Below are 144179 nucleotides of genomic sequence, written 5' to 3' on the forward strand. Positions count from 1 at the left end.
TCAGGAATATATTGTTTTCAGTCTTTGCACATTTTCAGCACTTCAAATATGTGTAATGTATTTAGAAACAAAACATGAAAATAAGCTTGGTTGTACTTTAAAGTGTGTGGGAAGGTTTAAACTAAATTTTGTACATGGTTTTTAACGGTGGCCGACGGGCAAGTCCCATCAGGAGGACCGGTGAGCGTTGTGTGGCTCTGGAATGACACAAGACGAAAAACACATATGCAGATAAAACAACTACAAAAGAAAAATGCTGCAAGGTAAAAATGCTGTAATCACACAAAACAACAGCAAAAGAAAATACTGCAAGTATAAAAACGCTGCAATCACAGAAAACTGTAAAAGAAAAATGCTGCAATCATAAAAAAACAACAACAACGCACAAAAATCCCACAACAACTCCAAGAGAGAAACACACAAAACACATGTACAAATCCCAAAACAACTGCAAAATCCTGCGAATTCACGCAACACAACGATAGTCCGCCAGGCCACTAAGGGGCGCGACCTCCTAGATGGACCGGTCCTGTGCGACCAGGGACACAACAGATATGTATAGGTCCAAATGACGTGCCCATTTTTAACTCCACGCCGACGGTGACGCTAAGCTAGGAGGGTCAACGTCCTCAGCGCATTCCACGTGCGTAGACGGCGAGAAAACCAAAAGACCAAAGATGCCGGCACACTGTGCTGTATACGGTTGCGCAAAACACCGTACAGTTACAACAAGGATACTAGGAGTCCGTTTCACACACACACACACACACACACACACACACACACACACACACACACACACACACATATATATATATATATATATATATATATATATATATATATATATATATATATATATATATATGTATATATATTGTAGTTGCTTTTTTATCCAATGTTGCATATTGATTACATATGGTTTGGCGTTGACAAAACAGTAACGTTCATGAAAATCAGTTGACAAATGAGCAAGTTAAACGACTTAATGTCAATGTCCATCCATAGCCTTTTATGGGACCGATGAGTCGATGGCATTGTTTCATATCGCTGACTGTGTCAACGACTTTTCAATAGTACAATCGATTCACTATCTTTGAAGTGACGTTCACAGTGCGACTGAGTAGTGGATGTTCCCATTGTGTAGCGGAACACAAACACAACATTAGCCTCACTCACATGACTCGGTCACCTGATAAAAGTCGGGTTTTTTTTTTGGGTTTCTCACCTAAGCGTCCATTTGCTCAGTCATTGTTGCGACTTCGGATTCGCAACTTTCCGAGCACGATAATGAGGAGTTTTTATCTGTTTCTTTTGTCGGCGTCAGTCTTGTCGAGCGACGCGATTGTTAGGTAAGAAAATCAAATTGTTGAACGTGTTGTTGTTTAGATGCTCAGTCATTCGAGTTAGCCCTGTTAGCACTGTTTCTTTGAAACGCACAAGAAGGGACGAATGGGCACACGTGCACACATTATACTGATTATTTTCTGACAGTATTAACTGTGTACAGCAGGCTTTTGTTACTAGGCGCGGTAATGCGTAGCTTTCTGTTGGAGCCATGTTTAGTTTTTCTAATTCAGAACCGTATGCTTAAATTGTATTTGATGTACTGCGTGTTGGTCGTCAGTGTAATAGCGAAAACCACGGATAATAAAAAAACAACACTGATTAATTAGTTAATGATTTAAAAAAAAAAAAAATTACAACGCATTAAATATTCAGTCTCCTCCAAAAGAATTGGAACGGCAAGGTCATTCCATTTGTTTTTGTTGTATTCCGAAGACATTTGGGTTTCAGATCAAAAGATAATTAGCAGTCAAACGTTCAGAATTCCAGCATTTGTTTCATGCTATTTACATCTAGATGTGTTAAACAACACAGGACAGCCCACCTTTTGTTTGAAGCCAGATGACAAAATGAACACCATTCTTGTTCTCTGATACAGAATTCCCTTAAAGAAATTCCGCTCCATCAGGCGCGAATTGACCGACTCGGGGAGGACTGCAGAGGCGCTTGTGGCCAACAAGCACTCCCTCAAGTACAACTTTGGCTTTCCCTCTAGTACTGGACCAACTCCTGAGACCCTAAAGAACTACCTGGATGTAGGCATCCCACTCTTACAAATGTTTCTTTTTCCTCTTCACACTTATTACTTTTACCTCCCAAGTCCCTAGTTACGTTTATCCTAACGTGTTTCACCAGTGTTATACATAAGAACGGTTAGATTACAAAGTCGCAGTGGACATAATGAAATACCTAACTGTTTTGATGATGAAACTTGGAACAAGGGTTTGGGTTTGAGCTCCATACTGATACTCTTTCAACATGATTTTGTGTCAAGTACTGACTCACAAAGCAAAGGAACTGGCAGTTAAATGTGAGTTTTGAAACTCTCAACCACCAAAGGAAATACTTTATCATCATCTTTGGAGCAAAGCATGGACTCATTACCATAAAATCGCTGACCTGTAGATATCGCTAGGGGTAAGAAGTTAAGTCACGTTTTGCGGGCTAACAGATTAATCAACTAAAGCCATGGTTTTCGAAGAGGGGGTCTCTGGACTCTTGGGCCTCCGCGAGCAATAGGTTAGGGATCCATGAAATTAAAGTGCAACAAAAGAATACAGTTATGGAATATTAAAGTTTATCGATTTATTTATGTTTTTACATTTATTTCTATAAGGCTAAGACATTTAAAATGCAAATGGTTCATATAACATCCAGGGAACCTCTGAAGTCTTGCATATAGAAAGAGGAACTTTAATGGATTTCAGTAACTTGGAATACATTTTGCAATGGCCTTTGACACAACTGTGTTTTGGTCACATGAAACGGACATTTTTGTCAGCTAAAGAGTTTTGTAAAGAAATCGCTGTTGGATTGGCCATGACTTGGACTGCTTGACCTGCTTCCTCTTAACAGTCGCTGATGCAAACAGCTACAGCGTCTCATATTGCTGATGAGAATAGAACAGACTGACTTATATTTATTTCTAATCATTCAAAGTACATTTCTAGCTGAATTAGCTCTACAATGGTTTTTGTTTAGACCAGTTCGAAATGCGTCATTGCAAGCTTCCAAGATTAGTCTGTAAAATGTTAATAAGTCTTATGTTGCCACCAGGCCCAATATTACGGCGAGATTGGCCTGGGCACACCCCCTCAGCCCTTCACTGTGGTCTTTGACACTGGTTCTTCCAACCTGTGGGTTCCATCCATCCACTGCTCCCTCCTTGACATCGCTTGCTGTAAGTCATTCTTGATATGAAAAAGCACCTCTATAAGTCAGGCTGTTAAATCTCATTCATTCATGCAAACCTTTTTTATATATGTATATATTTTTTGTAGTGCTTCATCACAAATATAACTCTGCCAAGTCCAGCACGTATGTAAAGAATGGCACTTCTTTTGCGATCCAGTACGGAAGCGGCAGTTTGTCGGGCTACCTCAGTCAGGACACGTGTACCGTAAGCTTGAAACATGAAGCTGTATCAAGTAAATGATCTTTCGATCAGAAAAATGAAATTCTTCAGCTTCTTTGCTCGCTCACCTTTCTAGATTGGAGCCATAGCTGTGGAGAACCAGCTCTTTGGGGAGGCTATAAAGCAGCCCGGGGTGGCTTTTATTGCTGCCAAGTTTGACGGGATCCTGGGCATGGCCTATCCACGCATCTCTGTGGATGCTGTGGCACCAGTCTTTGACAACATCATGAGCCAGAAGAAGGTGGAGCAGAACGTGTTCTCATTCTACCTGAACAGGTGAGGAACATACCTTCATGGCATTGTACTGAAATGGCAGGGAACATAATCGTGTTAAAAGACCATGTTTATGTGATGTTTGTTTAAAAAAATAAATAAAAATAAAAAGAAACAAATTGGAAATAAGCACATTACTTTCAATCTAATGGAGGAAATGCAAAAAAGCTAATTTGTTTCATTTGTGTGTACACTCTAAAAATAACACATTGTTGACGCACTGGTTGATTTTAATTTTTTGGTACAAACCTGCCACTGGTTAAAAACTGAGTAAGCTCTAACTGACAATTTCTCAGTTACATTCTACAGCAGAAGCCATGGTTAGCAGAAAAACATGGGATACAAAAAACATCGCATATCTATTGGAAAAAATATGACAATGGGAAAGTACAGAAAATAGTAAAAATAAAAAATAATATATATATATTCATTTTCCCCCACATTAACATGGCACCCCATATTGACAGAAAAAACAGAATTGTTGAAACCTTTGTAAATTTATTAAAAAAGAGCGAAATATCACACAGCCATAAGTATTCAGACACTCATATATTTAACTCGGGTCATGTCCATTTCTTCTGATCATCATTAAAATGGTTCTGTACCTTCATTGGAGTCTAGCTGTGTTTGATTATTCTGATTGGACTTGATTCGGAAAGCTACACCCCTGTCTATATAAGACCTTACAGCTCACAGTGCATGTCGGACCAAATTAGAATCATGAGGTCAAAGGAAGTGCCTGAGGAGCTCAGACAGAATTGTGGCAAGGCACAGATCTGGCCAAGGTTACAAAAAAGGTTTCAGCTGCACTTAAGGTTACAAAGAGCACAGTGGCCTCCATAATCCTGAAGTGGAAGACTTTTGGGACGATCAAAACTCTTCCTAGAGCTGGCTGTCCGGCCAAACTGAGCAATCGGGGGAGAAGAGCCTTGGTGAGAGAGGTAAAGAAGAACCCAAAGATCACTGTGGCTGAGCTCCAGAGATGCAGTTGGAACATGGGAGAAAGTGCTAGAAAGTCAACCATCACTGCAGCCCCCCACCAGTCGGGGCTTTATGGCAGAGTGGCCCAACGGTAACCTCTCCTCAGTGCAAGACACATGAAAGCCCGCATGGAGTTTGCTAAAACACACCCGAAGGACTCCAAGAGAGATAAGATTCTCTGGTCTGATGAGACCAAGATAGAACTTTTTGGCCTTAATTCTAAGCGGTATGTGTGGAGAAAACCAAGCACTGCTCATCACCTGTCCAATACAGTCCCAACAGTGAAGCATGGTGGTGTCAGCATCATGCTGTGGGGGTGTTTTTCAGCTTCAGGGACAGGACGACTGGTTGCAATCAAAGGAAAGATGAATGCGGCCAAGTACAGTGATATCCTGGACGAAAACCTTCTCCAGAGTGCTCAGGACCTCAGACTGGGCCGAAGTTTCACCTTCCAACAAGACAATGACCCTAAGCACACAGCTAAAATAATGGAGTGGCTTCAGAACAACTCCGTGACTGTTCTTGAATGACCCAGCCAGAGCCCTGACTTAAACCCAATTGAGAATCTCTGGAGAGACCTAAAAATGGCTGTCCACAAACATTCACCATCCAACCTGACAGAATTGGAGATGATCTGCAAGGAGGAATGGCAGAGGATCCCCAAATCCAGGTGTGAAAAACTCATTCCCAAAAAGACTCATGGCTGTATTAGCTCAAAAGGGTGCTTCTACTAAATACTGAGCAAAGGGTCTGAATACTTATGGCTGTGTGATATTTCAGTTTTCTTTTTTAATAAATCTGCAAACATTTCAGTTTTCTTCTGTCAATATGGGGTGCTATGTGTACATTAATGAGGAAAACAAATAACTTAAATGATTTTAGCAGATTGCTGCAATATAACAAAGAGTGAAAAATGTAAAGCCTCTTTATATTCCCGCGGTTCTGCGGCCGACGAGGCCCGCATGGCATCACGTGACTGACGAATTGCCCCATTTGGCGCGAACACAGCAAAAATAGTTGCTGCGCGTCGAACGCCGCGGCGATCATCTCTCATGATTGGTCCGTTTTAGTCACATGCTGTGGTGACGTAGACAGCGTTCCCCTTGGTTCCACATACCACCGCTGCCTTCTTGATCGGTTTTGCAGCATAATTAAAGGTATCTTCTGGGTATCTCTGTCCATTTGTTCTAGCAGACACTGTTCCACGGTCGCCATTGTTGTTGCTTTGTTCCTGGTTACTGAAAGGAAAGTAAAAACTGCTACCGGAAATGGCCCAAAAAATTGCAGAGGGAACTCCACTCTGTGTTGTCCTAGTCAATACCAGCCGTAGCGACACCCCTGACTTGGAGATGAACTGCAGTACATTTTAAAAACTGCATGTGTGGGTTGCGCTCGAGTATTAAGGTAAACTACGCGAGGGACAGCCGCAGGGACGTCAGCGCGGCCGCCATCCACGCGAGTATAAAGTATAAACCTCCAGCCTTGTCACAAAGCGAGATGGCCATCAAGTCTGTACAAGTTAACTTGTAGTTTGTGTTATCTAATCCTTGTTGTATTTCTTGACCTAAATACGAATTAGTACAAGTCTCACAAACGAGTAATGAGAGTTTATATGGATCTGCTTTAGGAACCCTGATACTGAGCCAGGTGGCGAGCTGCTGCTGGGAGGAACGGACCCCAAATACTACACTGGTGATTTCAGCTATGTCAACGTCACCCGTCAAGCCTACTGGCAGATCCACATGAACTCGTAAGTGCTCTGATGCTCCTGGCCAGTCAGACAAATCACTGGGGGGGTGTAAAGTGTAGTGCGCAGGTGCTTTGAGTTTAGTAGATGATTAGTGTGTGACACTCAGTTTAAAACATGTATGGCCTCCAAAATTTGGGCTGATTTCATCACAGTATTCACATTTTTTGAATTCCTGATTTTGTGGGTTTTATGAGCTGGAAGCCCAAATTATGTAAAAATAAACAAATACTTGAAATTGTGTGCCCTGAATCTATAATTTATGAAAGTTTAACCTTTTGAATGGAACTACGGAAATAAACCATCCATCCATTTTCTACCGCTTATCCGGGTCGGGTCGCGGGGGCAGTAGCTTTAGCAGGGACGCCCAGACTTCCCTCTCCCCAGCCACTTCATCCAGCTCTTCCGGAGTGATCCCGTTCCCAGGCCAGCCGAATGACGTAGTCTCTCCAGCGTGTCCTGGGTCGTCCCCGGGGTCTCCTCCCGGTGGGACGTGCCCGGAACACTTCACCAGGGAGGCGTCCGGGAGGCATTCGAATCAGATGCCCCAGCCACCTCATCTGGCTCCTCTCAATGCGGAGGAGCAGCGGCTCTACTCTGAGATCCTCCCGGATGACCGAGCTTCTCACCCTATCTCTAAGGGAGAGCCCGGACACCCTGCGGAGGAAACTCATTTCGGCCGCTTGTATCCGAGATCTCGTTCTTTCGGTCACGACCCACAGCTCATGACCATAGGTGAGGGTAGGAACGAAGATCGACCGGTAAATTGATAGCTTCGCCTTTCGGCTTCGCTCCTTCTTTACCACAACGGACCGATACAAAGTCCGCATCACTGCAGACGCTGCACCGATCAGTCTGTCGATCTCCCGTTCCATTCTTCCCTCACTCGTGAACAAGACCCCAAGATACATGAACTCCTCCACTTGGGGCAGGATCTCATCCCCGACCTGGAGAGGGCATGCCACCCTTTTCCGACTGAGGACCATGGTCTCAGATTTGCATCTCTGCATCTTTTTGCACAATTGTTTTTTGTCAATGTCTTTATGTCCCCAAAGTGTTCTGTAAATTGACTGTTTGTTGTTTGTTGTACTAGAGCGGCTCCAACTACCGGAGACAAATTCCTTGTGTGTTTTGGACATACTTGGCAAATAAAGATGATTCTGATTCTGATTTGGAGGTGCTGATTCTCATCCCAGCCGCTTCACACTCGGCTGCGAACTGCTCCAGTGAGAGTTGGAGGTCACGGCTTGATGAAGCCAACAGAACCACATCATCAGCAAAAAGCAGAGATGCAATACTGAGGCCACCAAACCGGACCCCCTCTTCGCCTTGAAATTCTTTCCATAAAAGTTAACAGAATCGGCGACAAAGGGCAGCCTTGGCGGAGTCCAACCCTCACCGGGAACGAGTCCGACTTACTGCCGGATATGCGGACCAAACTCTGACTCCGGTCGTACAGGGACCGAACAGCCCGTATCAGGGGGTTCGGTACCCCATACTCCTGAAGCACCCTCCACAGGACTCCCCGAGGGACACGGTCGAACGCCTTCTCCAAGTCCACAAAACACATGTAGACTGGTTGGGCGAACTCCCATGCACCCTCGAGGACCCTGCCGAGGGTGTAGAGCTGGTCCACTGTTCCACGGCCAGGACGAAAACCACACTGCTCCTCCTGAATCTGAGATTCGACTTCCCGACGGACCCTCCTCTCCAGCACCCCTGAATAGACCTTACCAGGGAGGCTGAGCAGTGTGATCCCCCTGTAGTTGGAACACACCCTCCGGTCCCCCTTCTTAAAAAGGGGGACCACCACCCCAGTCTGCCAATCCAGAGGCACTGTCCCCGATGTCCAGGCGATGTTGCAGAGGCGTGTCAACCAGGACAGCCCCACAACATCCAGAGCCTTTAGGAACTCCGGGCGAATCTCATCCACCCCCGGGGCCCTGCCACCGAGGAGCTTTTTAACCACCTCGGTGACCTCGAGCCCGCCTCAGAGATCCCAGACTCTGCTCCCTCATGGGAAAGCGTGTCGGTGGAATTGAGGAGGTCTTCGAAGTATTCTCCCCACCGACTCACAACGTCCGGAGTCGAGGTCAGCAGCGCCCCATCCCCACTAAACACAGTGTTGGTGGTGCACTGCTTTCCTCTCCTGAGACGTCGGATGGTGGACCAGAATTTCCTCGAAGCCGTCCGGACGTCTTTCTCCATGGCCTCACCGAACTCCTCCCATACCAGAGTTTTTGCTTCAGCGACCACCAGAGCTGTATTCCGCTTGGCCACCCGGTACCCATCAGCTGCCTCAGGAGTCCCACAGGCCAAAAAGGCCCAGTAGGACTCCTTCTTCAGCTTGACGACATCCCTCACCGTTGGTGTCCACCAACGGGTTCGGGGATTGCCGCCACGACAGGCACCGACCACCTTACGGCCACAGCTCCGGTCGGCCGCCTCAGCAATGGAGGCGTGGAACATGGTCCACTCGGACTCGATGTCCCCAGCCTCCCCCGGAACATGAGCAAAGTTCTGTCGGAGGTGGGAGTTGAAACTCCTTCTGACAGGGGATTCTGCCAGATGTTCCCAGCAGACCCTCACAATACGTTTGGGCCTGCCACGTCGGACCGGCATCTTCCCCCACCATCGGAGCCAACTCACCACCAGGTGGTGATCAGTTGACAGCTCCGCCCCTCTCTTCACCAGAGTGTCCAAGACATGTGGCCGCAAGTCCGGTGACACGACCACAAAGTCGATCATCGAACTGCGACCTCGGGTGTCCTGGTGCCAAGTGCACATGTGGACACCCTTATGCTTGAACATGGTGTTCGTTATGGACAATCCATGACGAGCACAGAAGTCCAATAACAGAACACTGATCGGGGGGGCCGTTCCTCCCAATCACGCCCTTCCAGGTCTCACTGTCATTGCCCATGTGAGCATTGAAGTCCCCCAACAGAACAATGGAGTCCCCAGTGGGGGCGCTCTCCAGCACCCCCTCCAAGGACTCCAAAAAGGGTGGGTACTCTGAACTGCTGTTTGGTGCATAGGCACAAACAACAGTCAGGACCCGTCCCCCCACCTGAAGGCGGAGGGAGGCTACCCTCTCGTCCACCGGGGTGAACCCCAACGTACAGGTGCCGAGCCGGGGGGCAATAAGTATACCCACACCTGCTCGGCGCCTCTCACCGTGGGCAACTCCAGAGTGGAAGAGAGTCCAACCCCTCTCGAGAGGACTGGTACCAGAGCCCAAGCTGTGTGTGGAGGAGAGTCAGACTATATCTAGTCGGAACTTCTCGACCTCACACACCAGCTCGGGCTCCTTCCCTGCCAGAGAGGTGAAATTCCACGTCCCTAGAGCCAGCTTCTGTAGCCGGGGATCGGATCGCCAAGGTCCTGCCTTCGGCCACCGCCCAGCTCACACTGCATCCGACGGAAATAAACCTTTCCATGATATTCAGATTTTTCTTGGAAAGGGTCTGTATAAATGTGTGTATGTGTGTGTTCATAAATCGCACTTGTTCCAAATTGCCAAGCTCGTGCACGCCGAGCCACAGAAATTCCTCCAAAGGACCATATATGGTAGCAACAATCCCTTTACGAATACAGGGCTCTCTAAAGAAGAGGGCGGAGAAAATGAATAGCTCCACGAGACTGACATTGATTGGGGGAAAAGTGGCAATGTAACACAGCTGTAATTTAACTTTTATGGGTTACAGAAACAAAACAAAAAAGAACTTTGAAATAAGTAATTCAGGAGTCACCAACAATATGAAAAAATGACGTGGGACATTCGGAAAATTCAACCGCTGCTGTTAATTCTAACAATCACAGTCTCGGAAATAGAAATAAATGGTTTGACATCAAACTCGATGCCCAAAAAATGTGCCCACAGATGAGAAGTATCGTTAATTAACGGGCAGGACGCAATTATTGCAAGCGTTATTGGGGACACATCATGAAAACTATGAAGTATTCTCAACCATGGATGTGTACACTTCTGACACATCCATGGCTTGATAAATGAAATGAGCTCACCTGCGACCCTAATGAGGATAAGCAGTATAGAAGATGGTTGGATGATATTTACTGGTGTGTGCATTTCAGGTTGCAAGTGGGCAGCCAGCTGAGTTTGTGCAAAGGCGGTTGTGAAGCTATCGTGGACACCGGCACATCTCTGATCACCGGCCCGGCTGCAGAGGTCAGGGCTCTGCAGAAAGCCATCGGAGCCACTCCACTCATCCAGGGAGAGGTGAGATGAAACTTTGGGCCTATTGGTGATTTTGATTTTTCAGATCCATCCAGTTCACATTCTAAACACTGAGCGATCAATGCCAGTTAGCGTTTGAAATCGGGCCGCTGTGAAGAATTAGGAGTGCAGCCTCTAACCAATGGGCCACCATCACTTTTTAAGGCTTTGAGATTTGCATATAAAAGGGAAACCACACTCAAAATATTCTGTATTATTACGATTACTGTCAACGTGTTGTGTGTGCATGTTGAAATTGCAAAATCAATATTGTTGTTAAAGCTCTATATATATATTTTTTTTTTTTTAAATAAAAAGATACACCAATCTATGGCCAAAATGCTCACCAAGAGGGCTGATTTAATGTGACTAATATAGATAGTGTTTTTGAATTCAGGGAACTTGCACTCCTACTTTCTTAAGGGTTCCTTTATTACATATAGTACATTTGTTTTTCTGTTGGAGAGCTTTTAGGAATTACAAATGAACATTTAATGACCAAACATTAAAAAATGTTGTCGAGGAAGGAGGCTGAGTGTTTAGTAATAAATGCAAAATATGACTATGAAATCATGATATAATAAATTTTGTATGTTCATCTTGTGACACACAAGCTGTCTTGTGTGTCAGACGTGTAAAACATTCACATTTGTCTTTCAGTACATGGTGAACTGTGATAAGATCCCTTCACTGCCTGTAATCACTTTCAATGTGGGCGGCCAGTCCTATAAGCTGACTGGAGACGAGTATGTCCTTAAGGTGAGAACATGTGTATCTCTTTCTTGTCCAGCAGGGGCCAACAGAGATTGGCCAAATGCTAAATAATTCAACTCTTGTGACCCAGTGTGACATCACCAGAAGAAAAACAGATGCAGCTTTGTTTCATTTAACAAATTCATGAGGGGGCAGCTTTGTTATTCAGAGAGATTAGTTGTTTCTGATTCCTGTTACAAGCTGTGTGCCAACTTTGAGATTTTGGCATATTTATTCCAAAATGCCAAAACAACAGCACACCCTGATTGAGTCTCTAAACTGCAGGTGAGCCAAGCTGGAAAGACCATTTGTCTGAGTGGCTTCATGGGTCTGGACATCCCTCCCCCAGCTGGCCCCCTGTGGATTCTGGGAGACGTCTTCATCGGCCAGTACTACACCGTGTTTGATCGAGAGAACAACAGGGTTGGCTTTGCAAAGTCCAAATAAGTACAAAAGAGCTGAATACAAGTGGCGGTACAGTGCTAAAAATCCACATTTTGAAAGGCATAGGTATATACCTGTGCTGCACAACTTTTGTTGCTTTGTAATCAAACCCCATTTAGCAAAAGGCTATGTGTAGAGGTGTCTCGCACTCCACTGAAACGATTGGTTATTGTTTTTAGAAGTGATGGGTGTGCTGATTACGAAAGATGAGCTGGTTTTCATTTTCATCAGGGACTTGTTTTAAACTGTCACCTTAATTAAATGCAGTTTTAGGGAAAGGTGACCCTCTACTACAGACTTTGGGAAGTATTTTATTGTGATTGCCCTGAATACCTAAATAAACTCAATTAAAATGATCATGAGTGTTTATTTCGTGATGTGAAAATTGTTTTAAAAAGACTACAAGAGCAGTCAGTCTTTTCTGGCTACAAGGCTGTATGGAATAGCTGAACATCTAAAGTATTGTTAAATTGTATGCAAAGTAGGAAGATTAACTAGTTTAATATGTTTTCCCAAGTTTACTCCTTCAGCTAATCAAAGCATTCTGGGCTTGTTGGTTAATACACAATCGAAGTTATTAAAAATTAAACTGAGTTGCAGGAGGACATTAAGCAATTTGCACCAAGGTGATCTTTTGTCTATTTTATTTGTAAACACTATACACAACCATGGTTTAACGTGTATGTATGTAGATGTGTGTGTGTGTGTGTGTATATATATATATATATATTCTATACTACTATCCTCACTAGAGTCGTGGGCGTGCCTATCCCAGCTATCTTCGGGTGAGAGGCAGGGTACACCCTGAACTAGTCGCCAGCCAATCGCAGGGTACATATAAACAAACAACCATTTACAGTCACACCTACGGACAACTTCGTCTTCAATCAACCTACCACGCATGTTTTTGGGGTGTGGGAGGAAACCGGAGTACCTGGAGAAAACCCATGCGGGCACGATTACCCAAGTAATCCATAAATTCAAAGAAAGTAGAACAAAGAAGCTCAGAAATGTGTAGTAATGTGAAATGACACAGGGAAAGGGTATTGAGCACACCAACTGCTATTTATTTAACACTTTGTACAAAAGCCTTTGTTTGTAATAACAGCTTCAAGACGCCTCTTGTACGGAGAAACTAGTCACACACATTGCTCTGGTGTGATTTTGGCCCATTCCTCCTCACAAGCAGTCTTCAAATCTTGATGGTTCTGTGGGCGTCTTTTCTGGACCTTGAGTTTCAGTTCCTTCCATAGATTTTCGATTGGATTCAAGTCAGGTGATTGGCTAGGCCATTCTAGGAACCTTTTTTTTCTTCTCTCTTTCTTTGAAACCAATTGAGAGTTTTCTTGCCAGTATGTTTTTGATCATTATCCTGATTAAATATCCACCCTTGTTCAATTTTTGTCATCCCTGTATATGGCAGCAGATGCTTGTCAAGAATCTCTCTGTACATTTACCCATTCATCATTCCTTCAATGCGTGGTGAGCGTGCATACAGGCCATGGGGGCGGAGTACATTACTGTTTTCCTTGTGACAACAGTACCTGCAAATTCCATATCTTTTTGAAGCTCTCCATAGGCGGTCCTTGGCTCTTGGACAACTCTTGTGATTTTTCTTTGCACTCCTCTGTCAGAAATCTTGAAAGAAGCACCTGATCGAGGCAAATTTATGGTGGTATGATTGGCTTTCCACTAACGTATTATGGCCCCAACCGTGCTCACTGGAACGTTTAGAAACTTAGATATGCGCCTGCAACCAATGTCATCGTTATGTTTTGCAGCAATTAGTTTGCGATGGTCTTTAGACAGCTCTCTGCTCTTACCCATCATGAGATATGTCTTGATTCACACCTTGGCAATGAAACGTTTTTGTAGGCCATCAATTATGATTGAACCAGCTGATATTCATTTGCACTGAAAAGGGGCTGGATTGCTGTTTGATTATTGATAGATTTTAGGTGTTGTCTTGGCCTTCCATGCCTTTTTGCACCTCCCTTCATGTGTTCAATACTTTTTCCCTGTGTCATTTCACATTTTTACATACAACTTAATTTCTAATCTTATTTGTTCTACTTTCTTTGTATGTATGCATTACTTGGATTGTCCCCAACATCTGGTGAAATTTTCAGGGCAATAGCACCTTCAAAAGTACATTTAGTGAGAAAAATACTTATTTCAGCCATTGTATATATACACAGACCATTTCCAAAAAAAATTTAATATCATGGAAAATATCTTTATTTCCACAATTCCATTAAAAAAGTTAAACTTTTCATAGATTATACAATTTAAACACTTTCAAGTATATTTATTTTTACATAATTTGGGTTTCAGATAATAAAACCCACAAAATCAGGAATTCAAAAAATACTGTGAAGAAATCAGCCCAAATTTTGCAGGCCATAAATGTTTTAATCTGTCACACACCAATCATCTACTAAACTCAAAGCACCTGAACTGGTTTCCCAAGTGTCATTAAATTGCTTCAGTTTGGTTCAATTGTCTCAGTTGGGCACAATCTGGGGAAGACTGCAGACTTGACAACTGGCCAGGAGACCATCATTGATACCCTCCATAGGATGGGTAAGCCACAAAAGTTCATAGCTAAGGAGGCTGGTTGTTCACAGAGTGCTGTGTCCAAAAATATCAATGGAAGGACAAAATGTGGCAGGAGAAGATGCACCAGCAAGAGATGACCGTGGGCTTTAGCGGATTATCATAGAGAGAAGATTCAAGAATGTAGCCGAGATACAGAGAGAGTGGAACGAGGCAGGAGTCACAGCTTCAAAAACCACCACATTTAGATGCATCCGGGAGATGGGCTACAACTGTCCTGAGGGGAAGCCACTTCTGAGCCTTAGCCAACATAGGAAGCATCTCAACTGGGCCAAGGAGAAGAAGGACTGGACTGTTGGCCAGTGGTCCTGGGTCCTCTTTTCCGATAAAAGTAAAGTGTGTCTTACATTCGGGAATCAAGGTCCAAGGGTTTGGAAGAAGACCGATCCAAGAAGAGAACCCAAGCTGCCTGAGGTCCAGTGTGAAATATCCACAGTCAGTCATGATTTGGGGTGTAATGTCCAGTGCAGGTGTTGGTAAACGCTGCTATCTTAAATCCTAGGTCACCGCAACAGTCTACCATAATATTTTAGAGGACTTCATGATTCCTTCTACTGAGGATCTGTATGGAGATGCAGATTTCATCTTCCAGCAGGACTTGGCCCCTACCCATACCGCCAGAAGCACCAAAACCTGGTTTGATGCCCATGCCATCACAGTGCTTGACTGGCTAGCCAACTCGCCGGATCTAAACCCCATTGAGAATCTATGGGGTATTATCAAGAGGAAAATGAGGCGCACCAGACCCAAGAACAAAGAAGAACTGACAGCAAGCATTAAGGAGATCTGGGCTTCCATACCTCCCAGGCAATGCCACAGGGTGATTGCCTCAATGTCACGGCACATCGAGGCAGTGATTAAAGCAAAGCGATTCCCAACCAAGTATTGATTAACATATCGTTTTGAAAGTACCATTTATTGATTGATTTAATGTGACCCTAATTTCTTTTCTTTTTTCTTTTTCTACAAAAAAATGAGTGGGGATTTCTTCACAGTATTCTAATGTTTTGAATTCCCGATTTCGTGGGTTTTATGAGCTGGAAGCCCAAATTATGTAAAAATAAACAAGTACTTGAAATTGTTTAAATTGTGGGCCCTGAATCTATAGTCTCTCAAACTTTAACTTTTTGAATGGAATTATAGAAATAAATAAACTCTTCCATGATATTATTTTTTTTGGGGGAAAGGGTGTGTGTGTGTGTGTGTATATATATATATATATATATATATATATATATATATATATATGACATCTGATAGAGTTCCCCTCTTCTCTCAGCTTCAAAATGGTTTGCTTTTTCCCCCCCATAGACGGTTCTCAGGTCTTAATGTTTGCTTAACAGCAAATGCAGTTTTCACAAGTGAAACCCAAAGCCAAAAACAAACACTGTTTAAGCAATCAATCTAAAACACAACACCTGAGCAAAGAGAAACACCCATCAGTCACATGTTCCAATACTTTTGCTCACTTGAAAAGTGGGTGGCCTCAAACAAAATGTGCTCTGTCCTGAGTTGTTTAACACATCTAGATGTAAATACCATGAAATAAAAGCTGGAATTCTGAACTTTTGTCTCATATTCCATCTTTTCATCTGAAACCCAAATGTCTTCAGTATACAACAAAAACAAAGAAATTGACCTTTTGGAGGGGACTGTATGTATATGTGTATATGTATACAGTGGGGCAAAATAGTATTTAGTCAGCAACCAATTGTGCAAGTTCTCCCACTTAAAAAGATGAGAGAGGCCTGTAATTTCCATCATAGGTATACCTCACCGATGAGATACAAAATGAGGAAAGAAAAATAAATCCAGAAAATCACATTGATTTAAAAAAAAAAAAATTTTTTTAAAGAAATTATTAGCAAATTATGGTGGAAAATAAGTTTATGGTCACCAAAGGTTCATCTCAATACTTTGTTATATACCCTTTGTGGGTATATAACAAAGTAAAATCATTTAAGTTAATTTTTTCCCTCATTAATGTACACACAGCACCCCATATTCACAGAAAAAAAATGGAATTTTTAAATGTTTTGGAGATTTATTAAAAAATAAAAACTGAAATATCACACAGCCATAAGTATTCAGACCCATTGCTGTGACATTTATATATTTAACTCAGGTGCTGTCCATTTCTTCTGATCACCCTTGAGATGGTTCTACATTGGAGTCCAGCTGTGTTTGATTATACTGATTGGACTTGATTAGGAAAAGCCACACACCTATCTATATAAGACCTTACAGCTCACAGTGCATGTCATGAGGTCAAAGGAACTGCCTGTAGAGCTCAGAGACAGAATTGCGGCAAGGCACAGATCTGGCCAAGGTTACAAAAAGAAATCTGCTGCACTTAAGGTTCCTAATAGCACAGTGGCCTCCGTAATCCTTAAATGGAAGATGTTTGGGACAATCAGAACCGTTCCTAGAGCTGGCCGTCTGGCCAAACTGAGCAATCGGGGGAGAGAGGTAAAGAAGAACCCAAAGATCACTGTGGCTGAGCTCCAGAGATGCAGTCGGGAGATGGGAGAAAGTTCTAGAAAGTCAACCATCACTGCAGCCCTCCACCAGTCGGGGCTTTATGGCAGAGTGGCCAGACGGAACCCTCTCCTCAGTGCAAGCCACATGAAAGCCCATAAGGAGTTTGCTATAAAAAAATCAAAACAAACAAAAAAACACCTGAAGGACTCTAAGACGGTGAGAAATGAGATTCTCTGGTCTGATGAGACCAAGATAGAACTTTTTGGCCTTAATTCTAAGCGGTATGTGTGGAGAAAACCAGGCACTGCTCATCACCTGTCCAATACAGTCCCAACAATGAAGCATGGTGGTGTCAGCATCATGCTGTGGGTGTGTTTTTCAGCTGCAGGGACAGGACGACTGGTTGCAATCGAAGGAAAGATGAATGCGGGCAAGTACAGAGATATCCTGGATGAAAACCTCCAGAGTGCTCAGGACCTCAGACTGGGCCGAAGATTCACCTTCCAACAAGACAATGACCCGAAGCACACAGCTAAAATAACAAAGGAGTGGCTTCAGAACTACTCTGTGACTGTTCTTGAATGGCCCAGCCAGAGCCCTGACTTAAACCCAATTGAGCATCTCTGGCGAGACCTGAAAATGGCTGTCCACCAACGTTCATCATCCAACCTGACAGAAAGAGAGAGGATCTGCAAGGAGGAATGGCAGAGGATCCCCAAAGCCAGATGTGAAAAACCTGTTGCATTATTCCCCAAAAGACTCATGGCTGTATTAGCTCAAAAGGGTGCTTCTACTAAATACTGAGCAAAGGGTCTGTATACTTATGGCTGTGTGATATTTCAGTTTTTCTTATTTAATAAATCTGCAAACATTTCAACAATTTTGTCTTTTTTCTGTCGATATGGGGTGCTGTGTCTACATCAATGAGGGGGAAATTTTTAACTTAAATGATTTTAGCAAATATAACAAAGCATGAAAAACTTAAGGAGGTCTGAATACTTTCCATATCCACTGTATTACCAGTGTCTTTGTGCTATAGTATCTTAACATTATATTAGACATCCCAATTCTAAGGCACATTGGAAGCAAAAATATCATTTAAATCCAGAATATTTCTCACTTTGAATAAAATGCATGTTCCTTCTTTGTCAAACTCAGTTGCTCCATGTTCAGATGTATTTACTGTAGGTTTGTAAACTTAATCCAAAACTATCATGATTTGAATAATAAAATCTTGAAAAAATGTTTTAACATCAAACAACACTAATCGTGTACATTTCCCTCAAATATTACAGCAACAATAACTACTCTAAAACTGCATCATGCATTATTTTCTTAAAACCATTCTGATTGTCTGTTTTCTCCATATGTGACTGATGTTGCAGTTCAGTTTAGTTCACTTGAAAATGTTAAAACTTCTACAAATGAAATTAATACTGACCTTTAAGCTATTATTGCTTTAAAATGTCGTCTTGAGCAGTCAGCATAAGAAATAAACAATGGTGTTTTTTCAGCTCATGCTAATAAAATCAATGTGTTAACTATAAAATCATCATGAACATTAAATTCTAAGAAAGTCACAGTAGCAAATACTGTACATACTATTGAAACTTTGAATCTTAAGTTTAAGGTTTGTAGATATCCAAATGTTGAGTCTTCATTGACTGGACTGTTCAGACTTTGACTGTAGGAAGTATCCAAAAGTGACACTGACTTGAATCAGACCTCTTTTCAACCGTCCTGCTCGTTTCCTTCCTTCTCCTTTTCTGAGATGGTACTACCGTGGTCCTGCTCAGCTTTGCGTTCCGTGTTGTGGCTTTCCTGTCCATCTTCAGACTCTGTGCATGGGTCTTTGACTACTCCCTCCATCACCAGCTCTCCTTCCAGCTCCTCCTGTGTCTCCTCCTCCACCTGACCCACTGTGTCCGGGATAATCTCCACCTCAATGTCCGAAGAGTCCTCGAGTTCCTTGAACCACACACTCTTCTGCCCCTCCTTCCTCCTCTGCTTGGCCAGGATGGACCTTGAGCTGTAATCGTCTCCATCTCCTCGACCTCTCCTGGAGGGTCTTACCGAGGGACTCCCTTTGGGGACGTGGTTAGTGAAGACACCGCAGGAGGCGCAGTGGCGGTTGCGTCTCCCCAGGGGCATGATTCGGCCTCCGGGGAAGGTGCTGCGTCTGGGAAGGGTGTTCTTCCAGCGGCCGCGGTTTACGTCGGCCTCATTCTGGAAGCCATCATTGGTGTACTGCAGGGAGTCTCTGTGGCCAGTATTTGGCTGTTTAGATTTCAGAGAGTCCAAGCACTATAAGCAGTGGAGAGATTAAAATGTAATGAATCATGGCTTGTATGTAGAATTTCTGTTCACTTGCTGTATAAAGATGGTGGTTTTGCAGAGTAATGTTTTCATATTTCATCACAGAAACCTTGTGCGTTGTACTTGATAAATATTAATCAAAGGAAAATGTGAGGTGCAAGACGTTTTCTGACGCGTAAGATGTGACTGCTTGAAGACACTAGTGTTCTTTCACACAGCATGGATGTCAATTTGTGTGAAAGTCTTCATCATTAGCTGGCTAAATAATTCCAAGGAAAGCCAGCCTTTTGTGTCACAAGCAGGGGTTTCATAACTACAAAAAGCAAGTCGCCTATTCTTTTCTGTGGGGGAAAAATTAACACATCTGGCCATCAATGGGAGATGCATGTACAAAAGTTTTTGGTACACCTCAATTAATGAAAGAAAACACACAATGGTCGTAGAAATAACTTGAATCTGGCAAAAGTAATAAGTATTTAATGAAAAGTAACCAATGAAAATCAGAATTGTGGCTCAACAGAATTATATATATATATATATATATTTTTTTAAAAACAGGTCTGGACAGAAATGATGGTCCCCTTCATGTAATATTTTGTTGCACAACATTTTGAGGAAATCACTGCAATCGAACAATTTTTGTAACTTTCAATGATACTGCTGCTCCTGTCAGCAGGTATTTTTGCCCACTTTTAGGAGTAAACTGCTCCAGTTGTTTTATGTTTGAAGGGTGCTTTCTCCAGTTGACATGTTTCAGCTACTTCCCCAGATGTTCAATAGTATTTAGATCAAGGCTCTTAGAAGGCAACTTCAGAGTAGTCCAGTGTTTTGGTCCTAGCCATTCTTGGGTGTTTTTAGCTGTGTTTTTTGGGTCATTACCCTGTTGCAAGACCCATGACCTGAGACTTTCTGACACTGGGCAACACATTTCTCTCTAGAATAAACTTCATACGCTTGAGATTCCATTGTACCCTGCGCAGATTCCAGACACCTTGTGCGAGAGATGGAGCAAAGCAGCCCCAGAACCTTACAAAGCCTCCTATATGTTTCACAGTAGGGACATTTTTCTTTTCTTGGTATGTTTCATTTTTGCATCTGGAAACTGAGCTGATAATGCCTTGTCAAAACGTTCCAGTTTTGTCTCATCTGTCCATAGGACATTGTCTTAGAAGCTTTGTGGCGTGTCAACATGCAGTTTGGCATATTCCATTCTGGCTTGTTTTTTATTATTTATTGCCAACAGTGGTGTCCTCCTTTGTCGTCTCCCATGAAGTCCACTTTGGCTCAAGCAATGACAGATGGTGTAATCTGACACTGACGTACTTTGACCTTGGAGTTCACCTTTAATTTCTTTGGAGGTTGTTCTGGGCTCTTAACATTAATTTTATGTCTCTTCAATTTGTCAAATTTTCCTCCTGCGGCCACATACAGGGAGGTTTGCTTCAGTTCTGTGGATCTTAAATTTCTGAATATGTGCAACTGTAGTCACAGAAACATCAAACTGCTTGGAGATGGGCTCATAGCCTTTACCTTTAATGTGCTTGTCCATAATTGTCTTTCTAATCTCCTGAGGCAACTCTCTCCTTCGCTTCCTCTGGTCCATGTTCAGTGTGTTACACCCCATGTCACAGAACAGCATAGTGATTAATTGTCACACTTTAAATAGGACGGCAGACTGATTACAAGTTTGAAGACACTTGTGATGCTAATTCAGGACACACCTTGTTTGAACATGTCCCTATGGTCAAATTATTTTCTTTTCTCGGGTTACGATCATTTTTGTCCAGGCTTGTTTCATGAGTTTGTTTTTTAAAAATATTACTGTTTAACCACAATTCAAAAGCAATGTCTGAATTTCATTGGTTAGTTTTCATGATTATTATTTTGTTTTTGTTATTTTATTTAGTTTTTTGTTATTACTGTTGTAAGATTTCTGTGACTACTGGGGTTTTTTTCTTTCATTAACAGGGGGATACTAACAATTTTGTTGATGTATGTATATTTAGGAGCAACAGTCATACAACCCCAATTCCAATGAAGTTGGGACATTGTGTTAAACATAAATAAAAACAGAATACAATGATTTGCAAATCATGTCCAACCTATATTTAATTGAATACACTACAACGACAAGATATTTAATGTTCAAACTGATAAACTTTGTTGTTTTTAGTAAATTATCATTAACTTTGAATTTTTGGGCTGCAACACGTTCCAAAAAAGCTGGGACAGGTGGCAAAAAAGACTGAGAAAGTTGAGGAATTCTCATCAAACACCTGTTAGGAACAACCCACAGGTAAACAGGCTAATTGGAAACAGGTGGGTGCCATGATTGGGCATAAAAGGAGCTTCCCTGAATTGCTCAGTCAATCACAAGCAAAGATGGGGCAAGGTTCACGTCTTTGTGAACAAGTGCGTGAGAAAATAGTCAAACAGTTTAAGGACAATGTTCCTCAAAGTACAATTGCAAGCAATTTTAGTAAGTAAGACTAGACCCCGTTCTGATTATCGACCTCGCCTTTTTGCCTCATGTTTTTGGATACTGTTGCCTTTTTTGGATTGCCTGCCTGTGTACCGACCTCTGCCCATATATTAAACCTCTCTTTTTGTTTTTGTTTTGGAGTCGTACATTTTTGGGTCCTATCCTTTGTTCCGCTCATGACACTACTATGCAAAGCAAAAGCCATTTATCAACAACACCCAGAAACACCGCCGGCTTCTCTGGGCCCGAGCTCATCTAAGATGGAATGATGCAAAGTGGAAAAGTGTTCTGTGATCCGACGAGTCCAGATTTCAAATTGTTTTTGGAAATTGTGGACGTCGTGTCCGCCAAAAACGAAAAGAACCAGCCGGACTGTTATGGGCGCAAAGTTCAAAAGCCAGCATCTGTGATGGTATGGGGCTGTGTTAGTGCCAATGGCATGGGTAACTTACACATCTGTGAAGTCACCATTAATGCTGAAAGGTATATACAGATTTTGGAAAAACATATACTGCCATCCAAGCAACGTCTTTTTCATGGACGCCCCTGCTTATTTCAGCAAGACAATGCCAAACCACATTCTGCACGTGTTACAGCAGCGTGGCTGTCGCAGTAAAAGAGTGCGGGTACTAGACTGGACTGCCTGCAGTCCAGACATGTCTCCCATTGTAAATGTGTGGCACATTATGAATCGTAAAATACGACAACGGAGACTCCAGACTATTGAACAGCTGAAGCTGTACATCAAGCAAGAATGGGAAAGAATTCCTCCGACAAAGCTTCAACAATTAGTGTCCTCAGTTCCCAAACGTTTATGGAATGTAGTTAAAAGAAAAGGTGATGTAACACAGTGGTAAACATGAGCCTGTCCCAGCTTTTTTGGAATGTGTTGCAGCCATAAAATTCAAAGTTAATGATTATTTGCTAAAAACAATAAAGTTTATCAGTTTGAACATTAAATAACTAAATAACTAATCTTTGTTGTGTATTCAATTAAATATAGGTCGAACATGATTTGCTAATCATTGTATTCTGTTTTTATTTATTTTTAACACAACGTCCCAACTTCATTGGAATTGGGGTTGTAAATACTGTATAAAATATGGTCATAGCAGTACAAGTTGTCGTAGGTATTCTGTCATTACTGTATTTTACAGCTAGAAACACTGACCTCACAGATTTTGTCCGCGCTGGAGTTGCCCTTCCACAAGCGGGAAATCAAGAAGCCAATCACAGTGAAGCAGAGGACCAGCAAAGCTGCCATAACCAGCCCAAGGAGTGCCATGTCACCGGCACGGTAGCCAACGTTTGCCGGGGACGGCATGGCATCGGCTGCAGAGAAGATCATGCCAGAAGGATGTACAAATGAAGTTTGCATATACATATGTGAATTTACCAAGAATAGACCTTATTTGTTTTGGTATGCTATAATCAGTTGGATATTTTTTTTCTTCCTGAATTCCACAATAGCACAAGGCCACAACATATACAGTACAAGGATGTCTGGAAACTTTCTAAATGCATTTTATTTCCCTCCAGCACCTATACATGTTCAGCTCGATGGCAGTTCTTGCAGTGTACTGTACAGTGATGTTCCTACCAGGTATAACCTGAACAGAGAGGGCAGCTGTACCAAACTCTCCTGTTGTTGGGTCCACTGCTCTAAGCTGATTTTAAGGGGGGTAAAAAACACAATTATTGCTTTAATAACACACAATTGCAATTATTGAAGTGAAAATCAAAATATTTTGTATTCATTGTTGCGGTGCATGATATTCACCTGTAGTGCAAATGACTCCGTCTTTACAACTCTCTTCAGTATCACAAAACCATCTGAGGTCACATTGACGTAACTGCTGTACTGCACCTCGTATTTTACATCTGGATTCACACCCTGAAAAAGAGGAGACTATTTAACAAATCTGTATATAATTATGTTTGGAAACAGATCCAAACCCCATGATTGCCCAAAATAAACATATGGCAAAAAGTAAGGAAAGTTGTGTTTGGTATATTATTTCTATTTTGTAACAATGCTTCTTGGCAATAAATCTTGTACTTTTGGAAAGCTGTTTATTGCCCTCTTAAAGGCTGGCAAATTTGTCAGTAATATGCATTTGTGGGATGGGTAGCAGAGCTGAGAATTTGGATGGCAGCCATGAAGAATTTGCCAAATCTCTGCCAATGCCAGTTAATTTTGCTTTTGCCATTGATCCTTGTTTGGTACATTGAATGATTGATGTTTGAAGAAAGACAAATTGTCTATTTAACACTTTATTCATTTAACAGTCAGGAGCCTCAGTAGTGTATGGAAGAACAATGCATAGGCACAACAGCCTGGCACCTACTCCTCATGCTGGTCACCAGGCTGTTTAGACACAGCTGTGGGATGGCATCTAATTTTTCAACCAGCATTTGTCACAAGTCAGCCAATGTGGTTGTGTGGACCCTCTGGCACGAACAGCATTCCCAAGCTGATCCCATACAGGTAAATACTCAGTGGGGTTGAGGTCAGGCCATTACATCCTATTCGTTCCCAAATTCTGGAAGTAGTCTCTGATAAACCCCACTATGTGGGGTAGTGTTGTCCTCTTGGAGGATAGACCTTTGTTCCAGGCTGTGGAGATATGGGATTGCCACAGGTTGCAGAATCCCATCTGGATAGCTCTACATTGAGATTGCTTCCAATAATGACAAGCCTAGTTTTTCCAGTGACGGAGACACCGCCCCAACCAATGACACTGCCACTGGTGGAGCAACCAGCATTCTCCGCATCTTCTCCACACTTTGTCCCTACGATCCAACTGCCATAAGCAGACAGCAGTGCTGACAGGGTGAGGAAACAGTCTTCTAGGGGTGTTGTCTTCTTGTCACACCCACTTAGCGGCCTGTCTTTGATATCTCCACTTACATGAAATTTTAGCTTAGGAAAGGTACAAGGGCTCACGCCAAACAATGCAGGAACTTGGTTTTGATGAACAACAGGTTGAAGTTGCCATTTCACATGAGCCCTATCCAGATGAGTTCAATGTTGCATGCAGGTTCTTGGAGCAGACACCTATTGACCACTGTAGCAGGGCCCACGCTCACCTGAGGGTACCAGGAGCTCAAAACAAGAGTCAATGGCACCAGTAAAATAAGATATTTGGCATTGGCAGAAAAGATTTGTGCATTTTCTTTCATGGGGGCAATCCACATACTCAGTTCTGCAGTTCTGCATCCCACAAATGTAGGTTCCTTACAAATGTGGCTTTTAAAAGGGTAATACACCGGTTTTCCAATGGTGTAAGATTTATTGCCAAGAAGCATTGCTACAATAAAGACAATCTACCAAACACAAATTTACTTACTTTGTGTGCAATATTGTATTCATATTATACAAAGTTGAATGAACAACTAGTAGACTAGAATATTAAAATACAATTTGGTGCACATTCATTTTAGCAAGGCCCAAAATGATTTAGTTGGTTGAGGAGCAATTTGTGACAATTCAGGACAAGCTAGTCTAGATGTCATGAAAGCATCAGAACTACAGGATACAACAATCAATTCATTGTTTTGTACTCTCTTTAAGTCTTTCTGGATAATCTGCTGCTATTTGTCTGAAAGAATTGAAAGTAATAGTCTGTTAAAAGCAAAACTCTCCACCTGGCACTGATACAATTAAAAGCCTATATCCTCCACCAGAAGTGTAGAACTTACACTGGCAAAATCCTCATCTCGCGCTCGGACCCTGAAGGGTCTGTTGCTACTGCGGTCCCTGAGGATCATGCTCTCAGGTATAGAGTTGCTGTAGATAAAGCCCTCGTAACGCTCCTTCTCAAATTGAGGAGGGTTCCTGCTCTTCTTCGTCACATCAAAGGTCACTTGCGTCACAGCAAACTGATCCCTGTTGGTCACTTGTGATGCCTGAATGTTTGGGGGGGGGGGGGGGGAACACTTGAATAACAAGTTGAAAAAAACAATATATTGACCAATATGATGTTGCATTACCAGAACAGTGAGAGTTATTGGGCCCACAATATCTACAGCTTTGGTCATGCTTATATTCCCTGTTTCTTCATCTATCTGGAATATATTTCCTTCATTCCCTGCATTGGCAAGAAAAATAAAAACATTAAAATATTTCGAAACCACACTAAGGGAAACACCATTTAGCAAAAATAAAATCAACATGATCTACAGTATCAATTTAAATGTAAATAATACACAAAAAACATTGCAAAAGGTATGACAAAGTTGGAACACAAAGGTGGTTACTCATAAAGGTGTACTGTATTTTTGGATGTTCCAATATTGATTAAAAGTTACAATTTAAAACTTGTGGCAACTTTTCTTCAGCTTCTGGGGGATTTTTTTTGCAAGACTCATTCCAAAAGCTGTGCCACTGACAACTTGATGTCAAAGTTAAGACAGGGAGCTTTATTATTTTTAGTTTTTGACAGTTGTTATTTTTTATTTTTATACTCATGTGTAAGTAAGAATGTTTACAGAAGATATACATCAGGTGCATCTGCGACAATCACCTTCGAAATTTACCTTTGACATTCATCATTGATGTTACAACTTGCGCATTGTTTTTACGGCTTAAACTTTGAAGTGCTTAACTATTTTTTGCCCATTTTTACCCAATTAAGAATGGAAAATGTTTACTTAAAACATTGCCTTTACAGTCACACTGAAACAGATTTTGTTCTATTTCCACTATTAAGTTTTGGAAATTATCGAAATCTAAACAAATCACAAATAAACACATCATAAAGTGTTTTTTATCACACACGGGCAGGGGCGTCACTAGGTTTTATGGAGAGACCCTCCTCTTAGCGCCCAGAAGATGCACAGGATGTGAGGGAATGTAGTGCGCGAGCACAAGATTTCACAAACAGCTAACAAAGATTGAGAAATTGCTTGTTAACATTTTTGGACAGATTTTAAAACAATGAAATACTGGGTAAAAGTTAAAAGTCACCGTTAGATTTGTACTGTTGTTTCAGTCTGTTTTTTAATACAGTACACAAACACAGGAAGTATGTTTACAGCAGTAACCACAAATATGAAAACATGTACACATTGTTGCAAACTATGCAAAAAAAGGTCACTTTTTTTGTGACAAAGTCAGCCAAGCCCATCATTTCCAATTAACAAAGAAATAGAGATTAATTTCTCTTCGGGGAGTTAAAAATTTAATCAAAATCCAATTAACAGCTGCAATCGCCAGCTACTTTTCCCGCTTCCGTCAGACTGCCCCAGGGCTACACAAGCAGCTTACCACCACCAGGGTGTGACTGAAGAGTGAATAATGTGTGAAATTGTAAAGTGTCTTTGAGTGCCCATAAAAGTGCTATATACGTGTAATGCATTGTTATTATTATTACTTGGTGGGTGGAAGCATCAACGAATGCCATCAACGAATGCCATCTGTTTTTAAGGGTGGCAAATTTATTGACAATACTGCAAGACTGTGAATTCTTCCCCTTCCTGATACACTGAAACATATTTATTAATAACTGATCAATATAGAGGCTAATCACAAGACTTTGAATCACAACACAATAACTGTTTGCGGAAAGTATATTTTGGGACTTGGAACTTTATAACAGTAAATATCGACATTCAGTATATATACACAAACACTTTCCTTAGACTCCCTGGCTCAAAAAGGGATTAAAGGTTTCAGGACTTAAATCTTCCGTACAGTATGTTAGTAATTGATTTATTATATTAAGGGCACGCTATCAACAATCATGTTCGCACAGCAATGGGCAGAGCTGGCGCTATCTGGGATAAAAGCAACCACAGCACAAATTACAGCAAATATTAAACAAATGAACAGGGAGGGGACCTCTTAAAATCCGGTAGCTGATCTGTTCACTCCTGTTCTTGTCTCCATCTTTTGCAAAAACTGGGCCAGGTTCCAGTATCAGTGGGCCTTCCTGTGGATTCAAAACATGCTTTCATTCAATGGCTAGCTATTGAATTGCCCCACTATTGCCCCTTTTACATTGTACTGGTTCTACCCTCAACCAGCCTCGCTCCGCCCCGTGTGGTCGCTTCTCCATTTCACTTTTTGGAGTGACAATGGCACTGCTTTTCAGAACCTCCGACCTGGTTCTATAACGCAGGCCAAGGAGGGCCTTGACGTAACTGTCATCTGGTTGGTTTCTTGAAGTGCGGTGACTTGTCACTTTCAGAAACATGGCGTCTAAAGGTTGCCGCACACCGAGCGACGCTGCTGAACCCGATTAGGTGACTGTTTTCATGGGTGACCGATCTGTCTGTCACTGGTATCATCAAGTCATATAAATAGTATATAAAGCATCAAATATTGTGTTTTACATCAATACTTAACTATATTCATAATGTATAATGTACCTGTGGATGGGAAAGCAACGCTTGTGACCAGAATGTACGCGAACGTACGTATACGTTGGGAACGTTCAAATGAATGGAGCCAGCGAGCCTCCTTTCAAATATCCACACTCTCGCTTTTATTTTCACCAATACCTTCTCTCTTTAGCAACCTTCTTCCATCCATCCATCCATTTCCTGAGCCGCTTCTCCTCACTAGGGTTGCGGGCGTGCTGGAGCCTATCCCAGCTATCATCGGGCAGGAGGCGGGGTATACCCTGAACTGCTTGCCAGCCAATCGCAGGGCACATAGAAACAAACAACCATTCGCACTCACAGTCATGCCTACGGGCAATTTAGAGTCTCCAATTAATGCATGTTTTTGGGATGTGGGAGGAAACCGGAGTGCCCGGAGAAAACCCACGCAGGCACGGGGAGAACATGCAAACTCCGCACAGGCGGGGCCGGGGATTGAACCCGGGTCCTCAGAACTGTGAGGCTGACGCTCTAACCAGTCGGCCACCGTGCCACCTTCTTCCTTAACTATGAATCTTTTTACGGTTTAAGGAATGTGATAAAGTAGAAGATACTGAATACACAGTATCAAACGCCTATATAGGCTTGCCGGGCATCCACTTGTGCAATCGCTCATGTGCGGGGATCCAACTGTACACGATGGTCCAGTCCAGTCGGGTTCAACCACGTCACGCAGTGTGCGGCAGGCCGAGAGTAGCTTTTGTTCTGTGGTCTACTGAGGAGGTGCGGACCTGTTTTTCGTATTGGCAGAATATGAAATACGGCGAGATGGAAGGTGCGACAAGTGGGTCACCTTCTTCCTGATCCCGCCCCAATCCCTCCCACTTTGATTAGTGCCTGTTGTAAAGGAAAAGCAACGGAGACCAGGCCAGGCCAAGCGAGCCCGGGGCAGAGTGGGGCCAGGCGGTTCTGGAACTTGTAATGGAGAAGCAGCATATACTGTAAGTACATTAACTGTAGTTGTGATGTCAACAAATCTTACATGTGGGTCTGCATCAAAGTACAAAATCTTCTTAAACAAATGAATGTGAAAACAAGGTGAAACATGAAAGTGCATGTGTGAATGTACCTTGGCAAATTATATATTCATTCATTCATTCATTCATCGTCCGTTCCGCTTATCCTCACTAGGGTCGCGGGCGCGCTGGAGCCTATCCCGACTATCTTCGGGCGAGAGGCGGGGTACATCCTGAACTGGTCGCCAGCCAATCGCAGGGCACATATATACAAACAAACTCGCATTCACACATACGGGAAATTTAGAGTTGTCAATTAACCTACCCTGCATGTGTTTGGGATGTGGGAGGAAACCGGAGTGCCCGGAGAAAACCCACACAGGCACGGTGAGAACATGCAAACTCCACACAGGCAGGGCCGGGATTTGAACCCCGGTCCTCAGAACTGTGAGGCAAATGTGCTCACCAGTTGTTCACCGTGCCGCCCAAATGATATATTATAAGGCAAAAACAAAAAAGCATAATGGTCGAGAATCACCTCCTTCTCCGTCAGATTGACTTTCCCTCGATAGCCAGTGCTCACACACAGCTTGGCAAGTCCTAAATTAGTCCTTACACAAGGCTGAAACCAGGGTGGCCGGTTATCCACATCCTTCACATGCACTGTGATTGTGGCCACGGATGTGAAGAAGGGCTCATTGGAGGCTGAACCATTAAATGTGTCCTGGAAGGTTTCAGACAACAAAAGTCACAGAAAAGCAGACTTGATGTTGAGGTCTCAGGAGTGATGCTGTGATACTGTACTGTACCTGTACGTGTAAAACCAATGAGATTTTCTGCACAACATCGTAGTCTATGACACTTTTAACGAGTAATTTTGGAGTGTTGATGTTCTCGAGCCGGAAGTATTTTTCCTAATTTAACAGACAGAGAAAAGAACATTGGAACATGACTAAAGGGCCACTGTGAGAGGCTCTGACCGCACCCAATAGCACAGCTCCATTACAACTCAAATAAAAACGATGAACTACATATTTCTGGATTCATTTGCAAAACTATTAGCAAATCCAATGATATTGTTTCTTTAGTAATATTTATTACATACATACATACACATACATGGGCAGAGTTTCCCAGACTTTTTAGGCCAACTTTGGGGGTGCGTATTATACATGGATGCACATTATCCACGAGAAATTACGGTACATACATTTTCTAGGTACTGTTCAGTTGGAGCCTCTCCCAGCTGACTTTGGGCAAGAGGCAGGGTACAACCTGGAGCAGTTACCAGCCAATCACAGGTGCCATTTACACTCACATTCATACCCACGGCTGGCCATATGCAGGGGCAAGACGCCCTCAAACAAAGGCCTTGTCCCCTAAAATCAAATCTCCGCAAGTTTCATCAACTCTCTGTCTCTCCCCTCCATGCTGTGTGCAGGCTGTTAGTGATCTACTGTCTGCAGTGAGATCCTGCCCCCATTAAATACCCAATCACTGATGAGTATGCAAATGAGCCTACAAACGTATGAACAGTTTTGAGTCTTCAATTACTTAACATGCATGTTTTTGGGATGTGGGAGGAGGCCGAAATACCCGGCGAAAACCCTACGCGAGGACAAGGCGAACATGCACGCTCCACTCAGAGCCGGGATTCAAACCCGGGACTCCTCTGTGAGCCACTACTCTATTGTGTTGCCTGTTCTTGTGACTTTTGCTTTGTCCAGTAGGGGGCGCCACAGTTAGTCACAAGTTTTACACAATTTTAACCCTGACTGGCACAACCGCCTCAATTTTTATAATAATAATCTTAATCATCCTCATCCTCATCATAGATAGATAGTATATAGCGCTTTTCACAATAGTCAAATTCGCTTATCTGACCTTGGGACCGATCGTAGCTCGGTATTGGGTCAGTGGATGGGAATCAAACCATCTAGCACTACATAACCAGTGGTCTATCGTGCGGACTGTACTTCCAAACTTCCAAACAAGCATATTCTTACAAGAATGATATGAACTATATGCTATGCTTGGGCAACTGTATATCAATTATGTCTTTCCAGAGATAATGACACTTAAAACATCAAAGCAACTGTAACCATTTATCACGACATACCACGTACAGTAAATTCTATCAATGTCAATTACACTTTAGTTTCATCTTACCATGGCAGACTCCAAGCGATAAAATAGTGGTTCAGAATCAGCATCAGTAGCTTCTATCAGTCCCACAGTGGAATTCACTGGAGTCAGCTGCAAGATCCCAAATTCATAATCACGTCCAACATGAGATGAATAATAAATGAAGAATGTTCATTGGCTGCACAGCTCACCTCATTTACTTCCAGAACGTAGTTATTCTGAGCAAAGTTTGGGGGGTTGTCGTTTACATTTTCCACCAATACTTCGACGGACTCATTGACCTTATAAAGAGTAAAATGATGATTAATTCATGAAGTGTGACAGTGATGTGTATTAGGTGATGTACTCACAGATTTGGAGCCTGCTCTGCTGCATTGTACCCACACCACCAGAGCTGCTCTCTTGCGTAAAGCCTATCAAACATTCATCCGTTGTACTATGATGTACAGGTAAGTGTTATTATTATACTCTATGCTATTTGGGTCAGTTATCTGTAAATGATTAAAATGCATAAATATACATTGTTTTACATCTGATTATATCTTGGATGTCATTCTAGATTTTTTACAACAATGTAAACATTGCATCTGATCTTAGTATAATTGCCCTCCTGGTCTGAATTATTGGGTCAAAAGACAGTACATTTGTATGCCTATTACTTACTAAAGTGGGATTATGATATTATATATTATGAAATGCTAAATCAATTAAATTAACCCGTCTGTATTCCACTGCGACATGTAACCCTCAGTAGTTTTGTTTCTCAATTAGTTAATTACCTCATAGTCCAGTTCTTTCTTCACCATCAGGGTTTTGCCTTTCAGGTAAAACATTTCTTCAGGGTTCACCACAACAGTCAGTGTTACATCACTGCCAGAGCTTATTTTAACCACCTGGAGGTCAGCAGTGCTGTTCTCAGGGACAGGGCACAGGCCCAGCAGGCACTGTGCAAACTGAGAGGTGTGACAAATCAGATTTTGTTCAAAAGAGCAACAACTGTTGCACCTATCAAAGACTTGTGATAGAGTGGAGAAGGGGTTAAAAACATTTTTGATTAATGACCTTTGCAACATATTCAGTAGTTAATATTGTTGCTGCTACCATAGTATATCATAAAGGCAATAAAATTAAATAAAATAACAGCAATGAACAATTTGTATTTTATTGGACAAAGGTCACAGGCCACTAACAAGACTTGTTGACGGCAACTAAATATATCCTCTTTATTGGTCAGGTGAGTGCCCTGACTCAACATCCATCCATCCATTTTCTGAGCCGCTTCTCCTCACAAGGGTCGCGGGAGTGCCGGAGCCAATCCCAGCCGTCATCGGGCAGGAGGCGGGGTACACCCTGAACTGGTTGCCAGCCAATTGCAGGGCAGATATAAACAAACAACCATTCGCACTCACATTCAAACCGGAGTGCCCGGAGAAAACCCACGCAGGTACGGGGAGAACATGCAAACTCCACACAGGCGGTGTCGGGGATTGAACCCCAGACCTCAGAAATGTGAGGCAGACGCTCTACCTAGTCGTCCTTCGTGCCGCACTGATTCAACATAGTACAGTATATAATGCTTTTAAGTAGGAAGACAAAAGTGAAGGCAGTAATGCCCGCAAATAGGCAGAAAGTGAAGGTGACCGTAGTAAAGGCCTGTCAAGTCATCTTGAGGGAGAAAACTCAGACTTCATGCAGTCATGGAGGACTGGAAATAATTAAAAACTATGGTTGCATTTGGAATTACATCACTTTGTCCAAATGATATTAAACCTCTGAAAATGCTCGAGAATGGTCAATAGCAAATTTTTGTGAAATCTCGTAATTGAATCGGGAGTCTACACTTAAACCAGACATGCATCCAACTATTGCAAATCCATTGAGATGTTGCATATAAGACCAAATCAACCATGTATCCTTGAACTACTTGTCCTCGGTAGGGTCGCTGGTATGCTGGAGCCCATCCCAGCTGATTTTGGGTGAAAAGCAGAGTACACGTTGAACTGGTCGCCAGCTAATCGCAGGGCACATACTGTATAGACAAACAACCATTCACACTCACAATCACGCCTGTTGACAATTTAGAGTTTTCAATTAACCTACCATGCATGTTTTTGGAATGTGTCAGGATACCAGAGTACTCACAGAAAACGCAGGCATAGAAATGCAAACCACACCACCGTGCAGCCCAGACAAAATCATAAGAAAACACTACTGTCCAAATAATTCTGTACCTAACTGCAAATCCTAAAAACACTATTTTATTGAAAGGAAGAGTTTGCATAAAAGAAAACAAAACTAAACACTTTGTTTTTCTATGTTAAAACTGTCTGGATGACCTCACAGTAGAATTATCATCATCATCGTTTGAAAAATCATCCCTCTCTGGCCCCATCTAATGCCTCTAATTTCTTTTTAATTTTTATTTTTAAACTTGGCACGGCATGACAACAATAGCCAATCAGAGACCGTCGAGACAGGAGGTGTGACGGACTAGATGTGAATCATTTGTTCATGTGCACCTGCGCCGCTGCGTATGCAACCTCGTACGGAGTCACAGCAGCCTCTCGCAAAGAGATGACAGTTTCTCAGACAGATTATTTAACTGGTTAGCAACAAACGTTAAAGAGAAGGAATTGGGCAGCTCTCAAGACAAATTAAGGGGAAACATATAATTGGGGTGTCCTGTACGCGGACGGCTGCATATACTGGGCTTGGAAAACCACCGCATACGTCATGTCACCGTTCTCACCGGGGCAGCAGGTCAGTAGATCACTTCTCTCATATTTTTTATTGAGTGTGCATTGCAAAAAAATAAAATACAATATCAAACAAGTAACATTTCGTGTTTGGCAATACTCCATCGTGAATAAGCCATGCTAGCAATATAGCTGCCGTGCACAGTAACGTATTGAACTAACTGAGGCGTTTGTTTGGGCCGAGACGCAAGGGGGCGGGGGTGGAGATGGAAGTGAGGCTACATTTCAAATCTTGTAAGCAGTTTGAAAACTGCATACTCTTTACTTTAAGTTAAAAGTAAAAAAAAAACCACAAAAAAACACTATGCTGAAGGCTCTAAAAATGAGCTGAACAAGTTGGGGCTTGGCGGCACGGTGGGCGACTGGTTAGAGCGTAAGCCTCACAGTTCTGAGGACCGGGGTTCAATCCCCGGCCCCGCCTGTGTGGAGTTTGCATGTTCTCCCCGTGCCTGCGTGGGTTTTCTCCGGGCACTCCGGTTTCCTCCCACATCCCCAAAAACATGCATGAATTGGAGACGCTAAATTGCCCGTAGGCGTGACTGTGAGTGCGAACGGTTGTTAATATGGAGTGACTCCTTTAGGGTGCCCGAAACTGTCAAATGAACCAATTCCAGTGCTTTCCAACCTGCAGGCCGGACAAGACTAAAAGTTTTGAATTGGACACCTGGTGAAAGGGAGTCGAATGGTAAAATGAAGGTCAGACACATCATCTACACAATGAAACTCTGTTAGAAAAACATGTTTTTTCCCTTTTTTTGTAGTTTGGCTAATTGATTTTCAGATGCCTGGAAGCCAAAGAGGATTGAGAGCACAGCAAAAGTTCAAACCACTGACTCTCTGTCGCAGCAGCCTGATCAACATCCCCCCGAAGTCACTAGCAACAGATGAAATACTCAATAGAGATAAGAGCGCTACTTACGTCTTTGAGCGGAAGCAAACATTAAAAAGCAAAGGGTGATGATGCATCTGAAGATGACAATCACAGGTTTGCTTTTCCATTTTTGATCCATGTCCTGATTTGTGCGGCACCAACAGATGAAGACACAGGGAGGATGAGGAGCCTGTGGTACCAGCTGGTACTTCCACATAATGCCCCGTCTGTGCTGCCTGGTGAGTGGGAGTCAACTACAGTTACGATGTTTGTGACTTCATCTTACGGGCACATATCGCATTAAGCGGCTGCCAGCAGAGGCCTCACAGCCTCCCACAGAAATACTTGAATCTGTTTTAACTGCAATGTTTGTGATGGTTGTTCTATTGAATTCTGGGTGAAAATCCAGCAGAGGAATATTAACAGTGGGAAACATTTCTTTTTGTTTCCTCGGGGTGGCTAGACCTGTGTGGAGCGGTATAAAATACTTATGTCTATTTGAGCCTCTGTCCGAAACTATTGACCTGTTGCTTTTGAGTGTTTGTGTCATTCTTACCAGACAGGGGGAGGTAAGGTGTTAGGGTCTGATTTGGCAAAGTGTAGTCAGGCCTTTAACAATGTTTTGAACCCGCCCTGCTGGCAACCAGTCTGGGGTTTACCCCGCTTCTTGCTCAAAGTCCGCTGGGATAGGCTCCAGCTCACCTGCGACCCTAGTGAGGATAATCAGTATAGAAAATCCACGGATGGATGTTTTCAAAGCACTGGTGGTGTCTGTGGCAGTTTTCCAGGATTCCAACGTTTCAATTTCATTCATTTCAAAGGCAGGTCTCAGCAGCACTTCAATGCATCGACTCACCATTTGTTCAGGCGAGGTCAGGGACCGGGTTACGGATGTTGAATGGGTTGATGAGTTGATTATATACAAAACTATACTGATCTTTCAAGCTTGGAAATAATGCGTTGAACAACCTTATCTTGCCAAGAGGCCTACTTTCATGTTCTCTCATGTTCCCATTGACTCGCTGTGGAGTGCTGAGGGAACAAGTCAAAAGTCGCAACATCTTCCAATGTTTCTTTTTGCACACTGCTTTGCAGACGCATGCACATACATTTTGGGGGGCAGGTGCTCAAGCCAAAAAATGGGCACCAATCACCAAAATTATTTGTAGAATTATTTAAGAAAAACATTGCTGTACTTTATTGACATTGTACTGCAAAATGAGTTTATCATCATGCTTTTTTTTCTTCTGCCTATAACATCAACCTAATTAAGAGTTTCAATGAAATAAAACTTGTGAACTCGTCTTATTTGCAAAACCGCGTTTAAGTTCTGTCTTTCTGCTGCAGCTGTCTGTATTTCTCTCCCCCTCTCTCTTCATTAAGCATCAAAATGTAACGACTGCAACAAGGCAAGCAAGACAAGGCTGAGAACCACTCAGACTATGTATGTCCGTGCCTGCTCTATTGTGTGAAAACATCCACTTGAGAGCAGAGGGTTTTCGCTGCTCAGTGCAGACCCCCCATTTTAACTCTCCTCTCTCCGGTCAGTAGGAGGCGGCACCCATTCCCCAGTTAGCCTGATAAAAGGTCGGAGGGGTTAAGCAGTCTTTCGCCAGTGTCTATTTTTTGGTGAGTAGAAAACAAAACATCACGTTTCTTCTTCGTCCATTGTAGTTTTACAATATATTCCACAAATTCTTGTTTGAATGATCATTTTCATTTATTAAATCTACACCCATTACAGGAACTTAAGGTCTAGAATCAGTGGGAAAAACAATAACGTGGCAATGTTAAAACGCTATTCATCACCAGTGACAAAAAAAAAAAAAAAAAAATCTCCTTTTTTTTTTTTCAGTTTCAAACCAATTGTGCCACAAACAGAGCAAGATGTGTAATGTCACACCCTTAACTTCTCATCCTGTTTACAAAACAGAGCAACACCTGTCTGACACAGAAAAGCTCTCAGCGAATAGGATAAAACCCCTGACTCATCCCAGGAAGAGCTGGGGTCCTACTGATAGGATCATACATTCCTGTTATTTTAAGTCAGAAAAACAACCTTTCAAGAACAGTCGGTTATGCACAATTGAACACCTATTCCTCAACTTCCACAGCTAGCCAAGAAAAACTGTGACACACAGAGGTTGGCCTCAATAAATGTTAGATACTTAGCAGGGAAATATTTCTTTATGAGTGATTTCATTATTCAACAAAACCTTGATTTTATATTCTTAACTGAAACGTGGTTAGGTCAAGATAACAGTGCAACGAACTATCCTCATTGACTCGACCCAGACTTCAGTTTTATGAGTGAATTATTTATGAGTGAAGTTTTTGATGTTTTTAAAAAAAATTCTGGCGCAGCACTCCAGTGGTTTGAATCCTACTTAAAGGACAGACGAACAGTTAAACATGTTTAACTGTTTAACTGAACATACAAAGATGACCTGTGGGGTTCCCCAAGGTTTAATTCTGGGGCCTCTGCTATTCAACATTTACATGCTCCCACTAGCTAAAATTATGGAAGACAACAAAATATGTTACCATAATTATGCAGATGACACAAATTTACATCACCGTATTGCCAGGAGACTACCTGTATAATTTGAGTAAATGCATTGAACAAATCAATGATTGGATGTGTTGGAACTTTCTCCAACTATACAAAGATAAAACTGAGGTCATTGTTTTTGGAGCCAAAGACGAACAGTTAAAAGTCAGCATGTTGGTGGCGATGTTTAACCCCACAAACCAAGATAGAGGTCTTCGTGTAGTTATGGATTCAGACCTGAATCTCAACAGTCACATTAAAACCATCAAAACGTCACCCTATTACCACTTCTAGACTATATCAAGGATTAAATGCCATATATCTCAGCAAAATTTGAAAAAAAATGTGTCCATGCTATGATCTTTAGGAGACTTGACAACTGCAATGGGGTCTTTAAAGGCCTCTCCAAAGAGTCCATCAGAGAGCTGCAGCTAATTCAAAATGCTGCCATATTACTCCAGTTCTGAAGTCCTGACACTGGCTTCCTGTCAGACCAGGAATTAATTTTAAAATACTGCCTAGGTCTAGGTTCTCATGCTCTTTGGATCCCTTACGAGCCATCTAGACCTCTCAGATCATCTGGGATGGGGGTGCTCTCTGTTCCCAGAGTCAGAACTAAACATGTGGAAGCACCGTTCAGGTCCTATGCCCCACATATCTGGAAGAAACTTCCAGAGAACTGCAGGTCTGCTGCAACTCTCAGTTCTTTTAAGTCAGAGCTGAAGACCTTTCTGTTTGATGCGGCCTTCTGCTAAATCCTTGCAAATCCTTATCTTATTTTCGTAATTACTTGTAACTGCACTGTAACTTTATTGGTTTTGTTTTCAATTGTGTTGATGATTTTAAAGTAGTCCCAAACACACCCAAAAAAAAATCTTAAATTTGACACATCAGAGAAAAGAGTCGGTAACAAACCAGACAATGAATGAATGGGGAAAAAAACAATTTAAATCACACAAAAATATGTGAAATCAGGGTTCGAAATGGTGAAGAATTGAGACATTATTTCGGCTTCCAGACACTGCAGGCATGTCGCTAAATGCTCTCAAAATTGGCCTCCCTGAAACTTCAGGTGTCAATCAAATATGTGCCTTCTTTCAAGGCTCCTAAGTGGGTCGAGGAGACTTTCCAGCGATGGAGATTGCACACAGTCTCATGGGTTGTAGAGAAGCACAGAAAAGAGTCGGTAACAAACCAGTCACCGTAATGACCATAAGCCGTGCCGCCTGGACAATTCTCCTTTGAAATTCAGGGGTACAACACGCTTCTGTGGCTGCCGAAGAGTGCACCAAAGCGACCACAGCCTTGCAATGCGCACAAGTTCCCCTGGATTAATTTTTTTCCCTCCTCCTCACCCCACGATGTGCGGCTGTCAACTCTGAGGCTAACGGGCCTAAAGCTGTTGCGCTGGACCTCCGGCGGATCCCATCAGGTTCGGCGGTGCCTCGCAAAGCAACTTGCGTGGTGCCAGACGGCAAGACACTGTAGCCCAAATAACACAAAACAAATTACATTTCAGGGAAGTTGTATTTTTTCGAGTTGTGGCCATGGGCAATTGCACGGTATACTGGTATAGAAATGGGTTCAGGTTAAAAGTAAAGGCGCTTGGCCTTTATATAGTAGGGGAGGGCCTCATTCTAAAAAGTATACGCTCCAGCCCGCTGATGTCACAGGGCCTCTTTTTAGCGCCGCCAAAAAGATCTGACCAAAAGAGATGAAGAAAAAGTATTAAGCTATAGCGCAACACTTCATCCATCCATCCATTTTCTGAGCCGCTTCTCCTCACTAGGGTCGCGGGCGTGCTGGAGCCTATCCCAGCTGCCAGCCAATCGCTGGGCACATACAAACAAACAACCATTCGTACCCACATTCACACCTACGGTCAATTTAGAGTTGTCAATCAACCTATCATGCATGTTTTTGGGATGTGGGAGTAAACCGGAGTGCTCGGAGAAAAGCCACGCAAGCAGAGGAAGAACATGCAAACAATTCAGTACCACGTATATTGTTCTGAGTCTTTGTTTTTAGCACTTAATCTTCAAACATATTTAATGCATTTAGAAACAAACACAAGCATATACATTTTGCGAGACTATGTTTTGTGTAAGCACTTTAAATACCTTGTTGAAATGTCTCAGTGACATTGTTGCTGTGAGTTAAATTGCAGAGAATTATCGTTTTATTAAAGCTACATATTACTTCACATGCATCAAATAAGTTAATTTCTGGTATGTGATGAAAATTTAGGTTTATTCGTGGCACCCTTGTGGTTAGAGACATTCAGCAGATTTGGACTTCTTACTGACCTAGTACTTCATGTCGTGAGGGCAGTGTTGGTGATTTAACTAACTTTGTGGAGTTTGGCAAAAAACTTACACTGGACAAAAGAGTGAACGCAACACAACCTATAATTGCCACAAATCTATGGGAACTTCCATAACAGAGTTGGTAAGAACTTTCTGAAGAATATTTGATTTCCATTTTAGAGATAATTCCACAAATGTGTTCAGCTGTTATACAGTATCTGACCAAGGTGACTAATATAATGAGTCAAAGGTTGAGAATACATTTTTGTTTGCAGATTGATTCCATGATTTATTTTGTAACTTCTTCCGTTCCGCTTCTCCTCACTAGCGTCGCGGGCGTGCTGGAGCCTATCCCAGCTAACTCTGGGCGAGAGGCGGTGTACACCCCGAACTGGTCTCCAGCCAATCACAGGGCATATATAAACGAACAAACATTCCCACTCACAATCACACCTACGGGCAATTTAGAGTTTTCAGTTAACCTACCATGCATGTTTTGGGCATGTGGGAGGAAACCGGAGGCCTGGAGAAGACCCACGCAGGCACGGGGAGAACATGCAAACTCCACACAGGCGGGGCCGGGATTTGAACCCCCGTCCTCAGAACTGTGAGGCAGATGTGCTAACCAGTCATCCACCGTGCCGCCTATTTTGTAACTTGAATAGTTTAATTGCTCTGTGCTTTCATTCCAGAAGCTGAACTGCATAAATGTCAATTTAGAAAAAGCTGAAAAATTTCAGGTGCTCAAAAAATGTTGACCGGTAGTGTCCATTTAGTGGCATTCCTTCTTATATAACAAGAGCATTGTAGCGTGAATCGGTTATTCAATAAATGGACTTAAATTGTTGTAAGATCACGAGAGGGACTGTCAGTGGTACCTCCTCCGACCACTAATCAGATAAAGTGAAACTAAGGGTTGATATTACCTAGTATACGATCTTTATCGTTAAAAGGGGTACCATGTTCCTTCATTTGTTATGAACAGGTCCGAGCAGCGACAAAGCGTCGGCAAATCAGTTATTTCTGAAGGGTTGCTACACTAATGTATTTTGGGCAATTCTCCGACTTTACAGGTTAAAATCTTTGAGTCAAGAAACACAAAGAGCAGAGTCCACGTATTTTGTCAGGTTTAATTTCTAAGTCTACAAGTGCAGAGTAAAATGCAATCAAAGGGAAAAGGGAGGGCAAACTTTGATGGGCCAAGGGGGAGATTCGGGAGACATTCCAAATCGTAATATTAATCCCAATATCTGATGCACCAATTTGTCCTTAATTTGGTGACTAGCAAAGTTTGACTAACAGTTTCAAGCAGTTGAAGGATGCTGCATGCCATGTGGAGGAAGTATGCCCTGAGCGCCAACGTGAAGGAAGAAGAAAGTTTAGCTCTGCCAAAAATCCATTTTCTGGGACCAATTGTGCTGGGGTCTGGCGTGGCTCTGTTTGGGAGCGAGCGGCTGCTTTGCGGAAAAATCTCACCACGCGGGTGGCCAGCGGTTTGGCCTTACGGCAAAAAAAACGGGGTTTCACTTTGGTCTTGGAAAAAATATATAAATATAGAAAGAAAAAAAACTTGGTGCTGAGCCTGAAACCGAGCACCCAGAGAGGTCAGGCACCAGGGCAGAACTAGAGCTTTGCCTTTTGAGACAGACAAGAAGGGGAGGGGTGGACCCACGTAAGTTTCAGCTCAGCGCAAACGTTTCTTTGTGTGTTACTTTTCTTGAAAAATAATTCGGGGTAAATAACCTTTTAAAGTTACTCTCCTATATTATGCTTGGGTCAGAAACTTTACCTAGGCTTGAGGTACGGAAAATAACTTTGTCGTACGTTGTTGTACATTTGAGTCTAAACGTGACTTATTGTGTAATGATAAACCTATCATCCTCATCGCCACCCTAATACTGTTCTGCTGTATATTTGCTCATAAAAAGAGAGAAGGAATGCCAGGGAACAAGTACAGCAGCTTAACAGACATCAGTAATAAAATCACATTTCGTCATCTGCAATATAAGAAAACACACCAAAACACAAGCTTAAGCTTTGCATCAACAGTTTGTCAGTCCTGAGGTTCCCCTCTTGGGTGTGATGTTGCGTCACTTTTAGGTAACTTCGTCTGAGGGTCACCACAGGGGTCTCTTGTAATTGATAACAGAACCTTCAAAAGGGACCAATTATCTTTGATCCACCAGTTTGTGGCTTTGCAGATCCAACTTATCAAGCTATTGCTAATTAAGTTTGGCGGCCTGGATGGTTGAGTTACTTCCCTGTGTCTTGAGAAGGGAGGATGAGGATGAACTTATATTACTGATGGCTGCTTTAGGCGGCTATGTGTCCTTTCAAGGAAGGTTTGGAGTCCTTTTTGCGGAGTCTGCGATATTCGTTACAGCATCATATCACTGCCTAACCTGTGTCATGAACAAAACGCACGATCAAGAGTGGTGCTCAGTATTCACCACCAGCCTACTGATGTCAACTCTAAATCAAATGCATTTTTTAAATACTTCTGTGAGTGTGTTCTCTGATTTCGCACACTCGTGACCGGTTAGAATTGCGGATGCATGCGTGTACATCTACCAAACAAATGTTTGCGACCATACTCAAAATCTTGCACTCACCATATGTGCCTCATGAGCTTTGCAAGCAGCTCCTTTGTAGTAATCATGCTTGGCTGCCGACCTTGACGACAGTTATTCATGACACATAAGGTGGTATGAGGTATAATGCATGTGATCCTCCTTTCTGCCTATTATCCAAACCACCTCACAATTGAAATCATTACAACAATTTGAATTAAGCCAGAAAAGTTTCAATTAGACAGTGCTGAGCATACTGTGCTATATAGATTGTGGTCTGCATATTGACACAAATGATTTTTGGCAAATATGTTTAAACCAGTGAAACGGTGAGCGACTGCTTAGCACATCTGCCACACAGTTCTGAGGACCGGGGTTCAAATCCCGGCCCCGCCTGTGTGGAGTTTGCATGACTGTCTGTTGTCGTACTCGAGCGGCTCCAACTACCGGAGACAAATTCCTTGTGTTTTTTTTTTTTTTTGGGACATACTTGGCAAATAAAGATGATTCTGATGTTCTCCCCCGTGCCTGCGTGGGTTTTCTCCGGGCAACTGCTCCTCTCCTGTCAGTCAACATGCTCGCAGCTGTGTTAGGCAGGACACACACACACACACACACACACACACACACACACACACACACACACACACAGGCGAGTGTGTCGAGTTGTTGAAGCAGATTGAAAGAAATAATTAGCATACTCAAAGCGAAGTTTTTCAACGGCTAAGTGAGCGGCATAAATGGAATTAGTTCCTAAATTTAATGTCACCGCGGCGTTGTGGGAACATTTCTGATTCAAGCCAGATGAATGCAGCGAACGGCGATCCGGCTAACATCAGCAAGCTGGTATGACAAATTTGTATGACGTGACAACGACAACACAACATTAACTTCAAAGTGACAAAATCAATTTAAAACGCAACCATCCCACCCAATTTCTTCAACTGGGAACAAAAATAACATGGCGAGACATTTCCCATTTCCCGTCAGCTTGCAATTAAGGAAGCCTTTGTCCAACAATACAAATATACATAAATGTGACTGCGTATATGATCACATTTACAGTACAGTGAAACCTCGATAAACCGGACTGTCGGGACTGAAGAATGTGTCAAAAAATAGTTTCCATTTGTCACTTAATATGCTGTTGACAAAATCTGTTCGTTCCAGAATGTCTACTGTCGTTGTGGCGCAATGCAGGCAGAGAATGTATGACGTATTTCCGGCTCACAGATATACAATAGTACTAGATCCAATTCCAAAAGACGTGCCTATGTGGCAGCCATGTTGAATGTGGTGCAGCGATGTGGCGGCCATGTCGTGATAGTAATCTATTGTCTTTTGTACATAGAGCAGCGAGAGAGTCTGGAACATGCTATTTTTGGTACAGTAACATTTTTGTTTTTGTTTGTCAATTCTGCCTCCTTCCGCACAATCCCAGACATGACATATACTTTGCACCCATGTCGGCCCAACATAAAAAGTTCAATCGTTACGATGCTGCAAGGAGAGCGTTTGCTATTTGTCAGTATGTCGCAGAGACGTTGACATTCAATCTAAAATTCCTATATACTATAACCATCCCCCCACAGAACATCATGCACCAAGCAACATAGGTCCATTTTACTATTCGATTTGAAAAACAAACACAGTATTGACGTTTAAAAATAACCTAATTTCACGTTTGTTTGTAATGAAAACCCAGAATTCAGGTTAAGGAACTTATAGATCTCCAGCAAAAAAATTGGAGAATGCAATGCAATGAATAACAATGAATGAACATCAATCAACAACAGCAAAATTCGCACCCAATTCCTCCTCCGATAGCCTGCAGAAGGGGGAAAAAAATAGACTTAGATATCTCATGTCGTCATTAAGAATGCAAGATCCAATTTCGGAACACCTTTCAGTGCAGTCTTCTCCAGTTGGCTTCTTCTGGTGTGTCCAGATATGTGTCCAAAAAAATTCTGAGTGAATGGTCCCGGCTTCAAGCCTCGGTTTGTTTGAACAGTTTTCATTGCGTTGATGCTGACCCAGATGATGGGCCGGTGGTGAAAGACATGCATGCCCTTGCCCCCTGTCGAACCACAACTTTCACGTCCTTCATGGATTCATAAATCCCATCCCATGCACCTTGTTTGAACAGGAACTCTACATTCAGACGCTCAATCTTATGCGAAGACTGATGGAAAATGAAATGTGAAAATTGGAGAATTGGAAAATGTTGTTTGCTTTGTTGAGGCATTTGTGTACATGATCCGGTATTATGTTTCAAGTCGTATAAACTTTCAAGATTTTCTTTCAAGGTAATTTTTCCAATGCTAATTTGTTGTTGTTTGGGTACCTGTTTTGATACGGTAAGTGATGCTAATACAATAGCAATTTATACATGTTACATTAAATTGTCTCAATGCTCCATGTATTTCCTTGTTTGACTTCCTGTCTGGGTTGTCATATTGTGTCCAGCTTGACCTGAACTTGCAGTGTTACTCTTCTGGAAATACACTTAAAGAAGGACCATTTATGTGTTGCATGATTTATTTCATTTTGCAATTAAATGTATAAACAAACACAATGTATTGCTACTTTATTGTTACATTCATGGTCAAAGTAGACAGTTATCCTCAAAGGTTGTCTGTCTGCATTTAGAAGATGCATGCTGGTGTTCATGTCCAGTCAACCACTTTATCACTCCAGGGACATTGAATGCATCTTCATCCTCAGCTGTTCCATCTGGAGAAATTCGAAATTGAGACTGTGGGACACAAAAACCAAGAGATGTGATATTCCTTGACAGTAAGTTGATGGAGATCTTAATTGACCAATGATAACTGTTCAAACAAACCTCAAGCTTGAAGCCGGACCAATCACAATGCTTATAAGACTCATTTGAAGCAGACTCAAGGAAAAGGTTGGATTGTGGTGTAAGTACAGCAGAAATCGAAGAACATGACTCACAGTAGTGCATATCCATTCCCATCCAGATGTGAGTGCAGACAGTGTCGCAAAGTAACGATGATATCAGCCACGCCATGTTTTCAATTTTTCAATTTGGTCATAAAATACATCTCAGTGAAAACAAGAAAAACAACATGGGGATGTGGGAAAGTTGAAAAAGAACAAGTTGATTAGTGCTGATGAGCAAATAAGAAAGTGGGTAAACAATAGCATAAATCCGCGTACAGAATGACTTCAATGAGCTACAGTATATCTCATGTCATTTAAAGCTAAAATGACTGTGTTTTATTCAGTGCGAGTGATGATGCACATTTCATTAATACAACTGATATAGGATATAAGTAAGGCAGAAGCAGACTTTAGTCTTACAGGTAGTGTGTTATCTTAAAACTGCAAAGAGCTATTGTGAGTAAAGTAAATACAGTATTCCGTCTCCAGCAACTAGGATTACCATCAAGAATGCATCAATAAAAGATAAGTATATCACATGAAAGTCAGTTCATAGATTAGAGTTTTTGTTTTGAACCCTAATTCCGCTGGTTAAAATCATTTTGTTCAGTCTTTAGCAGAAGGATGAACAACAGGGGAAAAAAACAAAGCAACAAAAATTCCCCTCTGGGAAAAAAGCAGCAAGACAAAAATGGGAAAAGTAAAAAAAAACAATAATTTAATAAAATCATCAGTAAGAGCTATTTTTTTTTCGTCATGGTCTGATTATATGTATGGGCTTTATTTATCTTTGACCTATTTGTAAATGAGTGAATCTTTGAAATGTTCCCTATTCAGAGGCAGTTATAGTCGTTTGTTGTTTTTATTCAATCACACAATATTATCCTCTGAAGCTAAAGCCCAACCCGAACAGACCCATTGCGCCTCAGTAATGAGCCTTAGCCCAGCCACAAATCGAAACACTCCCATCATATGAATTTTTCAAAACAACTCATAATAAAAGTCTTCTTTTGCAACAAAATTGAGCGTTGTCATAAAATCCAGAGGATGTGCGGCGTTTTTTTTTTTTTCTCTCCACAAAGGGCTTATCCTTCATTTTTGTGCCAGTATGAGACTTCCTGCAGGCCTTCTAATCCACTGCTGTCCAACACATTGAGGGACAGACTGACCTCTAAAAACTGTGGTCAATTTGCAAGAATGCTCTTAATAGAGAAGCTTCTGTCTGGGCGATAAAGTCCCATTCTGTGTTTCATTTGAAGTAGTTTGAACTTGAATTAACATTGTTAAAAAAAAAAAATTGTGTGACGTGAAAAGCATGATCACGGGACAATTTCGGACTGCTACCCCAATGTCAATTGAGCAGCCATGGGCAAGCGAATGATTTGATTAAAAAAGCTGCAAAGCCTAAGCTGTCAACTGCTGTTGTTGTCACATCTGTCTAAATTATATCTGAAATGAAATGGAAGACAAGGTGTAAATTAATTGTCGCCCCTAAAACCTTAGCTCCTAAAGCCACCTGTTTAGGCTTTCTGAAAATGTGCACCCCTGCTTGATTAACCCCCATATTCGATCAGGCCATATTTTTTGATGAACACATTCAAACCGTAACCTTTTCCTGCACAAATATGAAGAAGAAAAAAAGTTTTTTTTAAATTTATTATTATTTTTTTTTAAATAGCAAACTCCCCTTGACTTATCCCATTACATTTAAATGTGCCCGAAATGAACCGTCAGAAGAAATCTATTAAGGACAATTCTTTTATTCCAATTTTTGGACAATTCATTGGGAGAATTCTACCAATTAGTGCTTGTTGTCAACATATGTTCCACAAAACACGCACAGTACTCAAAACTCCTCAAATAACTCCTGACGTCGTGACTCACCTGTCTCAACAATATTACTATTTAGACCATCTCCAGAGGGCAGAACACCGCCACTAGGCTTTTGTCTAGATCCCGTTCCGCCTCAGCCACATCACTCTGATTCTGGTTCCCTGGTAGTTTCAGGATTCCATATATAATTTTAACAGTAACTTTCAGAGCCCTCAATTTTCAGGCTCACCCAGACTGTACTTGAAAGAGTACGAGTACTGTATTCACTAAAAAGAGAGGTGTATTTTTCCCATTATCCTCATTGTAATGAAAAATGTTATGTGAATGCTCATGTGTGAACGCTGAAGGTATTCACACATACTGCATGTTATTCTATACCCAAAAACTATTATTCTCCCCACTTTTTTTTTTTTTTTTTGGGCACTTAACGACTTCCATATTTCTCAACCAATTCTAACCATTCCAACTTCAAAATATTTGAAAAATTGCCATCCATGGATTTATTTTTCTCGTTCCTAAATTTCACACGTATGGCAACGCAGATAAGTGAATGTTCCAAAAATAAAAGTCTAAATTATAAAGATGAAACGGTTCAAAAGTCGATGATGTGTTGAGACATTCCACATCTTTGTGATTCCAAATTCATCGTGTTCAGCTCATAGTCACCTTAGAAACTATTTTCATCATTCCAAGAATTCTGACATTCCCCAAATACCACAGTTTTGCACATTAAAATTCCCAATTAGACATTTTGACCCCCTGCTCCTTCAACATTTCCTGACTGATTCAAACCATTCCAGGCACAAAATATGTTCCACATTTCAAAAATGACCACTGTTCCCTCATTCCACATTTTCCAAATTGAAATTCCCCCAGTAAGACGTATTTACATGATCCCCTCCTCCTTTAACATTTTTGAACTGATTCAACCCATTCCAACTACAAATGAATATTTATATGAACAAACGTTCCTACGTGATCAAAATTCCAATTTCATGCTACATCATTCAAAATTGGATTGCGCAGGATTTGAGTCACCATTCGGCTTTTCAACATTCACACGCAATTTCTACAGAAATTGCATTGTCTTGCATTTGCATTGCATTCATATTACTCATTCACAAGGTTCGTCGCTATATTTTTTATATCTTCCAATACAATGTTTTCTTAACTCTCAGTGTTCCGTTGGAGAGATTTTTGCAGAACTTGTGTGTAACAAATGTTTATGCACTCTACCAGGCGTGTCAGAAAGGTTCCAGGACTGATATCACATCGGATATATTTCAAATGCCAAGTGCCCGAGCGCAGTAATGTTCTGCATGGTCGGGAACTGTTAGGTGCTCTCTGCTCTTCCCACAACCTACGCCTCTCCTCGCTCAATGAAACAAAACAAACACCGGAGGATCTCACTGTCTGTCTAACGCCAGACTGCCTATGCGGAACCGCGTGCTGGAGCACCTCAGGGTTGCAGAGGACGTTCATGTTTTTAAGAATCGGCTCAAGTCCCACCTTTTTAATTTAGCCTTTAATTATATTGAATTCACCTTTTAACTTACATTTAACTTTATTTCCTTTTTAGCTTTTATTTTATTTTCAGTGTTTTAGTATTATTTATTGAATTTGAGCTCTATTTTTATGCTGTCTTTTACAGTCTCAGATCTTCATTTTAGTATGAGAATTTACTTGTGGTGGTGGTGGGCAGAGCGGTGCAAGGGTGGCGCCGTGGTGTTTGATAAGCGCATTCAAAATAATCTAGTCAAACCAAGGTTTATGAACTATGCTTATGTATTGCACATACATACACAACAATATCATTTCCAGTTGGCTATTTACAAAGTTGTATTCTGGGAAGTTTGAAGGAAATCTGACGATTCGCTTGCTCTTGGTGTGGACCGGAATGGGATGGCCCGAGCGAACGCCGCCATTCAAAAAATCTGAAAGTGGCCTGTTTCAACATCACATTTTGAACTAATAAGACTAACAAACGGGCATTTTTCTACCAAAGAGTCAAGGTTTCTGTAACAAATTGGCTAATGAATTACACTGATTCCTGGACAAGTGAATTTGGGCTGATTTGCTCCATAAAAAGTGGCATAAAATCCTTAATCCTTATCCGATTCTTACAAACTATGGCTCATTTTGTTTGTGTTTCAATATTTTGTATTATTATTATTATATTGTAGTATTTTGATATACAGGTGGTTCGAAATTTTTAGTGACATACATCTTCTCTTGCATGCTATTGATATTATACTGTATATTTATATTTCCTATATCCACTCTTGCTGCTAAAAGATGCAAATTTCCTCAGTGTGGGACTAATAAAGGTTATCGTATCTTACTGTATGTTACAAATATTGATTAACAATATACAGTCATGCTCAAAAACATTGGCACAGGGGTGTCAATGTTTTTAGCCATGACTGCATTGCCTACTATATAGTGTATATTTGTCCAAAAAAAAAAAGTCCTTCTTTTGTTATTCTGGCATTTAGCAAATAGAAATAATTCTGGTAATCCTAATTAACCTAAAACAGGAAAAGTAGTCTGATTTTCTGTCAGACAGTCAGGGAAAAAAAGCGTTATGTTTCTTTTTCTACAGTCGTGCCAAGGTTTTTGCTCTTGTTCATTTCATTCGAAAACCACTCAGAGATGCCAGAATGAACGCATTCTCAATAACAATCCTCACCCGAACAGCGGAAAGCAGGGAGGATGGGCGATTGTTCAATATGGACGTGTCGTTTACTTCACGGGAGCCCACTGCACTCTGAGCTGTAATGGACTGTGGCCATGGTCCTGCCTCATGGGGTCCTCTGTCGCCATAGGCTCCATCCCGGTGTCCTGTGCCCACGGTCTGTTGTCTCCTCTTGGTGCAGATGGTTCCCTGGGATGGTGTTTCCTCACTTGGATTCGCTGTGCACCGCCATAGGCCATTACATTATTATTATTATTTTTTTTATCTGCATGTGTGTGTGTGTGCATATGTGTCTATGTGGATAAGTAGGGGGAGTGGATTGATTTTAACTCCGTAAAGTACTTTGAGTTGCATGTTATTGTATGAAAAGGGCTCTATCAATAAAGTTTGATTGATTGATTGATTGTCTTATCAGATTGTAAAGATTATCCTTAGGTCTGAGGTGTGTTCAGAGTAGATTTTTGTAGGGTGCAAAATGGGTTGGGGCGGACAAGTTTCAATATTAACCGTGTTCAATATTTACGACCAAAAATCTTTTGTGTATGGAGAAAGCTGATGTCTCCCTGAGTCATGACGTCACGAATTGTGACATTGAACAGAATGCAGCCAATCAAGAAACGCCCTGACTGAGGCAAAAGGAAACGGCCGTAAAGCAAAACAAACGTCTTACCCAATGTCGGTTTACAAAGCAAGTCTTTTTGATGGTATCTTGCATACCTAAAGCATAATTAGGTCTGGCATGACTGAGCACACCAGGATTTACTCACTGCAAAATTCAGAAATTAACAGCAATTATAAGTTCATGGCATTACCTCATTTGTGATTTTATTTCATAATCTAAATGTGATCCAAGAAGATTGTGTGGGTAGACATGCCAGTGAAAGTAAAATGCTGCCATGTTTTTACTTATTTCCTCTTGATGACATGTCTTTTCTCTCCACTGGAGCATCAAACATGCTGACTTTGATGAAAAGTTGCGGGGAACTTTTAATTATGTCTCATCAAGGATTGTTTTGTGAATGTGAACCTTAATCAAAGTGAAGTAGGGTTTTGTTATCTTTGGTGTGAGAGACTTTTATTTGCGCCACCAGATGGTGTTCAGATATGAAGGATTTATTAGGTTCCCAGATGGTAATTTGGTGATGAAGAAATGACTGACAAGACATATTTCCACCTCCATCACATGCAGAAGAACTACTAACAGAAGAGAAATATGAATGCTCAACAAATCTGATAGTATGCACTGTATTTTTTATACTATGTATCCTGTTTAGGGTCACAGGGAACTGCAGCCCAGTAGCAATTGGACCTGAGCAATAGAAATGACAAAAAAAAAAAAAAAACAACAACACAGTTTTAGTATGTACTGTTGGTATTTCAAATTACATGACTGATGGCATTTAAAATAACGTTTTGAACCGAATTAAGAGCGACCCGCACGATGTCTGCAGAAAAAAAAAAAAAAAAATAGAATTGGTAGTAATTTTAGGCTTGTTTTATGATGACTTATTTGATTTTTTTCACATTTAAGTCGAAACCTGCATGAGCCTGCTGACGTCAGGGGCGGAAGGCGAGCACATTTCCTCTTTGAACTAGTATGTGTTGTGCCCTAATATTGTTGTCAAAACTGAAAGCCTCCATGTTCTTTTCAGACAATATGCTTTGTTGCAGAAGTATGAGTATGCATGAGGTATGTGCTGTAGATTTATTTCCACCTATATAAATGGGTTTCGTCAGCTTTATTCATCCATTCATCCAGCCATCCATTTTCTACCGCTTATCCGGGTCGGGTCGCGGGGGCAGTAGCTTTAGCAGGGACGCCCAGACTTCCCTCTCCCCAGCCACTTCATCCAGCTCTTCCGGGGGGATCCCGAGGCGTTCCCAGGCCAGCCGAAGGACGTAGTCTCTCCAGCGTGTCCTGAGTCGTCCCCGGGGTCTCCTCCCGGTGGGACGTGCCCGGAACACCTCACCAGGGAGGCGTCCGGGAGGCATCCGAATCAGATGCCCCAGCCACCTCATCTGGCTCCTCTCGATGTGAAGGAGAGGCGGCTCAACTCTGAGATCCTCACGGATGACCGAGCTTCTCACCCTCTCTCTAAGGGAGAGCCCGGACACCCTCCGGAGGAAACTCATTTCGGCCGCTTGCATCCGGGATCTTGTTCTTTCGGTCACGACCCACAAGTGACCATTGGTGAGGGTAGGAACGTAGATCGACCGGTAAATTGAGAGCTTCCCCATTTCGATTAGTGGAAAGGATATCTTGAGGTCTTTTTCATGAGTGAGGGAAGAATGGTGCATTCTCCATACATCCATCCATCCATCCATTTTCTGAGCCGCTTCTCCTCACTAGGGTCGCGGGCGTGCCGGAGCCTATCCCAGCTGTCATCGGGCAGGAGGCGGGGTACACCCTGAACTGGTTGCCAGCCAATCGCAGGGCACATACAAACAAACCACCATTCGCACTCACATTCACACCTACGGGCAATTTAGAGTTTTCAATCAACCTTCCATGCATGTTTTTGGGAAGTCGGAGGAAACCGGAGAAAACCCGCGCAGGCATGGGGAGAACATGCAAACTCCACACAGGCGGGGCCGGGGATTGAACCTCGCACCTCAGAACTGTGAGGCTGACGCTCTAATCAGTCGTTCACCGTGCCGCTGTTGCATTCGCATTCATGAGAATTATTTAAAAGTGAAGGGCATGTTTTTTCTCTATAGCATGGTAGGAAATGAGCACTTAGAAACTCAACGTATTTTGCACAGGTTAATTTGACAGTTTCGGGCACCCTAAAGTAGTCACTCCATATTAATCCCTCCCAAAGCGTCACTCCGTCGCTTACTTGTCTTGTTGGGACCATCCTGAACACCATTATTCTGGGCCATGCAGAGTACAGCGGCATTCATCAGTCATCAAACATTTGAGTCTTCATGTATTTCGGAGCTCACTGCAAATGTTTCTCCTGAGGTGACTAATAAATATAACTACATGCATGGATGCAATCCTTTAGAGGATCCTGCATCAAGATTTTCTTGGGCCTCTTGGGCCGCTTGTTGATCAGTGGCCTTTCAAGGGGTGCTCTCTTAATAAAATGCATTAGTCTGACAGAGACTTAATACGCCTTCATATGAATGACCCTCTTTGCTCTCTGAATCACCATTTACGGGCAACAGAGTGTCCCGATCGGAGGTTTATCATCTACGGGGTGGAGTGGGGAGTGCCACGTCTCCCGGACAAAAAACCAAGAGACAAAAATAAATGAACTTTTTTTTTAGCCTATCTGTGTGGTCTGATACCAAATGAACAAAGACTTGATGATTGACTTGGCCAGTCAAAGACCTTTCACTTTTCCCCCCTGATGAAGTCCCTTGTTGTGTTGGCAATGTGTTTTGGGTCATTGTTTTGTTGCATGAAGAAGCTTCTCCCGATTAGTTAGGATGCATTTTTCTTTAAATTGCCAGACAAAATGGTTTGCCAACCTCCACAGGGCAGGGGTGAAGGTATCCCAATCCACTGTTTGAAGAAAGAAAGATAGAGGCCGTACCACAAGATGCAAACCACTCAATCAGCAGAAAAATGGGAAGGCTTGATTGTATTTGGAAAAGAAGTACAGAGATTAGCCACAAAGGTTTTGGAACAAAGTTTTCTGGACTGATGAGACCAAGATTAACCTCTATCAAAGTGATGGAAAAGCCAAAGTATGGCGAAAGAAAGGATCTGCTTCCAAAACACACAAGCTCATCTGTGACGCATGGTGGAGGTCATGTCATGGCTTGGGCTTGCATGGCTGCTTCTGGAAAGGGCTCACTAGTCTTTATTGATGATGTAACTCATGATGGTCGCAGCAGAATGAATTCTGGTCTTCAAAGCCATTTTGTCTGGCAGTTTACAGAAAAAATGCAGCCAAACTAATCATCAGTATACAACAAAAACAAAGGAATTGACCTTGCTGTTCCAATACCTTTGGTGGGGACTGTACTGTATTCTGCGACCCTTTGATTTGCGGCTTTGATTTGTACGCACACACACACACACACACACCAACACGCACACACGCACGTAAACACTGTCTAAATTGATTTATTCATGGTATTTATTCATTGTATTTGTTAATTGTATTTTCTAGAGTGCCACTAAACAGACCCAATAAAATGTGATGTAAATTCAACACACCACGGAGAAGAGTAATGTTATCAAGCCAGACAAAGAATGAATGAATACAAAGATTATATGAAATCAGGCTTTAAAATGGTCAAGAACTGAGACATTCTAGTCCCTGTGGGCGTGTCATTGGCTGCTCTGAAAATCCCGCCTCCCCGATACTTTCAGCAATCAATCAATACTTCCTTCTATCACGTGATCACGGCTCCTCTGCGGGGAGAGGAGCGATGCACATTGCATACATTTTCACGGGCCGCAGAGAGTCGTTCTGGCCCTTTTTTGCGTTGAAATTCAACGGGCTGTATATCGACTCGTCAGCCGCGCGCGGGGGCAGACGGCAGAGACGTTGTAGCCCAAATAACACGAAAAACACGTTACACTTTAGGGAAGATGCTTTTTTTTTTTTTTTTCGAGTTGCGGGCATACTTTGATGGCTAACTGCACGCTATAGTGGTAGAACTGGGTCCATTATGTATGAGGATGGCTACCGTGTGGAATAAGGGCGCTTGGGGTTTATAGTGGGGGATAGAGAGTATACGCCAAAACCTCTTGATATCGTGAGGATAGTATTTAGGCCTGCCCAGAAATTGCCTCAACAATTCAGTACTATATTGTTCTCAGTCTTTGCACATGTTTTCAGCACTTCAAACCTATTTCATGTATTTAGAAACAAAACAAGCATGTATGTTTTGGGGGACTTTAATTGTATTCAGTGCAGTATTCTTTCATTGTATTCTAATGAATACTAATACTAGCTAGAAGCACGCAATCAACTCTATCTTACATTAAAGCCTGGTGTGACAGGCTGATGTCATAATTGATGGCTAACAACAATTTTTGACCAAAAGTATTCCTTTATAGTTCATAGTTTTTATTTCCTGGTTGTGGCACAGAGCGGTTCAGGCACAGTGTTAAGAGGGCACTGACCCCCCCCCCCCCCCCCCCCCCCCCCCCCCCCCGCCCCTTCCCTTAGAACCGCCACTGGGCTTTACAGAAACAGCAACATTTTGGCTTCAAGGGTTAAAACAAATTACAACAATATTTGTCAATTTCTTTTCCTTTTCTCTATCTGCCAATATTCTGCAAATAGCCTACAATACATATTTCCTACTGCTGGGTATTACTTTAAAAGTACTAACCCGAACCAAACCCAAGATCAACAAAACGACTCACGTAGCAAATGAGATTATTTATTCAATCCAAATGATTGTCTGCCGCCGCAGTGTGCAGGCAAGATCCGTTAGTCACGAGACACTGGGTATAACGGTCGTCAGTATTCGCAGCATCTAGTCTCGGGTGTTGTGGTTCTGGTGTGGCGTGAGTTGCGCCTCGTCGTGTACGCGCAGCGCTCTCCGAGTGCAGTCAGCGTCGCTTCATTCGCGCAGCAGAATTTCCCTTTATGCCGACTGGATACGACACCTAAATGAAAACGACACCGGAGCAACTCGTTCTTTTTACGCGCTCACCATCATGTTGGACAACTGCTCGGATTTTAGCAACCTTACGCAGCTGGTGGTTCCGGTGGTCCGCTACAACTTCCCAGCGCTTGTTTTCGGGATCTTACTGATCATGGCCGTCACCTTCGGCAACGTTCTCGTGTGCCTCAGTGTTTACTCGGAGAAAGCTTTAAAAACCACAACCAACTATTTCATCGTCAGTTTGGCGTTTGCAGACCTGCTGCTGGCGGTTCTGGTTCTGCCACTCTTTGTTTACGCAGAGGTAAAACTGAAATTAAACTTCAATTAAGTGAGGCTGTCATCATTCAATCGATCGAAGTCTTCCTGCTCGTTGATCTGAGTTGACAATGATTTTGAAGTATGACTCATATGTGTTCAGAAGTTTAAAGGTTGTGCGCGTGTAACTACGGCGCTCGCATTAAGTGTAAAAGTCACCTGTCTGCCTTTCCAAATGTATGTATGACTCAGACACCGCCTATGAGACCTCTTTAATTGGCTGCAACTCTGATCTTGTTATTGTTGCTCAGCGCACCAGCTCTTCTGCAGGCAGCAGACTTTAATACTGGTGGCCTGTCAGCATGCATTCACCAGTTTAGACAATGGAAGGGGAATGAATTATTTAGGAAAAATGAAAGAAGGTGTGGATATACTGTAGGTAGGTGTGTCTTATGGGAACAATGTTGCCTTGAGTGAGGGTTGTAGTGATGCAAGACCAAAGAGGATTATAGATATTTATGTGGTGGTTCAGAGTTGGAGCAGCTAATGAGTGTGTGTGTGTGTGTGTGTGTGTGTGTGCGTGTGTGTGTGTAGTTCCAGGGTGGAGTCTGGTCATTGAATATGCTTGTGTGTGATGGCCTGATGACCATGGATGTGATGCTGTGCACTGCATCCATCTTCAACCTCTGTGCCATCAGTGTGGACAGGTAAGGGTGTGCCCCTCTGCTCAAGAGTCAAGACACGCTGAAATACATTCACCAGCCACTTCATTAGGTACACTTATAGAATCTGATGAGATCCAATACAAGAGCTGGATGATATTTTTTCCAATTTACTATTTATTGTTGTTTTCAAAAGACAAAACAAATACGAAATATAATAGCACAAACAGCAGGGGCTCGATTACTCAACTGACATTTAGTCCACGCGTACGTCAACATGCTCAACTGACCATATTAATTATCTTCTTTGCGATAAGGTCTAAAGATAAGCCCCCCTACCGGGGGCACCCTGTATCGCAGATTTTTAAGCACTCATTTTTTAAATTGTGTTTTACAATACTGTATACAGGCAAGTCTGAATTTAGAGTTGTGTGCCTTTACTGTAGTATCACACAACATGCTGGGCAGCATATTTAAAGGACACATAACGCGAGCATTTATCAACTTATTCCATAGTTATGGACTTAAAAATGATGTCTGCAGAAAACAAATCCCCGCCCAAAATAGTAAGTAAGTAGTAATTTTAGGCTTGTTTTCTTATGACCTATTTGATTTTCAGCCAGATTTTGGCCCGTCCCCCTTTAGGTCGAAATCTGCATGAGCCTGCTAACATCAGCAACAGAAGATGGACACATTTCCTTACAGTGGTATCACAGTACCAGAATTTTGACTTCGATACTATACCAACATAAAGTACCTCGATACCGGTACCGAAACGATTCCACGGCAAAAATTGAAAACATCAGTAAAAGTTGCACCTGGCATTAAAAAAGAACAAGAAACTGAAGAAGCAAGGGGTCAAATATTTTTTCCATGAGTGTATTATTTTCTATTTCTGTATTTATATATGCTTTACACATACTTAATACTGTGTATTTCAACCTTTCTAGCTTTTTATTCAAGCTTTTAGTGTACAGTATTCTTGTATTTTACTGCATTTGATTTCTCCCAATGTAAACTATACATTGTGCAGTGCTGTTTTTCATTGCGCACAGAACACCCTTTTGCTACACTTGGATAATAAGTGTTTTTCCTTTTGCATTCTGGTGGATTTTTATTCTTCTCGAACGCCCCGGATTTCAGAGTGGACTCCGACGACTGGACAGGACGAGTGTTGTGCGGCTTTTCGGGAAGAGGTGAAACAGGCTCTCGGTAGACAGGAGGAGCTTCCAGAAGACTGGACCACTACAGTCAAGGTGATCAGAGAGATCAGGAGAGTACTTGGTGTATCTTCTGGCAAAGGAGAGAAGGAGACTTGGTGGTGGAACCTCACAGTACAGGAAATGATACAAGGAAAAAGGTTAGCTAAGAAGAAGTGGGACATTGAGAGGACCGAGGAGGGGCGAAAGGAATACATTGAGATGCGACGTAGGGCAAAGGCCAACCTGCAGGCATATGATGACATGTATGCCAGGTTGGACACTAAAGAAGGAGAAAAGGATCAATACTCGTGCGCCATACAGAGGGATCGAGATTGGAAGGATGTACAGCAGGTTAGGATAGAGATGGAAATGTGTTGACTGGTGCCAGTAATGTGCTGGATAGATGGAACGAATACTTTGAGGAGTTGATGAATGAGGAAAATGAGAGAGAAGGAAGAGTAGAAGTGAGCTGGTGCCAATTTTTAAGAACATGGGTGATGTACAGAGCTGTGGGAACTATAGAGGAATCAAGTTGATGAGTCACACAATGAAGTTATGGGAAAGAGTCGTGGAGGCTAGACTCAGGACAGAAGTGAGTGTTTGGAAGCAACAGTATGGTTTCATGCTGAGAAAGAATACCACAGATGCATTATTTGCCTTGAGGATGTTGATGGAAAAGTACTGAGGTCAGAAGTAGCTACATTGTGTCTTTGTACATCTAGAGAAAGCCTATGACAGAGTACCCAGAGAGGAACTGTGGTACTGCATCCGGAAGTCTTGAGTGGCAGAGAAGTATGTTAGAATAGTAGAGGACATGTACGAGGGCAGCAGAACAGCGGTGAGGTGTGCTGTAGGTGTGACAGAATAGTTTAAGATGACAGATGAGGTTAGACTGGAGTCTCCGTGGACCATGATGTTCACAGATGACATTGTGATCTGCAGTGAAAGCAGGGACCAGGTGGAGAAACAGTTAGGTGGATGCTTGCACTGGAAAGGAGAGCAATAAAGATTAGCCGAAGTAAGACAGAATATATGTGCATGAATGAGAGGGGTGGGGGCGGGGTGGAAGAATGAGGCTACAGGGAGAAGAGACAGCGAGTGTGGAGGACTTTAAATACTTGGGGTCAACAGTCCAGAGCAATGGTGAATGTGGTAGGGAAGTGAAGAAACGGGTCCAAGCAGGTTGGAACGGGTGGAGGAAGGTGTCAGGTGTGTTGTTTGACAGAAGAGTCTCTGCTACGATAAAGGCCAAACTTTATGTTAAACAGTGGTGAGGCCAGCCAAGATGTACGGATTAGAGACAGTGGCACTGAAGAGACAACAGGAAGCAGAGCTGGAGGTGGCGTAAATGAAGATGTTGAGGTTCGCTCTTGGAGTGACCAGGTTGGATAAAATTAGAAATGAGCTCATCAGAGGGACAGCCAAGGTTCGATGTTTTGGAGACAAAGTTAGAGAGAGCAGACTTCGATGGTTTGGACATGTCCAGAGGAGAGATAGTGAGTATATTGGAAGAAGGATGATGAGGAGGGAGCTGCCAGGCAAGAGAGCTAGAGGAAGACCAAAGAGAAGGTTGATGGATGACGTGAGGGAAGACATGAGGGCAGTTGGAGTTAAGAGAGGAGGATGCAGGAGATCGGCTTACATGGAAAAGGATGACATGCTGTGGCGACCCCTAACGGGACAAGCCGAAAGGAAAAGAAGATGGTATTGGTTTTGGTACTTGGTGCAACACAATTTTTCTTTTTATGTCCTGTCCTGTTCAGTTGTTTGGTCAAGCAGAAAGGAGGATCTGTATCCGTTTTATGTTGGAACAGTTTTACTGTGTCACAGTGGAGCTTTTAAGATGCCACTGTGATTTCTTTGTAGTCTGATGGATATTTATTGAGAATTACAGTCGTTCAGTCGAACAGAACAATGTTTTTAAATGGGAGTGACAGAAAAAAAGGAGAGAGAGTGAAAAGGTTACTAAATAATATAGGAAAATAAAACAACAAAAGAAAGCAATAGCTGTAAACTAGATGAGGAAAGTAAAGCATTATATACCTTGTTCAATGACAATGACACATTGAATTCAAGTGTTGTATGGGTCAGTAGTGCGACACCCTGCGAGGGAAGGACGGAACAATATAGGACAGGACTGTACAGGACAGGGATTGGACGGGAAGCATGCAGGGCAGGGGTCGTGGACCCGGCTGTACAACCAACGTGTGGTAGGAGTGGGTATGGAAATAATAAACTTCTGTAGGACCAGATTGTAAGTGAGGGGATACCAAAGATAGCTATTTGTCGCAATGAGTGAGTGGCCCCACACCCAGTGAATAAGTCCCAGGGGTGTGTGTCTGTGGACACATGCAAGTGAATTGACACTGTTTCGCATGCACACTAGCCGTCAGAGATGCCCTGTAATTGCTGTGCCTGCACCGCAGGGGCTGAGGACGCCAACCCACCCATTCGAGAGGCGGGGTTGGGCCCAGGAGTCCACCTGAGAGTGTCCCGGTGGACGAGACACCTCCGACACCGAGGGATCCAGGGTGGCCCACCGTTGCCACCTATGCGCCCTGAAAACCGGCCACCGAAGGAGGCCACAGAGACCCAACATCCCTCCCCAGCCAATCCCTTCCTTCGTGGGAGAAATTCACGATTTTTCTTTAACAAACTCCGGTGGTTCAAGGGTGCCCTGAAGTGTTGGTATTCTTTTTCTTGTATTATTACTGGTTTAATTTATTGTATTGATGGAAGTTTCTGCCTGTTATTTGAAATTCTTTGAAATAATTTGAGGTAAGGTTTTAATTTCGATTGTGGCTCTTCTTCCCAGTAGTGATACAGGCAAGTTATTCCAGCGTATTAATTTAGCTGAGATCTTTTTCCAGAAGTGGTGTGTAATTTAGATTGGTTAGCTCTGTGAGTTTTGACGAAATGTTAATACCTAAATACTTAATGTTTCCTATAGGAATAGGGTAATCTGGGATTTGATCTGCAGGATTCCATGAGTTTGCTGTTATTGGGATGGGAGTATTGTTGATTTTGTCCAGCTGATAGATTAGTCTGATAATTGTCCATCCATTCCATCCATTTTCAACACTGCTTATCCTGGTTTGGGTCGCGGGACACTGGAGCCTATCCCAGCTGACTTCGGGCGAAAGGCGGACTACACCCTGAACTGGTTGCCAGTCAGTCGCAGGGCACATTTAGACACGGACAACCATTCGCACTCACATTCACACTGTCAATGAGTGGGAACTGAACCCACGCTGCCTGCAGTCAGGCGAGTGTACCACTACACCATCAGTGACCTGATAATTGTTAAAATGTTTAATGAACTTGAAGACTGCTTGAAGTGATGATTTGGGTTTCTGCAAATAAAGAATATCATCCGCATAGAAATTGATTTTGTGTTCTGTCACTGGCGAGCAGATATCTTTAATATTAGCATTATGGCGTATAGCGGTAGCAAGAGGTTCGATGAATATTGCAAATAGCATTGGTGAGAATGGACATCCTTGTCTGGTTCCTCTATGTAACGTAAAATTTTGTGAAGTAATCCTATTTGTGTTGACTGTCGCTTTTGGCGAATTGTATAATGTTGCTATCCAATGTATGAATCTCCGAAGCCCCATCGAGGCGCCCTGAAAGCCGGCAACACGGAGAAGGCAAAAGGGACCCAACACCAACCCCCCAAGCGCGTATCTGTTGGATTAATTCCACATTATTTTGTGAGATGTGCCACGAACGGCTGGAGACTGCACCCAAGAGCAGGTAGAGGCTGAGAGGTTGTGATGAACAGTTTATTGAAAAAGGGAAATGATAATGTTCCTTGTGGTGCGCTGGTGGGTTGTGGAGGCAGGGAATGCGTGGCAGGTGGTGATGAGGGCAGGCGGCTGGCTTGGCGGCGTGGCGTGGCGGTAGGAATTCACTTGGCGAGGACCACAGAAGGAACACTGAGGACAAGGAGAGACACGGAGGTCAGAAAGGAGACGAGGAATTGTGTGGCTTACGTGGAGACTGGAGAGCCGTTGTACCGCTGTAGAAGCTACAATATTCTGGCGAGGATTTCCGGGATCAGGCAGGCTTAAATGCAGGTGGTAACAAGGGCTGATTGATGACAGGTGCGCGGCCGAGGAAGGTGCTGGAAAGAGAGAGGGGAGGGGAAAGATAGAGGGCGAGAGCGTGCAAAGCGCCACCAAGGCTCCAAAAATAGTACTGCAGGGCAGCTCATGACAAGATGTTAAATTTTTTCCTTAATTTAATTTTTAAATTTTTGTTTTTTCTTGTACGAATCGTATTATATGATTTGACCTCGCATGGTAGATTTCCCGGTTTCCCACAGCAGAGATTTGGCATATGGTTGGGGAGTCATTGAATTTCAAAAAATCGTCCCATTCTTTCCTCAAAAATAAATTAAAGTCTGGGTCTGGTAGGGATGTGTTAAAGCGCCATGTTGGTGGAGGTACCAGATTTGAAAATTTTTTTAGGTATAGAGAAATTGGTGTGTGGTCACTGATGATGATTGGATGTATTTTGGAGGTAATTCTTTGAGCCGCCAAATTATTCGAGAAGAAAAAATGTTTTCTTGAGAAAGAACCAATGAAAAAAAATGTGCACTCTCTTTTTGTACGTCTTTTTAGCCTCCATGCCAACAAGTTCAAAATTGTCCATCCATCCATCCATTTTCCTCACTGGGGTCGCGGGCGTGCTGGAGCCTATCCCAGCTATCATCGGGCAGGAGGCGGGGTACACCCTGAACTGGTTGCCAGCCAATCGCAGGGCACATACAAACAAACAACCATTTGCACTCACATTCATACCTACGGGCAATTTTAGAGTCTCCAATTAATGCATGTTTTTGGGATGTGGGAGGAAACCGGAGCGCCCGGAGAAAACCCACGCAGGCACGGGGAGAACATGCAAACTCCACACAGGCGGGGCCGGGGATTGAACCCGGGTCCTCAGAACTGTGAGGCTGACGCTCTAACCATGCCACCGTGCTGCCCAAAATTGTCCATATACTGTTTTAATATATTGGTGCATTGTGGTTAATTGCAATTTTTGAGATTTGAGCGACCTATATAGGGATTAAAAATAAGGTCGGCTCCCATGACAATTGTAGAATTGGCTGACAAGTTAAGGAAGCATGAAAATAGCGTGCGGAAAAAAGCTGGGTCATCTTTTTGGAGCGTATACATTGACAATTGTGTACAGTTTGTTAAATATTGTTGCCTGTGTAATTATGTATCAGCCTTCTGGATCCGCAACTGTACTACTTATTGTTAAAAGTAGTCTTTTATGAACTAGTATTGAGACTCCTTTTTGTCTGCTGTTATAAAAAGCCGAGATAGCCTGCGTGAAATTGAGTCAATGAGGCATTTTTCTTCTGATTCGGTAAGGTGCGTTTCTTGTAATAGGAGGAGGCCTGTTTTAAATTTAGTAATATAATCCATAATCTTAATTCTCTTTCCCTTTTATCAAATGCTACTGACATTCCATGACACAAACGTTAAGTGTGACATATAATGGGTGCATGTATAGTAATTTTGAATCGATTGAGTACTATGTATTCTTTGTTGTTATTTTTTGACAGTTTGCAGCAAATTTTATGGTACTATGTTGATAGATGTTATTTAAAGAGGGTGATAAGGATGATATATTCAAGTACAGGAAAGCCAGGATACATAAAAGGGTAGAAAACAAACATAAAACAGAAAACAAACAATTGTGCTGAGGGGATAATATGGCGTGTAGTTGTTTGTAGTGTACAGGGAGAGTGTTGTGAGGATTGTGTGTGTGGCGGAGTCAGGATTCATGCTGGCGGGATGTGTGGTTCTGTTCTTTTGTTTATCTAAGCCAAATAAAAAGGAAACAAAATACAACAAGCTTTTGACAATTAATAACTACAACAAATTCGGAGAAGTACTTATCTACAAGAGTGTTGGCATCACGAAACAGTTGACCGTCGACAACCAACCACACTTGTTTGTTGTTCTTTGTTTGCACAGTTGTTCTTCATCAGCTGGTACAGGATTTTACGCCTCTCGTTGATTTCCTTGTGGAACTGGTCGTTCATTACAAAAGATCTCTCTTTGAACTCACGACCTTTTGTTTTCACGAAAATCTTTTGTTGGAAGTGTTCAAACTTTGCAATGATGAGACGTGGTCGGTTTCCTGGAGGGGGGCCTCCTAATCGATGAAGACTGTATCTTGGTGTATTTTGAGCGTGGACATTATGAACTTTTTAATCTGCGCCTCGGGGTCTTCCGGTGCGTTTTCTGGAATGCCTGAGAAAATTAGATTGTCGCACATGCTTCTTGATTGAATGTCTAGCGTGGTTTCTTTCGTGATTTTATATTCCAATCTGAGCATTTTTAAATACGCTGTCGTGTTGATATGGTTTGATTAGAGGCCAACATGATCTAATCTTAGCTCCTTGACCTGTTGCTGTGTAAATTCCAAGCTGTTTTTTGAGCTCGGTAATCTCTTGGGGAAGCAAGTCGCGTGTAATTGACAATTTCTTGTTGACTGAGAGGACGACATTGGCTTGTGTCTCTAGTGAACCAAGTAGATCTTTTGACGAGGTAGACAAATCTGTTTTCTTCCTCTTCAGTGGCTGCTCAGCACATGAACTGGGATTCTCCATGACAGACGGGTTAGCGTTGATGTAGCTGTCGGTGAGAATCTAAAATGGCTCTCTGCTAGTTATCGCCTTTCGCGAGGCTGATAAAGGAGAAGAGAAAAAAAGAAGTGAAAAACCGCTGCTGAAAAAGGAAAATGACTTGTGAAAAAATAAAGTTTGTCTTGTAGTAGCTCCTTTTTCCGGGTCTATGCAAGAGGGGCCGCCATATTTTCATCTCCGAAAATCAGTATCAGAATCAGAATGATCTTTATTTTGCCAAGTATTTCCAAAAACACACAAGGAATTTGTCTCCGGTAGTTGGAGCCGCTCAAGTACGACAACAGACAGTCAATTGACAGAGAACACTTTTGAGACATAAAGACATTCAGAAAAACAGTCACTGAGCAATAAAGGGTTGCTAGTTATCTGGTAATGCTGGTACATTTTTTTTTGTGTGTGTGTGTGCAAAAAGATGAAGTCCTCTAGCACTTAGAGCAGTTTGAATGACTAATAGAGCAATAGTCCGGTGCAATGGCCATTGTGCCAAGGGTGCCGAGACTCGTAGCGTGATAATCTGGGACAATGTTGATTGAATGTTGCAGATACTCCTCAGACAGTGTGCAAGTGGTGCAGATGCTACTCTGGCATGAGTGGCCAGTATTGGTCAACAACAGATATGCAAATAGTGCAGCGTGGCGAGACTACTACAGTGAGTGCATGAGTATGTATAATTGGGCCGACAGAAATGTGACAACAAACTCAAGACAAAAAAAAATGGCAGCATGTTGCAATGGAATTGTAGGTTAGGTGTTTAAGCAGTTGATGGCGCGTGGGAAGAAGCTGTTGGAATGTCTGCTTGTTCTAGTTTGCATTGATTGGTAGCGCCTACCTGAGGGAAGGAGCTGGAAGAGCCGGTGACCAGGATGTGGAGGGTCCAAGAGGATTTTGCACACTCTTGTCTTAGTTCTGGCAGCGTGCAAGTCCTCAAGGGTGGGTACGGGGTACCGACAATCTTTTCAGCAGTTTTGATTGTCCGTTGCAGTCGGAGTTTGTCCTTTTTTGTAGCAGCACCCAACCAGACTGTGATGGATGAAACACAGGACTGATTTGATGACTGCTCTGTAGAACTGCCTCAACAGCTCCTGTGGTAGGCCGTGCTTCCTCAGAAGCCGCAGGAAGTACATCCTCTGCTGGGCCTTTTTGAGGACTGAGTTGATGTTGGTCGCCCACTTCAGGTCCTGAGAGACTGTAATTCCCAGGAACTTGAAGGTCTCGATGGTTGACACAAGGCAGCTGGACAGCGTGAGGGGCAGCTGTGGCGAAGGATGCCCCCTGAAGTCCACGATCATCTCTACAGTCTTGAGCTTGTTCTGCTCCAGGTTGTGTCGGCCGCACCACAGCCTCCAGCCGCCCCGTCTGCGACTCGTCACCGTCCTTGATGAGGCCGATGACAGTGGTGTCATCTGCATACTTCAGGAGTTTGACAGCTGGGTGCGTTGAGGTGCAGTCGTTTGTGTAGAGAGAGAAGACCAGCGGAGAGAGGACACAACCTTGGGGCGCCCCAGTGCTGATGCTGCGTGTGGATGAGGTGGCCTCCCCCAGCCTCACTTGCTGTGTCCTGCCCGTCAGAATGCTGTAAATCCACTGGGAGATGGCAGTTGAGACGCTGAGTTTGAGAAGCTTGGAGGAAAGGAGTTCAGGGATGATGGTGTTGAATGCTGAGCTGAAGTCCACGAACAGGATCCTCGCGCAGGTCCCCGCGCTGTCGAGGTGTTCTAGGATGAAGTGCAGTCCCATGTTGACTGCATCATACGCAGACCTGTTTGCTCGGTATTCAAACTGCAGGGGGTCCAGCATGGGACTGTTTTCACTGTAGGCTTCACGCATTTAAATTATTGTCTGTATGTCGGTATTAAGTGAATTAAGCAGTGATCAGAGAAGCCCAGGGCTGCACGAAGTATGGCACGGTATGCATTTTTTACCGTAGTGTAGCAGTGGTCTAAAATTTTATTTTCCCTGGTAGGACAGTCGATGTGCTGCTTGTATTTAGGGACTTCGTGGTTAAGTTTAGCTTTGTTAAAGTCCCCGAGAATAATGAGGGGTGAGTCCGGGTGTTTTTTTTCAATTTCGTTGACTTGTTCGGTGAGTATTAGCAGTGCGGTGTTCGGGTTAGCTTGAGGCGGAATGTAGACACCGGCGAGAATGAATGATGCGAACTCACGAGGTGAGTAAAATGGCTTACAGTTAAAAAACAGCGACTCTAAATGCGGGCTGGAGTGTGTGCTGAGCTCCGTGACATCCGTACACCATTTTCCGTTGATACAGAAGCATATCCCGCCGCCTTTTGTTTTCCCCAATGATTCCATGTCACGGTCTCCCCGGCGAAGGTGGAAGCATGACGGCGCCATCGGGTACAACTTCACAAAACCAAGTCTCCGTAAAGCACATGGTGGTGGAACGTCCGAAGTCTTTACTGGTCTTTATCAGAAGATGAAGCTCGTCCATTTTGTTGGGTAGGGAGCCTAGAGTTGTGAGGTGGATCGACGGAAACGGCAATCTGTATCCTCTCTTGCGGAGCTTCACTTGGATGTCGGCTCGCTTCCCTCTGTGGCGCCGCCTCCGTCTCCATGCCCCAAAGACCGCGGTCGCCGCTTTGGTGAGTAACTCAGGGAAAAAACTGAGCAGATTTGCGAAAGTTGGTGAGGTGGATTTTTCCGCCTGTGGTTCCGAGTCGGAGGTCACCTGGGAGACCTGCGGCTTTCTGTTGGGCAGGGATGAATGAAGACTTCGAGACACTTGGCGTTTGGGCTAATTCGATCTACTGAACAAGCCTTAGTGTCATAACAGCTGCTTACATTGCTAGAACAACGAAAATCTGGATCTCAGTTTATCAAGGTTTAATTCTCTGGGCGTGGAATTTGCCCCTCCCTGGGTGCACCCGGAAGATGGCCGTTCCTCATGACCATATTTGGAATCACCCCTGCCTGCTGGCTCCTCACATTGTAGCTACGCGCACACCCGGTACCCTTATCTTATAAGATGCAAAACAATCCTCTTTGCAGACCGGGATGCCTGTTGTGAACCCAAGACATGTTACTCTCTGGGCGGAGAAAGAAAACCCTAATAAACGTACAGATGGTTGAAGGAAGTCCTTTGATGTAGAACTTCAAAGAAAAGATGGTTGGCTTGAATACAGATCTCCAAACATTTGGCCCTTGCAAAGGAACTCTGATTGTGTTACTATTGAAATATACAACATTGGTGAAAGAAAGTCCGGAGTAGCCTCCTTTATGGTTACCAAGTCTCCCCTTGTGTAAGTGAGTTGCGTAATGTCTCCAAAGACGAATGAAAAACACAAAAACAAATACAATACTAGAGAGCGCGTAACCGAGGCGGCCACACGGGTAGGCGTCATCTTGACTCAGAGTCTCCTGCGTTGTCACAGCATGCTTGCATTCTATTTCCTTTTACTAGTACGTTTTGGTCGCTTCACGAATCGATACTATTGGTCTATTCCCATTTCGTCTGTTATTTTTATGCAACATTAACCAATTTAAAGGGGTGAAAATAGCTTGAGAACAAAATTATAAACGCTCTTGAACGCTCAAAATGTCAGAGAAGTGTTGTAAAAGTCTGTCTATTTCCTCATTCTGTGGAAGCATACAACGTAATTGTCACCTATATTGAAAGTCTGGATGGGTTTAATAAGCTCATGGTTGCATTGATTTCAGCACTCACCGCGGCAGACTTTGATGGGTACGCCTGGCACCCAGTGCCACGTTCATACTATTTTAATTAATGAGAACATAATAAATTTGTGAGTTTTACATAAAAAAAAAAAAATCTGATTAAATAAGTGACTGGGCATAAATTAGGGGTGCTGTTATGTTGATGCGAGTGTGCAATGGTACATGATGGCAATAAGGTATAATACCAACTTGAACAAAGTGGTTTCTGGAAACTCAAGCAAGATGGTGTCAGGTGTAAAATGTAAATAAAAACTGAAAACAATGATTTGCAAATCCTTTTCGACCTATATACGATTGAATACACTACAAAGACAAGATATTTATATTCAAACTCATGAATTATAATTATTATTTTATTGCAAATTTCATTTTGAATTTGAAGACTACAACACGTTACAAAAAAGCTTGGACAAGGGCAACAAAAGACTTGGAAACTTGAAGAATACTCAAAAACACCTGCTTGGTGCATTTCACAGGTGAACAGGTTAATTGGAACCAGATGAGTGTCATAATTGAATATAACGAGGAGCATCGTGAAAGGCTCAGTTGTTCACACGCAAGGATAGGGCAAGGGTCACAACTTTGTGAACAACTTTGTGAGCAAATATTTTAACAGTTTTAGAAAAACATTTCACAATGTACAATTGCAAGGAATTTAGAAATTTCATCATCTACGGTCCATAATATCATCAAAACATTCCGAAAATATGGAGAAATTTCTGCTTGTAAGCAGCAAGGCCGGAAAAACAACAACATTGAATGCTCGTGACCTTCGATCCCTCTGGTGGCACTGCATTAAAACCGGCATCATTGTGTAAAGGATATTGCCATGTGGGTTCAGGAACACTTGATAAAACCTTTGTCAGTTTACATAGTTTGCTGCTCCATCGACAAATGCAAGTTAAAACTCTACTATGCAAAGTGAAAGCCATCTATCAACAACACCCAGAAACGCCACTGGCTTCTCTGGGCCGTAGCTCATCTGAGATGGATTGACGCAAAGTAGAAAAGTGTGCTGTGGTCTGACGAGTCCACATTTCAAATTGTTTTTGGAAATGACAGCTGTTGCGTCCTCCGGGCCAAAGAGGGAAAAGACCAGCTGTATTGTTATCAGCGCAAACTTCAAAAGGCAGCATCTGTGATGGTATAGGGGTGTATTAGTGCCCAGGGATCTCGTTTGATGTGCGGTTTAAGACCCACCCTACGTATGTCTATGTGCGTGCGTGTGTGTGTGTGTTGGTGAAGAGCTTCCACACATAGTGAATCAAAAGTTAACTGTTTATTACATTCGCTACCCTGCAAGCTAACGACCAAGCAAGCTAAGGGCTGAAGCTAAAATGCTCACTCGACCGAACGTCAGCGCTCAAAGTTGTGTGACTGTGTTCCCCACATAACATACACACACACACACACGCTCACACACACACACACACACACACACACGCATTCACATGAAAGTGTAAAGCGGCACACGTTATCAATATTCAGGCAGGAGTTGACTGCATAAAATCCATTTTCAGCATCATTTGATTGGAAGGTGAAGGTCTCACATAACAGTCCAGCAGCTCAAGGGTAGCCTTATTTTATATTTTATCCTATATTTAACCAGGTAAAAGCTTATATAGTGATAAAATCTCTCTTTCAAATGCTAAGAGGCAGCAGAAATTATACAGGCAGCAAAACCTATACTATATAGTACACAACATGACAATATTTATACAATAAATAAAAACAAAGACTAAAAAATAACAGTGATATTAAAATGTATGGCATCTGATTTAAAAACAGTGACAAAGCTCAAATGATTTTGAGTAGATACATGGTGTTTTTTAGTTCATTCAAATTTGGCAGGCTTTAAGACATTTATTTATTTATTTTAGTGGGTTAATGACTCTATAGCTAGGTGCCAAATGTTTAATATTTAAGTGCAATTTTTGTGAACAGCGCTTCAGTCAGATTTATTCATATTGTTAATTTATCTAAGATACTTTATTTATAGTTCTACATTACAATGTCAATGTTCAATGTTCTTTAGAGTTGAAAGTTAATTGTTCATCAGTCGGTCATGGAGGGTAAGGACTTAAATAATATTAACAATGAAAAGTGAGAACTCTCAACTTGCTCCCTTGCACGGCTGACGTCATGTAGTAAGAAAAAAAGTTTTCTCGCTCTTCGCATCAAAATTACTGTGGTGGGAGCAATGGTGTGTGTGTGTGTGTGTGTGTGTGTGTGTGTTACTCACTTTCATGTTTACGTACACGCACACACAAAGATACGCACACACACAGTTGCTTTCATTGACCACAATCGCCAGTGTACTGAGAATGGTGTGCTTGTTTACGTTTAGGAACTTACTGTATTGTGTTGGCATGTCAAGTCTGCACTAAGTTGCTGATTTAATGTGGCTTCAACTACACTAATATTTAAGTTATTGTTTCATGTTGATGACATCATTCTGTAACTTGTGTGGCGTACATTAACAAGTAATGGGCACGGTTAAGTGAATGCTTTTTTTTGGTACTGTGGATAAGTGATATTCCTGCCACTTGGCAGCTGCCGAAAGTAACTAAGTTACTGTTTTCTAACTTAGTTACTTTTGGGCGGCACGGTGAACGACTGGTTAGAGCGTCTGCCTCACAGTTCTGATGACCCGGGTTCAATCCCCGGCCCCGACTGTGTGGAGTTTGCATGTTCTCCCCGTGCCTGCGTGGGTTTTCTCCGGGCGCTCCGGTTTCCTCCCACATTCCAAAAACATGCATGGTAGGTTAATTGACAACTCTAAATTGCCCGTCGGTGTGAATGTGAGTGTGAATGGTTGTTTGAATGTATGTGTCCTGCGATTGGCTGGCAACCAGTGCAGGGTGTACCCCACCTCCTGCCCGATTCTAGCTGGGATAGGCTCCAGCACGCCCGCGACCCTAGTGAGAAGAAGCGGCTCAGAAAATGGATGGATGGATAGTTACTTTTGAAATCAAGTCATCAGCAAAGTGACTTAGTTACTTTTAAGCTCAAGTAACCAGTAAAGTAACTAAGTTACTTTTTCAAGGTAACTCTGGCAACACTGTCCGTGACGATGTTGCAGTGACTCATTGTTCCAGAGTTGGGATTCATTGTTTCCAGACATGTGCATCCTGGGACTCACACAGTTTCAAGTGTAAAATGATCTATGAGTGCCCATGGAGTGGGTAACTTGCACATCTGTGAAGGCAACATTAATGCTGAACGGCACAGGTTTTGGAGCAGCATATGCAGCATATGCCATCCGTCTTTTTTCAGGGATGTTCCTGCTTATTTCAACGAGACAATGCCAAGCCGCATTCTGCACGTTACAGCAGCGTGGTTTTGTAGTATAAGAGTTCGAGTGCTAGACTGGCCTGCCAGCAGTCCAGACCTGTCTCCCATTGAAAACGCACAAAATATGCCAACCAAGACCCCGGACTGTTGAGCAACTGAAGAATAGAAAGAATGGGAAAGAATTGCACCTACCAAATTTAAACAATTCCTCAGTTCCCAAATGTTATTGTGTTATTAAAAGAAAATGTGATGTAACGCAGTGGTAAACATCCGAGCTTTATTCTTTCATTCAACATGAATAAATATTTGCAAAAAGAAGAAAAAGCATCAGTTTAAACATTAAATATCTTGTTTTTGTAGTGTATTCTATTGAATAAAAGTTGAAAAGGATTTGCAAATTCAGTTTTTATTCAGTTTTACACCACGTCCCAACTTCATTGGAATTGAGGTTTGTAGTTATGCTGTTCAACTCAAGTTAAAATATTTACTTTAGACAGGGGAAGTAAAAGTAAATAATTGAGATAAGGTGGTTGCACAAGTGTATACACCCTCTTTTACATGGGGATGTGGCCGTGTTCAGAATTACACAATGTCCCAACTGAGGTGTACATAAAGAATTGCTAATGGTCAGATAGGTCAGATCCAACGCAACCATGGTGAAGCCGCATTTCGCTGTTATGCTGCACGCAAATGGAATAAGTAGCCAACAGAAGTGAAATCTGCCCCAAGTCTGAATGTTTTTAAGTCCAGGTTAAAAACCACTTTTTTTTCTCATGCATATGATTGAACATTTTGGAGAATCTCTATTCAAAAAAATAATAATCTTTTATATGCTGTCTTTTATTTTTCTGTACTTTTTTGAATGTCTTTTTCTTTTAGTTTTTAAATGCACATTAAGGGACCATGTGTATCAAATGTGCTATATAAATAAATTTGCCTTGCCTTGCCTATGTCCACACCAGCTATGTTGCGAATTTCGTCTCTAGTTCTGTTGCTGACGTCACATCACGACATGGGGGCGTATCGGTTTTGCCGATGTAAAAGGGGCGGTCTCAGGGCAATTAGTTATTTACCAGTTGCTCCAAAATGGATTGATTTTATTGGAAATCTTGTGCAAATGCATACAGAGACATTGTTAGTGAAATATAGGTCCGCCACCGTTAACCTACAGGGCGCTGGTGGAGATTCAGCTACTGTGGGTCGAAGACAAAGGAGGTGGAAAGCGGGTTCTTCGGCAGAAAGAGAAGAGGAAAGCACTAAGCCTAGAACTGAATGTACGGACTTTGAATGTTGGGACAATTACAGAAATGTCAACCAACTCCCGAGAGTTGGTTGACATTTCTGTAATTGTGATTAGGAGAAAGATTAGGAGAAAGATTGATATATTGTGTGTCCAGGAGACCAGGTGGAAAGGCAGTAAGGCTAGAAGTTTAGGGGCAGGGTTCAAATTATTTTATTATGTTGTAGATGGGAAGAGAAATTGAGTAGGGGTGATTTTAAAGGAAGAGTTAGCTAAGAATATCTTGGAGGTGAAAAGAGTGCCAGATGGTGTGATGAGGCTGAAACTTGAATTTGAGGGTGGTATCTATAATGACCTAGAGGTGAAAGAGAAATTCTGGAAGAAGTTGGATGTAGTTCTGAGCATCCCAGATAGAGAGAGAGTCGTGATTGGTGCAGATATTAATGGACATGTGGGTGAAGGAAATGGGGGTGATGAAAAAGTGATGGGTAAGTACGGCATCCAGGAAAGTAACTTGGAGGGACAGATGGTAGTAGACTTTGCTAAAATGGATAGAAATGGCTGTAGTGAACACTTTCTTCCAGAAGAGGCAGGAACATAGAATGACCTACAAGAGTGGAGGTAGAAGCACGCAGGTATATTACATTTTGTGCAGACGATGTAATCTGAAGGAGGCTACTGACGGAAAGGTATTGGTAGGGGAGAGAGTGGCTAGACAGCATAGGATGGTGGTGTGTAAAATGACTCTGATGGTGGGGAGGATGATTAAGAAGACAAAAGCAGAGCAGCGAACCATGTGGTGGAGGCTGAGAAAGGAAGAGTGCTATGCAGCTTTTCGGGAAAAGGTGAGACAGGGTCTTGGTTGACAGGCGTAGCTTCCAGAAGACTTGACCACTACAGCCAAGGTGATCAGAGAGACAGGCAGGAGAGTACATGGTGTATCTTCTGGTAGGAAAATGGAGAAGGAGACTTGGTGGTGGAATCTTAAAGTACAGGAAGTCATACAAGGAAATAGGTTAGTTAAGAAGTGGGACACTGAGAGGACTGAGGAGAAAGGAATACATGGAGATGCGACATTGGACGAAGATAGAGGTGGCAAAGGCCAAACGAGGCATATGATGACACGTATGACAGGTTGGACACTAAAGAAGGAGAAAAGATCTATACAGGTTGGCCAGACAGAGATATCTCAGGGATAGAGATGGGAAGGATATGCAGCAGGTTAGGGTGATTCAGGATAGAGATGGTGATTCAGGAAAGAGATGGAAATGTGTTGACTGGTGCCAGTAGTGTGTTGGATAGATGGAAAGAATACTTTGAGGAGTTGATGAATAAGGAAAATGACAGAGAAGGAAGAGTAGTAGAGGCAAGTGTGGTGGACCAGGAATTACGGCGTAATTGTCGCCAATATTGAAAGTCTGGATGGGTTTATTCAGCTCATTGTTGTATTGATTTCAGCACTCACCGCATCAATGATGAGTAAGGGGGTAGTTAGAAAGGCATTAAAGAGGATACAAAATGGAAAGGCAGTTGGTCCTGATGACATACCTTTTGAGGTATGGAACCATCGAGGAGAGGTGGCTGTGGAGTTTTTGAACAGGTTGTTTAACAGAATTCTAGCGGGTGAGAAGATGCCTGAGGAATGGAGGTAAAGTGATACGCAGAGCTGTGGGAACTATAGAGGAATAAAGTTGATGAGCCACACAATGCAGTTATGGGAAAGAGTAGTGGAGGCCAGAAGTGAGTATTTGCGAGCAACAATATGGTTTCATCAGAATCAGAATCATCTTTATTTGCCAAGTTATGTCCAAAAACACACAAGGAATTTGTCTCCGGTAGTTGGAGCCGCTCTACTACGACAACAGACAGTCAATTTACAGAACACTTTGGAGACAGAAAGACATTGACAAAAAAAAACAGTCACTGAGCAGTAAAGGGATGCTATTTATCTGGTAATGCCGGTACATTTATTAATTTATTTTCTTTGGACAATTGTGCATAAAGATGCAGAGTGCTCTTGCACTGAGAGCACTTCGAATGACTAATATTACAATAGTCCGGTGCAATGACCATTTTGCAAAGGGCGTCGAGACTTCAAGGAGTGTATGCGGTTTACAGTGACGAGTAGTGCGATAATCTGGGACAATGTTGGCTGTGCAAATGTTGCAGATACTCCTCAATCAGTGCGCAAATGGAGCAGATGCTACTCTGGCATGAGTGGCCAGTATATGCAAATAGTGCAGCATGGCGAGACAACTCCAGTGACTGCACGAATAATGTGTAATTGGCCCCACAAAAATGTGACAACAAACTCAAGTCAAAAAATTGCCACCATGTTGTCATGGAATTGTAGGTTAGGTGTTTAAGAAGTTGATCGCAAGAGGGAAGAAGCTGTTGGAATGTCTGCTAGTTCTAGTTTGCATTGATCGGTAGCGCCTACCTAAGGGAAGGAGCTGGAAGAGCTGGTGACCGGGGTGCGGAGGGTCCGAGAGGATTTTGCATGCTCTTGTCTTAGTTCTGGCAGCGTGCAAGTCCTCAATGGTGGGTAGGGGGGTACCGACAATCCTTTCAGCAGTTTTGATTGTCCGTTGCAGTCGGAGTTTGTCCTTTTTTGTAGCAGCACCAAACCAGACTCTGATGGAAGAACACAGGACTGATTCAATGACCGCTGTGTAGAATTGTCTCAGCAGCTCCGGTGGCAGCCCGTGCTTTCTCAGAAGCCGCAGGAAGTACATCAGGTCCTGAGAGACTGTAATTCCCAGGAACTTGAAGTTCTCGATGGTTGACACAAGGCAGCTGGACAACGTGAGGGGCAGCTGTGGCGAAGGATGCCTCCTGAAGTCCACGATCATTTCTACGGTCTTGAGCGTGTTCAGCTCCAGGTTGTGTCGGCCACACCACAGCTCCAGCTTCTCCGCTTCCTGTCGATATGCAGACTCGTCACCATCCTTGATGAGGCCGATGACAGTGGTGTCATCTGCAAACTTCAGGAGTTTGACAGTCTGGTGCGCTGAGGTGCAGTCGTTCGTGTAGAGAGAGAAGAGCAGCGGAGAGACAACTCAACCTTGGGGCGCCCAAGTGCTGATGCTGCGTGTGGATGAGGTGGCCTCCCCCAGCCTGACCTGCTGTGTCCTGCCCGTCAGAAAGCTGTAAATCCACTGGCAGATGACAGGTGAGACGCTGTGCTGGAGAAGCTTGGATGAAAGGAGTTCAGGGATGATGGTGTTGAACGCTGATCTGAAGTCCACGAACAGGATCCTCGCGTAGGTCCCTGCACTGTCGAGCTGTTCTAGGATGAAGTGCAGTCCCATGTTGACTGCATCATACGCAGACCTGTTCGCTTGGTATGCAAACTGCAGGGGGTCCAGCAGGGGACCTGTGACACTCTTGAGGTGGTCCAGCGCGAGACGTTCAAAGGACTTCATGAACACAGATGTCAAAGCGACAAGCAATCTCGGGTCTCGTCATTTAGACCCGAGATTGCAGGTTTCTTGGGGACTGGAATGATGGTGGAGCATTTGAAACAGGATGGTACTTCGCACAGTTCCAGAGATCTATTGAATATCTGTGTGAAGACTGCAGCGAGCTGGTCCGCGCAGACTTTGAGGCAGGATGGGGACACATGGTCTGGGCCTGCCGCTTTGTTAATCTTTTGTTGTTTGAAGATGCGTCTCACATCCTGTTCATGGATGGTTAACGCAGAAGTCAGAGGTGTGATTGTGGTCTGGGGTGCGGCCGGGTGGGTGTGGGGTGTGAAACTGTCCTTTTCAAATCTGCAGTAGACGGTATTCAAGTCGTTGGCTAGTGTGCTATTGTTCTCAGCTTGGGGGGATCGTCGCTTGTAATTAGTCAGCGATTGGAATGCATGCCAGACTGATTTAGAGTCGTTTACGCTAAACTGTTTTTCCAACTTTGCTGCATAGATCCTCTTTGCAATATTAATTTCTTTAGTCAGCTGGTTTCTAGCTCGATTATACAGGGCCCTGTCCCCGCTCAGATATGCATCCCCCTTAGGTTGGCGAAGCTGCTTCAGTTTAGCAGTGAACCACGGCTTGTTGTTGTTGAATGTGCAAAATTATTTGGTTGGTACACACACATCTTCACAGAAACTGATATAGGATGTGACAGTGTCCGTATATTCATCCAGGCTGCCAGCTGAATTTTCAAAGACACTCCAGTCTGTGCAGTCTAAACAGCTTTAAAGTTCCATCTTGGCTTCATTGGTCCACTTTTTGACTGTTTTCACTGTACGCTTCACGCATTTTAGTTCTTGCCAGTACGTCGGTATTAAGTGAATTAAGCAGTGATCAGACGAGCCCAGGGCTGCACGAGGTATAGCACGGCATGCGTTTTTTACCGTAGTGTAGCAGTGGTCGAAAATGTTATTTTCCCTGATAGAACAGTCGATGTGCTGCTTGTATTTAGGGAGTTTGTGGTTGAGTTTAGCTTTGCTGAAGTCCCCGAGAATAATGAGGGTTGAGTCCGGGTGTTTTTCTTCAATTTTGTTGACTTGTTCGGCGAGCTTTAGTTCGGCGTTCGTGTTAGCTTGAGGCGGAATGTAGACTCCAGCCAGGATGAATGATGCAAACTCACGTGGCGAGTAGAATGGCTTACAGTTCAAAAACAGAGACTCCAAATGCGGGCTGCAGTGTGTGCTGAGCTCCGTGACGTCCGTACACCATTTTCCGTTGATATCCCGCCGCCCTTTGTTTTGCAAAGCCAGGTCTCCGTGAAGCACATGGCGGCGGTACGGCCGAAGTCTTTACTGGTCTTTAACAGACGATGAAGCTTGTCCATTTTGTTGGGTAGGGACCGTACATTCGCGAGGTGGATCGACGGGAACGCCAATCTGTGTCCTCTCTTGCGGAGTTTCACCTGAATGCCGCCACGCTTCCCTCTGTGGCGCCATTTCCGTCTCCATGCGCCGAAAACCGCGGACGCTGCCCCGGTAAGTAACTTGGGGAAAAAACTAAGCGGATTTGCGAAAGTTGGTGACAGAAAGTCCGGAGTAGCCTCCTTGATGGTTAGCAGGTCTCCCCTTGTGTAAGTGAGTCGTGTAAGGTCTCGAAAGACGGACGAAAAACACAAAAACAAAAACAATACTAGAGAGCGCGTTATCGAGTCGACCACACTGGTAGGCGCCATCTTGGTTTCATTGCTTAGAAAGAGTATCACAGAGGCATTATTTGCCTTGAGGGTGTTGATGGAGATGTACAGAGAAGGTCAGAAGGCGCTACATTTTGTCTTTGTCGATCTAGAGAAAGCCTATGACAGAGTACCCGGAGAGGAAATATGGTACTGCATGCGGAAGTCTGGAGTGGCAGAGAAGTATGTTATAATAATACAGGACATGTATGGGGCAGAGACCTAGATGAAGACCAACGAGAAGGTTGATGGATGTAGTGAGGTAAGACAGGTAAGTTGGTGGGGTGAAGAGGAGGATGCAGGAGATAGGCTTACATGGAAAAGGATGACACGCTGTGGTATAGGTCATCCGGATGCCTTTTAGAGAAGCGAAAGTCCCCTACTGAGCAGAGAACATATTCCTGTGAGCAAAGTTGTCCTGTATCGTTTGGTTAAAAACATGTTTATATTGTTTCTCTATTTAGCATTTCTTTTAAAATCTATTGGTCTGTGTGTGGAAAGTATCACCCGCGATAAACAGGGCTTTCACTCTAGTTCACTGTTCATAACCTCAAATCACTCTATGTTGGACTATGAGCAGAGGTGGGTGCAGTAGCCAACTATTGTACTCAAGTCAGAGCAGTTACTTTAGAAAAATATGACTCAAGTAAAAGTAATAAGTAGTCGGCCAAATATTTACGTAAGAGTAAGAAAGCACTCAATGAAAACAATACTTAAGTAAAGAGTAATTATTTATTATAATAGTTATTGTTATTATTTATTTTATTATTATTTAGTTTTTGTTTTAAATTAGAGTATGAATATCATCCATCCATCCATGCCTTTTCTGTACCGCTGATCCTTACTAGGGTCGCGGGCATGCTGGAGCATATCCCAGCTAACTGTGGGCAGGAGACGGGGTCCACCCTGGACTGGTAGCCAGCCAATCGCACCATGAATATCAAATAAAATTTAAAAAAGTCGACACACACCTGCCACCATTTCAATTTTTAAATGGTCAAAAACCAACAACACATGCATTGGGCCTTACAGAAACATTATTTGCTTTATTCACTTAAATTACTTAATGAAGAAGCTGTTTCCTGACCAGATTTAGTGATTATGTGCGCGTGCGACACAATATGGTAGGGCTATTGTTGCCATATCCACTGCAAAAACAAAAATAGAAACATCTGCAAACAATATCCAAGTTTGGGCAGTCACAATTTAAGAGCTGCATGACAAAGCTGTTGCTTTTGGGAGTCTGTAAACACACTTGCACGGCTGTTTTTCACCCCCAAAATTAGTCATTTTGATGGGCTCGTGAAGGCTACGTGCGCGGTCATGTGACTGCCTTGTGTCGTCTGATTGGTGAATTGGAGAGAAATGACATAAGTGATCACGTTGGATTGGCGCAACGGGTGCCCTATGCGGAAGTAAAAAATGGTGTCTAAAAATAGACACGCGGACGAACGTATAAATAAAAGTAGTGAACGGCATGTCGATCATTGTAACAGAGTACTAAAAGTAAAGTTAAAAATACGATGCATTTGAAGTACTCTGACTAGTACAGTTTATCAAAAATGTTACTTGAGTAAATGTAACAGAGTAAATGTAGCACGTTACTACCCACATTTGACTGAGGTACAGTATATGGTGACAATAATAGTCTTGCTGGGTGAAACTGTACAGCTCCAGTCCTGTGGGTACCGATAATGGGCATTACAACTTGACTACCAACGCCACAAAGAACAATTCCTTTTTAATCACAATGGCATAAACTGGATCCCGTGGGTTACTGCCATATCGTCTTCTTCTTTTCCTTTAGGCTTGTCCCGTTAGGGGTCACCACAGCACGTCATCCTTTTCCATGTAAGCCTATCTCCTGCATCCACCGAGAGCCTGTCTCACCTCTTCCCGAAAAGCTGCACAACACTTGTCCTGTCTCAGCTTCCACCACATGGTTCTCTGCTCTGCCTTTGTCTTTCTAAGTTTTCTCCCCACCACCAGAGTCATTTTACACACCACTATCCTATGCTGTCTACCCACACTCTCCCCTACCACTACCTTACAATTGGTAACCTCCTTCAGATTACATCGTCTGCACAAGATGTAATCCACCTGCGTGCTTCTACCGCCGCTCTTGTAGGTCACCCTAAAAAAGTGTTCACTACAGCCATTTGCATCCTTGTTGCAAAGTCTACCACTATCTGTCCCTCCAAGTTCCTTTCCTGGATGCCGTCCTAACGCATCACTTCTTCATCACCCCTATTACCTTCACCAACATGTCCATTACAATCTGCACCAATTACGACTCTCTCTCTCTGTCTGGGACGCTTAGAACCACTTCGTCTAGCTCCTTCCAGAATTTCTCTTTCATCTCTAGGTCACATCCTACCTGTTGGGCATAGCCACTCATCACATTACACACAACACCCTCAATTTCAAATTTCAGCCTCATCACTCGATCTGATACTCTTTTCACCTCCAAGACATTCTTAGCCAACTCTTCTTTTAAAATAACCCAGACAAAATTTCTCTTCCCATCTACACCATGGTAAAATATTTTAAACCCTGCCCCTAAACTTCTAGCCTTACTGCCTTTCCACCTGGTCTCCTGGACACACAATATGTCAACCTTTCTCCTAATCATCATGTCAACCAACTCCCGAGATTTTCCTGTCATAGTCCCAACATTCAAAGTCCCCACATTCAGTTCTAGGCTCTGTGCTTTCCTCTTCTCTTTCTTCCAAAGAACCCGCTTTCCACCTCTTCTTCTTCTTTGACTTTGACCCACAGTAGCTGAATTTCCAACGGCGCTCCGCAGGTTGACGGCGCCGGTGGCGGACATTGTTAACCCGGGCCACGACCGATCCGGTATGCAATACTTAGGATAAACGCTCATATTTGTTTGGCAACATTTTAAGACGGATGCCCTTCTTGACACAACCCTCTGCATTTATCCGGGATTGGGACCGGCCTACAGTTTGCACTGACTTGTGCCCCCCATAGGGCTGCGTTGGTTACTGCCATATACTGTACAGTAACTAACTTGATGTCAAGAACTATATGACTAACTTAGTTTCCATCCATTTTATATGCCACTTATCCTTGGTTGTGGGAACTTCAGGTGAATGACAAATTATACACTGAACTACCAGTTGCAGCCATTCAGTCACAGGGCACACAAGGATATGTTATTTTAGTATGTTAGCTGGCAAACCTCTGTCATCAATGCTTTGGAGAATTTGATTATATACTGTATCTGTTTAACGTTTAGGATAGTTTCTTGTGCTTTATGTCTGTAATTCGATTTTAGGAGTCATGTTACACTTGACAATCCTTCATACTGTATCTTTTTATTTCTTTGATTAATTTTTTTGAATGATTAATAATAAAACGCCCTTAAATTTAAACCTCTTGAAGCAGTGAACAATGACACATGCATACTCTGAACATTAGTCATTTTTTATATATAGTACAGTATTAATCATTGAAGTTGCTGGAAACAGAGAATAATTAGTCTTTGGTGGCCCCTGCTGCAGTAGTCGACTTTTCTTACAAGTGGTTAAAAAAAATAATGATAATATATTTTTTTAAATCTTCAGAGATTATATTTTCATATTGGTAAAAAAAAAAAAAGTCCTCATCAGTCCTTTGTGCAGTTTTCAACTAAGTATCATCTTGCTTTCAAAGATGGCAGCTGAGGTAAAAGGCCAGTACACATTCACCACAAAAAACAAACTAAACTTCCATCCATTTTCTGGGTCATGGACAAGCTGACCAAGGTTGGGAGATTGGGTAGAATAGAACAGAATATAATACTGTTGGTCGCTAGTATGCATTGTGATTGGCTGGCAACTAGTCCAGGGTGTACCCTGCCGCTCACCCAGTGTCTGGCAGCTAGTATAGGTTCCATTGCTCATGAGGAAAAACGCCATAGGCTAGACGTAGGTCTAGAACACAGGATACACTATAGAATCATCAGTTTTGAATTGCAGGTCCTTTTCTGTTTGGACATTGACTAAGAATTAAACTATAGCTTTCATTCTTGTCTAACAGGAAGCTACAGTCTGTGGACCACAACACTATCAATAATTTAATCTTCAATATTAAATTATTTCTCTTTCTGTCAGAGAAAGCGCCCTGCTGCTGATAACCAGTCTAATATCCTCCACTTTGCTGAGTTCAAAGGCAGAGGCCACAAACTATAGGATGGAACACTTTTGTAGTTGTTACAGTATTCATTCTAGAAATTGAGGGAGAAAAAAAATAACAGTTGCCATTAGAAAATAGTTGATACAGAAATAGACAGGATTTTCCATTCATCCATCCAATGTCTATAATGCTTGTCCTCATTAGGGTCGTGGGTGAACTAGAGTGTATCCCAGTTGACTTCAAACCCCACCTTGAACGCCTTCTGCGAGAGGCGCGATACATGCTGGACTGGTCACCACCCATGTGCAACTTTAACAGTTACAATTTCTTCTTTTGTTTTGTAGATTCATTGCAGTTGCCATTCCTCTAAATTATAACCGCAAGCATGTGGACCATCGCCAACTCATCCTGCTATTAGGCACTTGGCTGCTCGCCCTAGCTGTGGCCTCACCTGTTCTCTTTGGAATTAACAATGTACCCGACCGTGACCCCAGCAAGTGCAAACTTGAGGACAATAACTACGTAGTTTATTCCTCCATCTGCTCCTTCTTTATTCCATGCCCCATCATGGTCCTGCTATACTTTGGAGTCTTCCGTGGCCTACGGCACTGGGAAGTGTCCCGTAAGGCTAAACTGCGCGGCAGCATTGAAGCTTGCAGGAAGCTGCAGCATGTGGCCATCACCACCGCCCTCCCCCCGCTGGTGGGCGCCATGCCCGGGTCTTTGCCGATGACTCTACCCAGGATCATTGAAAGGGACTTAGCTCAGTCACGGCTTGATATGGATGACTACATGAAACAAGAGATTCCTTATCCCATTCATGACAGAGAGAACGCCATACCCACAGTGAATGACAGCCGAGAACAACAGAGCAAGAAAGGAGCCAAGATCAACAGCAGGGAGAGGAAAGCTATGAGGGTGTTGCCAGTTGTAGTAGGTGAGTGTCTCTCTTTCACTTCATTTATATCTTGTACATATACAACATATTGATTAATTAATTAATTAATCAATTAATTAACAGACCACTGCAAAATGATCAGTATAAAAATACAATATACAGTGGTACCTCAAGTTACAAGGGATCTGACTTACGAGTTTTTCGAGATACGAGCCGTTGATTGGCCGAGGTTTTTTGCTTTGACTTGCAAGCCCAAACTTGTGAAATGAGCGATGTGTGCTGGCAGGGGGCTCCACTTACTTTGGCTGATAAAATTCATAAATATTCTTCATGGCTTCAAACTGTACATTGTCATTACCAGTTGGAGTTGACTTGAAAATTAACCATAAAAAAGAAAAAGAAAATGACACGTGTATTTGAAATAAGCACAGAGCCCATCAAACATACGATAGGAAACATCACGGACACACGGGCTAACGATGCACATAATACAAAAATAAATTGCAATAACGCCAGTTGGGTGTTGAAAACAATTTCATGCTGTGGACAAGAGATCAACAGAGAAGTTACAGAGATAAGGTCTCTCTTCTTCTTCTCATTGATAAATCACTTAATGGTTTTAGTTCCTGAATACATTAAATAAATGTTAAAGGAATATAAACCTCATAGGGCTCTCAGATCTACAAGTTCAGGTCAAATGGTGGAACGCATAACATAAACAAACATGGTGAAGCAGCAGGTGACAGTGCCATGAAAAAGTATCGGCCCCCTTCTCAAATTCTTATATTTTTGCATAGTTTCCCCACTTTAATTTTGAAGATCATCAAACAGACATAAATATCAGACAAATGAAATTAAAAGGCTGTTTTTAAAGTTCAATTTTTTTTTTTTTTTTAAAGTTACCTGGCTCTGTGTGAGAAAGTAATTACCCCCTTGTTAAATCATGAATTCACTGCGGATAATCAAAATTTTTGGTTAATTTTCTCTGATCACACCCAACCCTGATTACCTACAGACGTGTTCCATCAACAAATCACTTAAAAATAATATGTCAGAAAATCGAGTCAGAGAAAGGATCTAAGAAAAGCTGCAACAAAATGACACAATCCAAAGAAATTCCACAACAGTCAAGAATTAAAGTAATTGACATAAATCTGGGAAGGGTTACAAAAGGCATTTCTAAATCTTGAGGATTCCAGTGACTCATAGGGAGAGCCATTATCCTCACATGGAGAAAACATGGAAAAGTGCTGAATCTAGGGTAGGGTAGGAACGAAGATCGACCGGTAAATTGAGAGCTTCGCTTTTTGGCTTAGCTCCTTCTTTACCACAACAGACCGATACAAAGTCCGCATTACTGTAGACGCTGCACCGATCCGCCTGTTGATCTCCCGTTCCATTCTTCCCTCACTCGTGAACAAAACCGCAAGACACTTGAACTCCTCCACTTGGGGCAGGATCTCATCCCCGACCTGGAAAGGACACGCCCCTGTTTTCCGACTGAGAACCAAGGTCTCAGATTTAGAAGTGCTGATTCTCATCCCAGCCGCTTCACACTCAGCTGCGAACCGCTCCAGTGAGAGTTGGAGATCACGGCCTGATAAAGCCAACAGAACCACATCATCTGCAAAAAGCACAAATGCAATATTGAGGCCACCAAGCCAGACCCCCTCTACACATCGACTGCGCCTAGAAATTCTGTCCATAAAAATTATGAACAGAATCGGTGACAAAGGGCAGCCTTGGTGGAGTCCAACCCTCACCAGAAACCAGTCCGACTTACTGCCGGCAATGCGGACCAAACTCTGACACCGGTCGTACAGGGACCGAACACCCCGTATCAGGGGGTTCGGTACCCCATACTCCCGGAGCACCCCCCACAGGATTCCCCGAGGGACACGGTCGAACGCCTTCTCCATGTCCACGAAAAACATGTAGACTGGTTGGGCGAGCTCCCATCCACCCTCGAGGATCCTGCCGAGGGTGAAGAGCTGGTCCACCTTTCCATGGCCAGGACGAAAACCACACAGCTCCTCCTGAATCTGAGATTCGACTTCACGATGGATCCTCCTCTCCAGCACCCCTGAATAGACCTTACCAGGGAGGCTGTGCAGTGTGATTCCCCCTGTAGTTGGAACACACCCTCCAGTGTTAAGAAGGGGGACCACCACCCCAGTCTGCCAATCCAGAGGCACTGTCCCCGATGTCCACGCGATGTTAAAGAGGCATGTCAACCAGGACAGCCCCACAACATCCAGAGCCTTGAGGACCTCCGGGCGAACCTCATCCACCCCCGGCCTTGCCACCGAGGAGCTTTTTAACCACCTCGGTGACCTCAACCCCAGAGATAGGAGAGCCCGCCTCATAGAACCGAGACTCTGCTTGCTCATGGGAAGGCGTGTCGGTGGAATTGAGGAGGTCTTCGAAGTATTCGCCCCACTGACTCACAACATCCCGTGTCGAGGTCAGCAGCGCCCCATCCCCCCTATACGCAGTGTTGATGGTGTCCTGCTTCCCCCTCCTGAGACGCCGGATGGTGGACCAGAATTTCCTCGAAGCCATCCGGAAGTCTTTCTCCATGGCCTCACCAAACTCCTCCCATGCCCGAGTTTTTGCTTCAGCGACCACTAAAGCTACATTCCACGTGGCCAGCCGGTACCCATCAGCTGCCTCAGGAGTCCCACAGGCCAAAACGTAGGAGCGCTCTCCAGCACCCCCTCTAAGGACTCCTAAAAGGGTGGGTACTCTGAACTGCTATTTGGTCCATAGGCACAGACTACCCTCTCATCCACCGGTGTGAACCCCAACGTACAAGCACCGAGCCGGGCGGCAGTAAGTATACGCACACCTGCTCGGCGCCTGGGCAACTCCAGACTGGAAAAGAGTTAGGGTTAGTCGAGAGGACTGGTACCAGAGCCCAAGGAGTGTGTGGAGACGAGCCCGACTATATCTAGTCGGAACTTCTCGACCTCACACACCAGCTCGGGCTCCTTCTCTGTCAGAGAAGTGACATTCCACGTCCCTAGAGCCAGCTGCTGTAGCCGGGGATCGGATCGCCAAGGTCCCTGCCTTCGTCCACCACCCAGCTCACACTGCACCCGACCCCTATGGCCCCTCCCACAGGTGGGAGCCCATGGGAAGGGGGACCCACGTAACCCTTTCGGGCTACGCCCGGCCGGGCCCCGTGGGTGCAGGCCCGGCGACCAGGAGCTCGCCTTCGAGTCCCACCTCCAGGCTCGTCTTAATTTTGCAAAAAAATAAAAATTATATGGACTGTCGAAATGAAAGTTTAGCTTTTTGGAAGGTGTGTGTCTCAACACATCTGGTGTAAATGTAGCACAGCACAGCTACTTTGCTCCTTCAGGACCTGGACAACTTGCTGTGATTGATGGAACTATGAATTCTGCTCTTCCACGGAAAATCCTGAAGGAGAATGTTCAGCCATCAGTATGTGACCTCAAGCTGAAGCACACTTGGGTTCTCCAGCAGGATAGCGATGAATCCAACCTTAAAAAGGCCGTTCATGCTCGAAAACACTCAATTTTTGCTGAATTCAAACAATACTGCAAGGAAGAGTGGGGCAAAATATCTCCACAGAGATGTGAAAGACTCATTTACAGTTATGAGAGTTATGAGAAAATGCTTGATTTTAGTTGTTGCTGCTGAGGATGGCCCAACCAGTTATTCCGTTTAGGGGACCATTACGTTTTCACACAGGGCCAGGTATCTTTGAATAGTTTTTTCCCCCCTTAATAAGTGAAATCACCGTTTAAAAACAGCATTTTAATTTCATTTGGATTATATCTGTCTGTTTACATTTGTTTGATGATCTTAAACAATAAACTGGGGAAACGTTGCAAAAATATAAGAATTTGAGAAGGCAGGGCACTGTAGCTGTTATGCTACACATAAATGGAATAAGTTGCCAACAGAAGTCAAGTCAGCCCAAAGTGTCAGTTTTTAAGTCCTGTTTAAAAGCTATTCTTTTTTTCCTTATGCTTATGATTATCATCCATTTATAAATTATTTCTTGCACTGTACATTTTTAGTAATTCTAGTGTCTTTGTTTTCAAATGCTTTTAAGCTTTCTTTTACTCTTCTATACTTTGTTTTTCTTAAATTTTTGCTCTTTATTTTAAAATGCTTTCAATCATGTAAAGCACATTGAGTTGCCTTGTGCAGGAAATGCGCTATATAAATAAATTTGTCTTGCCTTGCCTTTGATTGAACGTGTCTTTCGTGAAGAACACAACACTACTTGAGCCCCTCCCCCGGCCCCACCACCCAAAAAAAAAAATAATAATGCAAAATTCTTGGTACGTAAATGCATACTGACACACTACAATTCAATGCGCTTTTAATATTTTCATTGTGAATGTGCAACACTTATGTGCATCCCTGTATGTATACTGTATTGCCAAAAGTATTCGCTGATAGTGAAAAGTGAGATCCCGTTCTTAATCCATATGGTTTAACATGAAGTTGGTCTACCCTTTGCAGCTATAACAGTTTCAACTCTTGTAGGAAGGCTTTCAACGAGATTTAGGTGTGAGTTTATGGGAATTTTCGCCAAATATTCCAGGAGCATATTTGTGAGGTCACACACTGATGTTGGACGAGAAGGCCTAGCTCACTGTCCACTTGAAATTAACCCAAAGGTGTTCTATCAGGTTGAGGGCAGTTCTCTGTGTAGGCCAGTCAAGTTAATCCATACCAAATGCTGTCATCCATGACTTTATGGACCTTGCTTTGTACACTGGTGCACAAACATGTTGGAACAGGAAGGGGCAATCCACAAACTGTTTGACAAAATCTCTTGGAATGCTGAAGCATTCAGAGTTCCTTTCAGTGGAGCTCAGGGGCTAATATTTTGGACATTTCCAACTTTGTGGGAACAGATTGGAGATGGCCCCTTCCTGTTCCAACATGACTGTGGATAAGAGCACATATCAAGGTTCATAAAGACATCGATGAGAAAGTTTGATGTTGATGAAATTGACTCGCCTGCACAATCCTGACCTCAACCCTACAGAACACTTTTGGATTAAATAGACCGGAGAATGAGCGCCAGGCCTTCTCGTCCAACATCAGTGTGTAACCTCACAAATGTGCTTCTGGAAAAATGGTCATTCAACTTCTCATAAACACACTCCTAAACCTTGTGGAAAGCCTTTCCAGAAGAGTTTTAAGATGTCATAAATCCAGAGGGTGGATTGATGTCATATTAAACCTTATGGATTAAGAATCGGATGCCACTTAAATTCATGGTGAGCGATTAATTTTGTATATATATATATATATATATATATATATATATATATATATATATATATATAGTTGTGTGTGTGTGTGTGTGTATATGTGTGTGTTATACTATACCTGCATAAAATACCTTGATATTGGTACTGAATCGATACCATGGCAAAAATCATTAGCAAAAGCAGTGGAATAAAAAAAAAAAGCCAAAACTACTTCAAATATGTTATTAATATAATAATAATAATAATAATAATAATAATTAATAATTACAAATTAGATTTCAATATTAGATGTACCATTATAAAATATTAATGTAATTAAGGAATTAGCCCATTCTTCAGTCATTTTCTGAAGAAACAATTAGATCAATGACTGCATTGTATTATTAATTTTTTTAATGTAAAGAAAACCATGGAAAAATGCAGCCCTATGGGTGGCACAAGTCAGTGCAAACTGTAGGCCGGTCCCAAGCCCGGATAAATGCAGAGGGTTGCGTCAGGAAGGGCATCCGGCTTAAAACCTTGCCAAACAAATATGAGCGTTCATCCAAAGAATTCCATACCGGATCGGTCGTGGCCCGGGTTAACAACGTCCGCCACCGGCGCCGTCAACCTGCGGGGCGCCGTTGGAAATTCAGCTACTGTGGGTCGAAGTCAAAGAAGAAGAGGAGGTGGAAAGCGGGTTCTTCGGCAGAAAGAGAAGAGGAAAACACAGAGCCTAGAACTGAATGTGGGGACTTTGAATGTTGGGACTATGACAGGAAAATCTCGGGAGTTGGTTGACATGATGATGAGGAGAAAGGTTGATATATTGTGTGTCCAGGAGACCAGGTGGAAAGGCAGTAAGGCTAGAAGTTTAGGGGCAGGGTTTAAATTATTTTACCATGGTGTCGATGGGAAGAGAAATGGAGTCGGGGTTATTTTAAAAGAAGAGTTGGCTAAGAATGTCTTGGAGGTGAAAAGAGTATCAGATCGAGTGATGAGGCTGAAATTTGAAATTGAGGGTGTTATGTGTAATGTGATTAGTGGCTATGCCCCACAGGTAGGATGTGACCTAGAGGTGAAAGAGAAATTCTGGAAGGAGCTAGATGATGTAGTTCTTAGCATCCCAGACAGAGAGAGAGTCGTAATTGGTGCAGATTGTAATGGACATGTTGGTGAAGGTAATAGGGGTGATGAAGAAGTGATGGGTAAATTCGGCATCCAGGAAAGGAACTTGGAGGGACAGATGGTGGTAGACTTTGCAACAAGGATGCAAATGGCTGTAGTGAACACTTTTTTCCAGAAGAGGCACGAACATAGGGTGACCTACAAGAGCGGAGGTAGAAGCACACAGGTGGATTACATCTTGTGCAGACGATGTAATCTGAAGGAGGTTACCAACTGTAAGGTAGTGGTAGGGGAGAGTGTGGCTAGACAGCATAGGATGGTGGTGTGTAAGATGACTCTGGTGGTGGGGAGGAAAATTAGGAAGACAAAGGCAGAGAAGAGAACCATGTAGTGGAAGCTGAGACTAGACGAGTGTTGTGCAGCTTTTCGGGAAGAGGTGATACAGGCTCTCGGTGGATGGCAGGAGCTTCCAGAAGACTGGACCACTGCAGCCAAGGTGATCAGAGAAGCAGGCAGGAGAGTACTTGGTGTATCTTCTGGCAGGAAAGGAGAGAAGGAGACTTGGTGGTGGAACCTCACAGTACAGGAAATCATACAAGGAAAGAGGTTAGCTAAGAAGAAGTGGGACACTGAGAGGACCGAGGAGAGGCGAAAGGAATACATTGAGATGCGACACAGGGCAAAGGTAGAGGTGGCAAAGGCCAAACAAGAGGCATATGATGACATGTATGGCAGGTTGGACACTAAAGAAGGAGAAAATGATCTATACAGGCTGGCCAGACAGAGGGATAGAGATGGGAAGGATGTGCAGCAGGTTAGGGTGATTAAGGATAGAGATGGAAATATGTTGACTGGTGCCAGCAGTGTGCTTGCTAGATGGAAAGAATACTTAAGGAGTTGATGAATGAGGAAAATGATAGAGAAGGGAGAGTAGAAGAGGTAAGTGTGGTGGACCAGGAAGTGGCAATGATTAGTAAGGGGGAAGTTAGAAAGGCATTAAAGAGGATGAAAAATGGAAAGGCAGTTGGTCCTGATGACATTCCTGTGGAGGTATGGAAGCATCTAGGAGAGGTGGCTGTGAAGTTTTTGACCAGCTTGTTCAATAGAATTCTAGTGCGTGAGAAGATGCCTGAGGAATGGAGGAAAAGTGTACTGGTGCCCATTTTTAAGAACAAAGGTGATGTGCAGAGCTGTGGCAACTATAGAGGAATAAAGTTGATGAGCCACACAATGAAGTTATGGGAAAGAGTAGTGGAGGATAGACTCAGGACAGAAGTGAGTATTTGCGAGCAACAGTATGGTTTCATGCCTAGAAAGAGTACCACAGATGCATTATTTGCCTTGAGGATGTTGATGGAAAAGTACAGAGAAGGTCAGAAGGAGCTACATTGTGTCTTTGTAGATCTAGAGAAAGCCTATGACAGAGTACCCAGAGAAGAACTGTGGTACTGCATGCGGAAGTCTGGAGTGGCAGAGAAGTATGTTAGAATAATACAGGACATGTACGAGGGCAGCAGAACAGCGGTGAGGTGTTCTGTAGGTGTGACAGGCGAATTTAAGGTGGACGTGGGACTGCATCAGGGATCAGCCCTGAGCCCCTTCCTTTTTGCAGTGGTGATGGATAGGCTGACAGATGAGGTTAGACTGGAATCCCCGTGGACCATGATGTTTGCAGATGACATTGTGATCTGCAGTGAAAGCAGGGAGCAGCTGGAGGAACAGTTAGAGAGATGGAGGCATGCACTGGAAAGAAGACGAATGAAGATTAGCCGAAGTAAAACAGAATATATGTGCAAGAATGAGAGGGCTGGTGGGGGAAGAATGAGGCTACAGGGAGAAGCGATAGCAAGGGTGGAGGACTTTAAATACTTGGGGTCAACCGTCCAGAGCAATGGTGAGTGTGGTCAGGAAGTGAAGAAACGGGTCAAAGCAGGTTGGAACGGGTGGAGGAAGGTGTCAGGTGTGTTATGTGACAGAAGAGTCTCTGCTAGGATGAAGGGCAAAGTTTATAAAACAGTAGTGAGGCCAGCCATGATGTACGGATTAGAGACAGTGGCACTGAAGAGACAACAGGAAGCAGAGTTGGAGGTGGCGGAAATGAAGATGTTGAGGTTCGCTCTTGGAGTGACCAGGTTGGATAAAATTAGAAATGAGCTCATCAGAGGGACAGCCAAGGTTCGATGTTTTGGAGACAAAGTTAGAGAGCGCAGACTTCAATGGTTTGGACACGTCCAGAGGAGAAATAGTGAGTATATTGGTAGAAGGATGATGAGGATGGAGCTGCCAGGCAAGAGAGCTCGAGGAAGACCAAAGAGAAGGTTGATGGATGTCGTGAGGGAAGACATGAGGGTCGTTGTTGTTGGAGAGGAGGATGCAGGAGATAGGGTTACATGGAAAAGGATGACGCGCTGTGGCGACCCCTAACGGGACAAGCCGAAAGGAAAAGAAGAAGAAGAAAGAAAACCATGGAAAATGGTGAGATTGATGCTCTTAAACAGTTATTTCAGTTATATAACAGTTATGCCCTTGTCATCATTATATTTGTCTCAACAAATGTACCTTACTTGTACTAGGCATGAAAAATGAACAAGAAACTAATGAAACAAGGTGGTCTATTTTTTTCTCTTTTGTATTTGACTGCATTTGATTTCTTCCATTGTAAACAATAAATTTGCTCGTTTTTTACTAGTTTATTGAAATTTCCAACATTTGTTTCAAATCAAAAGGACAGTTTTTGAATGAAATGTATCGAGAGGGCAGCACGGTGGCCGACTGGTTAGAGCGTCAGCCTCACAGTTCTGAGGAGTGGGGTTCAATCCCTGGCCCTGCCTGGCCCTACACTAATATTTAAGTTATTGTTTCATGTTGATGACATCATTCTGTAACTTGTGTGGCGTACATTAACAAGTAATGGGCACGGTTAAGTGAATGCTTTTTTTTTTGTACTGTGGATAAGTGATATTCCTGCCACTTGGCAGCTGCCGAAAGTAACTAAGTTACTTTTTTCTAACTTAGTTACTTTTGGACGGCACGGTGAACGACTGGTTAGAGCGTCTGCCTCACAGTTCTGATGACCGGGGTTCAATCCCCGGCCCAGACTGTGTGGAGTTTGCATGTTCTCCCCGTGCCTGCGTGGGTTTTCTCCGGGCACTCCGGTTTACTCCCACATCCCAAAAACATGCACGTTAATTGAAAACTCTAAATTGCTCGTCGGTGTGAATGTGAGTGCAAATGGTTGTTTGTTTGTATGTGCCCTGCGATTGGCTGGCAACCAGTTCAGGGTGTACCCCGCCACCTGCCCGATGATAGCTGGGATAGGCTCCAGCACGCCCGTGACCCGAGTGAGGAGAAGCGGCTCAGAAAATGGATGGATGGATGTATCGAGAATAGCTTTCCCTGCTTCATTTTTTGCTGTGCATACTTACAAGTTAGAACCACATAAAACAAAAACATCCATCCATCAATTTTTCTGACCTCTTATCCTCACTTGGGTCGCGGGCGTGCTGGCGCCTATCTCATCTAACTCTGGGTGAAAGGCGGGGTAGCTCAATCAATCATTCACACTCACGTTCATAACTATGGGCACTTTAGAGTCTTCAAATAACCTACCATGCATATTTTTGGAATGTGGGAAGAAACCGGAATACCCGGAGAAAACCCACGCAGGCAAAAGGAGAACATGCAAACTCCACACAGGTGAGGCGAGATTTGAACCCCGGTCGTCAGAACTGTGAGGCAGATGTGCTAGCCATCCCCCACCATGGCACTCAAAACAAAAACAGTACCTTGTAAAGATGATAATAAAATAAAATCTGATAAATCACTCATCTTCAATCAACCAAATACAGTGCTGTATTTGGGTGTCAATGATGGTGTACATTGGGTACGGAAATTGTATCATTGTTTTTTCCTGAATCATTGTTTTTTCCTCATTAATGTACACACAGCACCCCATATTGCCAGAAACAAAACGGAATTGTTGAAATTTTTGCAGATTTATTAAAAATGAAAAACAGCCATAAGTATTCAGCCCCTTTTCTGTGACACTCAGATTTAACTCTGGTGCTGTCCATTTCTTCTGATCATCGTTAAAATGGTTCTACATCTTCATTGGAGTCCAGCTGTGTTTGATTATACTGATTGGACTTGATTAGGAAAGCCAGACCCCTGTCTATATAAGACCCTACAGCTCACAGTGCATGTCAGAGCAAATGAGAATCATGAGGTCAAAGGAACTGCCTGAAGAGCTCAGAGACAGAATTGTGGCAAGGCACAGATCTGGCCAAGGTATCAACAAAAATTATGCTGCACTTAAGGTTCCTAAGAGCACAGTGGCCACCATAATCCTTAAATGGAAGACGTTTGGGACGACCAGAACCCTTCATAGAGCTGGGCGTCCAGGCAAACTGAGCAATCGGGGGAGAGAGGTAAAGAAGAAGCCAAAGATCACTGTGGGTAAGCTCCAGAGATGCAGTCGGGAGATGGGAGAAAGTTCTAGAAAGTCAACCATCACTGCAGTCTTCCATCAGTCGGGGCTTTATGGCAGAGTGGCCCGATGGAAGCCTCTCCTCAGTGCAAGACATATGAAAGCCTGCATGAAGTTTACTAAAAAAAAAAAAAAACACCTGAATGACTCCAATATGGTGAGAAATAAGATTATCTGGTCTGATGAGACCAAGACAGAACTTTTTACCTTAATTTTAAATGGTATGTGTTGTAGAAAACTAGGCACTGCTCATCACCTGTCCAATACAGTCCCAACAGCCAAGCATGGTGGTGGCAGCAGGTGTTGTTGTTACGGTTACGATGACGAACTGCAGTCAGGTCGAGACCCCGATGAGGACGATGAGCATGCAGATGAGCTTCCCTGAGACGGTTTCTGACAGTTTGTACAGAAATTATTTGGTTATGCAATCCGATTGTTGCAGCAGCTGTCCAGGTGGCCGGTCTCAGACGTTCTTGGAGGTGAACATGCTGGATGTGGAGGTTCTGGGCTGCTGTGGTTACACATGGTCTGCGGTCGTGAGGCCGGTTGGCTGGACAGTCAAATTGTCTGAAAGGCCTTTGGAAACTGCTTATGGTAGAGAAAAGAACATTCAATTCACAGGCAACAGCTTTGGTGGGCATTCCTGCAGTCAGCATGCCAATTGCACGCTCCCTCAGAACTTGCGACATCTGTGGCATTGTGCTGTGTGATAAAACTGCACATTGTGCCTTTTATTGTAGCCAGCCTAAGGCGCACCACAATAATGCTGTCTAATCAGCATCTTGATATGCCACACCTGTGAGGTGGGATGGATTATCTCGACAAAGGAGAAATGCTCACTAACACAGATTTAGACAGATTTGTGAACAATATTTGAGGGAAATGGCCTTTTGTGTATGTAGAAAAAGTTTTAGATCTTGGGAGTCCAGCTCACAAAAAATGGGAGCAAAAAAAAAAAAAGTGTTGCGTTGATATTTTTGTTCAGTATAATATTCTAATTTCTATAATGGTGAATTTGGGGTTTTTGTTTGCTGTAAACTAGAATCGTCAAAATTATACATAAATTAATAATTTCATTCTGTGTGTGTCGTGCATCTCTATATTATGAGTTTCACTTTTTGAATTGAACTACCTAACTTAATTAAGCTTTTGACACTACTCTAATTTATTAAGAATGATGCCAGGAATATAGATAATGGTGTCATGGTTGCTAAACTAGCATTTATTTCCATAATTCTATTCAAAAAGTTAAACTTTCATAGACTTAAAACTTGTTCCATCATTCCTCAAAGGATTCATAGCTGTATTAGCTCAAAAGGGTGCTTCTACTAAACACTGAGCAAAGGGTCTGAATACTTATGGCTGTGTGATATTTCAGTTTTTCTTTTTTAATAAATCTGCAAGAATTTCAACGATCCAGTTTTTTTTCCTGTCAATATGGGGTGCTGTGTGTACATTCATGAGTGGAAAAAATTAACTTAAATGATTTTAGCAATTGGCTACAATATAACAGAGTGAAAAATGTAAGGGGGTGTGAGTAATTTCCGTACTCACTGTACTTTCTATTATTGCCACAATATAATAATTAAAAAAAACACCTAATCCCTGACAAGAAAACAATTTTATAGCCATCCCTTCCATGGTGTACAATTATTGATGAATATTTAAAAAAGAATAATTTAAAAATATAATAACAAACAAAAGGATAGCATTATAAGTGGAAGGTTAAGCGATGGTCTTTCCACCTTCACCTAAATGGCTTCTCTTACTCTTCTTTCAAACCATCTGTCTTCCCTTTCCAGAATATACACATTTTTGTCCTCAAAAGAGTGCTGTTTACACCAAAACAGCCTAGTGAGTCCTAACTAAGCCTTGTTTCATGAACTGATGAAGCCCTCTCGGATGAGAGGCGAAACGTCAAGTAGTTTAGTTACGATGGATTCAGTGTCCTGAGAATGAAATGACCTGGAAGAATGAGAATATGCACAGACAGTTCCTGTGTGTCTTAACATGTTAGTGGCATGCTTTTGTCAGAAAAAAAAAACAGTAGTATACGGCAAATGTCAAAATGATGGGTGGCCAGAAGTGACATCACTTCTGGCCACCCATCATGGCGTCAACCCATGGCTTCATCGGCTGTTGCCGGAAGTGCTGTTGTTGCCGGGAGTTATGTTGTCAGAAACTGGATGTGACGTCATGGGTTGCTGCTGGAAATATTGTCTGATATGACGTTACCGGATGTGACGCCACCGGTTGTCGCTGGAAGTGCAGAAGAAGGGAAACGTTGTGACCGGAAATGGGGTGTGGAAAATGTCGGCAGAAATCAGAAAAGATGTCATCATCTTTAGAACATGTCCAGCCATGCTCTATTATTATACATGTAGAACCACTCCTAGACGTGTCTTGACCCACCAGAGACCCCCTCCATAAATGCCACAACCCTCTTCCACCAGCAGAGGGCCTGTCTTTTTTTATCCCAATAAAACAAACAACACCCTCTGTAGACATGCGGCCATGTCCAAAGCGGTGACATAAAAAAAAACAAAAAACACACGATTCAAAACTTACTAGGAGAACAGTTGCACAACTATGATCAGCGAGATGTGTCAGTATCATCCGAGGATCTGCTCCAGATACAACCTGTAAATCTTAGGTATTTCTGCATAGGGTTCAACAACCTCCAACAGAACCACTTCAACTTGAATGGTCTGGCGAGAGTGAATCTACATGTGGGTACAGATTCTATCACGAAACAGCGGAACATCGTCTGTACATGAAGAATCAAGGCAGTGAAAATGCATTACTGGCAAATATAGGGACATTGAATTCCAATGATTGGGCTGTATTGAACTATGTCGTGCCAGAAGTCATCATGAAAACTATACATTCATCAGAGGCGTGGCCAAATCTATCTATGGTATGGAAATCTAGATATTCGGCATGCGGGGATTGGTTTTTCAATGTTAAAATAAAATTAATCAGGATAAGGAGGAAGGTGAATGTGTGAAGCAGTCTGATTTTTGAGTTTTCATTATCATCCTTCAAAAGTGAATGCAGAGCGTTTTTCAGCATCTTCGTCTTACTGTAGAGTAATGCAGCCCTATGGAGGGCACAAGCCAGTCCAAACTGGAGGCCGGTCCCAAGCCTGGGTAAATACAGAGGGTTGTGTCAGGAAGGGCACGGGCTTAAAATTTTGCCAAACAAATATGAGCCTTCATCTTAAGAATTCTATACCGCATTGCTCGGGTTAACAACGTCTGCCCACGATGCCATTAACCTGCAGGGCGCCAGTGGAAATTCAGCTACTGTGGGTCGAAGATGAAGGAGAGGTGGAAAGTGGGTTCTTAGGCAGAAAGAGAAGAGGCTTGAATTGAATGTGGGGACCTTGAATGTTGGGACATTGACAGGAAAATCTCGGGAGGTGGTTGACATGATGATTAGGAGAAAGGTTGCTATATTGTGTGTACAGGAGAGCAGGTGGAAAGGCAGTAAGGCTAGAAGTTTAGGGGCAGGGTTTAAAATATTTTACCATGGTGTAGATGGGAAGAGAAATGGAGTAGTGGTTATTCGAAAAGAAGAGTTAACTAAGAACGTCTTGGAGGTGAAAACAGTATCAGATCAAGTGATGAGGCTGAAACCTGTAACTGAGCATGTTATGTATAGTGTGATTAGCGGCTATGCCCTACAGGTAGGATGTGACCTAGAGGTGAAAATGAAATTCTGGAAGGAGCTAGATGGAAGTAGTTCTGAGCATCCCAGAGAGAGGGAGAGAGTCGTGATTGGTCCAGATTGTAATGTACATGTTGGTGAAGGAAACCGGGGTGATGAAGAAGTAATGGCTAACTGTGGTATCCAGGAAAGAAACTTGAGGGACAGATGGTGGTAGACTTTGCAAAAAGGATGGGAATTGCTGTAGTGAGCACTTTTTTCCAGAAGAAGCAGGAACATAAAGTGACTTACAAGAGTGGAGGTAGAAGCACACAGGTGGATTACATTTTGTGCAGACGATGTAATCTGAATGAGGTTACTGACTGTAAGGTAGTGGTAGGGGAGACTGTGGCAAGACAGCATAGGATGGTGGTGTGTAAGAGGACTCTGGTGGTGGGGAGGAAAATTAGGAAGACAAAGGCAGAGCAGAGAACCATGTGGTGGAAGCTGAGACAGGACGAGTGTTGTGCAGCTTTTCGGGAAGAGGTGAGACAGGCTCTCGGTGGTGAGGAGGAGCTTCCAGAGGATTAGACCACTACAGCCAAGGTGATCAGAGAAACAGGCAGGAGAGTACTTGGCGTATCTTCTGGCAGGAAAGGAGAGAAGGAGACTTGGTGGTGGAGCCTCAAAGTACACGAAATCATAGAGGTTAGCTAAGAAGAAGTGGGACACTGAGAGGACCGAGACGATGAGAAAGGAATACATGAAGATGCGACGTAGGGCAAAGATTAAGGTGGCAAAGGCTAAACAAGAAGCATATGAGGACATGTACGACAGGTTGGACACTAAAGAAGGAGAAAAGTATCTACACAGGTTGGCCAGACAGAGGGATAGAGATGGGAAGGATGTGCAGCAGGTTAGGCTGATTAAGGATAGAGATGGAAATATGTTGACTGGTGACAGTAGTGTGCTAGATAGATGGAAAGAATATTTTGAGGAGTTGATGAATGAGGAAAATGAGAGAGAAGGGAGAGTAGAAGAGGCAAGTGTGGTGGACCAGGAAGTGGCAATGATTAGTAAGGGGGAAGTTAGAAAGGCATTAAAGAGGATGAAAAATGGAAAGGCAGTTGGTCCTGCGGTGAGGTGTGCTGTAGGTGTAACAGACGAATTTAAGGTGGAGGTGGGACTGCATCAGGGATGAGCCCTGAGCCCCTTCCTGTTTGCAGTGGTGATGGATAGGCTGACAGATGAGGTTAGACTGGAATCCCCGTGGACATGATGTTTGCAGATGACATTGTCATTTGCAGTGGAAGCAGGGAGCAGGTGGTGAAACAGTTAGAAAGGTGGAGGCATGCACTGGAAGGGAGAGGAATAAAGATAAGTAAGACAGAATCTATGTGCATGAATGAGAGGAGTGGAGGGGGGAGACTGAGGCTACAGGGAGAAGAGATAGCAAGGGTGGAAGACTTCACATACATGGGCACAACAGTCCAGAACAACGGTGAGTGTGGTGAGGAAGTGAAGAAACAGGTCCAAGAAGTTTGAAACGGGTGGAGGAAGGTGTCAGGTATGTTATGTGACCGAAGAGTCTCTGCTAGGATGAAGGGCAAAGTTGAGAGAGAGCAGACTTTGATGGTTTGGACACGTGCAGAGGAGAGTTAGTCAGTATATTGGTTGATGGATGATGAGGATGGAGCTGCCAGGCAAGAGAGCGAGAGGAAGACCAAAGAGAAGGTTGATGGATGTCGTGAGGGAAAACATGAGGGTTATTGTTCGAGAGGAGGATGCAGGAGAAAAGCTTACATGGAAAAGGATGACACGCTTTCGCAACCCTTAAAGGGACAAGCCAAAAGAAAAAGAAGAAGCCTTACCATTGAGTGAATGGTCTGAAAAAGTAGCCCTCGTTTCCGAAGACATTTCATCCCACTTTACAGCCAGCTGGCAATGGAAAACATCATGAGCATCAAAAGAGCATTATCATTTCCATAACCACGCCTCTAATCCAACCCTACGCACTCAACAAATTATAAATAGTTATGACTCAGCACGCACGACTACACTTTGTTCTCTGGTAAGACAAACCCTCTGTAAGAAGGAGAATGAAGGCATCAAGGCCACGCAATGGGAACCCCTCGATGATTTGAGATGAGTACCTTTCTGTTTCACCGAGGGGGTATGGACGGGACTCAGCGCAGATACTCTAACTCCATGTAATGAGTCTATAATTAAAACCAACTACCCCGGAAACTCTGACTGTGCTGACGAGACCTCCATAACCGATACCACCCCCACGGGTGAGTGCGACAACTTCGACTGTGATGAGAAGGCTGGTCTAACACCGGAAGTTGACACTGAGAGCATCATCCTAATCAGAGACAACATAAATGTTGTGAAGTAGGGGAGGATTATTATTTAAGTAAACACTTCTATCACATCATACCAGACATCTGCACAGAACACTTTCTACTAAGTATTCACTATATGCTAGATCTATGTCACCTGACAACGGATAGAGAGACCGTCAAACGCGTGGTGGAGACTGCTGGAGCTTGAAGCCGTGAGGAATATACTGAGCAGATTTGAGGAGTTCGACGACTACAGACACAAGCTGGTGGTTGACGATGAAAAGCTGAGTTTGCTGGAGAATTACCTCAGTCATGGGGAATGTGTTTAGAAAACTTATGACTCACCGCCACCAACAATGTACGGGAATCAACATTTTGGACACCAGATACACATCAACCTCCGATAAAGACACCGAAGTTGAAAAAAATTTTAATTATCAAAAAAGTCAGAGCGATGTCATTATCATTAGTCCAACAACCGTGGAAATCTTTTGTAAACCAAGTCATATCCGAGGGTGATTTATGTTTGTCTGACAGATTTAAAAACATTTAGAAAAATTGCGAGGGTGATATCAGAGTAGGTCACCTGTTGGCTCTTTTCAGTTTGTTTATCGATACCTTAATATACCATTTGCAAAAAAAACACCCAGTGGACATAACCTATGAAGTGCTGACTTTCCAAGTTGCTTTAGAGTTAAAAGTCCAACCTATGGTCTTAACTGAGGCATTTATGATTATTAGGTCTTAGATCTTAGGTCTTATTTTTTCCTTTGTTCTACTATGACTGCATGTTTCATTATTACCTTTATCTTCTTATCGAACCTATATAGAATGTTTATCCGGCCTCTTTAGAACTTGTTTTAAACACATTTTATGTGAGAATCAACAAACAACTTAAAGCTATGTGTGGAAATAAATACTTTTACACAACATTATTCTACATCATATGTTACCATGAGTGAGAAGAGGTACATGAAGAGGCTATATTACATACTAGCCCACCCAGCAAGTTTTGGAGGTGGAGAACGCCTCCCTGTGCAGGAGGAAATGGGGAGAAAAGGAAATCCTGATAAAGTCAAAGGGTTTTTAGCAAGTAAAGATGCTTACACCTTGCATAAACCAGCCAGAATTAATTTCACTAGAAATAGAGTTTTTGTTTCCAGACCTCTTAATCAATTCCAAACTGATCTCTGTGAGATGCAAGCTCCAGCAGAGCACAATGACGGATTTAAATATCTACTGACCGTCATAGATGTGTTTTCAAAAAAGGCCTTTGTTCGCGTGTTGACGGATAAGATGGTTCCGGAAGTCGTAAAAGCATTTGAATTTTAACTAGTGGTACACCCAAAAAGCTGGAAACGGATGGGGAAAACGAATTCTTTAACAGACATTTTCAGAATTGCATGAAAAAACACACCATTATTCATTTTGCTACAGGGAGTGATCTGAAACCCTCGGTGGTAGACAGGATAAGCAGGACTCTGAAAACTAGAATGTGGAGATATTTCACAGCTAAAAACACACAACGTTATATCGATATTGCACAAGATCTAGTCAATAATTATAACGAGAGCTTTCATAAAAGTATCAAACTGAAACCCAATCGAGTGAATTTGGTGAATACTTTAAGTATTTCAAAATCTGTACAGTAACTTCCCCATAGGTGTTAATGAGAGATACAAAATAAAATTTACAAAAGGGATATTGTAAGAATATCCAAATTGAGAGGTGTTTTTGACAAATATGAGCAGAGCTTTACAGGTTTACAATTGCGGAATGCATACCACATTTCCCTCCTGTTTACAAACTGATTATGACGGGGAGCCCATAAAGGTTAGTTTTTATGCCCCTGAACTCCAGATAGTTGAGCTATTAAAAGATAACCATTTTACGTTGAGAAGATTGTTAAGAGACGCACCAAAGGCGGACACAAGTAATTTCTTATACGCTGGAAGGGGTGGCCCGAGAAATTTGACAGCTGGGTACCGGCTTCACAAGTTGTGGATATATAAAATCAACTGCGAGTACGGCTCTCATCAGATATCAGTATAAACCCCAATCTCGCAGGAGGGTTTTATGTGACTTTACCATCCAATTCAAGCTCAGATGTGTTTATAGAAAATACAATCCCCGAATACCAAGTTAATTTTTCCTATCATGTACTGTAGCTCTCGAAGGGAGCTGGCCCTGACTGAAATCTCATACCCACACACATGGTTCAATGTCCCCGAAGACCATGCGTCCTTTGACATTGTAGACACATGGAACCCCACCCCTCCAAAACAAGATAAAGACCTGCCTTGGGATGTTGGCAATAACAAATAAATAACTACGGGGTATTATGCAGAAATTGTAAAAATTTTAAATGTGGAGGGCCCTTTAAAGAAAAAACATCCGGAAGCCAAAAGTGTCATCTCAACTCTAAGGGCGATTTTATTTTATTTTATTTTATTTTTTTTGGGGGGGTGGGGGAGGACTGGGAGTTACCGAGTACATTTTAAACCACCCCTATCTTACATATTTGGTATGATACATGACGATTGATGAGTGGTTTCGTTGTGGGCCTAATTGGATGATTTCCCCACACCTGGCTGATATAAAAGCAGGTCTGTATCATCTATATGTCTACACAGACGTGATACAGCATCTAGCAGTGGGTGACGCATTCGCACCACTATTAAGAACAGTACCGATAGAGGGTGGACATGGGAATATTGTATTTAAAGCCTTAAGTCCCCAATATTACATGCCTGTTTGTAGAAGACATATTGAGGACATTGGGATAGAAATCAAGACGGCTCAAAACCAACTTGTTAAATTTACACACGGAAAAGTTTTACTCACCTTACATTTCAGACCTAGATAAGAAATGGTGGTGTTGGAGACCCATCATGTCTATCCATCCATTTTCTGAGCCGCTTCTCCTCACTAGGGTCGCGGGCGTGCTAGAGCCTATCCCAGCTATCATCGGGCAAGAGGCGGGGTACACCCTGAACTGGTTGCCCAGCCAATCGCAGGGAGCATACAAACAAACAACCATTTGCACTCACAGTCACACCTACGGGCAATTGAGAGTCTCAAATTAATGCATGTTTTTGGGATGTGGGAGGAAACCGGAGTGCCCGGAGAAAACCCATGCAGGCACGGGGAGAACATGCAAACTCCACACAGACGGGTCCTCAGAACTGTGAGGCTGATGCTCTAACCAGTCGGCCACCGTGCCGCCTCACGTTTATCGTTTTGTAAATTATTATGAGAGCCAAGCCGGCGGGTTGCTACTCAGTTTCCAAGGATTACCTGTTCAATATGACCGCGATTTGGGTTTCATCTTTGCCAAGTTATTCAATTTTGTCGTCCCGTTAGTCAGAAAAGGTTTTAACATAGCGAGACTGGATCTTCAAATGGCGGCTAAAAACATTGCAACAGATGTGACAGGGCGTGTGCTGGACAGACTAAATCGCAAAACTGAACCTGAAGAAAGTTCAGGGTTAATGGTTTTGGCGCAAAGACCTCTTAAAAGACCCGGAGGGTAACGTCTGAAGGCGAATAAAAAGCGATGATGCAGCTCTAAAAATAAATCAGTAGCCAAAAGGACACATCGGAGAAGCAACGCGGACATCTTCTCTTAAAAAGCGTTCGGAATAATGGCTAATTTACATCATAAGTCTCAGGAATGTACTCCTGTCAGAGCTGGATCTATTTGCTCCGCCCATGACGCAATTCTCAATAGACCAGAGCCAATATGTCGAAATGTCACCTATAGCATCACTTACCGACGGAGCCCGTATTGAGTTTTTTTATTCCCGGGGACGGGTCTAAATATTTGGATCTCTCCGATACTTTGCTTCATCTGCAATTAAAAGTAACCAACAGCAACGGTACCAATTTAGCTCCATGTGGGAATCATTAATTACCCCCTCAACACAATTTTCGCTTAAGTAGATGTGACTCTAGGCAACAGGTTGATCTCGCAGTTAAGTGCGACACATAGTTACAGAGCTATGATAGAAACTTTTGTTAACATTTTCAACAGGCTCTCTAAAATGTCAATTCACAGCCGGCATGTTTTACAAAGATACAGCTGGACAAATGGATTCACTCGAGCTTACAGACGATGATGTTAATAAAGGACTGGTAAGTAGATCGCAGTTATTTCAAGGTTCCAACCTGTTCCATGTGATAGGACCTCTGCATGCGGATATATTTTTTTTGCAAAAGACATCTCTTAAATAATGTGGATCTGAGAGTTAAACTCATCAAAGCCAATGACGGCTTCTGTTTTATGAGCCCTCCCAGTGTAAACTACCATATGAAAATATTGCAAGCTTCTGTCTTTGTGAAAAGACGAACCGTCTCACCGGCTGTTTCTCGAGGGCACGCCGCAGCTCTCAGTAAAGAAAACGCCTAATATCCTTTATTGCGAATTAGCTTGAATACTTACTCCATTCGTCAAGACTCCAGAACGTGTCATCAAGAATTTTTTCCTGGGACAAACGCCTCGCTACGTGGTCTTAGGACGCATGAATCATAACGCTTTTGTCGGAAGGAAAGATCTAAACCCTTTCAATTTAACCCATCACAACTTGGAATATTTAGCTCTATGTCAAGAGGGACGACAAATTCCAGCCAAACCATTCCAACCTCAATTCAACACAGGCCATGCTGTTCGCGAGTATCACAAACTTTTTACAGCTACAGGTTGATATCTGAAAGAAAAGCCTCTCTGTATTGATCGTGAAGACTTTCGACAAGGCTATGCTCTTTAATTTGAGCCCTAATGATGACACTGGGGCTCTATCCGCCGTTTCCAACGGTAGTTTAAGGTTAGAGATGAGATTCAGAATTCCCCTCCCCCACTCTCATCGTGTACGCTTGCTATGACGTTATTCTCGAAATCAATTCAAAGACAGGTGTTGGTGGTTTATTACTGAAAGAATAAATGGGCGTGAGCTTGAAACCCTTATGAAACATCTGCAAGGCAGATTATTCCGTGGCGTGTATGCTTCTGACGAGTTACAATTTTTACAGCCTACGCGCCCAATATTCTACACTGTCAATACTCATCCGAGAAACCTCCCGGGAGAAAACTGGCTGGCTCTCACCTTAGAAAAAGACGGGATAGGTTTTCCCCCTGAATTTGAATATTACCCACAGACTAAAAAAATTATTCTTGGAAAACCATTCCGAGCGTATATTACATCTTAACCGTCATCTTCAACATGAGCTGTTAGTCACTTGTGGTCAACATTGTGTTTATTACTTAACCAGTAGAGGCTGTGGTTTGTCTCATCAAGATGCGTTTGCTTGTTATACCGATGATGTAATTAAAAATAATGCTATGGTATCGAAGTTTGTTAGAGGTCATCAGCTTTATCCATGCCCACCATGCGGCGGTCAGATGTCATGTTCTTTTCAAAAATTTTAAAAATGCCATTGTCTGTAACCATTTTGTTGCTTTTCTAACATTTCTATTCAATAAAAAGACAAGGAAATGTACAAATACGTTGTTTCTCATTATTTAATAATAATCTTCATTAAGGGGAAAAACCTATCCACTTTACTGTCGCGGCGGATCTTTTCCTTCGCCTCTTTCTCTTTTTACAAACCGGGGTATCATTCTGATGAACTACAATACCATCAAGTTTCAGTTGTCTAAATTGATGACGTGCTTGTGGGTTTGAAATAGATGTTCAGCTCATAGAGGGTGTGTAGGAACTCACTCCATCCTTTAGGGGCACGATCTGTAGTTTTTTTTTTTACCCGTGGCAGCTCAATGTTTGAGTAAATCGGTCATATGTGAGCCTTTTCCAGGTTGACCTTTAAAGATAAATTTGCGGCGTTGGGTCCAACCTTTTCTGTCATCCATTATTTTCTCAAAACATAATCTGCAGTTTTTGGATACCATGAGGGAATAGTTTGTACGTCTTGCCACGGCTCTGTTGTTACTTCCGGGTGTGTTGTTGTCTTTCATTCTCACCTTGTTTAAGGAGCGTTAAATTGCGTTGCATCAAAGCTTCATACTTTAAAAATTTTTCTTACTGATTCATTGTTCGGTCCTAAAATTCTTTCATTTTCAAATCCAAATCCTGCTTGGCCGTCTGTCGAATAGTTGGTTCAGGTCTGCTTAATCGATCCATTTGTTGGGGGGTGATGAGAAACATTTTCTGAGTGCTTCTCACACTTATTTTTTTGCTTTAATTGGTGTTCAGTCTCTCCTGATTATTCCGCCTAGGACACTCCCCAGAACAGGTGCTAGTCCTGGCAGCAACGGGAATACAAAACCGCCCCGCTGTGTCAGAGCACTGCGTTTATTTTTCAGGCTATTTTTTTTTATTTATTTATTTTTTTAATCAGACAATAGTCAAATAATTATATTTTGTCATGTCTTGTACTATGAAGGTGAAAGTATTATTTTACCTTTCAAAAGATTCAAAGCGATTTCACAGAAAGCCTTAATCAGAGCCGGTGGACTGTGTGACAATATGTCTTTACGCCTCTTTGGTGTGGTGTGACAGAGAGCTTTGAGAAGCGACGCATTTCTTTTTAAAAGCGTAGACATGCTAGCGTTTAGCAACGTAGACAGTAGGCCACTGACCTGGGAGCACAACGGTCCTCAGACGGAATGGTTCTAGACAGGTCGGGGTTAAATCTACTATTAAATACCAATGGGCCTCTCACGTGGCGTCTTCTTACCTCTCTAAAAAGTATTTTTTCTTTGTTGGGAAAATATGATGAGCCAAAACAGCGGTTTGTAATTTATCAGTAGGATATTTAAACAGTATCATATAATTACAATTTAAGCTGATGGTCCGGCTGTACTTGCCTTGATGGAATATATTCTGTGCCAACATTATAACACACGTTCTTATGATGCCTATACGGTGTGAATATTTCTACCACCTCCGGATGTTCTGAGGCTTGAAAGATGTCATCGAGGAGCGTTTTCACCATCTTTGACCACATAAATCAAACTGTCTGTGTCAGTGTAAAGAACTCAGTCCTGTAACTGTTCTCTATATGTGTACATGATCATATGAGCCTTCACTGTAGTTAGGCATGCTACAACGATATTAGAGGTGGCTGATGGCGGTACAATGTTATTGTCACGATGGTTGTAATGTACCACGACCATGTTTTCATTCACAAAGTTGAATTTGCTGTTTTCGTATACCTCTGAAAACAATTTGAAAAAATGTTTCCATTTTAGTCACAAGTCTGCTTCAAATTGTCTTTTTTATGCTGTCTTCCCCCAAATCTTGTTCAGACATATTTTAGCAGTTTGTCTCCTTCCTGGATTGACTTTAATTCTAGATGGGTCTAATTGAATACCTTGATGAATCAAATAGTCATGAATGTATTTGTCCCTACCAGCCTGGTCCACGACATTAGGTGGGTAGGCTGATGCTTCTTGTTACGCTTTAAGGAATGTGGTCATGTATTGTTTAAAGACATCCATGCGTACTGTATCAAAATGCCACACCTCTGTAATCTCTCCTAGCCGATAGCCCAACTCGCCTTGCTGAATTCAAAAGTGAGCCACACTCCGGTCAATGCTCTAGCCTCATCATCATGCTCACACGGCCCTTCTTGGTTGTTAAATTCACTGCAGGTGCGACAGAGTGTGAATAGTAACTTACCTTTGGCTGTTTTATGAGTAAGCACTGGAAAAAAATATCCCACAAGGTAGGTAAACTTTGGCTCGGATTAGACCAAAGTACTTTTGAGGCTCATCAAAATTGGCATGTATGAGGGTGGGGTGACCGATCGGATACGGACAGGTGCTATTAACAAAGGGGTACAAAATGAAGTGACATCTACATACAATACCCTTTCATCAGGTCCCGCGGTGTAGCGTAACGTGAACGCGCTTGTTCGCCCTCCGAAAAGAACCTGTCAGGGAGAAAGAGGTTGAGGGAAGTCAAATTGACGCAAAAACTCTTCTCACACCCGTATGTGACTTCTTCATCTCATTCCATTCATGTTCACGCATCTCTATGAGATGCACACCTGGTTCAGCTTTTAACATTCGCACTTTTGTTTGTGTATTGTCAACTCTTGGAAGGGACGGCCTGATAAGGCATCGTTGCAGATAGATTCAAACATTCGGGACAGCCGTGAAAGAAACACCCTTGGAGCTCCCATACATACCTCACATCTTCTATCTCGCCATACCCATCAACAAAGTACCCACTGATCTTGTCTTCGCCGGTGTTCAATGCATGTTTGATGAAAATGTTTTGACTGTACATTACCCACTCCAGATATTGGATAGACACGTGTGAGTAGGCTTTATGTTGTCATCTGTAATTATCAGGCAATGTTATGGCGAGTGTGTTAGGATGCAGGAATCGAGTGTGAAAAACAGACATGCACGCGGCTGCGTTCGTGCACGAATTAAACGGATCGACACCTGTCTCATTGAGGAACTCCTCTCTACATTTTTTACAACCTAAAGCTCGAATGTCAACATCATTTGTTACAATACAACAAAGCTTTCTTCTTGAAGTCAAACGTACCTTGACATTTCTCATGGTACCAAGCGAGGAACTCCGCACGTTCGGTCACTCACATGGGTTCAATACCGTAGTCCTTCGGTGGGGGGCTAGGGCCCCACGTATTCTAGATGCTTTTGTGAGCTGTGTGGGGGAAGTGGCCTTTCACATGATTTTCCAAACCTAACTCTTTAGGTAATGCACTGAGACGCATAGTGAGGAATGACAGTGAATCAATTCACTTTAATTTGTACTTTGTGTCTGTAAAACAGATGACTTTACTGCCTTGCATGATGAGTTTGATTACAATAACCATCTTGGTCATTCTGGAGATTAATAGGTCAGAAGTCTTTAAAAGAGTCTGGAAAACGCGGATTCCTGAAATACAGGAGCCATTTCTCAACGCAATCATCTCCGTACCAGTGTTGTTCGAGCCCTTGGAGCGTCTTTGTATAGACTAGGAAGGGAATATGTTTATTGTTTGAATCCACATAGGTTTCCAAATCATAAAATATAATTTTTTCACAAGGCTGTTGGGGTTCAAGAGGTTGTATGTAGCATAGATGTCTATTGTTTATGTCGTGGTCATCCAAGAGCACGCCAGATATTTGACATTTAACGACAGGACATACGTTTTTGCGTTTTTTGTTTTGTTTACGTTTATATATCATATCTGACCACATTCATTACATTTTTTGTATGCATCACGTTTGCTGATCGAGTTTTGGCTACCTGCTATCTTTCTGCGTTCTTTATGTCGTGCATAGCAGTGTTCATTCAGATACGTTTTATTTCAATCCATGCAATAGATGGGTGTTAGCCCTGACTGCATGCATGTTGGGTCGGCACAGACATAGCAGTGCCCCCCCTCCACAACGATGGGTATGCGGGTTGTGATGGCCTTTGTAGCAAAACCAACAAAAGTACCCATGTCCGAGAAAAACCAGTAGCTGAAATTATACCACAGTAGTGGTTCTGTGTCCAAAACAATAGCAAGGTGTCGGCAGATTTGGGGTAGTTTCTCTCAAAATGGCTTAATAGTTCACCCTCCTCTTTTTTGTACAGGACAACTATTTTACGCTTCAAATAAGTTTCGAATTTATGGATATCAGCTAACCCCACAGCTGTCTGATCATCCAGACCTACAGCTCTTTCATGTGCTTGTTAAATAGTGCATGCAGATGTCAGTGTATTGTCTAATAAATGGGCAAGTGATGTAGGGAAACATAGATTACTGTCTTTGTTAAGGGGTATGTAAAGATGTTTTTATTTTTATTTTTGAATATTTGACAATCCAACATTTCTGACAATTTGCCCCAACCCCACGTTGATTGGATACAATCTGTTCCTACAAAGTCAAGGTTTTCGTCGGCCATGATTTCTGAATTAGATTGTACCACGCAATCGAGTAAATTTTTGAATTTTTCATGGATGTCCGAGTCATCGGTCACCTGAACGATCTCATGCTGTCTCACATTTTCACCTAACAACTCCAATTGTACGATATCACCGGGTACAACAATTGAAATGAACTTGTCGATTACTTTGTTCACATTACTCAACACCTCGGTATAAAAAGATGCCAAATCAGGATCCTCTCTGTTTTCAGGTATGGAAATTCTTAGCGAATGTCTTTGCGCTATATTTGTCATGAACGGAACAGAGGATAGGACCCAAAAATGCACGACTCCAAAACAAATGGACAGTTTCTAAAAAGAGAGGTTTAATAGACGGGCATAGGTCGGTACACAGGCAGGCAATCCAAGAAAGGCAACAGTATCCAAAAACATGAGGCAAAGAGGCACGGTCGATAATCGGAACAGGGTCAAGTCTTACTGTGAGTTTGTGACGTGGAAACAAGGAATGCTGGAACGCGACGACAAGGTACAACGAACTGGCAACGAGGGGGAATGAGACACGAGGTTAAATACAAGGGGTAATTAGGGTGAACGAGGCACAGGTGGTGAAGATGCTCACAGGAGCAGGTGTGTGTGAAACAGGGGGAAGACAAAAACCGGAACACACACACATGACAATATTATTGAAACGTTCAGGCCTTACTGTTACCCCACCGCTCTAAATATTGGGATTAGATGTTATCTCCTCAGACCTCTGTGTTTCTAACCGGTTGAAACAAGTCTTGGACGGTGTTTTGTTGAACATTTTCATTAGGTAACTGAAAGGTTTTGTTCGGCAATGTTGAGCGATTGCTAATATCATCTTTATTTTGTGTCGGTACATTATCTAACAGGAGACTATTATCTAATTCTGAATCCCCTGGGTTTTCCAATTTTAAATACAAAATAAAAAGTTGAATAGTATAATGTTGAATATAAAACTGGATGAGTATAAAAGAGAAAAAGCTATAACGAGTTTTCAGCTCCTTGGAGACGACGTTATAGGTCTCAGCGCCCGAAGGTCTCCACAGCTCAGGGGATGTGATGCTCACAGCATGTTCATGGTCAAATCTTGAGGCAGGCAGTAGATTCTCCTTTTGAATATGTGATTAGAATGAGCTTAATACATTACATTATACTGTTGTATTTAAAGAAAATAATATTACCGTATAAAAAAGAATCTGTCATCCAGATAGATTTGAGCAAGTCCACAGCTTGTATAAAGGCGTCAATTTGTCGGCGTTGTAAATCCACCATATTCACTCTGCTTTGAGATGGCCTTCTTTGCGTATGGCTCGCTTCATGGTTTGTGCAAAGGATGTGGTCTAATGATTCGTGTACGAGGTGGCACATATGTTTGTGCACCTATGTCCCTGGTTGCCCTTGGTTGGGCTTCTGTCAAAGAAAATATTAAAACAACAATTTTATTAAACATTTTCATTAAAAATATAGCGAGAAAAAACAGTTAGTACATTGATTCTTTGCTAAGGAGGATTCAATATCAGTAGTTCTAATTAGCCAGTAGATAGGGCCGTTGTATCAGCTAAGAGGTGCTCACACGCACGCGCGCAGGCCTGCGCGCACGCACATAAGAAAATATTAAAACAACCATATTATTAAACATTTTCATTAAAAAATATAGCTAGAAAAAACACATGCATGCGCTCACGTACACAAAGTGAGGGGTGATGTGTTAGACCAGGGGTGTCAAACTAATTTTTCCCGTGTGCCACATTGTTGTTCCGGTTTCCCTCAGAGGGCCGTTATGACTGTGAAACTGTAAATGTTTTGTTTCGCCTCATCATAGTATTCAGTGGCTGTTTGTCAATAAAGGATGCAGCCCCACTGCTGCTAAGTCACCTTGAAAAGGATCTGAAATAATGAAAATGAACATATTATAATGAAAACATTATATGTATATCAATTTCACATGACTAGAAGGAGTAGTATACATTTGGTGATGTATAAAGTTGCTTTGTTTATCTCGTTTCATTTTATGACCCAACTTCCGATTTAGGGTGCACTGATGTTTACTCGTTAAATGTTTGATGTGCAATTGGTTCTCGTGACATACAAAAGATGTTGTGAGATAGAGCATTGGATTCCATCACCCTGTAACGTTAAACAGGGTTACTGTTAAATCCTCCCACCCCTATCAATTTACTGTAAAGGGGGTTTGGTAACGAAAAAAAATGCTTGTAATATCGCAGACGTCATTATTTCTTACATATGACTATTTCAAATTTTGGTAGAGATTTTAGCGAGACTCATGGAAGTTGATGCAAATAATTTCTTTTCGCGGGCCACATAAAATGATCTGACGGGCCAGATTTGGCCCCCGGGCCTTGGGTTTGCCAGCAGTGTGTTAGCCTGTTTATCGAAATTAATATGAAAAAATAATTATACTTGACCTACAATGATGATCATCAAAATATGTTTTCACACTGATGAAACTCCAGAATCTGAAAGAATATTATATCAGTCTGGTAAATATACATAACGACTAGAGATTGATAGAATATAATCAATTACTCACCAGCCATTGTACGTCTGTCTTGCGATCTGCTTGGTAAATTGTTGAAAGTGTGATGTTGAGTCGTCGAAGCTCAGTCTTTTAAAAGCTCAGTAGTTGTGTGATATATTTACGACCGCGTAAACCAACACCATGTGTGTGATGTGGATTTCGAAAGCCAATGGTACACATTGTCGCTGGTAAATCTGTAGGTGATGTTGATCTAACAGAACATATACGCTGGCAGGAGGTGACATATTTATGAACCACATCTGGTGCAGGCCTCGAAAGCTTGTTTTTGTTACCCCTGGAATGTCAGAGTGGTTCCACAGAAAAGAAAAAAAGAGCCTGCCTGTGTGAAGATTGTGTGAATTTATGCCGTGTTTTGTTGTGAAATGGAGTAGCTGACTTCCTGTAAACATAATGAAATGAAACCCAAAGGGTTATAATGCCCAGTTTTTTGTGTTCAATTTATGATTGCTTAAAAGAGCATACATGTTTATAAGCATAAACAGACCACCTGAGGTTGGTGTGATAAAAAGGAAACTTCACACAAGGCTATAATTAATCTTTCTGACTTTAATGAAACCTAAAGGTCTCTAGAGAATTTGAGGTGAAATATTTATACTTGCTTGTAAGAATGCATGTTTTTTTTTTTTTTTTGCCATAACCAGACCAGCATGTGATGTGAGAAAAAGGACTTCAGACAAGAATATAATTGATCTTTCTGATCAAAATGAATTATTTAGGTCTCCAGAGAAATTGAGCTGTTATATTTATGGTGGCTTCTAAGAAGATACATGTTGTTTTTTTTTTTGGTCATAAACATAGCCTGTGACGTTGTGAGGAAAAAAGGACTTCACATAAGAATATAATTAATCTTTCTGACACAAATCCTTCAGATCTGTGTTGGGACCTGTGTGGGGATGTGATTGGGAATGAGATAAGGTACACGTTCCAGGTTAAAGAGGGAAAATATCTATTTTATGCTGTATGGGTGGGCCTGTTTCTTTGTCTATGTTTCTGTTATATGTGAATATCTAGAAGACTTAGGTTGCGCTGTGATGGACTAGTTAGCGTATCTGCCTCACAGTCCTGAGGACCGGGGTTCAAATCCCGGCCCCGCCTGTGTGGAGTTTGCATGTTCTCCTCGTGCCTGCGTGGTTTTTCTCCCGGTACTCTGATTTCCTCCCACATCCCAAAAACATGCATGGTAGGTTGATTGAAGACTCTAAATTGCCCCGAAGTGTGAATGCGAGAGCAAATGGTTGTTTGTTTCTATGTGCCCTGCGATTGGCTGGCAACCAGTTCAGGGTGTACCCCGCCTCTTGCCCGAAGATAGCTGGGATACGCTCCAGCACGCCAAGGGACTTGTTCTAAACATGTTTAGAACATGTCTGGACATGTTGAGACATAGTGACATCCTTTCTGATTGCCACCTTCATTTTCCACACCCCGTTTCCGGTCACAACATTTCCCGCCTTCCGCACTTCCAGCAGCAACCGGTGGCATCACACCCGGTAACGTCAGACCCGACAACAATATTTCCGGCAACAGCCCATGGTGTCACATCGGGTGATGTCACTTCCGGTTCACGACAACTTCTGGCAACAACAGCACTTCCGGCAACAGCCGATGACGTCATAGTCAGTGGCGTCACTTCCGGCCATCCATCATTTTGACATTTGCCGTATACTACTATTGTTTTTCAGATTATCCAAAGGATCAAGAATTATAGACATACTTTTACAGCATATTTCTTTCCATGATTAAATGACCTTGATTTGGGGAAAATCTGTCTCATGCAGTGAGCCAGCTCTCATCCTGCCTCAAATACTGCTGGTCCAGTGGTGAGCCCATCTTTTGTTAGAATGACAACCAGTTGGCTGGAACGCACTTTCCTGCCGGCTATTGGCTATCTCCTCTTCCACCTCCCTTGGCAAGCTAGTCTTCGTGGCGGCCAGCTGCTCGCTTATACAAGAGGAAGCCGAGCCCAGAGTGTGGAAAACAAGTGAACGACCATGATAATGAAAGCATTTTTAGACACAGTTTCAAAAGTAGGCAGATTTTTTAAAAACACATTTAGTTTCACACATAATTCGATACAAATCTCATCTCTTTTCCATAGTACCTCCCCTTTAAGTCACATGCTTTATTTATTATTCTTCCTGTTTCCACTCAAGTGTTATTAATTAATTACTAATTGGAACAAATGGATGGAATTTCACCGACTCTGGTGTATATACTCATGCAAGCTGTAAAATATGTGGCATGATATTTTGTGCCATTAGTTCCACATGGTGAATGAGATCTCCACTTTTCATGCAGTTTTGTGATTGACAATTGATCATCAGAGAAGAGTCTATGATAAATGATGACTAATAATACTGCTTTCATACCTTTATGCAGGCTGCTTCCTCTTCTCCTGGACTCCATTCTTTGTGGTCCATACCAGTAGAGCTTTGTGCTTGACATGTGAGATCCCTCCTGGACTTATGAGCACGGTGACCTGGCTGGGCTACGTCAACAGTGCCCTCAATCCCATAATCTACACTATCTTCAATGCAGAGTTCAAGAAATATTTCAAAAAATGCTTCCAGAGCTGCTGCTACACATGCTTGGTCTGATTAAAACTATAACTGTTTGCATTGTAATATTCTATCAACTGTTGTTGGTTGTAGAGATTTGTATTGTGTTGTGGTCATAATCTATCAACATACAGTAATGCATTAATTTGTTGTACCTCAACAGTCTCAGTTGGTAATTTATTCCCCCCCCCCCAGACAGAATAACAGAACAGCACAATTAATTTTACACAGTTACAAATCAGAGGTACAGTATACAGTTTGAAAGTTTGTATGAAGAAGCATTTTACCTTCTGTGAGTAAGTACAAAAAAGGACGTCTGCCAGGAAAGAGGGATTCAAGCAGTGGTGATTCTGGGGAGGGCAGGGGGGGAAGTACCCCCCTAACACTGTGCCTGGATCCCCCTGTGGCACCCCCCATCCTTACAGTTTCTATGCAGTACTGTAGTAGACAACAGCATTAGCAGCTCTTGCGCACCAACTACACGCTTGCTGCACAATTAAAATAAACAAGGAGTCCAGACATCGAGCACAACCTACACTTACAGTACAACAACGCAACAAAAATGACAACCAACAGGTGAGTGACACACAGACAACTATTATGAGGAAACACAAAAAACATGTAACACTGAGATTGACACGGAATTACCGCATGTACAACATGCTGCGAGGCATACCAGGAAGTCTGCCAACCTCTCTTGGCGCTATATACTACTACAAATGTTAAAATAGCAAAGACGTGTGTGTGTGTGTGTATACACATATGTTCTGCATGTGCGCACGTGTGTGTATGTTTTTAAAACTGCGCCTCTGAAAGTGTCCTTTTCAATCTGCAGTAGTAGGTATTCAAGTCGTTGGCTAGTGTGCTATTGTTCTCAGCTTGGGGTCATCGTCGCTAATTGGTCCGCGATTGGAATGCATGCCAGACTGATTTAGAGTCGTTAGCGCTAAACAGTTTTTCCAACTTTACTGCATAGTTTCTCTTTGCAATGTTAATTTCTTTAGTCAGCTGATTTCTAGCTCGATTATACAGGGCCCTGTCCACGCTTTGATATGCGTCCTCTTTAGCTTGGCGAAGTTGCTTAAGTTTGGCAGTGAACCACGGCTTGTTGTTATTGAATGTGCGAAATGACCTTGTTGGTACACACACCTCTTCACAGAAACTAATATAAGATGTGAAAGTGTCCGTATATTTATCCAGGCTGCCAGCTGAATTTTCAAAGACACTCCAATATGTGCTGTCTAAACAGCTTTGAAGTTCCATCTTTGCTTCATTGGTCCACTTTTTCACTGTTTTCACTGTAGGCTTCACATATTTAAGTTCTTGTCTGTATGTTGGTATTAAGTGAATGAAGCAGTGATCAGACGAGCCCAGGGCTGCACGAGGTATGGCACGGTATGTATTATTTAGCATAGTATCGCAGTGGTCTAAAATTTTATTTTGCCTGGTAGGACAGTCGATGTGCTGCTTGTATTTAGGGAGTTCATGGTTGAGTTTACCTTTGTTAAAGTCCCCGAGAATAATGAGGGGTGAGTCCGGGTGTTTTTTTCCAATTTCATTTACTTGTTCAGGGCGTAACCGTGGCGTCCACACGGGTAGGCACAATCTTGGATTTTTCAGTCACCATCGTTTTTTAACAGAGGGGTACTAACAATTTTGCCTACACGTCGATGTCATTCCTTTCATTGACTGATCATCAGTCCAGGTGTATACATCAGGGTAACTCAAAATGTAGCTTTTTAAATTTACAAAGAATGGGTAGCTATCACTTTAGGTAAATATCAAACCTGGCTGTAGTTTTCAGAACTAAGTGGTGTCACTAATTACTGTAGTGTAGTCCTCAACATTAGAGTCAGTTCAAAACAACACATCTTTCAGTAGGGTACAGAGCAGTTCTATACCACTGCAAACGACAAACACAATAATGACCATATAATGTTCCACTGACAATGTCAATCAAAACTGGGCATTAGCTCTTTAATGGCAACATTTTTGTTACAGCTCTTGTATTGATCTCATTCGTTGTGGGTGGTTGGTGTATTTTGCATGAGCTATATTTTTTTTCTTTACTAATACATTTTACCTCTGAAAACTGATCAGTTATCCAAACACCCTTTCCACCAAAAGAATAAAAATATCATCTTATTTTCTAAAAGTAAAACATAATCCTAAAGTATATATGATGTTGGATGCTTTTTTATGTTCTGAAACTGAAAGAATCCATGTACTGAGCTATTACTTTGTGTTTATTGTTTCATTACCGACTGTGCATACTGTAGCCACGTTTAATGTGGGAACATTGTTAATAAAATGTTGCATCTTTTTGTGCTCAGTGTTCTGGTGGGGTGAAAGATGTATGAAGACCTGCATATCGTTTCCTCTGTAACGAAGTTTTCGACTAACGCCCTCAACCAGATTAGTGCACAGTTGCTAGTGATCAAATTAACCTGTGTTTCACATTCGTCCTGGCCATGGCTCGCAGGAGTCCTAAATCCAAAGGCCGTTGTGAGAGTTAACCCTCACATCAAAAAAAGAATCCCAGTGGAGAAGTAAGACACGGGCTGTATGCATCTAATGCATAGTTTCCTGAGTCCACTCAGCTTGCCATACACAAGACAGGATGTCTTAAAAGGCAACAAAACCCGTCAAAAAAGTACTGTTGTTGACAGTTGTTGAAAATGCAAATGCTTTCATATTGATATCTACAGTTGAGCTCCAAATTATTCATACCCTTGAATTAAAGCCTGGTTTAGTTTGGTGAATGGGATGTACCGGCATTACCAGATAACTATTAACCCTTTATTGCTCAGTGACTGTATTTTTTCAATGTCTTTATGTCTCAACCTCTGTCAATTGACTGTCTGTTGTCGTACTAGAGCTGCTCCAACTACCGGAGACAAATTCCTTGTGTGTTTTTTGGACATACTTGGCAAATAAAGATGATTCTGATTCTGATATACTGTATTCTGGATAAAAATGACATAAGAACGTGACGGGATTTTAAAATGTATTAATTAATATTCATTAAAAATATCTACAATGTTCTCTCTTTCTCTAAGTCTTTCTCGAGACAGGCAAATTCAGTGTTATACCAGTAAATGTATAGTTGTTTAGAATACTCCAGGTTATTAAGATTGTTTAGACTGGTACAAATATTGTTTCCTCAAAATTGTGCAAGATAATTATCAAAAGGTATAAAAAAAACAACAACAAATAAAGCTTAATATTTGTAACAACTTAGTCTTTTAATATGTATTGGGCCTGATCTACTAAACGTTTACACATAGAAAATTGGCGCAACTAAATTGCTCATGCAAAAAGTTGTGGAAGCTGATGTAAGAACTGGGCGCAACCCCAGGATTACATCTGCCAAACATAAAGAATGGCCACACAATTAATTTTATGCATTTTGGGAGAAGTATAGGAAATTAGATTACAGGTTATTGTCAGTGGCTTTGGCTCAATTATTAAAACTTGGATCCACTTGGTCGTCATCATCACATTTAAAGCACAGGAAGTTTTCTTCAAAAGTGTTAACACATTTAAAGTATTTTCACACATTTCTCAGACCTTTTTCAAGGTTGTTACCTTGGTAGGTACTTTGTGGCAAACTTAACACCACTGTCAAATAGATACGTATTCATAATAGATGAATACCATTACCATCCCAAGAACCACAACTACATCAGATTCACTATGCTTTAAAAAAAAGAAAAAGAAAGATTCACTCACAGCCAGTTGGATTTACTTTGCGTAAAGATGGTTCGTCAAAGCTCATAAGTGAGACTCAGACTCAGAATGATTAAATTAGCAATAATTCCTCACCCAGCTATAACTGGTGCTCACCTACGCATCATTTTTATCTGCCATCATGGAAGTAGGAGCCGAGAGACAAATTTTGAGAGGAAGAGGCCAATGGCTGAGGGGCCAGAGTCAGAATACGTGGTTGAGCAAGAGGTGTAGGAAGACAACGCATTTTGTGGAGACCAATATTTGTTTAGGGGGGCTAGGACAATGAACCGTCATCATTAACACATATTATCAAATATTTTTGAGGGGGCTTGAGAAGTTTCTAGGGCTTCAGTCCCTATAAAACAGGCCAAGCAACGCCACTGATGTACAGTATATCACTGCGCTTAAGTTCGAAATCACCTCATGGCAAAAGTGATGCATTTACTGTACTGTGAGTGCCATATTATCTTTACAGTATTGCAGTTTGTTAGCTCTTGTAAAATACTGTAATCTTTGAAGAATGCAAAAAAAAAAAAAGATTTTGTGTGCTTATGGGGATTGTTTTGGGTTGAAACAGCTATTGATAACACTTTCTTTTTTTGCAGTTTGTTATGGGGGCAAAACTGATATAATTTATGTAGACACCTCAGGGTACAAGCTAACAACCTATCCAGCTTAAAAAAAATAACCCCACAAAATGTATTCTAGTCAGGTTGTCACATTAGGAAATTATTGTTTTGTTCATTTCATGACCATTTTCTAAAAATGGTCAAAGCTTCCTTTTTCTTAGAAACTCCTCTTGTAAGTTTGAGCAAATTTATAAGACAATTCATGTGAAAACATGACCTTTACAAAAATAATAATCAATAACCAAAGAAGTATTGCACTATAGGGGTGTTGTTTTGTCAGCACAGTGGTGGAATGAGGCACGAGACAACATTGCTCGTGAAGATGATCACAGTCTGTAACATCAAGCTTAAAACCCCAGTCACTGTCATGTGTATTTCTGGGGCCAGAGCACCCGACATTGAATCCAGCCTTAGGGAGCTGATCTGCAATAGGCCTAAACACCAGCGTGGGACTAACAACAGTAGCTACTTGGATATAGTGATACATGTTGGCCCCAATGATACAAGGATGAGGCAATCAGCAATTACAAAAAGGAGCATAACTACGACATGTAATTTCTCCAGAAAGATGTGTCCGCATTGAGTAATTGTCTCTGGTCCCTTGCATGTGAGAGAAAATAATGAGAGGTTTAGCAGATTATTATTGCTGAACCAGTGGCTGGATTGCTTCTGTAGCGAACAGGGACTGCAGTTTGTAGATAACTGGGCTTTGTTCGGAAGGACTCCCGGCTAGATGAGGGCGGACGGGCTTCACCCTAATGGTGTAGGTGCCATCATTCTTTCTAGAAATATAGATTACTGTTTGAGCTTTCCATGACGGTTCACACTAGAGCAAGCCGGGAGACAGGTGATTAGCAAACCTGTTAGAACGGGTGTGGAGTCTGTAAGGTTAAGGCTAACTAGCTCTATGTCGGACTCTAACAACACACTGAGTTTTGACAAAAGCATCATTACCCAATTACTCAACTCGCTCCTTTCAAAATCACATTAAGAATATTACAAAAACTGCGATTTTTCATCTTCACAATATCACTAAGATACGGCCCATCCTATCCGCTAGTGACGCAGAGATCATAGTCCACACATTTGTTACATCTCGCATCGACTATTGTAACTTGCTTTCTGGTCTTCCCATGTATAGTATTAAAAGCCTGCAGTTAGTACAAAATGCTGCAGCAAGACTTTTGACGATGCAGTTCAATCATGTTACTCCGATACTGACCAACATGCATTGGCTCCCAGTCTACTTGAGTTGTGATTTTAAGGTCCTTTTACTTACTCATAAAATATTACACGGATTAGCACCCTCTCATCTCGCTGACTTAGTTGTACCGTATGTTCCTTCCGTCCCGAAACCTACGCTTGCAAAACGCTGGTCGTTTGGTGAAGGAGGTCTGCAGGCTCTCGAGCATTTTCTAGTCAGGCTCCAGTACTCTGGAATGCCCTACCAACGGATATTAGAGCTGCTACCTCAGTAGAAATGTTTAAATCCAGACTTAAAACTTATTTCTACTCTTTAGTATTCAGTTAAAGTACATGTAGGCCTGATTTACGGCCGCTTTTCCTATCTCCTCCGCCCTCATCTCCTGCTAGGTGATGTTGACGGAATCTGAGGCTGATGCTATTTGGGTTCTGCACCATCTGGGACAAGATCTGAGGCAGACGTTGCCAGGGTGGATTCTGCTCCAACCGACCGGGCCAGGTCCTGAGGCAGAACCACTGAAGGAGTCTCCCTGTGGCATCTTTTCTCTTTAAATTGACTCTTATGCCATCTTAATGAACATTGTATAGCATCTTACCATTGTAATGAACATTGTACAGCACCAGACTTTGTGATAAATGTTGCCCCCTTGACATCAATTGGTCATCTTGGAAGGTGGATCACACCCATCTGCAGTCCCTTCTCAAGGTTTCCTTTTTCCCCAAAATGGGGTTTTGAGTTTTTCCTTGCCCGATTGGGGGTTTAGATTGGGGTATGTCGTCGATCATTGCCAACTGTGGAGCCTTTTGAGACTCCTTTGTGATGAAGTCTACCTGTAGGAGAATGCACCGCAACCCCCCACACCCCAGCAAATACAAATAAACTTGACTGTCTTGCATGCACAATAAACATCAGAGGTGTCCTGAAATTGCTGTGTCAGGACAATGGGGCCTGAGGAGCCCACCCCACCCAGCCGAGAGGGGATGGCAGGCCCAGTAGCCCAACCGAGAGCAGCTGGGCAGAGAGGACACCCTCCCATACCAAGTGATCCAGGGCAGTGTACCAGCCCCACCGAAGCGAACGCTGGGACGCACTCCCACCCCCCAGCAAAACAACAACCCCACCCACCGCCCCACACGACCCACCACCGCTGCCCATATGGGAGTTGTCAAAATTGTCAAAAGTCAATTGTGCGCATTATACATAAGTATAGGGGGAAATGAAAAATAATTTTAAAAATGTAAGCTGCCATGAAAAAGCTGTACACTTTCATTCCACTATGACAGGTGAACATATGACTGCATATATATGTACAATTGTGCTCATAAGTTTACATACCCAGGCAGCATTTGTGAAATATCGCTATATATATATATATATATTTTTTTTTTTTTTTTGTTTGTTTGTTTGTTTGTTTTTGTTTTGTTTTTATTTATTTTTTTAAACACGACTGATGACTGAACAACAACCATCATTAATTTATTTATGGTTATGTTTTGTTTAATGCTTTTCTGAAATGCTTGACAGTTTAATTTGAAAAAAAAAAAATTAAATGTGTTTTCGCCTGGCCCCTTCAAGATAATCAAACATATGAGCACAACTATGTGTTTTCTTATTTACTAAATAAAAGTAGGGCTGTGAATTTCAAAATAAGAGATAGTAAATAAAAAGAAAGTATTAGGTGTTCAAATGAAGTACTTAACTTCACAATATTTCTTTGAAATCACGAACAAAATACAGATAATACTTCATCATATCGGTAGAAGCAAAATCATGCATTGTATAAATGCATGGGAAGAAACGTTTTCCAGAATTTTGAGGTCAACTTTAGGGGTGCGTATTATACATGGGTGCGCATTATACACGAGAAATTATGGTACTTTTACAAGACACGTGCATCAAAGCAGTGAGTAGACACTACCACGAGTCATAAATATACAGTACCTTGTCAGAAGGATCCTAATAACACTTTCTAGGGCCATGAGAAAGGTGAAGTGAAAATTGGAACAAAATGTGAGAGCAAGTTGAACAGCAAGTTAGCTGGAAAAATCAGCAATGCTCTGAGCAAACTGTGGTGGCTGACTCATATTTCCAGTTATCACCCACACACTCAGTGTGATAAGTTTAAATAAAGCACATATTTAAACAATTTATATAATTCTATTTTCTCAGAGCAGAGTTTACGTACTGTAAATTTAAGTCAAAATCATGGACTTATCATGATTGTCGCTCAGGCGAACACTAGTGAAATGTTTCCATCCACACTACTGAAATACTCTCACACACACTACTGAAACACTCAGACACACAACTGAAATGAATATTTCAGTATGTTATATGAACGCATTTCAGTATACTGTAATGTGTGAGAGCATTTCAGTAGTGCTTGTATGACAGTTTCAGTAGTTGTGTATGAGAGCATTTCAATATTGTCGACAATGTATTTCAAATTATGATGCAAATCCATTTTTCCACACAAATGACAATCAGTATAATTTTCAAGTTATCAACTGTTGGAGCATAATTGTAATGTTTTGAACAAACTTCCCAATGATAACATTTTTTTTTTAAATAAAAAACTTGAAATGCACTGTTCCAAATTATTACGCACAGCACATTTTCAAGACATATCATTGGTTTCAAAGAACAGAAAATAGTCAAATCTCAACTGGTCAAGTCACGTTTTAACATAGGACCTCCTTATTTGATAGCAGTTTCACAATTCTTAAGAGCTATTAACCTTTTTTAAAAGAGCCTCCCAAGAGCTGCTGTTTGGATGTTAACTGCCTCTCACCCCCACAGATCTTTAGCTTGAGGATGGTCCAAAGGTTCTCAACAGGGTCGAGGTCAGGGGAGGATTGGGGCCACCACCTTTGAAGCCCATAGCAGCCAATGAAGCAGAAGGATGCCTTGCAGCACGAGACGGTTCACTGATGAGTACCGTGTAACGCTGGGTGGTCCAGACGGATGGAGTAGTGGATAGTTGGTAGATGGCCACTATGACTCAACAAAGCTGCAACGTCAGCAAGGAGGTGGCATGTTCATGTTCAGAACTGTGCTGTCTATAACAAAATTATTTTTCATGCATGGCAATGCACCATCTCATGCAGCATGGAATCCCTTTGCGTCATTGGCTGCAATGTGCATAAAACTCATGGTGTGGCCCCTAACATTCGTTTACCTTAACTCTATTGAGAACCTTTGGAGCAACCTCAAGCAAAAAAATCTATGCAGGTGGGAGGCAGTTCAGATCCAAAACACAGCTCTGGGAGGCTTTTCTGATATCCTCCAAATAATATCGAGCAGAAAATAAAATGTTAAAGTTAAATGGATGTAAGAATTGTGAAGCTGCTACAGACATGAAAACACCAAAGGAAAAAGGTGAGAGAGAGAAAAAAGGTGAGAGAGAGAAACAAAAATCGTAGGGGGATCTGGAGGGGATCCCCCGGGCCCCTGCAGTGAATATTTTTTTAAATTTTAACATAAATTAAGCAATCTGGAAGACTCAGAAGAGTACAATATGGATAAAAAACAAAACAAAAAACACAAATTTTTCTTCATGTAGATAAACTTATTTACACCGCTCTAGTACATGTTGATGTACAAATTTAAGATTAAAATTAAATTTGCCTCATTTCTTCGCTTTTTTGTTTTGACCTCCAATTTGAGCCAGGCCAAACTCATCCTGCAATTGATGCCTGCTTCAAGCTGTGCCACCTGAATAGCATCCTCCTCTTTAAGCACACTCATCCTGAAAAAGAATTGACTAAAATCATTGTCTCATTCACTTCATTTTTGACTATTATCAACTTCAAAGGCTAATCCCAAATGTATCATCCAGGAAAATATTAAGTACCATGATTTCTCGTGTATAATGCGCATTTGTTACCCTAAAAAAATTGTCAAAAGTAAATAGTTCGCATTGTACATAGATATAGGGGGAAATGAAAAAAACGTTCACATTTTATAAATGTATGCCGCCATCTAGTGGTTAAGAAAAAGCTGTACACTTTAATTCCAATATGCCACCGCCTAGAGGTTAAGAGAAGGTTGTACACTTTCATTCTAATATGCCACCGCCACCTAGTGGTTATGAAAAAGGTGTAGCCTACACTTTCATTCCAATATGACAAGGGTACATGCATATGACTGCATATCTGTACAGTTCTGTACAAACTCATAAGTTTACATACCCTGGCAGAATTGATGAACAACAACCATCATTAATTTCTTTATGGTTATGTTTTCTCTCATGATAATGCTTTTCTGAAATGCTTGCCCGTTTAATTTGAATCCCATTAAAATAAAATGTGTTTCGCCTGGCCCTTCATGTTTTCTTTAAAGAATTGTACCCATCTTACAAATTCTGCCTGGGTAATCAAACATATGAGCACAACTGTGTGTTTTTTCATTTATTAAATAAAATTAGAGCTGTGAATTTCAAAATAGGAGCAAGTAAATAAAAAAAGAAAGTATTCCGTGTTCAAATAAACTGCTTAACTTCAGACTAATTCTTTGAAAAAAATAATGAACAAAATACAGATAATACTTTGTGTTTTGATCATATGGGTTGAAGCAAAATCATCAGAATCAGAAGCATCTTTAGGTAGAAGGGTTTTCCAGAATTTTGATGTCAACTTTGGGGGTGCATATTGTACATTTACGCGCATTATACACGAGAAATTACGGTACAATATTTTTCCATTTTTATTGGCCATTTCTGAATTTGAAGTTAGTTCATTCTGTGTTGCGACACAATACCTAACATCGCTCCGTCGCTTAATACATTTAACATTAATATCCGTAAACTAGATAATTGTAGGCGCGTTTCCTAATTAATATAAAATGTACTAGCAGATCAGCTCTTGTCGGCGATGTTACATGGGCTTCGCGGTTCCGCTGGGACCGCAACCTGGGCCACGACACGCAGCACCTCAGCGTGAAAATACAAAAGACCAATGCAGCAAATACGACACTAGCTGATCTGATGAGCAAAAATATTGCTTAAACGTAAGAGTAACAATAGAGGATGTCCGCTCCAGAGGTGGGTAGAGTAGCCAAATATTGTACTCCAGTAAGAGTACTGTTACATGACACTAATGTGACTCAAGTAAAAGTAAAAAGCAGTCCTCCAAAAAATTACTTGAGACTAAAAATTACATAATTACTCAAGTACTGAGTAAATAGTGAGTAACTTCAGATTTTTTTTAAACCACAGCACGAACATCAATTAAAAAATTATTATTTTTTAAATGACAAAATAAAATGTGAATGTGCAAATTCGGATGATGCTGTGTATATGTGTGTGTGTGTGGGTGTGCACAGTCAAAACCACAACAAAACATCTTAAATTTACTGCACGGTGTTTTCTAAAGCTATAAGTGAGCTGAAATATCCACGTTGGGCAGACAGTGCCAGACAAATACTGCAATACATGAAAGCTGGTGTTTTTGTTTGTCTAAATGTAAACAAGAGTCGCTCGCCGTTGCCTTCATGGTAACGACGATCTTCCCAAAATGGTGGCCATGTAGGCACGATAATCAGACGGGCTGGCTTATCTCGTGTTAATACCTCTGCCCGGGAAGCCCAATAGAAGACGTTGTGTGAGGTCATGTGACTTTGTGTCATTTGATTGGTGAACTAGACTTAAACGTCACTAGCGCTTAAACTGGATTGGCGCAAACAGCGCCCCGATGTGTAAGTCGAAATCGTAGTCTTCCGCACGAAATAGTTAAGTAATAATTGATAAATAAAAGTAGCGAGCAACATTTATATCGTTACGGAGTAAAAGTACCGTTACTTCTTAACAGCAGAAGCGGAAACTCATCGGATCAATACGATTGATGTAAATGGCCTATTTTGAGTTCAAAACGGCGAATTTTGCCGAAAGGTGACTGATTTGCATGTATGCTGCTATTAAATAAGGGGTCCGATGTTAAAATGTAACTTGACCTGTTAAGACGTTTTTTTTTAGCTTTTGATTTCAGTAAATGACTGTCTAATGCTGCAAATTCAATTGACTGTTTTCAGTTCTTTAAATCCTATAAAATGTCTTGAAACTCTTGTGCGCTTTTTATTTTTCAAACAAAATACTGTTATCAATGGGAGGTTTCTTCAAAATCATGACTGTCATTTGCATCAAATATTGAGTAAAATCAGAGAAAAATATAATTTGCATAAAAATTTTGAATGCAGTGCAGAAGAGAAATTCACTACTGTGTGTAAGAGACATTTCAGTTGAAATATAAGCTCTTCCAGTCTTTCAAAATAAAACGGGACCTTTATTATTATTTTTTATTATATATATTATTACTTATATATACTCTATATCAGCTGCACAACAGCCTGCAAGTAACAAATAGTAACCAGAGTAGCAGGATTACTTGACAATATACGGCAGGGGTGTCAAACTCATTTTTATCACGGGTCAAATAGTTGGTACAATTTCACTCAGACGGCTGTTATGACTGTCTAACCATATAAATGTTTCATTGCGTCATCAAAGTATTTTACATGTACACAACAAATTGATGGATAAGTAACTCATTGTGAAATCAGAAGTCAAGAATAATAAAATGTTCAAATATTGTTCAAGTTACTGTAAAACTGAATTTGGTAGCAAAAAATATGTTTGCAATATTACTTGGTTATTTATAGTTGAGGCAAATAATTTGCTTCTGCGGGCCACGTAAAATGATGTGGCGGGCTGGATGTGGATTGACAACTGTGATATACTGCATACATCATCAGATATTTTGTGAGCAACACCAAGCAGCAACTGGTGGCTTTAGCCTTAACAGAAACCCAGCAAGGAGCCAAATGTGTCCATTAAAGAACCTGTAAAGTGAACTAATAGATTTATTTCTAAATACATTCTGCATGTTTGAGGATACAGTAATTGCTAAAAACGTGAAGAACTATGTGCTACTCAAATGCCGACATTCAATTGTTATTGAACATTTCAGTTTTCTTCATTTTTGGGGCGTGGCTAAAACAGCGCTCAGTGTTGCACTTAACTCATTCACTGCCAGCTTTCCCAGTTAACATGGATATTGGACTTCTAAAGCCGTCAATGGCAGTGAATGTGTTAAGCACCCAGCATGAGTTGCCCCTGCCCCATTATACAAGAACTGAGTGGCTGTTGTGGAAAATGACACAGTGGCTGTGGGGGATCAATTAGTTAACACATCAGTTTATATATCTTCACAAGCGACAGCTCATGTACAAGGGTGACTAATACCCTTAAGCCAAACATGTTTCGTTCCAGTCATACCACAGTGGTATATCATGACCTCGTCTAACTGAGCTGAAGTTAAGAATTAGTTCTTTCTCCAATACAAATACTTTCTTGTCTGACTGTCTTTCTCCAAAGACAAGATATTTAATGTTCAAAACAGATAAAATTGATTGTTTTTAGCAAATAATCATTAACTTAGAATTTTATGGCTGCAACACGTTCCAAAACAGCTGGGACAGGTGGCAAAAAAGAATGAGAAAGTTGAAGAATGCTCATCAAACACCTGTTTAGAACATCCCACAGGTGAACAGGCTAATTGGGAACAGGTGGGTGCCATGATTGGGTATAAAAGGAGCTTCCCTGAATTGCTCAGGGTGGAGCTCCCTCTCCAGGTTGGGATGAAATTCTTGCCCCAAATTCTGTTTGGTTGAGATCGGGATTGAGCAGGCCAGTCAAGTTCATCCACATCAATGTTTGATTTTGTGCACTGATGCATAGTCATGCTGGAACAGGAAGGGGCCATCTCGAAACCCGGAGCCCGGGATGTATGTGTATATATATATATATATATATATATATATATATATATATATATATATATACACATATATATGTATGTATATATATATATACAAACACATATATATATATGTGTGTGTGTGTATGTATATATATATATATATATATATATATATATATATATATATATATACACATATATATGTATGTATATATATATATATATATATACACATATATATATATATATATATATATATATATATATATATATATATATATACACACATATATATATATATATATATATATATATACACACATATATATATATATATATGTGTGTGTATATATATATATATATATATATATATATATGCATATGCATATATATATATATATATATATATATATATATATATGTATGTAACACCAGCCCAAGCCATTATGGGCTCTCACCCGATGTTGATTTGGGTAACTACTGATGTGAAGTGTTGAGGCCTCTTTATACTCCCGCTCGACGCGCACACGTCAAAAATTGTTGCTGCGCGTCGAACGCCGCGGAGATCTCTCGTGATTGGTACGTTTAGTCACATGCTGTGATGACGTACTCGGCGTGCCCCTTTGTTCTACATACCATCTACGCCGCCGCCTTCCCCTTCGATTTTACAGCATAATTAAACGTATCATCTGGTCATCTAGGTCCATTTGTTCTTGCAGACAGTTTTCCACGGTCACAATTGTTGTTGCTTTCTTCCTTGTTACGGAAAGGAAAGTAAAATCGGCTACCGGAAATGGCCCAAAACAATGTAGAGGATACTCTACCCTGTGTTGTCCTAGCCAATACCAGCCGTAGCGACATCCCCGAGTTGGAGGTGAACTGCAGTACATTTTCAAAACAGCGCGCGTGGGTTGCGCTCGAGTATTAAGGCAAACTACGCGTGGGACAGCCGCAGTGACGTCAGCGCGGTCGCCGTCCGCACGAGTATAAAGAAGCCTTTACACTTGTAACAATTGGATTTGTGCCACCGCTTTCATTTCTTTATGTTTAATGTGTTCCTCCCGCTTTATGGAGGGTCAAGCAGCCGCTTTGTCCACTGATGCCTTCGCCAGCTCTATTCGACATGAAAAGTCCTGGTCCTGTCCTGGTGGTGGTACAGTTAATCTTACAAAGAATATGGTACATACATGTCAAATGGAAACTCAGAAGCAATTTAACATAATGACCGCGTTGCATTGATCAAATTGGACTTCACGCAACAACCCCACAGACTCCTATCGTGCTATAATCAATATCAACACAAGTATGCATAGATGTAGACGCATGCAGATAAGTGGGTTCGTAAAAAAAAAAAAAAAAAAAAAAAAAAACATCAAAGATGTCAAAAGTACTGGTTTTCAGTACTCAATTAAAAATACTGATACTTGTGCAAAAAAAAAAAAAAAAAGGGTACTGAAGCCACTCCTTTACTTAACTAAAAGTGCAAAAGTACACACTTATAAATGTACTTCAGTAAAATGTAAAAAGCAAATCCACATTTTCCAACCCAATAATACATACAGTATAGTGGTATTTTTGTATCTCTCCACATTGGCATGCTTTCTCTGTGCAACAATGGACAAAACAAACAAAAACAATGGGGTTGGGTTGGTGACTGAAGGTAGTCAAAGATGAGGAAAATATGACTATTTATTTTATTTTTTTTACAGCTTTTTGGTAGTGGGCAAATAAATGTGCTGGAAATATTATTTGTTCATGCTCAAACGTTACACAGTTTACTGTCAGATGAGCCAGACTTCAACAAGATAACTAATGTGGTTCACCCAAACCTAAAGTGTTGCCTGCATGTTTGAGAAAAAGACTCTCAACATATACACAGACTCGGCCTACTGTATGTCTGCAGGGCACTACTTGCAGACATGGCTGCATGGCAAAGAACTGAATTTACTCACCACTACAGGCACACTAGTGAAACACCACAAATTGCTCTTCGAATTGGCAGAATCTGTAAAATTACCTCATGCAGTCTTCACTCATTCATTCCAAAGCTGACACATTTAAAGCACATGGTAACGCCAGTGCTTTGGACCTGATGTCGACGTGGGACTTTAGTGCAGGGTTTACATTACACGATGCCGCTAATGTTAACACATGGTACCGCTGCTGCGGGGAAATGTTATTGCTTAGGCTGCTCATTGTATATATGGGGTTCCGAGGACCTCATGGACTTTTAGGGGGAGTTAGTCCCCAACCTTCTGTTCAAAACACAGTTAGACTTTCAAAATGTCACACACACTCACTCACCGCCCAATGCCGGAGTTTGAAGTCAAACTCGTTGGGGGGCCGGGTACTTTGGTGTTGGGTATGGGGGTTGACATATAGGACACACATATAGTGCTATGCACACACACTTAGGGTGAATTACTCCCCACTTTTTTTCTCCAATACATATTGTTAGGTTTTTCCAACTGTCGCACACACCTACCCACCGCCGAGTGCCGGAGTTGAACCCGTTATGGGTGCCGTGTACTTCGGTGTTGGGTATGGGAGTCTACATATAGGATACACATTGTTCATACAAGCGCGCGCACACACACCCACACACACACTACATCTAGGATACACATCGTTCAAACACACGAACACGTTTGTGAGGTGACCCGGTTGGTGACCCGGTTATAAACATATAATTCCTTTACACTTAGTTGCACCGACACAACAAACACACAACATATCAACATAGGGTGCGTTGGGAAGTTCACTCCTCGGGGCGTGATGGGAGTATCGGACTGAATTCCCGAACGGACCTCATACACAGGCGAAGCTAGGATTGGTCCGAGACTGCATGACGTCACGACGGGAAGCGGTTTTGGCCACAAAACAAGCAGGCTGAAGCTTAGACAGGTCTCTTTTCCATGGGCGTTGTTCTGAACCAAGTGGAGGAGAGCCTCGCGCTGAAACTTTTCCAACTTTATTGTTTGACTTTGTATTTTCGAATGAATTGTTAAACTTTCCATCCGGCCTAATCATTGAAGTATTACCTCAACTCGAATAAAAGAACCGGGCAATAGAGGTTTGTACGGCCAGCAGGTTATACCCAGGCCACGACTTTTCTTTGTTCTCTTTTCCCAACCTCTAACAGAATACTCGTTATATTTTGGTTTCCGACCGTGCCATCCACAATCATGGAATGCGCCAACACTTTGCCCCCACTAGCTTAGCGTTGGCGCAGGCATATGGATCAAAGTGGAGTGTCCGATCTACGAAGTTTTTGAGTTTGACTCGCTGACTTCTGGTTTTACGCCCTTTGCTTTTTACGTCGCATCGTCGCTCACGAGGTTTTATAAGTAACGCGCTAATTTTTAAAATTTAAGAAGTAGAAAGTACTGATAATTGTGTTTTAAAAGTAAAGAGTAAAAGTAAAAAGTTGCCAGGAAATTCATACTCAAGTACAGACACCTGAAAAAGGCATGACGTTTATAGAAGTTGTACAATAGCATCACAAGCTGGTCTGTAATTTGAATATAGATGTACACGATTACAGTGGTAGAAAATGGATGGATGGATGGACGATTATAGTGGATCCAGTATTTCACAAACTTTATTGAGCTAATGCACCAATTTTAGATTAAAAAATCTCATGGCATACCTCGAAGAAAAATATCACAACAATAATGAATACTGAAATTATGATCTCTCAATTCCCTCACAAATTGACTTGCTCACTGTGAAACCTGTTTATTGGACACAAAGTTGACATGCTCTCAGGAAGCCACCACGTGTTGTTGTATGAATGGTAACGTAGATACACAGGTTTATTGTACCTTCTGCCATCGAATGGAAGTGCATTTAATGGTTCTACCTGTCACTATACATCGCTGGCATAGATAGCTAAACAAAGATATATTTGTAATGAATAAATAATCCTTTTCAGACAAATTAAGTGAAACTGGATCATTTCTCTCACTTTAATCACGATGTTGTGATCCTCTTCAATCGAATGGTGTGATGTACAGTGTTGGGCAGGTTACTTTGTAAATGTAATTGGTGACAAATACAAGTTATCTGTTGAAAATCTAATGGCAATGTAACTATTTCAGTTACTTTCTAAAAGTAATATATGTGATTACGTTTGATAACATTTTGATTACTTTTCTTAATTTTTAACAAAAGCTCGTCTCAAGTGTTAATCATTTTCATATTTTCCGACCTGATAGTGTTAAAATCTTTCAGCACTACTTTAGACTACACAAAGACGATACAATAAATGACTACACGCACAATATTGAACTTCAATAATTTTTTTTTTACTGTAAAAACAGCGGCAGAGTACACGTCAGAGAACATTTTTCATTGCCTTATCTATAAACCTTCACACAAGACTTTCAACAGGCTATGCAAATTAAATTAAGCACTTTATCTCTAAACTGCCAACAGAACAGCACAAAGCTAAAATATGCCCACACACTATACATCAAGCATGTGGATATTAGTAAAAAATTATAAACAAAAAGTCAAATGTTCTTTTAAATGTTCATAATTTTAGACAGTAAATTATGATTTTACCCTTTGAAAATCTCAGATAAACTAATAGATTGCACCACAAGGTGGCGCTTTAAGTTTTTTTTTCTTTTCTTTTTACAGAAACGATGTCATGTTTGAGAGCTACAACTACTTCATAACACTGCTCTTGCATCATAAACGATATGAAACTAAAGCAGACTTTGTCATCATTATTTAACCTGCTAGGCATCAAAAGACACAAGGAAGGAAATTTTGTTGTATGTGAGTGCTTGCAGTTACCGCTAGCCTATAACTAGTAGGCTACGCACCTGTAAATGTGTCCTCAGATTTGACATAAACTGTTCTGACATGGACAGCACCTTCACTGCCGGAAAACACTCTTTGCACTGCACTAATATGTTCGGGCCGTTATCTTTTGTCTGTATGAAGTATTTATTCTATTTCCAACCCGTGAACATCTTGTGCACCTGCAACATTGTTTTAAACTTACAGCTGACTGCCGAGACCATAAAGAGCCAATCATATGCATCTGCTTTAGAAGGTGGAAGTGGTGATTTTTCAAACGTAACGAAAATTGTAATAATCCAAAATTCTAAAAGCAACAAATTTAATTCCATACTTTATCACAGTAATATAATGGATTACAATAACTTTAATTACGTAATCTCATTAAATGTAGTTTGTTACTCCTCAACACTGGTGGGGTACTTGCTGTGGAAAAAAAAAAGCTACCATCTGAGATGCGAACCTGTTACTTAAGTGAAAATCAGGGAATGGAGCTCATGGATTTGATCCGAGTGTATCTGTTTTTGTATACAGTGGAATATTGATTAAAGGGACCTCAATATAACGGATATCAAATATAACGGACCGTCAGGACAGAACAATGTGTACAAAAATAGTGTCAATTGTTGACAAAGTCTGTTAGTTCCAAAATTGGCTGCTGTCGTTTACGGGCGCTGTGATGCAATATAGGCAGCAAATGGAAGACATGTATTTCTGGGTCACAGATATACAGTGTGACTAGTTCCAGCCAAAAGAGTAGCTCGTGGCGCTCTGGTGGCCGTGTTGAATATGGCGACATGCAACAATGCATTGATGTAACAGCCATGATGGCAGGAGTTCTATCTATTGTCGCATAGAGCTCTGCGCAGAGAGAGAGCACTAATTCCTCGTGGCTCATGAAAGCGACCCCCCCGACTTGCCACTAGTCACTACGACAAAAAGTACACCAGCGTGCTAAGTTTGGATACAATTCAAAACATTTTCAACATTTTCAAGCTTTATCATATTTCTTTACAATAACTTTGTGGGCGTTTTAGGCCACAAAAAAAGTAATATGGATGCATATGACCACAAAAAGCTTCAATATAACGGACAATCGGCTGTAACAGACGACTCCCCACCCCTATTAGACCCTTAAATCGAGGTTCCACTGTATCATGATGAATTATGTGCTGTTTTAAAGCTATAAAATGTTAAGTACAGTACAATAAGCCATCTGCTCTAGACCTTACGTCTTTTGATCTGTCTGATTTTATTATTATTATTTGGCTTTTATTATTGACACTTACATTTCATAATTCAAGTAGTCCACGTGATCATCTGGAGAAGTGTTGATCCTCTGAATGCTGTTTTTCTTATTATTCTTCATTTGTCTTTGTTATAGTCTGCAAAAAATAATATATATATATATATATATATATATATATATATAAAACAGTGTATTTGCCAGTTAATGTTTTATTAATTTTCTGTCTCTTGAGCTTCCAATTCATTGTTGCTTTCCCTTTGCAGAATCAATTATTTGTCCTTTGTGGAGATCAGTATCGTTTGCCAGACAGATGAGAACTCACTTTGTCAGCAGCTGCTGCCATCAGAGCATCAAGCTCCTGAGTCCAACCGAGGGCATTGACTAAAGTTTGGATGCCACTCACTACATCACCCAGCAGCACAACGTCACAAGGTCGATTGTTTCTCAATGCAAATGGACCCACTAAGTCCCTGTTGATGAGCAGTCGAGGAACAGAGCTATGCACAGCTCCAGCCAGACTGGCAAAGGGCTCCACCTTCAGGGAGAAGAATGAACAACAGAATTATACTCTACACTCACTTTACGTCATTAAACACACAAGAGGAAGAGCTGTCTGAAATATTCTGTCTTTACCCAAAAATAATACTGCACAGTTTAGATCATTGAGATATTTATTAAACAATGGATCATACTGAGAGCTGTTTCTAAAATTTTGCTATCTCATATGTGGCAAGGGTGAGCTGTGACTCACTTAGGTAAAACATCTTGTCTTGTTTAGAAACAATACCCATAAAGAGCATGCTTTCTCTAAAAAGAACAACAACATTGTTTAGAGTTAAAAGACCAAAGTACAGCTATTTGGCCGAAATGCAGCATAAACCAAGTACAGCATATCAGCACTAATACCTCTTATGAAATTCGCCACAAAATGACATGGGCACCTCAAAATGTCAACCATGAACTCCTCTGTACACACAGATGTGGCTTCTTGGAAGTTTGACTTTTTAACTACTTGTATAAAAATACTGTAGTATAAAAATACTATAGTTCTCTGGTGTGCCTGCCCACTCATTAAGTAAAATCTGGATCTTTTTGTGTTCTTTTTAAGCTGCCTATTTTTGAAAATGTTTCTGCGAGCAAACTGCTCTGAATTTTGCAAATTGTGACATCACAACGCTGATGTTCTCCGTCCATGACATGCTAGCTAGGCTCAGTGAAGACTCACCATTGCCTGGAAATGGTACTGGTGAAAATACAATAAATCTTTAAATGGGCACTCACTTTTTTTCAACACACTAAGGGCTAGTAGTTACACTTGCTTGGTCACAAACCCTAAATTCCACCGCCGGTCGCCATGGTATCAAAGCCATACTCAGTAATGGTCCTGCAGTACAGGAAGGCGGTGTGAGCAGTGGCTCATTTATATGAGACAACCCCATCATAAAAAACTGAATGAGTTCAACTGGGGTGCTAAAGGGGAAGTTGAGTGTGTTGAAATTCTTTATCCATTGTGTATTTTGACCAAAGAATGTAAATTGCAAAAGAAATACCACTTCTCTCAGAACAGTGAACCGATATTCCTCCACAGCAATGTACGAAACTAATGTCACACCGAAAAAAATATTATATTACATGAATTTATTGTAGGGAGGCACGGTGACCGACTGGTTAGCACGTCTGCCTCACAGTTCTGAGGACCAGGGTTCAAATCCCGGCCTCGCCTGTTTGGACTTTGCAGGTTCTCCAGTGCATGCGTGGGTTTTCTCTGGATACTCTAGTTTCCTCCTACATTCCGAAAACATGCATAGTAGATTAACTGAGGACTAAATTGCCCGTAGGTGTGAATGTGAGTGTGAATGGTTGTTTGTTTATATGTGCCCTGTGATTAGTTGGCGACCAGTTCAGGGCGTACCCCGCCTCTCGCCCAGTGTCAGCCGGGATAGGCTCTAGCACGGCCGCAACCCTAGCTTTTGCGGTACGCAAAATATATGTATGAATGGATGAATTGCTTGCTGGTAAAGATTTTCAGACACTGCTTTTTATTTTCTTGCCTATTTGATGGGAATGGAGTTTAACTTACTTAATCTTTAAACCTGCAAAGTACTATATATATATATATATATATATATATATATATATATATATATTTTTTTTTTTTAAATTCAGGCCTGATGCCTAAAATACAATACATGATGATAATTGAAAAAGCGTTTGTGAATCACAGTCATGTAAAAAAGAAAGCGTTCACATTTTCGCAGGACTGTCTGTTGTAACAAAGCTGCTGGCGCTTCATTTTGAAATTGGAAGAGAGAGTTCACCTCCAGTGATGTGCCCATGATGAGCAGGAGATCTGCAAGAGGAAAGTCTGTGAGGTACTTGAAGAAGTGAGGCGGCAGTTCCTCTCCAAAAAATATTATGTCTGGTTTTACAACGCCCTTACAGGTCAAGCATTTGGGAATCACTCCGCTCATCAAGTCTGGCTAGTGAAAAGCAAAACAGTTAAGATTTCTTTAACAATGAAATTTATGAAAATATTATAACTTGACAAAGAATGAACAAAATACTTTGATATTTAACTCACACGTAGATCCTCTCCCTTATATTTACTTCGGCAAACAGTACATGTGGCCGTAGCAAACGTACCGTGGGCCTCCACGAGCATCTCAGGAGGAATCCCAGCCACTGAATGAGAATGCAGCTAAATGTAGTAACATAACCACTTCTTTACAACAGGAATAAGTCAGATGCAGCAAAAGATGAAAATATTAAATCATACATCTTTCCAGGCCATCAATATTCTGTGTGTACATTCTGAGGAGCAGATCCTTCTTGTGAAGCAGTCGCACAAAATAGTGAGTAAGATTAGGCTGGAAATTTCCAGGATATAGTTCTTTAGCCAGGGTAAAGAATGGTTTAGGGTTGTGATGAAAAAAGGCAATTTCAAAAATAGCCTCAGCATAAGGCAGGTTATACTGCTGCAGGTTGTCATAGAGACCGTTTCCCGGGGACCTGCAAAGGAAATAACCACTCATCAAAAATGACAGAATATACATTTCGAAGTGTAAAAATAAATACAGCGGCTGAAATAAAAATTTAACACATCACCATTTTTATCACTTAATATATTTCCAAAGGTGCTATTTACATGATAATTTCACCAGATGTTGGGAACAACCCAAGTAATCCATATATACAAAGAAAATAGAACAAATAAGATCAGAAATTAAGTTATGTGTATTAATGTGAAATGACACAGGGAAAAAGTATTGAAAAACGCCAACTGGTATTTATTTCATACTTTGGACAAAAGCCTTTGTTTGGAATGACAGCCTCCTGTATGGAGAAACTAGTCGCATGCATTGCTCTGGTGTGATTCTGGCCCATCCCTCCACACAAACATCTTCTTTTATGGTTGAAGGTTCCGTGGGCTTCTTTTATGGACCTTAAGTTTCAGTTCTTTCCATAGATTTTCGATTGGATTCAAGTCAGCTGATTGGCTGGGCGATTGTAGCAGCTTTATTTTTTTTCTTTGAACTCAATAGAGAGTTTCCTTGGCAGTATGTTTTGGATTATTATCCTGATGAAATGTCCACCCTCGTTGCATTTTCATCATCCACATAGATGGCAGCAGAGCTTTGTCAAGAATGTCTCTGTAGATTTGCCCATTCATCCTTCCTTCAATAAGGTGAAGTGTACCAGTACCATTTGCTGAAAAGCAGCCCCACATCATCATGCTCCCACCTCCGAACTTCACTGTTAGTATGGTGTTTTTAGGGTGATGTGCAGTGCCCATTTGTCCTCCAAACGTGGTGTGCATTATGGCATCAAAAGAGATAAATTTTGCTCTCATCAGACCAGATTATATTCTCCCAGTATTTAACTGGCTTGTCCAAATGTTGTTCGGCAAACTTTAAATGAGCTTTGACATGCTTTTTTTTCTAGCAGTGGGGTCTTGCGTGATGAGCGTACATACAGGCCATGGCGGCGGAGTGCATTACTCACTGTTCTCCTTGTGACCACAGTACCTGCTAATTCCAGGTCTTTTTGAAGCTCTCCACAGGTGGTCCTTGGCTCTTGGACAACTCTTCTGATTATTCTTCGCACTCCTCTATCAGAAATCATGCAAGGAGCACCTGTTCGAGGCCAATTTATGGTAGTATGATTGGCTTTCCACTTACGAATTATGGCCCCAACCGTGCTCACTGGAACATTTAGAAGCTTAGATAAGCGCCTGTTACCAATGCCATCATTATGTTTTGCAACAATTACTTTACGATGGTCTTGAGACAGCTGTTTGTTCTTACCCATAATGAGATGTGTCTTGACTCACACCTTGGCAATGAGACCTTTTTGTAGGCCACCATTTAGGACTGAACCATCTGATATTCATTTGCACTGACAAGGGGCTGGATTGTTGTTTGATTATTTATTTTTTTATGTATTTTAGGGGTTGTCTTTGCTTTCCATGCCTTTTTGTACCTCCCTTTCTTCATGTGTTCAATACTTTTTCCCTGTGTCATTTCATATTATTACACACAACTTAATTTCTGATCTTATTTATTTGTTCTGCTTTCTTTGTATGTATGGCTTGCTTGGGTTGTTCCCAACATCTGGTGAAAAAATCATGTCACTAGCACCTTTGTAAATATATTTAGTGAGAAAAATGGACAAGAAACCATCAAGAACAGTTTTACCTGAAATCGGGAATGCCACTGGGAGTGCTAATCCCTGCCCCTGCCATCACCACCACTCTCTTATACTTCTGCTCTAGCATGTTCTTAGCAATGCCTTTCAGGGTCTGCTGCTCCGCAGCTGCCCCACCACCCCAGGAGAAAAGTCCCTTAGTTGCATTCCACCAAGGAGAGTTTGTTTGTCTGGGCAAATGAGAAAATAGAGTTCTAGATAATCCAATAGAATGCACTGTTAAGAGTCACTGTAAATTTTAGTTATTTGCCACATACCATACAGTAAAATATTTTAAAGTGATTATACAGTAATTAACTGTAGTTTCCACTGCATCACAGTTTCTTTTTCCCCCAATATGGGGCTTTGAGTTCTTCCTTGCCCAGTTGGGGGGGTTAGATTCGGGGATGTCGTCAATCTTTGCCAACTGTGTACCTGCGAAGCCCTTAGTTACTCTTTTGTGATTAAGGGTGTTATTATATTATACCAAAGTTTACTTCAATAGTTATTTGTTCTCGTGTGACTCTTTCTAATGTATCTAGTATCTTAATTGTTTTTCCTTCTTTCGCAGTGGGTCAACTGGCCTCCCTTTTCTCTCATGGACAAGATTAACTGTGAATAGGTCTTTCTTCTTTCCTCCCATTTTAGTTTAACTGTTTGTTTGTTCTTCAGAGACGGGGAGAGGCGCGAAGCAACTACAGGTTACTCTCTTGACTGTCTCTTTGCAAAAAAAAATTTTTTTTCTATCTTTCTTTCTCAAAAAACACAAATACAAGATTGGTTCCTTACTTATTCTGTCATAAAAAGATTTTCCAAAACAGTTGGTGTCAGACGTGGGATCCTAGGATTGCTTGCCGATCCAGGGGACGGCGGGAGTGATTGATCATCAAGGACCAACGCATGAGTCCTGCCTCAACCCAAATAATTAAGGGGGACTGTTTGGGCTCTGGATGTCGGCTATCACCTCAGGATCCAAATTGACCTGTTGTCCTCCAAACAAAGAATTACGGTAAAGAACATTTTAATTCCTTGAAAATTGGACCATTTCATATGGTGTACTGCAGCTTTGTATTAAGTGGTATTGGTAATTCCTCTCCCCACATTCCGCTGGGAAGGTTTGAGCCCTTAAAGTCTGGGTTAAAGTCCAAGTTAAAGGTTAGGGGTTCAGGTCAGAGTCCCCAGGTTCGAGTCTGACAGTTAGGGGTTTAGCTCTCCAGGTTAGAGTCCGACAATCAGATGTCCTCCCATCCCCCTCTCTAAAACCAGTCCAAGTTGACAGAATTATCATTATATCTGGATCTCTCATATTCTCTTATGTTCTTTTGTTGGTGTTGTTTTTGTTTTATTGTCATGACAACAAAAGATGAGGGGAAAAGATAACAACAACCATTAACAACAACAATAACTAATGCAGATGGGAATATTGAACAACCTCCATCCATCCATTTTCTGAGCCACTTCTCCTCACTAGGGTCGCGGGGGTGCTGGAGCCTATCCCAGCTGTCATCGGGCAGGAGGCAGGGTACACCCTGAACTGGTTGCCAGCCAATCGCAGGGCACATAGGAACAAACAACCATTCGCACTCACAGTCATGCCTACGGGTAATTTAGAGTCTCCAATTCATGCATGTTTTTGGGATGTGGGAGGAAACCGGAGTGCCCGGAGAAAACCCATGCAGGCACGGGGAGAACATGCAAACTCCACACAGGCGGGGCCGGGGATTGAACCCGGGTCCTCAGAACTGTGAGGCTGACGCTCTAACCAGTCGGCCACCGTGCCGCCTATTGAACAACCTGAAATGTATAATTATTATTTCTCATTGTGTGAGGATCTATTCCTCGCGTAGATGTTTTGTCTGGGACCTAAGGTGTAGCAGTTTGGAACTGCTTGAACAAATCTACAGTCGGCTGGGGATGATGTAACTTGGCCTGGGGCCTTAGGGATGGTGATTGAGGAATCACCTAGAATGTATAAAGGTTATTTGTAATTTTTCTGAGTGAGATTTGGTCTGCAGTACCCTGCCAAGTTACGGGTCACTGTCAACGGCAAGGAACATTTCTTCACGGATCCGGACAAGGCAACAGAGTTTGCGGAGCAGCGAATCGGAGCTGCCCCCACGGATTGACGGTCGGTATGAGAATCACCTAGGCAGGGACAAAATGCTGATGCGAATATTTCTGAACAGTGATCGTTCCTTGCCCATTTAACATGCTACATAATCAATATACTTTGGAGTTTAAACAACTTACCTGCTTGTGCTGTGGCTGAGCAGGTTGTGTTACGTGATGCCAGAGGACTAGTTATTTGGTTCAGGTTAATTAGATTATCTGGTCGTTCCTGTTGTTTGTTTTGCACCACACGAGGCACATACTGACCTTACTTGAATGAAAATACTAGTTTCATGCTGTTTATTTAATTTATTTATTTATAAACGCCCGTTGATTTTCACCTAGTCCTACCTTGCCTGCAGGCATTCTAACACTGATGGGAGCCTGTAGGTTTTTTTTTTTTTTGTATTTATTTTTTTTCCTAGTAATTTTTGGTCAGTTAATTTAGATCTTGGGGGCAGACGAGGGGGCCTCACCTTTACCTCCTGGAACGTGCAAGTGGCTGAACCACCCAGTAAAGAGGGGTAAAGTACTGGCTCACTTGAAGTCTTTGTCCTCAGATATTATGTTCCTCCAAGAAGCCCACTTAAAAATACCTCCCAAGTTAGATTAAGGAGTAGATGGATTGGACAATCATACTATTCCTCTTTTACTACTAAGGCTCTTTCGATCTTATTTCAGAAGAGCGTTCCATTTAGACATCAATCAACTAAAACGGACATAGAGGGCCTCAACCTCACTGTCACAGGGGAAATCTATTCTGTCCCTATAACTTGAGTTAATGTCTATGGTCCAAATGATCATCATCCTGCCTTCTTTAAGAAGGCGTTCTCCTTAATAACTAATGCCTCACAAACAAACCTAATTATAGGAGGGGATTTAAACTGTGCTCTAGTCCCTTACATGGATAGTTCCTCTAAGAAATGCGCTTCATATTCTAACACAAGGGAGTTCTTAAGGGCGTACATTGAAAACTCTAATTTATCCGATGTGTGGCAATTCTTCCATCCAACGGAACGGGACTACTCGTTTCACTCACATGGACATAACGCCCGCATTGATTACTTTTTGGTAGACTCTTAAGTTATTACCTCAGATTTCTAATTGTAAATATCATGACATATTGATCTCTGATCATGGCCCCCCTCAAATTTTCGCTTAACCTAGATGGTCTGCATTCTTCCCGCCCACTGTGGAGGATGGATCTTCGACTTATTAACGACCCCAATTTTCTTGATTTCATGCGAGAGCAGATGGAGGTATCTGGACACCCCTGAAATCTCCCCAGGTTTGCTTTGGGACACTCGAAAAGCTTATTTGAAGGGTTGCATTATTTCCTATCAGGGGCATAGAAATAAGAAGAAAAAAGCTAGGCTTAAAGAATTAGAAGAACAGATGAATCACCTCAATAATCAGAATGCATTACAACCCTCATTGGATAAATATAAACACATTTTGGAGTTCAGGCTTCAGTATAATTAGATTGTTTCCGCCAAGGTTTTGAAATCATTTCTTTCTTTGAAGCAGAGGTACTTCGAATTTGGTGAGAAACCTCAAAAATTGCTGGCCAAACAACTCCACAAGCTAGAGAATGATCAAACAATTCATAAAATTAAGTTTGAACACGGAGTTCCTCTCACCTCAGTTAAGGATATTAATGAACGCTTTAAAGGTTTCTATGAATCTCTTTACTCCTCTAGAACAAATGCAAGGCCCCATAATATGGAAAACGTAATATGAAAAAAAAGTCTTGATCTTCCCGCGCTTTCACAGGAAGACTGAACATCAAAGACAAACAAAGACGTTACTCTCCAGGAAGTGAAAGTTGTGATTAAAAACTTGAAAGATGCTAAAACCCCTGGTGCGGAGGGGATCCCTTCTCAGCTATATAAAACCTTTGCCGACACACTGGCGCCATACATGCTTAAAATTTATTCATGGGCCCTTGAAAAGGGTTCTCTGATGCAAACTCTTAATGAAGCTGTCACACTTATCTGGAAAAAGAACAGGGACCTGGAAGAGGTTGGTGGGTACAGACCTATATCCCTCCTTAATGTGGATCAAAAAATACTGGCTAAACTTTTGGCAATTAGACTTAATAAGTACATTGGCACACTGATCCATCCGGATCAGTCCGGATTGATGCCCGGTAGAAATTCTGCCTCCAATCTTAGACGCCTCTTTAACATAATGTATCATACCCACTCTAACCTGAATGATCTTGTTGTCATCTCCCTCGATGCAGAAAAGGCATTGAGCCAAGTTGAATGGTCATACCTATTTGCGGTGTTGTACAAATTTAACTTGGGCGATACATTCAGTGCCCAAATCCGACTATTGTATTGAAGTCCCCAAGATAGAATACTGACTAATGGATTAGTGTCTTCTCCTTTTAGCCTGTTTCGGGGCACAAGACAAGGCTGTCCCCTTTCACCACTTCTCTCTCCATTGGCTATAGAGCCCCTTGCCTAATCCATTCATACTGATCCTAATATCTACGGCTTTAATACGTCGGGCATAAAAATTTCTCTATACGTGGACGATGTATTGTTATTTATAATCAGACCCCAAATCTTCCTGTGACTCTTGATAAAATAAATCTGTTTGGAACCTTCTCTGGTTACAGGATTAACTGGACCAAAAGTGAATTGATGCCTGTGGAATTAAAGGACCTATCCCTGATACATATATGATATCCCTGATCTCTTATCTAGGGATTCATATTACCAAGGAATCTTCATCAAGGTAAACTACACCCCTTTAGTGGCCAAATTGCAGGCAAATATCCAGTTTTGGATATCGCTCCATTTTTCATTGATTGGCAGAATTAATACAATGAAAATGATATTCTTCCCGCAATTGCTGTACCAAGGATGATTTTTTTTTTTTTGGTACTATATAAATCAAAATTATTGTAAAAGTCTTGGTTAATTCAATTGATATAAATAAATGACACAAATGTGAAAAGCAAAATGTTAACTTCTTAATGTAAAGGGTGAAAATATTCATTGATTCATTTTCCTTACTGCTTATCCTCACGAAGGTCGCGAGCGTGCTGGAGCCCATACCAACTAACTCTAGGCGAGAGGCGGGATACACGGTGAATTGGTCGTGTGTTCAACCTATGGGTGAAAACGACTGGGTATGAGTGACTGTGCGGTCTGCTGATTACTAGTGTGTTTATGTATGTGTGTGGTGTTTGAGAGACAAATGCTGGAATCTTGGCCAAGTGTATGATGAAAGTGCATTTGATTGATTACAGGAAGATCTGTTGTTTGCTGTGGATACTGTATATGTATCGGTGTGCGTGTTATTACTCGTAATGTGTCGTGAGCTGTTGCTGCAGGTGGGAAATAATTGTGGGAAAATCCATCCATCCATCCATTTTCTTTTACCGGTTATCCTCACTAGGGTCGCGGGCTTCTGGAGCCTATTCCTGGTATCTTCGGGAGGGAGGCGGGGTACACCCTTAACCGGTCGCCAGCCAATCGCAGGGCTTGTGGGAAAGTTTTTTTTTGGGAGAATTGGTGATTAACTAGTGTGACACTGTGATATTGTAGAGCAAGCGTTTTGTTTTATGAAGTGGTAAGAATGAGACCTAGAGACCTAAAAATGGGAGCAGC

At 42.0% G+C, this 144179-nt stretch overlaps 4 protein-coding genes across 8 annotated transcripts in view; 2 read left to right on the forward strand and 2 right to left on the reverse strand.

Annotated features, from left to right (window-relative positions):
* The first annotated feature begins 1198 nt into the window (after positions 1–1198).
* ctsd (cathepsin D) lies at positions 1199–12273 on the forward strand. Its single transcript, XM_061664630.1, has 9 exons — positions 1199–1352; positions 1946–2102; positions 3124–3247; positions 3348–3466; positions 3558–3757; positions 6363–6485; positions 10578–10722; positions 11380–11478; positions 11758–12273. The coding sequence occupies exons 1-9, from the start codon at positions 1291–1293 to the stop codon at positions 11917–11919; spliced, it is 1191 nt and encodes a 396-aa protein (XP_061520614.1). The 5' UTR covers positions 1199–1290; the 3' UTR covers positions 11920–12273.
* A 4868-nt stretch (positions 12274–17141) lies between these two features.
* On the reverse strand, positions 17142–38035 carry cdhr5a (cadherin-related family member 5a). The gene is given in 15 exon segments (XM_061670997.1): positions 17142–19317; positions 22983–23143; positions 23412–23478; positions 23592–23705; positions 25514–25720; positions 25805–25902; positions 27654–27744; positions 29690–29875; positions 29961–30065; positions 31321–31407; positions 31488–31577; positions 31647–31709; positions 32076–32222; positions 32224–32249; positions 37990–38035. Coding segments are annotated over 15 exon segments (2061 nt in total). The 3' UTR covers positions 17142–18744.
* Positions 38036–55414: 17379 nt separating this feature from the next.
* On the forward strand, positions 55415–114426 carry drd4b (dopamine receptor D4b). The gene is made up of 4 exons (XM_061700695.1): positions 55415–55663; positions 56212–56324; positions 81998–82590; positions 114209–114426. The coding sequence occupies exons 1-4, from the start codon at positions 55415–55417 to the stop codon at positions 114424–114426; spliced, it is 1173 nt and encodes a 390-aa protein (XP_061556679.1).
* Positions 114427–131333: 16907 nt separating this feature from the next.
* Positions 131334–144179, reverse strand: part of sirt3 (sirtuin 3) — a 20186-nt gene continuing 7340 nt past the window's right edge. For 2 of the 5 annotated variants that reach the window (XM_061664664.1, XM_061664657.1), the window contains exons 3-8: positions 138459–138638; positions 136541–136773; positions 136346–136446; positions 136083–136244; positions 134087–134299; positions 131334–133900 (exon numbers count right to left, since the gene is read on the reverse strand). In XM_061664664.1, the coding sequence (XP_061520648.1) occupies positions 133874–133900; positions 134087–134299; positions 136083–136244; positions 136346–136446; positions 136541–136773; positions 138459–138638 (916 nt within the window). In that variant the 3' untranslated portion in view covers positions 131334–133873. The remainder of the gene's footprint in view (positions 133901–134086; positions 134300–136082; positions 136245–136345; positions 136447–136540; positions 136774–138458; positions 138639–144179) is intronic. The other 3 variants (XM_061664687.1, XM_061664680.1, XM_061664671.1) reach the window with 2 other exon arrangements.

The sequence above is a fragment of the Phycodurus eques genome, chromosome 2 (genome assembly GCF_024500275.1).
Source record: "Phycodurus eques isolate BA_2022a chromosome 2, UOR_Pequ_1.1, whole genome shotgun sequence".
NCBI classification, from domain to species: Eukaryota; Metazoa; Chordata; class Actinopteri; order Syngnathiformes; family Syngnathidae; genus Phycodurus; species Phycodurus eques.

Coding starts and splice junctions, on each gene's coding strand:
- ctsd (XM_061664630.1), top strand. CDS start 1,291: ATGAGGAGTTTTTATCTGTTTCTTTTGTCGGCGTCAGTCTTGTCGAGC. Junction 3,248..3,347: donor CCTCCTTGACATCGCTTGCT/GTAAGTCATTCT, acceptor TATTTTTTGTAG/TGCTTCATCACAAATATAAC. Junction 3,758..6,362: donor TTCTCATTCTACCTGAACAG/GTGAGGAACATA, acceptor GATCTGCTTTAG/GAACCCTGATACTGAGCCAG.
- drd4b (XM_061700695.1), top strand. CDS start 55,415: ATGTTGGACAACTGCTCGGATTTTAGCAACCTTACGCAGCTGGTGGTT. Junction 55,664..56,211: donor CACTCTTTGTTTACGCAGAG/GTAAAACTGAAA, acceptor GTGTGTGTGTAG/TTCCAGGGTGGAGTCTGGTC. Junction 56,325..81,997: donor TGTGCCATCAGTGTGGACAG/GTAAGGGTGTGC, acceptor TTTGTTTTGTAG/ATTCATTGCAGTTGCCATTC.